The 120704-nt window shown below is 42.8% G+C and overlaps 10 protein-coding genes and 1 long non-coding RNA gene across 40 annotated transcripts; 8 read left to right on the top strand and 3 right to left on the bottom strand.

Moving 5' to 3' along the window:
* Positions 1–1639: 1639 nt before the first annotated feature.
* Positions 1640–13209, top strand: slc9a1b (solute carrier family 9 member A1b). 3 transcript variants are annotated; one of them, XM_077507305.1, is made up of 13 exons: positions 1640–1854; positions 1940–2355; positions 4033–4493; positions 5294–5544; positions 5634–5851; positions 6869–7065; positions 7301–7390; positions 7877–7947; positions 8132–8299; positions 9164–9272; positions 9390–9488; positions 10628–10703; positions 10794–13209. In XM_077507305.1, the coding sequence occupies exons 2-13, from the start codon at positions 2082–2084 to the stop codon at positions 10979–10981; spliced, it is 2202 nt and encodes a 733-aa protein (XP_077363431.1). In that variant the 5' UTR covers positions 1640–1854; positions 1940–2081; the 3' UTR covers positions 10982–13209. The 3 variants fall into 3 exon arrangements, with proteins under 3 accessions (XP_077363431.1, XP_077363432.1, XP_077363430.1); XM_077507306.1 differs by having other exon boundaries at positions 1640–1850; XM_077507304.1 differs by lacking the exon at positions 1640–1854 and having other exon boundaries at positions 1893–2355.
* Positions 13210–13458: 249 nt separating this feature from the next.
* Positions 13459–14305, top strand: LOC144007269 (fatty acid-binding protein, liver-like). The gene is made up of 2 exons (XM_077506721.1): positions 13459–13767; positions 13826–14305. Exons 1-2 carry the CDS (start codon positions 13533–13535, stop codon positions 14113–14115), a joined length of 525 nt encoding a protein of 174 aa, XP_077362847.1. The 5' UTR covers positions 13459–13532; the 3' UTR covers positions 14116–14305.
* A 294-nt stretch (positions 14306–14599) lies between these two features.
* LOC144007267 (uncharacterized) lies at positions 14600–18823 on the top strand. The gene is made up of 6 exons (XM_077506720.1): positions 14600–14811; positions 15891–15995; positions 16696–16799; positions 16946–17117; positions 17265–17318; positions 18262–18823. The coding sequence occupies exons 1-6, from the start codon at positions 14747–14749 to the stop codon at positions 18467–18469; spliced, it is 708 nt and encodes a 235-aa protein (XP_077362846.1). The 5' UTR covers positions 14600–14746; the 3' UTR covers positions 18470–18823.
* Positions 18824–18963: 140 nt separating this feature from the next.
* On the top strand, positions 18964–23166 carry LOC144007266 (gap junction alpha-9 protein-like). Its single transcript, XM_077506719.1, has 3 exons — positions 18964–19697; positions 19958–20227; positions 21091–23166. The coding sequence occupies exons 2-3, from the start codon at positions 19985–19987 to the stop codon at positions 22312–22314; spliced, it is 1467 nt and encodes a 488-aa protein (XP_077362845.1). The 5' UTR covers positions 18964–19697; positions 19958–19984; the 3' UTR covers positions 22315–23166.
* Positions 23167–23655: 489 nt separating this feature from the next.
* LOC144007548 (uncharacterized) lies at positions 23656–32515 on the top strand. Of its 14 annotated transcripts, XR_013280214.1 has the most exons (19): positions 23662–24361; positions 24431–25476; positions 25570–25776; positions 25857–26700; positions 26785–27013; positions 27090–27268; positions 27333–27423; positions 27485–28590; positions 28674–29520; positions 29604–29832; positions 29909–29951; positions 30038–30087; positions 30152–30242; positions 30304–30915; positions 30988–31122; positions 31237–31524; positions 31601–31640; positions 31730–31815; positions 32123–32513. XR_013280214.1 is itself a non-coding variant. In XM_077507289.1 (18 exons), the coding sequence occupies exons 13-17, from the start codon at positions 31067–31069 to the stop codon at positions 31793–31795; spliced, it is 294 nt and encodes a 97-aa protein (XP_077363415.1). In that variant the 5' UTR covers positions 23711–24361; positions 24431–25476; positions 25570–25776; positions 25857–26700; positions 26785–27013; positions 27090–27268; positions 27333–27423; positions 27485–28590; positions 28674–29520; positions 29604–29832; positions 29909–30242; positions 30304–30915; positions 30988–31066; the 3' UTR covers positions 31796–31815; positions 32123–32454. The 14 variants fall into 14 exon arrangements, 4 of the variants coding, with proteins under 4 accessions (XP_077363415.1, XP_077363413.1, XP_077363416.1 ...); XR_013280206.1 differs by having other exon boundaries at positions 23656–24361; positions 26791–27013; positions 27090–27130; ... (1 more) ...; positions 29909–30242; positions 32123–32465; XR_013280205.1 differs by having other exon boundaries at positions 23656–24361; positions 27090–27130; positions 27219–27268; positions 29909–30242; positions 32123–32464.
* Positions 32516–50572: 18057 nt separating this feature from the next.
* Positions 50573–61527, bottom strand: LOC144007038 (uncharacterized). 13 transcript variants are annotated; one of them, XR_013280036.1, is made up of 21 exons: positions 59220–61514; positions 58875–59152; positions 57844–58805; positions 57543–57749; positions 56614–57460; positions 56301–56529; positions 56046–56224; positions 55885–55975; positions 54710–55823; positions 53777–54629; positions 53462–53690; positions 53343–53385; positions 53207–53256; positions 53050–53140; positions 52393–52988; positions 52191–52320; positions 52015–52069; positions 51782–51870; positions 51668–51705; positions 51493–51578; positions 50573–51179 (listed from the first exon to the last, which is right to left on the bottom strand). XR_013280036.1 is itself a non-coding variant. In XM_077506280.1 (19 exons), exons 14-18 carry the CDS (start codon positions 52239–52241, stop codon positions 51527–51529), a joined length of 273 nt encoding a protein of 90 aa, XP_077362406.1. In that variant the 5' UTR covers positions 52242–52320; positions 52393–52988; positions 53050–53385; positions 53462–53690; positions 53777–54629; positions 54710–55823; positions 55885–55975; positions 56046–56224; positions 56301–56529; positions 56614–57460; positions 57543–57749; positions 57844–58805; positions 58875–59152; positions 59220–61527; the 3' UTR covers positions 50573–51179; positions 51493–51526. The 13 variants fall into 13 exon arrangements, 3 of the variants coding, with proteins under 3 accessions (XP_077362406.1, XP_077362405.1, XP_077362404.1); XR_013280032.1 differs by having other exon boundaries at positions 53050–53385; positions 59220–59409; positions 59494–61514; XR_013280034.1 differs by having other exon boundaries at positions 53050–53385; positions 57844–58274; positions 58774–58805.
* On the top strand, positions 61360–65363 carry tmem222b (transmembrane protein 222b). The gene is made up of 6 exons (XM_077506276.1): positions 61360–61551; positions 62058–62142; positions 62446–62477; positions 62543–62639; positions 62802–62932; positions 63343–65363. The coding sequence occupies exons 1-6, from the start codon at positions 61430–61432 to the stop codon at positions 63428–63430; spliced, it is 555 nt and encodes a 184-aa protein (XP_077362402.1). The 5' UTR covers positions 61360–61429; the 3' UTR covers positions 63431–65363.
* On the bottom strand, positions 62934–70383 carry LOC144007039 (uncharacterized). Of its 2 annotated transcripts, XR_013280040.1 has the most exons (5): positions 69290–70383; positions 68224–68283; positions 66970–67384; positions 65505–65669; positions 62934–63466 (listed from the first exon to the last, which is right to left on the bottom strand). It is a non-coding gene; the product is annotated as an uncharacterized LOC144007039 (long non-coding RNA). The 2 variants fall into 2 exon arrangements; XR_013280041.1 differs by lacking the exon at positions 65505–65669.
* On the top strand, positions 67020–69612 carry tpbg1b (trophoblast glycoprotein 1b). The gene is made up of 2 exons (XM_077506275.1): positions 67020–67404; positions 68391–69612. Exons 1-2 carry the CDS (start codon positions 67109–67111, stop codon positions 69244–69246), a joined length of 1152 nt encoding a protein of 383 aa, XP_077362401.1. The 5' UTR covers positions 67020–67108; the 3' UTR covers positions 69247–69612.
* Positions 70384–73369: 2986 nt separating the features above from the next.
* LOC144008069 (uncharacterized) lies at positions 73370–74610 on the top strand. The gene is made up of 3 exons (XM_077508122.1): positions 73370–73510; positions 73586–73647; positions 73771–74610. Exons 1-3 carry the CDS (start codon positions 73488–73490, stop codon positions 74514–74516), a joined length of 831 nt encoding a protein of 276 aa, XP_077364248.1. The 5' UTR covers positions 73370–73487; the 3' UTR covers positions 74517–74610.
* Positions 74611–76054: 1444 nt separating this feature from the next.
* arid1ab (AT-rich interactive domain 1Ab) lies at positions 76055–118894 on the bottom strand. 2 transcript variants are annotated; one of them, XM_077508115.1, is made up of 21 exons: positions 117781–118891; positions 117531–117714; positions 101360–101599; positions 98923–99540; positions 98365–98481; positions 87599–87839; positions 87085–87174; positions 86823–86993; positions 85627–85927; positions 85029–85171; positions 84474–84571; positions 84177–84386; positions 83899–84103; positions 82371–82503; positions 81753–81928; positions 81529–81658; positions 81332–81451; positions 80796–80892; positions 79900–80719; positions 79151–79281; positions 76055–79059 (listed from the first exon to the last, which is right to left on the bottom strand). In XM_077508115.1, the coding sequence occupies exons 1-21, from the start codon at positions 118431–118433 to the stop codon at positions 77263–77265; spliced, it is 6675 nt and encodes a 2224-aa protein (XP_077364241.1). In that variant the 5' UTR covers positions 118434–118891; the 3' UTR covers positions 76055–77262. The 2 variants fall into 2 exon arrangements, with proteins under 2 accessions (XP_077364241.1, XP_077364240.1); XM_077508114.1 differs by having other exon boundaries at positions 117531–118894.
* Positions 118895–120704: the final 1810 nt, after the last annotated feature.

Raw genomic sequence — 120704 nt, forward strand, 5'->3', positions numbered from 1 at the left:
TTCCGTAATCGCTTTCGAGTCTCTTCAGCAAAAACGAGGCTGAACTTGAAATACTTCCTGTTTTCTTTTGAATCAGTGTTCAACACAACTGTGGAATTACACTCTAAAATAAAGAACAAAAACATTTAAGTGTTATTATTTTCAAGAGAAAAAAGTTGTAATGTTACAAGAATGATTTTTCGAAATTTCGAAACGCTCCGACATTCTTGGATGACAATGTTGGTGTTGTTAGCGGTTAGCGACAACTCAAGTACACGCCCCCAGACGGTTGCTCATCACAGCACCACACGTGCCTTGTTTGCGTTTTGTTTTGTTTTTTCATTTTGATCGATTCATTCCTCACCACCAACCCACAATGACCTCGATTTTCACACTGGAGATGTCTTTTGTTTTTGTCACGAGTTTTGTTTTGTACGCTTGGGGGGGGAAATGTTAATGGACGTGTTTTACAAATCCTTTGTCTTGTCAAATAAAAACAGAAAGCTAATCCACAAGCGTCCTGGTTTGCTGATTATGACTTGTAAATGTGTTGTAGCGATTGGCGAGGTAGACAAAGAAGGCAAATAACAAGAAATGTGCTCATACTGTAGATTTCAGAGTACTTCTGTGTGGCTGCCAACGCTAGCAGGGCTTCCATCGCGTAGTTTGTTGAAAACAGATTTGCCATGGTTCGTGTAAATTGTACTTTTCCGCTCCTCTCACTGGCACTTGATTGATTGGCGGCACGAGAAAAACTTTTCAAGGCTGTTCAAATGTCACCGTGAGCAATACTGCTATTAGCCACGCTTTGTATTTGTGTACTTTATCTTAGTCGTGATTGCCAAATAAAAACAATCCTCTTGTTGATATTTGTGTGTGCGGATGCGCTTCACCGTTTCTACACGCTCGACCGCACAAACTCTTTGGAGTCGTTCATGTGAAGGACAGTCGGACCACAGAGGAATTTTATTGACACACTTGGACACCGACCACGGGCACATTGCTCAAATTAGGGTTTCTAAATGAGGTTTGGGTTTTAAAGAATAGGGTTCAAACCAGGGTTAGGGTTTCAAGTTTATCTCAACATGATCATGGTTTCAAACAAGTTAGGGTTCCAAATTAAGGTTTCTAGCCCAGGTTTGTATTTCAAATTAGGGTTTTAATCTTGGTTTAGCGTTTTCGAACAAAGCTTAGTGTTTCAAATTAGGGTAGACAGTGTTAAGGTTTCAAAGTAGGGTTGGAAGACAAGGTTGGGGTTTTGAATTAAGGTTTTAAGCCTGTTTTACAGTTTTAAATCTGGGGTTTCAAGCAATGTTTGAGGTTTTCAACTTGGGGTTTGAAGTCAGGGTTTCAAATTAGAGATTCGAGCACTGTTCTTGTTCTCGTTTTTCTGACTTGGATGCAAGTCGGACACATTGACATTTTTTCCCATACAGTGTCTGTTTTTAACTGACGAATGTTTGACATCCGATCCGGCGCAGGCAACGCGGAGGCCGCACGAGTGGGAGTGTGGGAAAATAGGGCCCCTGTTTTTTTTTTTGTTTCCCCCCCCCCCCACTCCCCCCCCCCCCCCACTCGAAGCACAAAGACGAAACGGTGATGTTTTTGAATGCTCTTATCTCAGCATTCGCACGTTCAGCCCACAACGTTCTCTTCAGCGTCTACCTGAAATGTGCTGACGGGGTCACGTGACTGCGGCCCGACGCGCACCGCAAATGGTAAACACAAGCGAAGTGTGTGCGCGTGCGTGCGTGCGCGTGAGAGAGAGAAAAGAAACCACATGGGACGTGAATCCAGTGCGTGTGTTTGCGATGCTCCTCCACTCCAGCAGGTGTCGCTTGGCATCACAATCGGACAAGAACCCACGCGCAGTGAGTACGTCCACCTCCACTGCACCGAATCGACACTTTTTTTTTTCTTTTAAGCTCATTTCAACTCTTCATCATCCATCTCCTCCCAGCGGCTGCCACTTCCTCGCCATTCCGCGCTCTGAGTCTGAGGATGCTGCGCGTAAAAATGCGCGCTCCCGCTCCTCCTCCTCCTCCTCCTCATCATCATCCTAATCTTCATCACGAGTCTGGGCTGTAGTTGGACGAGACCGGATGCGGTGCCCCAGCATGGCCCAACAGCACGCCGGCAGTCGCGGCTTAACGCGCCTCCTCCTCCTGGTGCTTGTGGTCTGCGCCAAGCCGAGCCTGGGCGCGCCGGACAACGACACCCGCGGACATGGAGACGATCACCACAACCGGGACCACCACCAGGGAAACAGGACGGCGCACCGGAAGGCTTTTCCGGTCCTGTCCTTCAACTACGAGGGCGTCCGGAAGCCCTTCGAGATCTCGCTGTGGATCCTACTCGCGCTGCTCATGAAACTCGGTGAGTGGCCCTTTAAAAATGACGTCACTGGCGTGCGTTTCAATTAAAAAGGGGTTGCAGTGGTACGTTTGCGTTCAAATTTTGGAAATTTGAGCAGGTGGAGCAGCTGATAGGAGATTAGCAGCAGGGCTGTAGCTGTAGATGTTGGAGGGCCTGCAACCCCCCCTCTTGTATCTTGCCCAGGTGTCTGTTGTTTTCTCGTTACCATGTGTATTTAGTTACCCTGCTTTCTTTCAGGTCTTGTTGAGTCATTATTGCTGTCCCTGTCATCCCATGTTGTCCATGCCATGCCTTGTTGCCCTCGTGTTTTCGTCATTAGTCTGTTTTTGACCTTGTTAATTTGTATTTTTCCATAGTACCTTGTTTACATTTTTTTGTTAATTAAATCCCCCTTTTTACTTGCATCCCTGCCTTGCCCTGTTTTTGTTGCACCCTGCATTTGGGTCCTGTCTCCAACACCCCTCAAATTTGACATAATGTGAGTAATTTGTTTGTGGAAAGTCTAAAATTCTGAGTGGATGTAATTTGTGTCAATTTAATTATCCCACATTAAACTTTGTTTTGTAATATCTAAACTGAGACAATCGTTTAGGGCTGGGAATGTATTTTTTTTATTATTTAAATCGGATCAGATTAAGGCTTTTAATCCCATGTGGGGGACCTGTGTCAAGTCTTTAATTTGTGAGTTACGCAATTCTGTTTTGACTGTTGGTTTGAGTTAAACATAGGAAAGTTATCCCCAAAAAAAAAATGTTGGCGGAAGAATTTGTTTCAGTCCAAACTAGGAGTTGGTGCTGTTTAAAGAAAAAAAAAACAAAAGTTGCTGTGTGTGGCAGTTGACGTCCAGTCTGTATTGTAAATTATCGCCACCTACAGGACTGGAGGTTAGTTGCCTGGCAACTTTACCTCAACTCAACTCCAGTTATTGTAATCATTTTGATTGATTTTTGTTTGGTCACACTTGTCCAAAGACCCTTCTCAAAGATCCTCACTCCTGTCACGTGTCATTAGCGAGATGTCCCTGGTGCCAACTGGACCTCAGCAAGTGCCAGTCCAACCCGAATTAACTCATGTCGGCTCCAAGCACCTGTTTCTTCCCCATCTGCATACCTCTTACTAAATAAACATGGTGGATTTAGAAAGTCTATAAAAAACATTTTGAGCAGGGGTGTGTAGACTTTTTATATCCACTCTGCGTTCAGCACACGGACTCATCTTAGTCCTGTACTAGTAGGTGGAGGTCCATGCTGGCGCTTGTATCTGGTCTTATCTGCGCGTCCAGCTGCTGTCTGGGAGGGCCGGTCCTACTTCCTGCCCTAATGCACTGCTCGATAACAAAAGTGCGCCGTGTGCTGACTGAGTGGTGCGTCGGTCGGAGCGGGTGGAAAGCAACTGGGGTCACGTGACTGACGAGATGAGGATGAGGTGCAGAATACGAGGCCATGTGGAAACATCAAGACCCTTGTAATTGCCTGTAGATGCCACCAGATGGCAGCAGAGTGCTTGTTTTCACGTTAGACATGGCTGTGGCCTGACTGTAAAATTTGAAATCTTCCAGATGTACATGATTCCAAGAATCAGTTATTTCAACTAAAGCCGTCAAATTTGCAAGTCGACTTTGTCTTCACGCGGAACAGAATCCGCTTACTTCCTGACCCTGGTGTGTTTTTCTGTCAGGCTTCCACATCATTCCCCGAGTGTCCCACGTGGTCCCCGAGAGCTGCCTTCTGATCTTCGTGGGGCTGCTGGTGGGCGGCGTCATCAAGGCCATCCGGCAGACGGCGCCCGTGCTGGACACGGACCTCTTCTTCCTCTACCTGCTGCCGCCCATCATCCTGGACGCCGGCTACTTCCTGCCCATCCGGCCCTTCACCGAGAACCTGGGCACCATCTTGGTGTTCGCCGTGGTGGGCACCCTGTGGAACGCCTTCTTCATCGGCGGCGTCATGTACGGCGTGTGCCGGCTCGAGGCGGGCCAGCTGGCCGGCGTGGACCTGCTCTCCTGCCTGCTCTTCGGCTCCATCGTGTCGGCCGTGGACCCGGTGGCCGTGCTGGCCGTCTTCGAGGAGATCCACATCAACGAGCTGCTGTACATCCTGGTCTTCGGCGAGTCGCTGCTCAACGACGCCGTCACTGTGGTCGGGCATTTTGCGTTTATATTTTTTTGACCAATGTGCTTTCAGTAGGGCCTGATGACGTGTATTAGCTTGCTACTGATGTGTTTTGGTAGTCCTAGTTAGCTGTAACACGTTTTGTTCTCACCAACCAATCAGACTGGAAAATTGTGACAACGGTGGGGTCAGTATTCTAGCCCTGTGGTCGGACATTTTTTTTTACTAGTGTGCTTTCAGTAGGGCCTTATGCCACAGATGAGTTTTGCTCATCCTAGTTAGCTTTAACGCATTGTGTTCTCACCAACCTATCAGAGGACTGGAAAATTGTGACATCATTGGGGCCGGTACTCTATCACTGTGAATAGGAATTTGTGGTTGGTAAAAACAAAATGTCCAATGTACTTTCACTCGGGCCTCACATGACTTGTTAGCTCGCTACAGATGTGTTTTGCTAGTCCTAGTTAGCTGTAATAAGTTTTGTTCTCACCAACCACTCAGAGGTCTAGAAAACTGTGACATCATTGAGGCGAGTATTCTAGCCCTGTGAGTAGGAATTTGTGGTCAGACATTTTGTTTTTACCATTGTACTTTGACTAGGGCCTTACCTGACTTGTATTAGCTCGCTACAGATGTGTTTTGCTAGTCCTAGTGAGCTGTAATAAGTTTTGTTCTCACCAACCAATCAGAGGACTGGAAAAAATAAAGAATAAAGAATCTAACATCCAAAAAGTTAAAACATGCTGATGGTATTTGCTAGCCCATCTATGTGATTTTACATAGTTTGTTAGCATTACGCTAACGGGTCCATTTGTCACCTCGTGCAGGTGCTGTACCACCTATTTGAGGAGTTCTCCCACGCCGGCACGGTGACGGTGGCCGACGCTCTGCTGGGCGTCGTCTGCTTCTTCGTGGTGTCGTGCGGCGGCGTCCTGGTGGGCGCCATCTACGGGCTGCTGGGCGCCTTCACGTCGCGCTTCACGTCGCACTCGCGCGTCATCGAGCCGCTCTTCGTCTTCCTCTACAGTTACATGGCCTACCTGTCGGCAGAGGTCTTCCATCTGTCGGGGATCATGTCGTGAGTTGCGCACACGTTTTAGGGCACGTTTAAAAAAAATAATAGTTTCACTCAAAAACGAAATTGGCGTTTGCCCACCGCTGCTCCAGGTTGATAGCGTGCGGCGTGGTGATGCGTCCGTACGTGGAGGCCAACATCTCGCACAAGTCCTACACCACCGTCAAGTACTTCCTCAAGATGTGGAGCAGCGTGAGCGAGACCCTCATCTTCATCTTCCTCGGCGTCTCCACCGTGGCGGGACCCCACGCCTGGAACTGGATCTTCGTCATCGTCACCGTGGTCCTCTGCCTCGTTTCCAGGGTGATGGGTGAGGAAGATCGCAACATTGACAAGATTTTACATGTACATCGAGTGGGTTACTCAATGTCATCTACTGTATGTCAATTTATTTGTCTATTTATTTTACTTCAAGCATAGGCCAACGTGTTCATCAAAAAGGATCTGGGTTTTATTCCTAAAAAGTATATTTAATATAAGATTATTTTAACATTACAGTCTACACCAGTTGAACATTAGCACTGCACATAAATAAAGAAAAGTAAAAGAATTGTACTTAATTGATTCAGATAAAATGTCGGCTACTGCACATTTAGCAAAAAAGGAAAGAATTATGCCTTAAGAAAAGGTGAAAAACAAACTGTAAATTGAACTGAACTGTCCTCTGGCAGTGATTCTTTAAAATAATTTACCACTAGAGGGAGCCAGTATGCTACTAGTGACGCTAGTACCATCGCTTTGAGAATCGCGAAACCACTTCACGATGCAAAAAGTAATAATTAACAATAGCAATAATAACTTCAACGGTAAAAATTTGTTGTACAAGAACAACAAAGTGCAACAAATACACTTCAATGCGTAAAATTCTATGTACAAAGTGTATTAAATAAAATGTCAAGCATAAACTTAATAATGTAGCTGAACAGTGACAAAAATGATTTTCAAAACCAATATGGTGTTGACTACGTCACAATACAAAAAAAAAAAGGGAACATAAACTACCTTAATCCAAACTTTTCATGATTTATGTTAGTCTGTTCTTTGTCAGTATTCCATTTTGGTTGACTGTTAGTAGCTCTAGGGCGCCCCTAGTGTTTGGAGCACTCCCTAAGCAGATGCTCAGTGTCAAATCAAGTTTATTTATATAGCCTTTAATCACACAAAAGTCTCAAAGGGCTTCACATGCCCACAGTTGACAAATACCAACGACATTACCTAATCGAACCACAAAAGGGCAAGAAAAAAAAACTTTAAAAAAAACAAAAACCATCCCAGTTCTTCCTCCAATGTTGCGTGAAGCGAGCTTCATCCCCATCTTGTGCTTCAGGCGTGGTGGGCCTGACGTTCGTCATCAACAAGTTCCGCATCATCAAGCTGACCAAGAAGGACCAGTTCATCGTGGCCTACGGTGGCCTGCGAGGCGCCATCGCCTTCTCGCTGTGCTTCCTGCTGACCGACAACAAGATGAAGCACTTGTTCCTCACCGCCATCATCACCGTCATTTTCTTCACCGTTTTCGTCCAGGTAAGAACTACCAATATAGCCTCAAAATACACACAAATATACAAAAGTATGATCTTTGATCATCAGCTTTATTTTATTTTTTTTGCCCCAGCATTATCCCAGAATTGTATTTTTTCACAGATGATGCAAACATAACTGCTTCCTCTGACTGTAAATGTAAAACTGTTTCACTGTTTGCATTTATGTCTCTATTTGATGGAAAATGCAACAATCGTATGATTTTAATTTCAATCAGGGGATGACCATCAGGCCTCTGGTGGAGCTTCTGGAAGTGAAGAAGAAGAGGGAGTGTGACGGCTCCATCAACGAGGAGGTTCACACACAGGTCAGGTTTATTGTGTGAGAAACAGCACCCCCTAATGGCCGTTTGTGATCACAGGAGTTACAGACCACAACGGCAATATAGAATAGAAATACAACCTAAGCATGTTTTTATAGCATTACGGACCTCTTTAAACACACTTTTAAAATAATACAAACATATGTAGATTAACCTAGAGCATGACTTTATGTTGGCATAAAATCAGTCATTTTCAACAAAAACTAGTCTGTGCTGAAATACTTCCCGTTTCTTTCTTCGTTCAAATGTACGCTGTCAGCCTAAATAGTTTGCCTCCCTCTAGTGGCTGACAATGGAATTGCACCCACATTAAACAAAAGGCAAAACAAATTTTAAATAAAATAAAATAAATAAATAAAATACACGAAATACCGGGACCGGAAACCCAGAATCAGCGATAGAGAGATTTACTGTACATCCAATTTTTTGAAAACCGCCGTTGCAGAAGTAATTCTAAATTCTGTTATTTAGTTCCTGGATCATCTCCTTGTGGGAATTGAGGACATCTGCGGTCATTATGGACACCATCACTGGAAAGACAAGTATAACCATTTAATCATATCACAAACTAAATTCATTCAGTTTTTCCCATATTTACATTTATTGTTAAGAATCCTCATTCTTGTAGCTTGTTGTTTTTGTAATCCCAATGACTGCAACACACTGGTGGCACTCTAACAACAGAGCTTTTAGCTCTTAACTGTGGTTTATATTGGTTGTATTCAGGCTGAGCCGCTTCAACAAGGCATACGTGAAGAAGTGGCTGATTGCGGGCGACCGCTCCACCGAGCCACAGCTGCTCTCTTTCTACAACAAAATGGAGATGAAGCAGGCCATGATGATGGTCGAGAGTGGTGGCGGCATTAGCGTCTTCAAACAGCCCACGTTGGTGCCGTAAGTATTTGCCCAAAATGATGAAGACTCTCTCACTCGCACTATTAAGTTGTCATATCTAGTTGACGTAAAACCAAAACATCAAATCAAAGGGAATTAAATGTAATTTGGCAAACAAACGTTTGTGAAGAAAACTTTTCTACCTTTAGGCTAGCATTAATAGGAAATGATGCACTCAACGCTAATGGAAATTAGCTTAGGTGTTATGGTAATTATAAACCTTCAACACAACCAAACCATGTAATTTTGGCTAACAAATGTCAGCTAGCTTAATGCTAACATAATTTGAAATCTCATACTTTATGCTAACGTAAATTAGCATAGAAGTTATGGTAATTGTAAGCCTTCAAACAAGCAAACCATCTAATTTTGGCTAACAAATGTAAAATAGCTTAATCCTAACATAATTTTAAATGCCATGCTTTATTCTAACATAAATTAGCATACATGTTATTGTAATTGTAAACCCTGAACCAAACAAACCATCTAAATTTGGCTAACAAATGTAAGCTAGCTTAATTCTAACATAATTTTAAATGCCATGCTTTATGCTAAAATAAATTAGCATAGATGTTATTGTAATTGTAAACCTTCAAACAACCAAATCATATAATTTTGGTTCACAAATGTCAGCTAGCTTAATGCTAACATAATTTGAAATGCCATACTTTATGCGAAAAGCAATAAGCATTGATGCTATGGTAATTGTCAACCGTCAATCAAACCATATATGGCAATCCAATATGCAATAAATATAGTAAAGAAATATCTAGGTAGTGTAAATACGAAGATGTACTATTTTATTTACATTTGGCTCCCATGTGTGTGTTTTTTTTTTTTTTTTTTTTTTTTTTTTAACCACAGGAACATCGAACCCGAAGTCACGTATCAACGCAGGACGAACATCTCCCGAAGTCGCGAAAAGGAAATCCGAAAGATGTTGCACTCCAACATGCAGAAGAACAGACAGCGGGTAGGCAGGAGGGCGACGATGTTTTTTGTTTTTTTGTTTTGTTTTTTGTTTTTTTTTCCTTCCTCATCTGTAGCGGACCAACATTTGACACACTTGTGTTTTTGCATGTGCCGTCAGCTTCGTTCCTACAGCAGACACGACCTGATGATCGACCCCTTCGAAGACGACGTGAGCGAGGTTCGCTTCAGGAAGCAAAGAGTGGAGATGGAGAGGCGGGTGAGTTCACACGAACGCTTGTTGAACGTCCCTGAAAAGCTCCATAATTAATTACAGAAAGTGGTCAAGTTGATGTATAATGTAACTGAATACATCGGCCATAAATATAACACGATAAAGACTAGAAGAAGAGTGTCAAAGAAATATTGAACCTTGTTTTAACTCATTTTCTCCCAAAGAAGTATTTATACGTTTTTGTTTTCTGCTACAGCATACAGAAGGCTTTGATGCAGCCTCTCAACTGCAGTGAACGGTTGAAAAAAAATGGTAGTAATTACAAAAACGGCCTTCAGGTGGCAGCAGAGTGTATAAGAGATCAACTAGGGCCATGTTGAAAACAAGCTGTTTCCTCACAATTCTAAACAGATTTGTGAATAATGTCGAAACATACCTATATTCTAATGCTAATTGCTGCAAAATGGAAAAAGATGGAAATATACTTTTTCATGATGAGAACTCAAATTTTTCTCTTTATATGTTTCATGTTTTTATAGCAAAAGAACACAATATTCTGGGGGACTTGCGAAAACCAGTGAAACAGCCGGGAGCGAAAGGGCATTGCTTCAGTGAAAACTGCTGCGAGTGAATGAGTTAAAAGCAAAAATCTGTGAATAATTGGTTCCCCTCCCGCAGACCAATTTAAGATGTCTCCTCAATAGTACTAGCTAGCGTACTAGCTTAGCACAATCTGATATGACTAGGCACATGGGCAAATAAGAGTTTACAAAAATGTATTTAATTTGTATTTTTTTTTTAATTTGTATTTGATATGTTAATATTTCCATATAATTTAGAAAGCATTTAGCAAATATTAATTTTTAAAATCTGTTTTTCCAAAATCTTGATCTTGCACATTCCTTTGGTAATTTTAGCAAGCTAATTTTTATTTCGAATCTTTGCTTTTCTGTAACTATTTTATTTAAAAATGCTTTTAACTGCTGCATTTTAACTATGTAAACAACACTGAGTTACATTGTGTATGAAATGTTCTACACAATTATAAATAAAGCTGCCTCTTTGCCATAAGTTAAAAAAAAAGCATCACTAGAGGGATCCCTCATACCACATTTGCGAGCACTTGCTCATTGCCTCTCTTTTTGACTCCTTCCATCATTTTGCTTTTGCTTTGCATCGCACAGATGAGCCACTATCTGACCGTACCCGCCAAACGGCCGGATCCACCTCCATCCGTGAGACGGGTCGCCTTCCAACCAGGTCTGTTGCAGCGCTTTTTTTTTCCATTTTAGAGGTTCCAACGCGCATTTGAGATGCTTTCCATCACACCAAGCGCTGGCGTTTTCTCAGAACACCGGGTGTACACGTACGATGACGGCGAGGGCACCCCGGTGGAGGCCCGCCGGAACCCGAGCTCCTCCAACGCCGTCAGCATGCTCAACGAATCTGATCGAGGGTTCCAAGAGGGGGAGGAAGAGGAGGAGGAGGGGGAGCAGCCCAAAGTGCTGCGCCGTCTCAGTGACCCCGGTCCAAAGTAGTAGCTCGAGTCATGTGTAAGTTGTTGTTGTTTTTTTTTTTTTTTTTTCATTGTAATCTTCAGCCATTCTTGTGGGACTTGCATCAAGCCTGCTGCAAAAAGTTGGGGAAAAAAAATGTGAGTACTTGAGGGAACTTCCCAAAACATATCATACACGATTAACAAAAACATAGACAACACCGGCGAAACGTACAACTTCCAGTCGAGATGTGTAACTTCGAAATCATTCTATTACTACTTTCCTATTATCTTGTTTTGGTGCCATCTTGTGGCATGTTGGTGTAACTGAAAGAGTACAAAAAATACAGTGGTGCCTTTGCGATATGAGCCGTCATTCAGATAATTTTTTATGTTCACTTTTGAGCATAAAAATGATATACAAGCACTGGAAAACTAAACATACAAAGAATTATGAGTTTTTTGTTTTGTTTTTTTAATCCGTCTAGCTTAACTCATTCACTCGCAGCCATTTTTAATGAAGCAACCCCCTTCTCTCCCAGCTGTTTGACTAGATTTTGACTGATTTTGCAAGGCCCACAGAATATTGTGTTCTATTGCTATAAAAAAATGGAACCTACCAAAAGGAAGATTCGGGTCCCTTCTTTCATCTGGGGAAAAAAAAAAAAAAAGTATTTCTATCCGTTTCCATTTTGCAGCAATTAGCAAAAGAATAGCTAAGTTTCATCATTATTTAGAAATCCGTTTCACACTGTGGGGAAAACAGCATGTTGCAACAGGGCCCAGGTTGATCTCTTATACTCTGCTGCCACCTGCTGGCCTTTTTTTTGTAATAACTACCATTTCTTCAACCGTTCTCTTCAGCTCAGAGGCTGCGTCAAAGTCTTCTGTATGCGCTAGCATGGAAAAAAGAAAAAAAAAACGTACAAATACGTCGCTGGGAGACTAATATTTAAAATGGAACGTATTTATGTTTTTGGCAGCAAATGACTTAATGCCATCCAGGAGCGAAGGAATAGCAACAATATGGCGGCATTATAACGCTTTAAGCAATGACGATTTGAACACAAATTGTGCAGCAACTTGGGGACAAACAAAAGAACACTTTCAGGCATATATTTATCCTCTGTGAAAAACTTCTATTACTGCAGCTTACTTAGTCACTTACAGTATTTATGATACGCTTCTTTGTTTGTATGCATGACATTATTATACTGCCCAGTGGCCAAGTTACACACCGTTTAGTTCTTTACATTATGTTAAAATTGTGTATATGTTATGTATGTTTTTGTAAAATATGATATAGCATGCTATTCTCCTTACTAAAACAATTTTAATGGATTAATGGTACAAATTAAAATTTTATCACAAGGCACCACTGTATGCCAGAAAGCGCCCCAAAAAAATGTGAATAGGTGAATTCATAACTATGTGGGGGATTACTGTATATATGTGCGTGTTTTTTGTTTTGTTTTTTGTTTTGGTTCCTTTGCGCTTGTTTGAAATTGCTAGAGGCACCAAATGAGTGATGTTTACCTTTCAAAGCACAAGCATAGTGTGGCCACCAAAAATACCCGTGTTTAAAAAAAAAGTTCATTTATACCCAAAAAAACAACAAGAAGAAACTGCATTTCTTGTTGCAAATGTGTTGAATGTTTTTTTTCTCAGGGACTGTAAAAGCTTGTTTCAGTGGGATTGGTTTTGTATGTTGTGTATTTAAAAAAAAAAAAAAAAGAAAGAAAATGTGTCACTAACATTCCTCTGGATGGGTCATGTGTGGATGAGCATTCCACATTTTCACCCCCAAATTCCTTAATTAAGAGACATTTGACGTCTTTGCCTCCTCCTCCTCTGCAGTAAAACACATTTTACATGACTCAATTCCAAAATATATTGACAAATGTACATTTTCTTTTCAGCCCCACATTCAATACAATCTCCAAGAATTTCAGCATTCACGTGTGATTTTCACAAAAACAGTACATTCTACTTTTGTAAATTGTGTCTCGTTGAAGGCAAGAATGCATATCAGTATCTTGCATATCTGTCACTGCCTGAGCTTAAGCTGCCTGCATGTTTGCCTTAAAAGAATGTTTAGGTATGTGCCAGCCAAAGTATTTTTATATTTTTTCAGCCCTAAACCATATCAATTAGAGATGTTTAATGTGGGGAGAAAAAAAAGTGAAAATAAAGGTTTGTACATGAGAGTGTTGTTTTTTTAATATAGACATTTTTAAATATTTACATTAAAAAAAAGCCAATTTTACTGTATTTAATTGTTTATAATTGTCTTGTTTTAAATTAATTTCAAATGTATTTTTTGTTTTTACATTGAATTTAAATATTTAACTCAATAGCCGTCAATGGCAATGAATGAGTTTTTTTTATAATATATATTTCCCTTCATTTTTTAAATATTTTATTTCTTTCATGTATAAGTTATATGTAATTATCTAAAAAAAAAAATTTTTATTTTACTTATTTGAATTTTTTTTATTTTTTATTTTATTTTTTTTTTTATAAATGACAGAACATGTTCTACGTTCATCACTGGAACAAAAGGGACTTTCAACTCCCGAACATGCCTGCCAGAAATGCTGATAGTCAAAGTATTTTCATATTTTCAGACAAAAAAATATATAATGGTTGTGCCTTGTTGTGAGACTGTGCATCAATGGAACAACAGGGACTTGCAAGTCCCTAACATGCCAACCAGCAGCGCAACAAACCACAAACACGGCACAACACGATCAAGAGCAGACATGGACTTCAGCGGCACCTGTAAAGTCTATTTGGAGGAAAACCTGGAAGCGTTCATGAAGGCAATGGGTATACCAAAAAAAACTGAAGTATTTCCATGGCTGAAAATATCCAATGGCACAAACAGATGTTGGTGTTGAAGGTGCGCCACAAATGGTCATCAAGATGCGCAAGGATGTCAAGCCGCTGATTGGGTTCGAGCAGAAGGGCGACGCTTGGATTTACACCTTCAAGACCCCCAAATTCAGCAAGACGCACTCCTTCTGCATCGGCAAGGAGACAGAAATGACCACTGTGGACGGCAGGAAGATCAAAGTAATTGCTGCACTCCTCGCAATTGTGCTGCGAGAAATTCGAGGGGAGGACATGGTTGAGGTCAGTCAAGATTATTTTCCAGCACTTTGCAACGATTTTTGATGCATTTTTTGCTTCAGTTCAGTGGACATTGATTGGGCCGCTCCTTTTGATGTGCGAGACTTGGCCACCTGAGGGCAGTGTAATCCAGATATTCTGTACTTGGAGTCACTTGCATCTCGCTGGCCTATAATATTTTTGGGAACATTTAAGTGACATTTCTGATGATTTCTCAAACATCTAAAAAAAAAAAAAAAAAAAAAAAGCTCCCCCCCCCCCCCCCCACAGACCATCACAACTGGCTCTGTGACTTACATCAGCAGAAGCAAGCGAGTCTGATATCGTCGTTCAACAACCATAAAAAAAAAAAAATTTAAATGAATAAATCTACAAATAAACATAAATCATCAGTTTATAGGCTCCAAATTCTTGAAGGCTTACTTTCATAAGGAACAAAAATCCCAATTAATGTCAAATTTTATATCAACAAACGAGATAAGTAGGTGGCGATAACACATGTAAACGTTTTTGCTAACCGCCATTACTGAAGGGGGCGCTGTAAAAAGCTCAAGCTTATTAAGGCAACCGATACCAGCTGCGAAGAAGAGGTGGAACCTTTGGCTCCACATTGACCAAACAGTAGCACGGTTTTTTTTGTTTCCAAATCGCCAAATTTACACTCGAAACAAACGCTATGGCTCGTTACATGCGCCCGCCGAACTCGTCCTTGTTCGTCAGAAACATCTCCGACGATTCCAGGTGAGTTAAAATTTCAGCGCGCAAATAGGTGGTACAAGAGAAACGATTATGGTTGGAAGCTAACGTAGCCTAGCAGCGAGCTAACATTGGCCCGCGCACTGCAATGGACCCTCGCATTTTCCAATGTAAGAAATATACTTTGATTCTAAATGCATTTAATAATTGAGTGTTCATTTTAGTATATTAAATGTGTTGGAATGATTTTAAACAGACTGAGTAACGAAAGTGTACATGTCACGTTTGCGGATGTGGAACTGCCCCAAATTGTGTTGCCGATTCGCAGATTCGGCAAAGTGTTAAAATATTCTATCTGAATTATTACAAATGATTGCCTTGTGTAAAATGATGAATTATACACTTTAGATAAATATGCAATGTGTCCACACACTTTTTTTTTTTTTTTTTTTTTTTTTTTTTTTTTTTTTTTTTTTTAATTTAAGTTTCCACTTTACCGTTTGGGATTTATTGGGGGGGGGGACGACCCAATTTGTAATAGTTTCCACAGCGTCGTCTCTTCACTTGCTTTTGGTATAAGTTATATTGTAAATAGTCTTTGTGGACTTGGTGTACATTTAACAGTTGTCGTTTTACACTGATTAATGAACAATAAAGGGCCAGTTTACCCCAAATGGGCAAATTGTGCATTCAAAATGTATCCAGGTGAGTAGGGCTATGTGATGTTGAAAGTTGTCAACATGTTATACAGGGATGAAAAGATTGGAAAAATAAAATTGCAAAAAAATTAAAAAAAAAAATCTCTTAAAGCTTCTCATTTTTTGACGAGGCTAACGTCCAATTAAAAGCTAACCTCTCCCAGTTGTACACTCTAATTTGCTGATGCCCACATCACTCACCAAACTAGGCACTTCCTATTAAAGCCATACACACTCAAAGTCACAGATATACAATAGAAAGTGAGGAAGGTGACCCCCAATTGGGCAAAACTGAATCGCCCAGTCCCAAAGGTAAATTTATTCCGCCAATTGTTTGTGGCGAACTGGCCCTTTTGAAGCACACTCATCCACCACACATGTACATGCTGCCCGGTTGAGTTACACTTGTATATTTACGGTGTTCAGGCCTGAGGATTTGCGACGTGAGTTTGGCCGCTATGGGCCAGTAGTCGATGTCTACATCCCACTTGACTTCTATACACGACAACCAAGAGGATTTGCATACATTCAATATCCTTTCTCAAAAGTCTTGCTGTGCCCATGCCTAACACAATCATCTTGTTTCCCTGAGCAGCAAGAGCAGATTTGTGATTTGTGATGTTTTGTTTTGTCTGTGCACCGATTGACGTATCTAACAGTGATTATTTTTCTTGTTATCGCTTCAGAAAATGTAAAAGCATCCCCTTGTGGAAGCGGCCACACAAAGAGTAACAAAGACAACCGTGTAGCATAGCGGTAAAGACAAGGCACAGACCAAAGGGAGGGGAAAAAGTTTGGGAGGAAGTAAAGCATGAAGAGGAAAAAGCAAAGCTCGGCAGTGGCACAGAGCGGGCTAAAGAAAAGAAAAGAGAGATTTTAAAGAGTCAAGCAGGAGACCTGACCCAAGTATGTGGGAATCGATTAAAGAGTGTAAAGATCAAGATGAAGTCAAGCGAAGGTAACAAGTGGGAATAATTTTGTATCCTCTCAAGACACATTTTCCACAAATCAGCGATGGAGGCAATCTAATTTCAAATCAATCAGCTCTTCATCTCTTTTGATTTGACCCCCGAGACCATTGTTTGAAAATCTCAGTGTGTGCTTCAGTCCACATAAATTAACAGCACGACTAAATGGAGTCTAGTATGTTGATAGAAGTGTGAATTTGTGTGGCCTCGCACCCGTCTTCTGAAAGTTTGCAAAAACAACAAAAGCCTTAACCGCTCAGCATGTTTGAGGACGTGCGCGATGCAGAGGACGCTCTTCACAGCCTGGACAGGAAGTGGGTGTGCGGCCGCCAGATCGAGATCCAGTTCGCCCAGGGAGACCGAAAGAGTGAGTGGCAGACTTATTTCGTTTCCCATTTTCCCCCATTTGTTGGCGTGGGTGGCGACAGATGAATTCCATTCTGATTTATTTCAATGAGTCAATTAGCAAGACGATTCATGCTTAAATAAAAATGTTGTTTGCTGTCTTTCCAGCTCCCAATCAGATGAAGACGAAGGAGCGACGCTCTCCATCGCGCTCGGGTCGCTACGACGATTACGACCGCGACAGCCGCCGCAGGCGCTCGCGCAGCCGCAGCTACGACCGGCGCCGCTCGCGCAGCCCCTCCTACGAGCGACGCCGCAGACGGTCGGACAGCCCCCGAGAGTAAGTCGCGTTCGTTTACGTTATGCTAGCGAAAAGAACCAGGTGGCGGTTGTTTTTTTTGGGGGGGTCAGTTAAGAATGAAAAGTAAAACAAGTGGCAGTTCCACGATGCTGACAGGCTTCTGGCCGGCCGTTTTGGGTTGTGCAGATCTCGCGGGCGTCCGCACGGGCGAGGAGGAAGCCGAGGCCGCGAAGAGGACAGGTATGTTGGTTGCCTTTTGTTTACAATTGTCTCTCCAGGTATTTCAATTTTAAATCTTGATTTTTTTTAATTAAATGTGTGCGGGTGTTTGAATTATTTGTTTTGCGTCACTTTGATGTAAAACTTGATTTCTATGGCGGACCAAAACTACCAAAATTCAAAATACATAAATGACTAAATAAATAAATAAATGATTAAAGGTGAAAATAAAAATGAACATAAAAAAATCTAATTCGAAAATTCTATCCAAAAAAATAAATATAAATGGAAATAAATCCGTTTTTATTTTCACTTTTATTTTTATTTTTTTTTATTTTTTTTTTGGCACTCATTTAAAAATGTTTGTTTTGCATAATTTAGTAATTTATTTTGAATTTTGGCAGTTTTGGTCCTCCTGTCAGTTCTTTTCAAATTTATTTCATTAACCTAATGGCACAATTCTGTAACTCATTTTTTGAAGTTTTCAGAAAGCAAAGGGGGGGGGGGGGGGCACTGAGTAACATTTGTTCCAGTTCAAGGTGGATATTTGAGAATCTACACAAATGTAAAATGTTTGGTAAGCACATCATGCTAGCAGGCTAAAGATTGACTAGTTTGAGTGTTTTAAATGTTTTTTTTCCTCAGTTCCTAATTATCCTTAATAAAATGCTGGAGAAGTAACGTGTCTCAATGTGTTTTGGCCAACGTTTCTTACAACATAAGTCATCGTAATGGAAATTTACCAGAGCTACATGAGAACTATGTTTATTTTTGACTTTGTGATGCAGCATGTGGCTTGCCGCCAAATGTTATTTCTTGTAAATCTTGTTCCAAGTAAGGAATGTTTATCGGGAGGTGACTCGGTGTTTCGTGAACAATATGGGGGAAAAAGTAAATCACAGTGAACACACTCGTGAGCAAGCGTCAACAGAAATTGAACAGCAAGTCGTATTTCTGTTTTCAGACACCGCCAGAGGCCCCGACGAGAATCTCGAGGACGATCCCACTCCAGATCGGCGTCTCCGCCCGAGCCCGTCGGCAAACTGCCGGCCGCCTCCCACTACGCCGAGGAGGACCCGCAGCAGGATCGCTCCCCGTCGCGCTCCAGGTCCCGCTCAGCGTCCAGGTCTCGCTCGCGCTCCTGGACAGGCCACAAGTCAGGAGGACGCTGAGGGAGTCCAGGAGGCGCTTTTTGTTCGGACTTGAATGTAAGGGATGCATTTTGCTTGGTCCTTCATCGATGTTTTTTCCCCATTTTGGGAGAAGGTATAGTGGCCAACAAATTTTTTTACTTTTATTTTTTTATTATTCCATACATGCTTAGGTTCTATGCTTCAGATGGATTTTTTTTCTTTGCCAAAAGGGTGGCCACTGTTTTTTTTTCTTTTTCTCTTTTTTTAAATCCACTCCACCCTGTCAGCCTTGCATCATTGGTTCATCAGAACGTTTGTTGGTGGGTTTTTGTTTTTTGGTGCATGTCTTTGTCATCTGTAGGAAGAATAAACTGTCGCTTAAAGGAGACAAAATGCGTCAGCTCACTTTTTCGAGGTAAGATGTTCAGCTGATTTTATTTTTTTCCTGTATAACATCGAAAAGCTCTTTAACGCCACTCCGTCTTATCGTCAAACTAAACAGAAACCGAACTGAATTATGCTTAGTCAATTTTGTCAACTGTCAGTCAGCTAGCTTCATGCTAACCCATGATGGCAAACTCCATAGAAGGGCTAACGAATAGCGGCATTCAAACACTGTAAACACTGAATGAACTCGCGAGTGTGAAGCTTTTCATTGATTTGTTTTTTTTTTTATAAAAGGGGACGGGGGTGCAACGCGGGGGGGTGTCCGCTTGATCCACATTCCCGGCGTGCGACCGGCCATGCGTGAAATGGGACGCAATCCATCGAGCGAAAAGACGCATTGATCTCACAGCGTGTTGGCATGTTTTGACTTCATTAGATTTCATTTCCACTTCCGACACTTATTCTGCAGGAAATGGAAAAAATGTCTATTTCATGATGCAATATATATTGCATCAGGAACTGTTAGCGAAGCTCTGGGAGCTATCTTGAGGCACCAAGCAATTATCAGAAGATCCCATCAGGTGGACATTTAGGCCCCCACCCAAGCATGCAACTTAATCTGAATCCTTGGTGGGAGGGCCACGCAAGAGAACATACATGTGTTGCATGTGTTGAGTGTGAGAACAACGCTGCGAGGGAAATAGCAACAGAGCTTCGGCCACCATCGATCAGCTCTCAGCTCTGGTGGCAAAGGCCGGCAAGGATCGTTAGTTGCTTTGTTTTTCGGTTTGCAGCAGCAGCAGTGCGGCCAGGAGATGCTTCGGTTTTGGTAATGTTTTGACTTGGTGGAGGAAAAAACATTTCATATCCAGGATGAAAGGTTAGTGTTGTTCTTATATTTACAGTGGGGAGGGTCATAAAGCTTACAAATCTAATTATATGGTTGTTATTTTGTAGAGTTTTCATCTATGGGTGAATGGAAATTAGCATAGATAGCATGTTACAGTAATTGTAAACTTTCAAACTGTTACTTAAACACTAAATTTGGAGCTGCCTGGATACGTTAAAAATAGATAAATAATGACTTAAAAATCTGCATCATATCACTTTGACTCATCTGAATCTTCTCATTCCTTGTAGAGCGCATGTAATTCCAGAGAACCTAAAATGGGCGACTGGAACTTCCTGGGTGGCATCTTGGAGGAGGTGCACATCCACTCCACCATGGTGGGCAAGATCTGGCTGACCATCCTGTTCATCTTCCGCATGCTGGTCCTCGGCGTGGCCGCCGAGGACGTGTGGAACGACGAGCAGTCGGACTTCATCTGCAACACGGAGCAGCCGGGCTGCCGCAACGTGTGCTACGACCAGGCCTTCCCCATCTCGCTCATCCGCTACTGGGTCCTTCAGGTGATAACGTATTCCTGATACGAGATGCTAGCTCAGGGGTCTGCAAGCTGCGGCGTCCAAAAACAAGATGGAAAATTACCATATAATCTATACAATGTATAAAAAAAAAAAAAAGTCAGAAAAGAAAACGTTCAGAAAGTAACAATCAAATGTCCAAAAACAAAAGGCAGAAATAAAATGTCCAAAAACCAAAGAAGAAAGGCAGAAAATTGCCATGGAATGCACACAAAATATCCACAAAAATTACGAAAATTAATTTTTTAAAAATGTGACTAATGTCCCAAAACAAAAGAAATAACCAAAACTTACCATAACATGTCCACAAAATTTCCAACAATGTAAGAAAATTGACAGTAAAAGGCTTCTTTTTTTTTTTTTATATATATAAGCAGTTAAATTTTCAAAAATGGAAAAAGAGTGGCATAAAATTGCCAGAAATGTGACAGAAAGCCAGTAAAGTCTAAAAATAAATGAAAAATGACGTTGGATAAATTACAAAAAAATAAATAAATAAATCCACTATTTCATTCATCACAATGTTTAAAAGTTTTGCAACTCCAGTTTTTTTTGTTTTTTTCTTTTCATTTTCCCTAAAATGGCTCTTTTGACAGAAAGGGTTGCTGACCCCTGAACTAGCTGAACTGGATGCTGACCAAAAGAGGTTTCAAAAATTGTGCATCCTAATAGAATGTTAATACTTCCGGTGGTGGGGTGTGCCTCCAACTTGGGGTATCAATAGTTTCTTGGTTTGGCTGAAACAAGCCTTTTTTTTTTTTTTTTTGCACCAAACTGATGAACCTGAGAAAGAAACGACCCGGATGACCGAGCACCTCAAACTTCTGATGCTGTTTTCCACTCCGCAGGTGATCTTCGTCTCCTCGCCTTCGCTGGTCTACATGGGCCACGCCATCTACCGACTGCGCGCCCTGGAGAAAGAGCGCCACTGCAAGAAAGTGGCGCTGCGGCGCGAGCTGGAGTCGGTGGACGCCGAGCTGGCCGACGCCCGGCGGCGCATCGAAAGGGAGATGCGCGGGCTGGAGCAGGGCAAGCTCAACAAGGCCCCGCTGCGGGGCTCGCTCCTGTGCACGTACGTGGCGCACATCGTCACCCGCGCCGTGGTGGAGGTGGGCTTCATGACGGGCCAGCTGCTCCTCTACGGCCATCGGCTGAGCCCGCTCTACAAGTGCGAGCGGCAGCCCTGCCCCAACGTGGTGGACTGCTTCGTGTCGCGGCCCACCGAGAAAACCGTCTTCATGGTGTTCATGCAGGTGATCGCCTGCATTTCCTTGTTCCTCAGCCTCCTGGAGATTATGCACCTGGGCTACAAGAAGATCAAGAAGGGCATTCTGGAGTACTACCCGCATATCAAGGAGGAGCTGGACGACTACTACGTTAGCAAGTCCAAGAAAAACTCGGTGGTGCATCAAGTATGCGCGGGCGCCTCGGCGGGGGGCCGCAAGGCAGCCGTACCCACGGCGCCCGGCAACTACACCTTGCTGCTGGAGAAGCAGGGCAACGGGCCCAACTACCCACTGCTCAACGCCTCCTCCGCCTTCGTGCCCATCCAGGAGGACCCGGGCGTGAAGCTGGTGGGCTTCAAGGAGTCCAAGGAGGGTGTCGCCAGCCCGGCCGACCAGAACAGCAACAACACGAGCAGCGACACCCGCTCGCCCCCCGCCGACAAGGACGCCGACGAGCTGGACTGCCCCGCGTCTTCCGACCCGGCGTCCTGCTCCACCCTCGCGGTCGCGGCCCGGAAATCCCGGAGGCCGAGTCCGCAGTGGAACTGCTCCACCGTTCTTGAGGGCAACACGTCGGACAGCGGCGACTCCTACCAGGGCGGCTCCATGAAGCTCCGCTCGGGAAGCGGAAGCGCGGGCCCCCGAGCTAGGGGCCTCCTCTCTAAGTCGGACAGCGTTAGAAGGCCCGCCAGGCCCCAGAGCCCGGACTCGGGTGGAGACGCCAGCTCGGCTTCCCGGCACAGCCACGATAGCCCCAGCCCCGCCGCTTCCTCCCCCAACCGCCGCGTGTCGGCAACCAGCAGTGGTGGCAGCAGCAGGCGAGCGCCCACTGACCTGCAAATTTGACATGACGCTCGCTCTCTGGCGGACATTTTGTGACAGGCGGCAGTTGGAATTAACTAATGACACGTATTTATTTTTCTGGTGGGAAGTAACAAAGTACAAATACTTTGTTGCAATACTCAAGTAGATTTTTCAGATACCTCTATTATATATAATTGATGGTAAAAATCCTGTTTTACTTTTCACTTATGTACTTAAAAGTACAGGTGGGAAATCCAGGTCCAGAAAGAAAAAAAAAAAAAACCTGCCAGTTTGGCTTTCGCCCCTAATACGAGCTAGCTAGCTAGCTTGTTAGCTCCCTAACAGGTAAAGGAGCACCATTGGAGCTAGGTAGCACTTGGGGCTAAATGCCATAGTAATGCCATAGCTTTAGCCCCTGATGCTAGCTAGCTCCCTAGAACAATAGGTGTTAAGACACGATTTGTGACCCCTGCACAATCTGTGACGTGGATGTGCAGAAATGCGCCCATTTGGATCGCTAACAAGGGCAACCGCTTCGGTCAAAACACATTCACGCACTAATGACAGACATTGCGAAAGTTACAGGACCGGTGCATGTTTGTTTTTGTTTATTTATGAAAAAAATTTAACCAATCAGTTTTGTACCCAAGGATGTCTTGTACGAATAGGGGGGAAAATTGACACATACTGTGTTGGAGCCATATAACGGTGTTCTTTTTCTCCTTCTCATCATGTGATATCTGAGTTTGACCGCATGGTGGCGCATGTGCCACCAGGATTAAAAGAAGCTCATGGAATAACTTGGAGGTCAACAGTTTTGACCGTTGTCGTTGTCGGTATGCGAAAAGTATCGTGTTATCCTTTGGACATTAATGGAAAAGGATTGGACTTTATTGGAATTAAATTGATTTTGACCACACTACCGAACATGGGTTTTGTTTTTTGAGGCAACGACATGCGTCCGAATAGTTCTGACCGGTTTACCCCCACAACAAATATAGTCTTATTGGAAACACTATAAAGTGTAATTATAGTTTCCTATGAGAGTGGGTTTATTTTTAGTGGCCAATGTCATAGCATTGGGGTTTAGGCTGTGGGGTAATTTAAAACTCACAAACCGCAGACTTACTGTAAAGTATAACAACGCACACTCGCCATAATGTAAAAGGGCAAAATGTTCGGGTTTTTTTTAGTATTTAAAGTACTTAGTAACTTAAAATTTAACCTTTATTTATTTTTTTCATGTTGTATTGTGTTTTTACGAACGCGCACTCTCGCGCAGGCATATTTTGTTCTAGTAGTTAGGCGTAGTTAGCGATCCAAGACGAGCGATCTTCTGCGCATGCGGGTCTCAGATCGTGCAGGGGCTCACAGATAGCGTCTTGACGCGGCCCACTCATCACAAATAGAAAACAGCGGAAACAGCGTTGGTGTGTGAAACCCGGAAGTCCCGCCTCCTCCGTAGCTATTTGTTTGGCTTTGACAGGTGGACGTCACCCTGCAGAGTGGAGACAGGTGTGCCCAATCAAGTGCAGAACACAGGTAGGCAAGATGGCGGCCGCACGTGTGGCCTTTTCCCCCCGCCCCGGTAAGTGAACACGCGAGCAAATGTTTGGCGTTTAGAATTTGGCAGAAGAATTTGGTTGGCTTTGATTGGTTGACGTCAATGAGCGAGACAGGTGTGCACAATCAAGTGCAGGGCAAGTAGGCAAAATGGCGACCGCGCGCGTGGCCTTTTCTCAGGTAAGTGAGCCGACGAGCGAATGTTTGGCGTTTGTTCCCGTTTCTCACAATATTTTGCTTGTTGCAGGGTTTTGAAAGTTGAGAGACACATGACAGCTTTTGAGGTTTGAGTACACACGTCAAAATTAGTTTCCTCTATATGGGACAGTCAAGATGGATTGGATGGACAATTTCCACGGTAAATCAAGGCAGTCATCGTGACGGGCCACCGGGTGACGCTAGTGTGCAACAAGCAGAAGAATTTGGTTGGCTTTGATTGATTGACGTCAAGGAGCGAGACAGGTGTGCACAATCAAGTGCAGAACAAGTAGGCAAGATGGCGACCGCGCGCGTGGCCTTTTCTCAGGTAAGTGAGCCGACGAGCGAATGTTTGGCGTTTGTCACGTTTCTCACAATGACATTTTGCTTGTTGCAGGATTTTCACACGTGACTAAAACAGCGTTTGAGGTTTGAGCACACGCGTCACAATTCAATTTTTTTATTTTTTTTATTGAGAGCATTGTCTGGTTTGTTTTTTCCACTTTGTGTTTTTATTTTATTTATTTATTTATTTTTAAAGCTGGCCAGCTCTTTTGTGTTATGTTATAAATTACACACCTGATGGCATTGTTCTTTGGAATTGAACTGTAAGGTTGTTGTTTTTTTGGTTATCAAATGGTTAGTTTTTTTGTTTTATTTCTGGTGTTCTGTATAACTTGTTTGTTTGTGTATTTACTGGATTTTTGTCATTTCCCTGTCTTAGGAGCTTTTTTGTGTGGTTCAAAAAAATTTTTGTTTCTCGAAAATCGGAGGTATTGCAATGTTTTTTGTTTTGTTTTTTTCATCTTATTGCTCATGTGGAGGGTTATTCATTACTGTAAAATGTATTTTCATTTTTTTGCAAACTTGTGAATGTGATATTTTGTAAAATGTAATTTTTCTTTAATTTGCATCCATTTCCCCCGTGTATTTATGTGTGGGCCAGAGGTCATGATGAATTGGCTGAAGGTGACATGTACAAATGAAGTTGCCAGATGCACACAATTAACGGTGCTTGTGTTTTGCAGGCTGGAAGAGGAGCCAAATGCGACAAGGAAAAGGAACAAATCCGAATCAAGCGGCACACAAAAGTTGACATGTTGGGGGATCATGTGAACAGGAGGGGGTCGTGTGTTGAGCCTTGGGTGACAATTGTGTGCGGTGTTGGCAAAGTTGCATTGAAATGAGGGCAGGTGTCGAAATGGTTTGGAAGGTTGATGGTTGGAGTCTGTTCTTGCTTGAGGTGGTTTGTAGTTTTTGTGGCTTGTCTGGATCCAGAGCAGCTTTTTCTTGTGAGGTTGGCAATTGAAAGGCAGGCTGGTGCAGTTTTTGCTCCCCTCCCCTTCTGTTTTTCAGACCTCCAGAGGCACCAGATTTTGGTGAGTAACTGGACCGGGCCAGGTTTGAGTTTTTTTTTGTTTTTTTTTCCCCCTTCATAGCCAGGTAAGAAAGTATGCAGACACCAATACAATAAACAAGTGCAAGATGAAGAACTATGATCCTGAAATCTGACACTGTTTTGCTTGTTTCCCTCAGTTCCCTGGGGTGACCTGCAGGTTGTGCTGTGGGACGGTCCGAGAGGCACCAAGAACAACTGGACAAGGGTCATCTTGGCACAAGTAGAACTTTTGTGGTCTCGTCGTCGGGCTCAGTCGGATGGGCCGAGGAAAAGGAGCAATTCCACACATCAAGAATCAAGCAGCACAATTAGGATCACCTGCGTATAATTTGTCTGCAGTTTGTGTAAATGATGGACAGGCACTTTTATTTTATTATTTTTTGTTGCCACTCATTTAAAAATGTTTGTTTTGCATGTGTTTCAGCACAAAATGAAGATGGTCTTTGTTTTGCAGGGCGGATGAGACACGAGGTCAGGTCAACACAAACATGTACAGGAAAATTATAATACAAGGATTGGCATTTATTTCATAATTTGTTATAAAAGTTCCTCTTTTTATTATAGAATACAAAAAGTAATTACAGCCTATTTGTTTCAGTTTGGATCATTGTCAGAAATACAAAATCTAGTGTTTGACAAAATGAGAATTTCATGTGACCAACAAAAAATTTTCCTGGTAGACAACCTTGACTGTTGACTTGATAGTTCACCTGTTAGGAAACTCCTTCAGATTTTTGAATCTTCGTTGCTTGACATTCTCTCCATCTCTCACTTGTGCACTTTTTCCAGCCACGTTTTCTCCTTCCTCTGTTCATGTGCTTTTGATGCGACACTTTTTGAGCATCCAGCTGCTTTTGCAATTATTTTCTCTCCTGTTGATGGTTTTCTGCACAACTGTCAAGTCATCAGTCTTGCACATGATTCTGAAGCCGACTAACCCAGACTGAGACCATTTCAAGGCCTCTCAACTTGAACTTTGTCATGATATTCTAATTTTGGCAAAGATTAAAAAAAAATTCTGCAATAATCATCAAAATTGCAACAGGCTTGAAATATTTCACTTTGATTGTCACTTGTAATGCAAAACTTTGACTTTTTAAAACATTATTGAAATAATTGAATATTTCTTGCATCCATACATTGAAAAAATAAAATCTTTCATCGGGCTGTGAATGGTCATAATGTGTTATTGTGCAATCTCTTCCCTGTGTTGTCTTCCTGCATGTTGTGGTCCGTTCGGAGGCACCTGCAGGAGCCAGCGGACGAAGGTAATGATGCACGCACACACACTGAAGTGAGCAGCACACAATTAATTGTACATGAACTGACCGTCCATGTGCATTGATTGACAGGAGCAGGAGTGGAGGGAAAAGTGCTTCTCCCAGGAGTCGACCTGCAGGGCTTCAACTCGTTGAATGGAGTCTCATGTTGTCGTGAACATTGTATAACACCACATTGTGTTGAATGTTCCCCACTCAGCATCTGTTGCATCCTGGAAGGGGATTGGTCCCTCCATCTCGGCTTTCTTGGCCAAGTGGACTTTGGAGGGTTTTTCTTGCCCGGACCGCTTGGGTGCTTGAGGTGAGGGGATGTCGCCCGACAACCTTTTGGGACTTTTAGAAACGTTGGCTTATGCAAATGCGTTCGTTTCTTGCAGGCTGCAGAAGGAGCCGGAATCCGTCGCGTCCAACCACAGCAGTGTAATAAATGCACAAAATAGACCATTTTCTTGTTTTTGAAACTAATTGTACTGTACCCCATCTGTTCTTGTGGGTTCTGTTGCAAGGTGGCGTTGGAGTGGGACGGGAGAGAGGCACAAAGATCCACCAGATGAGGGTGATAAAACCGACACACCGAAATGAAAAATGCAGCACTCTGTGGTTTGTTTTTGTCATTGCAGTGTGAAGAAGCCACTTGGGATGGGAGACGCCAAGTAGAGCCAGAGCAAGTTCAACACCAAATGCACCAATGAATGGAAAGACTGGAAACTGGTAACAAATGCAAAATTTAATCTGCAAGTGGCATAAATGACATATTTTCTTTTTGGTGCAGGTGTGAGGTGGATGTGGCTGGGATGAAGAAAAGGAGCAGTTCCACAAATGAAGACTCAAGCGGCACACAAATAAGTATCATCTGTCCGAGGGGTGCCTGGAAATGGTGAACTGGAGGGGGCAGAGTAGTGAGCCTTGTGGTTTGCCTTGCTTGAGTCTGGCTCGGGTTGTTGTCGTCTTTGTTGTTGTTTTGAAGGTCTGATGGTGTTTCGGTGTTTTGTGCTGATGGTTGGAAACGCGTCATAATGGTTGGGCTGCGTCAAAATACTTGTGCTTCCGACTTTGTGCCTTTCGGTTGCACGTTCGCAACCCGGACCGGAACCAAACTGATGTGCCAAATCAGGTCCTGCCTCTTGCGTTGCATATGCCCCATTAACAGTGCGTGTGTGTTTTGCGGGCTGGAAGAGGAGCCAAATGCGACGAGGAAATGGAACAATTCCGAATCACATGTTGGGGGATCATGTGAACAGGAGGGGGTCGTGTGTTGAGCCTTGGTTGACTTTGGTTATGGGTGACAATTGTGGGCGGTGTTGGCAAAGTTGCATTGAAATGAGGGCAGGTGTCTAAATGGTTTGGAAGGTTGATGGTTGGAGTCTGTTCTTGCTTGAGGTGGTTTGTGGTTTTTGTGGCTTGTCTGGATCCAGAGCAGCTTTTTCTTGTGAGGTTGGCAATTGAAACGCGGGCTTGTGCAGTTTTTGCTCCCCTCCCCTTCTGTTTTTCAGACCTCCAGAGGCACCAGATTTTGGTGAGGAACTGGACCGGGCCAGGTTTGAGGTTTTTTTTTGGTTTTTTTCCCCCCCTTCATAGCCAGGTAAGAAAGTATGCAGACACCAATACAATAAACAAGTGCAAGATGAAGAATTATGATCCTGAAATCTGACACTGTTTTGCTTGTTTCCTTCAGTTCCCTCTGGTGACCTGCAGGTTGTGCTGTGGGACGGTCCGAGAGGCATCAAGAACTGGACGAGGGTCATTTGGCACAACTCCAATTTTTGTGCTCTCGTCGTCGGGCTCAGTCGGATGGGCCGAGGAAAAGGAGCAATTCCACACATCAAGAATCAAGCAGCACAATTAGGATCACCTGCGTATAATTTGTCTGCAGTTTGTGTAAATGATGGACAGGCACTTTTATTTTATTATTATTTTTTGTTGGAACTCATTTAAAAATGTTTGTTTTGCATGTGTTGCAGCACAAAATGAAGATGGTCTTTGTTTTGCAGGGCGGATGAGACACGAGGTCAGGTCAACACAAACATGTACAGGAAAATTATAATACAAGGATTGGCATTTATTTCAATAATTTGTTATAAAAGTTCCTCTTTTTATTATAGAATACAAAAAGTAATTACAGCCTATTTGTTTCAGTTTGGATCATTATGTCAGAAATACAAAATCTAGTGTTTGACAAAATGAGAATTTCATGTGACCAACAAAACATTTCCTGGTAGACAACCTTGACTGTTGACTTGATAGTTCACCTGTTAGGAAACTCCTTCAGATTTTTGAATCTTCGTTGCTTGACATTCTCTCCATCTCTCACTTGTGCACCTTTTCCAGCCACGTTTTCTCCTTCCTCTGTTCATGTGCTTTTGATGCGACACTTTTTGAGCATCCAGCTGCTTTTGCAATTATTTTCTCTCCTGTTGATGGTTTTCTGCACAACTGTCAAGTCATCAGTCTTGCACATGATTCTGAAGCCGACTAACCCAGACTGAGACCATTTCAAGGCCTCTGAACTTGAACTGTGTCATGATATTCTAATTTTGGCAAAGACGAGATTTTTGTTTTATGCCATCATCCTCAAAATTGAAACGGGCTGGAAATATTTCACTTTGTGTTGAATAACACAAGTTTCACTTTTTGAAACATTGAAATAAATGAACTATTGCTTGATATTTAAGTTTTCTGCCATGCATCCATACAAAAAAAAAATCTTTCATCGGGCTGTGAATGGTCATAATGTTATTGTGCAATCTCTTCCCTGTGTTGTCTTCCTGCATGTTGTGGTCCGTTCGGAGGCGGAGCCAGCGGACGAAGGTAATGATCCACGCACACACATGAAGTGAGCAGCACACAATTAATTGTACACGAACTAACCGTCCATGTGCATTGATTGACAGGAGCAGGAGTGGAGGGAAAAGTGCTTCTCCCAGGAGTCGACCTGCAGGGCTTCAACTCGTTGAATGGAGTCTCATGTTGTAGTGAACATTGTATAACACCACATTGTGTTGAATGTTCCCCACTCAGCATCTGTTGCATCCTGGAAGGGGATTGGTCCCTCCATCTCGGCTTTCTTGGCCAAGTGGACTTTGGAGGGTTTTTCTTGCCCGGACCGCTTGGGTGCTTGAGGTGAGGGGATGTCGCCCGACAACCTTTTGGGACTTTTAGAAACGTTGGCTTATGCAAATGCGTTCGTTTCTTGCAGGCTGCAGAAGGAGCCGGAATCCGTCGCGTCCAACCACAGCAGTGTAATAAATGCACAAAATAGACCATTTTCTTGTTTTTGAAACTAATTGTACTGTACCCCATCTGTTCTTGTGGGTTCTGTTGCAAGGTGGCGTTGGAGTGGGACGGGAGAGAGGCACAAAGATCCACCAGATGAGGGTGATAAAACCGACAGACGCCGAAATGAAAAATGCAGCACTCTGGGTTTTTTTTGTCATTGCAGTGTGAAGAAGCCACTTGGGATGGGAGACGCCAAGTAGAGCCAGAGCAAGTTCAACACCAAATGCACCAATGAATGGAGAGACTGGAAACGGGTAACAAATGCATAATTTAATACGCAAGTGGCATAAATGACATATTTTCTTTTTGGTGCAGGTGTGAGGTGGATGTCGATGTGGCTGGGGTGAAGAAAAGGAGCAGTTCCACAAATGAAGACTCAAGCGGCACACAAATAAGTATCATCTGTCCGAGGGGTGCCTGGAAATGGTGAACTGGAGGGGGCAGAGTAGAGAGCCTTGTGGTTTGCCTTGCTTGAGTCTGGCTCGGGTTGTTGTGGTTGTTGGTTGTTGGTGTTTTTGAAGGTTGGAAAAGGTCTGATGGTAACGAGGGCAGACGTGGATGGTGTTTTGTTTTAAGCTGATGGTTGGAAACGCGCGCGCGTGTACTTGAGTACTCTTTGGGAAGGAATGTTGGAAATGGTCAGTTTTTTGGCTTGTCTGGATCCAGACCGTCTTTTTGTTGTTTGAGGTTGTCAATTTGGAAGCAGGTGTGTACAATGTCGGCAGTTTTTGGAGGTTGATCGGCACAAATGAAACGTTTGTCTGTGTTTCAAGGTTGTGGAGGCGCCGGTTCAAACGATTGGAACCACGAAGCCGTACATCGACAAATCAAGTGACCTGCACACAACTAATAGTTGTTGTTTTTTTGCAGTTGTGCATGGTGGAAATTGAGCCAGGTCAAAGATGGATTAAAAAAAAAAAAAGTCAGGTAAAGTAAACACATGGCAATAAAATGCACAAGTGTCAGTCTGTCATGCTGATTTAGTTTTTGCCTGAACAGCAGAGTTGTCCGACTCGCCGGCTGATGACTCGTCCAGCGCTCGCGTCAGCCTCGACATTCGTCGGAGTGACACACACAAATGTTGGTCTTCCAACGGGCGGAGGTCACCAGCATGGAGCCGGATGTGCAGTTGGAGTGAGATCTATGCCCATATATGATATCATCCTGTCATTTTTCTCATATGTATGATATTGTTCTGCCCTCTTTTTTTTCTCCCCCTTTCTTCCCTTTCTTTTTGGCTATTTGCAGGCTGTTGATTGGCGGGAGTGGAGTGGGATGGCCCAAGAGGAGCAAAGACCACCAGATGAGTAATAATCACTCACACAAGTGATGATCAAGTGTTTTGCACAGGGACGAGGATGAGCCGGAGGGGACGACTGGTGAAGGATATACACACGCACACACGTCAAAGAAATTTGGTAGTAACATCTATTTTTTATTTATTTACTTTTGTGTTTTTGCAGGGTGGTGGTGGAGGAGGAGACGTTTGTTTGTTTGTTTGGGACAGGAGGCACCTTGCAGAACCAGAACAGCCTCGTAAGTCCAAATGTGCAAGTCAAAATCCAAGTGACAATCCCAAAAGTCAAAATGCATTCATGTGCTTGTTGATCAGGATGAAAGAGGAGCCGTATCAAAGGAAAGACTGGACAAAGGTAACAAAACGCGTGACAAATGCATCAAGTGGCACGCAACTCCAATTTGTAACGAACAATGCAAACGAGTCCAATTTTGATGGCCGCAGGACTCCGCGATTGCTGAGAGGAGGAAGAGGAACGAGTCCACCTGTCAAATGAAGACTTCAAGATGAACAGCTTCTTGGAAATTGAGGCAAGTGTCAAATAAGTACATCGTTACGTGGTTGACAACACGTGTTAACGTCATTTTTTTATTTGTCGAAGCATTCCGAAACAAAGGTGCAGATGCTTCGGCCCTTTGCGAGGAAAGCGCAAACTGCACATGGAAATACGTCTTTGTTGACTTTGTCACTGTCCTGTGAAAAACATTTCCATGAATTTTTTTTTGTTTTTGGGATGCCTGCATTCACTTTCATCTAATAAAAATAAATATGTAATTAAAAAAAAAAGTCAAATGCTTAAGTATTTTATTTATTTTATTTATTTTATTTTTTTTACAGGACACCGACTTGTTTCTTCACTCTGTCGGCCTCACTGGATGTGCACTGACCAACACTGACTGCCTGATGGGGATTTTGTTCTGAGCTGCGTCAAGGCAATGTTTGCATAATTTATTCGGAAATATTGATGTATATTTTTTTTGTTTGTTCTCTCTGGACTTTTTTCAGTTTTTCAATTTTGTATCTTCCAAATGTGCCTTTGTACTTGAATTAAAATTGTGAACTGATGTTTGATTCTCACTTGAAATATATTAAATGTTTGTCCTGTGCAAAAACATTGCAAAAGGCAACAGGTGTGAATACTTTAGCAAGGCACTGTAGCATTTCCTAAACATTCTGTACTAAGACAAAAACACTAAGGTTGAAGATGTGAATAGAAATGTGTAGTCAAAGGGTTTGGGTGTTTAAAGCAACGCAAAAGTGTTTTCTTTTTTTTTTCTTTTTTTTTTTTTTTTTTTTTTTTTTTTTTCTTTTTTTTTTATTACTGCATAAGATTCATGTCAAACTATGAGATTTTCACTTGAGTCTTTTGTGGGGAGTCTTCTGTTATTGCTGTAAGTGCAATTAATTGTGCACGTCACAATCTATTGTAGATGTGTCGTGAATAAAGTGAATTTTTTTTGTGTTGTCAGTCCTTTATCAAGCAGTCATGTATAGTAAGGCTTTTTTTTTCATGGATCAGTTGAGTGACTCCATTCAAGGCAAGCTGACACTCAACCGGATTCCTCTTTATCAAATGAGTTTGCAATTAAATCTCAAACTTCCTATGGTACATAGTAACATGTTGCATGTGAAATATCACGTCTGACCCCATCCGCGCGTCTGGACTGTTGCAAAAACAGGCTCAAACAGTCCTTTGTGCATCACCTTCAAGCTAAATGAGGTGCTTTCTAAAAATCACCCAAAATTGGTGAGGCCTGAAAAGCATTAGTCAGACTTTGTTTTTGTGCATCGTTCCAAAACATTCTATACAAAGACAAAAACAAGGTTTAAAATGTGATTAGAAATGTGTAGTCAAACATGAAACGGCTTGGACATTTAAAGCAAGGCAAAAGTTTTTTTTTTTTTTAACAGCATGACAAATTAAACTGATTTTCACTCGAGTCTTTTGTGGGGAGTCTTCCGTTGCAATCGTAAGTGCAATTAATTGTGAACGTCACCTTATATTAGAAAAAAAAAAGTGTTATCCATGGTCAATTAAAAAAAAAAACGCCTTGGTCATTTAAAAGAAGATACATAGTTTAAAAAAAAAAAAAAGAAGCCTTACTATACATGGTCGTTTTTTTAATCAAATAAAAAACGCCTTACTATACATGGTCTTTTTTTTTTTTTTTTTAACAAAATAAAAAACGCCTTACTATACATGGTCGTTTTTTTAGGGGAAAAAAAAACGCCTTACTATACATGGTCGTTTTTTTAGGGGCAAAAAAAACACCTTACTATACATGGTCGTTTTTTTAGGGGCAAAAAAACGCCTTACTATACATGGTCGTTTTTTTAGGGGCAAAAAAACGCCTTACTATACATGGTCGTTTTTTTAGGGGCAAAAAAAAACACCTTACTAAACATGGTCGTTTTTTTAGGGGCAAAAAAACGCCTTACTATACATGGTTGTTTTTTTAGGGGCAAAAAAAACGCCTTACTATACATGGTCATTTTTTTAATCAAATAAAAAACGCCTTGCTCTACATGGTCATTTTTTTAACAAAATAAAAAACGCCTTACGATACATGGTCGTTTTTTTTTAACAAAAAAAACGCCTTACTATACATGGTCGTTTTTGTAACAAAATAAAAAACGCCTTACTATACATGGTCGTTTTTTTAGGGGCAAAAAAACGCCTTACTACACATGGTCGTTTTTTTAACAAAATAAAAAACGCCTTACTATACATGGTCGTTTTTTTAGGGGCAAAAAAACGCCTTACTATACATGGTCTTTTTTTTTTAACAAAAAAAACGCCTTGCTATACATGGTTGTTTTTTTTTAACAAAATAAAAAACGCCTTACTATACATGGTCGTTTTTTTTAACAAAATAAAAAACGCCTTACTATACATGGTCGTTTTTTTTAACAAAATAAAAAACGCCTTACTATACATGGTCGTTTTTTTAACAAAATAAAAAACGCCTAACTATACATGGTCGTTTTTTTAGGGGCAAAAAAACGCCTTACTATACATGGTCGTTTTTTTTAACAAAATAAAAAACGCCTTACTATACATGGTCGTTTTTTTTAACAAAATAAAAAACGCCTAACTATACATGGTCGTTTTTTTAGGGGCAAAAAAACGCCTTACTATACATGGTCGTTTTTTTTTAACAAAATAAAAAACGCCTTACTATACATGGTCGTTTTTGTAACAAAATAAAAAACGCCTAACTATACATGGTCGTTTTTTTAGGGGCAAAAAAACGCCTTACTACACATGGTCGTTTTTTTAACAAAATAAAAAACGCCTTACTATACATGGTCGTTTTTTTAGGGGCAAAAAAACGCCTTACTATACATGGTCTTTTTTTTTAACAAAAAAAACGCCTTGCTATACATGGTTGTTTTTTTTTAACAAAATAAAAAACGCCTTACTATACATGGTCGTTTTTTTTAACAAAATAAAAAACGCCTTACTATACATGGTCGTTTTTTTAACAAAATAAAAAACGCCTAACTATACATGGTCGTTTTTTTAGGGGCAAAAAAACGCCTTACTATACATGGTCGTTTTTTTTTAACAAAATAAAAAACGCCTTACTATACATGGTCGTTTTTGTAACAAAATAAAAAACGCCTTACTATACATGGTCGTTTTTTTAGGGGCAAAAAAACGCCTTACTACACATGGTCGTTTTTTTAACAAAATAAAAAACGCCTTACTATACATGGTCGTTTTTTTAGGGGCAAAAAAACGCCTTACTATACATGGTCTTTTTTTTTAACAAAAAAAACGCCTTGCTATACATGGTTGTTTTTTTTTAACAAAATAAAAAACGCCTTACTATACATGGTCGTTTTTTTTAACAAAATAAAAAACGCCTTACTATACATGGTCGTTTTTTTAACAAAATAAAAAACGCCTAACTATACATGGTCGTTTTTTTAGGGGCAAAAAAACGCCTTACTATACATGGTCGTTTTTTTTAACAAAATAAAAAACGCCTTACTATACATGGTCGTTTTTTTAGGGGCAAAAAAACGCCTTACTATACATGGTCGTTTTTGTAACAAAATAAAAAACGCCTTACTATACATGGTCGTTTTTTTAGGGGCAAAAAAACGCCTTACTACACATGGTCGTTTTTTTAACAAAATAAACGCCTTACTATACATGGTCGTTTTTTTAGGGGCAAAAAAACGCCTTACTATACATGGTCTTTTTTTTAAAAAAAAAAAACGCCTTTCTATACATGGTCGTTTTTGTAACAAAATAAAAAACGCCTTACTATACATGGTCGTTTTTTTTTTAACAAAATAAAAAAACGCCTTACTATACATTGTCGTTTTTTTAACAAAATAAAAAACGCCTTACTATACATGGTCGTTTTTTTAGGGGCAAAAAAACGCCTTACTATACATGGTCATTTTTTTAACAAAATAAAAAACGCCTTACTATACATGGTCGTTTTTTTTAACAAAATAAAAAACGCCTTACTATACATGGTCGTTTTTTTAATCAAATAAAAAACGCCTTACTATACATGGTCGTTTTTTTTTAACAAAATAAAAAACGCCTTACTATACATGGTCGTTTTTGTAACAAAATAAAAAACGCCTTACTATACATGGTCGTTTTTTTAGGGGCAAAAAAACGCCTTACTATACATGGTCGTTTTTTTTTAACAAAATAAAAAACGCCTTACTATACATGGTCGTTTTTGTAACAAAATAAAAAACGCCTAACTATACATGGTCGTTTTTTTAGGGGCAAAAAAACGCCTTACTACACATGGTCGTTTTTTTAACAAAATAAAAAACGCCTTACTATACATGGTCGTTTTTTTAGGGGCAAAAAAACGCCTTACTATACATGGTCTTTTTTTTTAACAAAAAAAACGCCTTGCTATACATGGTTGTTTTTTTTTAACAAAATAAAAAACGCCTTACTATACATGGTCGTTTTTTTTAACAAAATAAAAAACGCCTTACTATACATGGTCGTTTTTTTAACAAAATAAAAAACGCCTAACTATACATGGTCGTTTTTTTAGGGGCAAAAAAACGCCTTACTATACATGGTCGTTTTTTTTTAACAAAATAAAAAACGCCTTACTATACATGGTCGTTTTTGTAACAAAATAAAAAACGCCTTACTATACATGGTCGTTTTTTTAGGGGCAAAAAAACGCCTTACTACACATGGTCGTTTTTTTAACAAAATAAAAAACGCCTTACTATACATGGTCGTTTTTTTAGGGGCAAAAAAACGCCTTACTATACATGGTCTTTTTTTTTAACAAAAAAAACGCCTTGCTATACATGGTTGTTTTTTTTTAACAAAATAAAAAACGCCTTACTATACATGGTCGTTTTTTTTAACAAAATAAAAAACGCCTTACTATACATGGTCGTTTTTTTAACAAAATAAAAAACGCCTAACTATACATGGTCGTTTTTTTAGGGGCAAAAAAACGCCTTACTATACATGGTCGTTTTTTTTAACAAAATAAAAAACGCCTTACTATACATGGTCGTTTTTTTAGGGGCAAAAAAACGCCTTACTATACATGGTCGTTTTTGTAACAAAATAAAAAACGCCTTACTATACATGGTCGTTTTTTTAGGGGCAAAAAAACGCCTTACTACACATGGTCGTTTTTTTAACAAAATAAACGCCTTACTATACATGGTCGTTTTTTTAGGGGCAAAAAAACGCCTTACTATACATGGTCTTTTTTTTAAAAAAAAAAAACGCCTTTCTATACATGGTCGTTTTTGTAACAAAATAAAAAACGCCTTACTATACATGGTCGTTTTTTTTTTTAACAAAATAAAAAAACGCCTTACTATACATTGTCGTTTTTTTAACAAAATAAAAAACGCCTTACTATACATGGTCGTTTTTTTAGGGGCAAAAAAACGCCTTACTATACATGGTCATTTTTTTAACAAAATAAAAAACGCCTTACTATACATGGTCGTTTTTTTTAACAAAATAAAAAACGCCTTACTATACATGGTCGTTTTTTTAATCAAATAAAAAACGCCTTACTATACATGGTCGTTTTTTTTTAACAAAATAAAAAACGCCTTACTATACATGGTCGTTTTTGTAACAAAATAAAAAACGCCTTACTATACATGGTCGTTTTTTTAGGGGCAAAAAAACGCCTTACTACACATGGTCGTTTTTTTAACAAAATAAAAAACGCCTTACTATACATGGTCGTTTTTTTAGGGGCAAAAAAACGCCTTACTATACATGGTCTTTTTTTTTTAACAAAAAAAACGCCTTGCTATACATGGTTGTTTTTTTTTAACAAAATAAAAAACGCCTTACTATACATGGTCGTTTTTTTTAACAAAATAAAAAACGCCTTACTATACATGGTCGTTTTTTTTAACAAAATAAAAAACGCCTTACTATACATGGTCGTTTTTTTAACAAAATAAAAAACGCCTAACTATACATGGTCGTTTTTTTAGGGGCAAAAAAACGCCTTACTATACATGGTCGTTTTTTTTAACAAAATAAAAAACGCCTTACTATACATGGTCGTTTTTTTAGGGGCAAAAAAACGCCTTACTATACATGGTCGTTTTTGTAACAAAATAAAAAACGCCTTACTATACATGGTCGTTTTTTTAGGGGCAAAAAAACGCCTTACTACACATGGTCGTTTTTTTAACAAAATAAACGCCTTACTATACATGGTCGTTTTTTTAGGGGCAAAAAAACGCCTTACTATACATGGTCTTTTTTTTTAAAAAAAAAAACGCCTTTCTATACATGGTCGTTTTTGTAACAAAATAAAAAACGCCTTACTATACATGGTCGTTTTTTTTTTTAACAAAATAAAAAAACGCCTTACTATACATTGTCGTTTTTTTAACAAAATAAAAAACGCCTTACTATACATGGTCGTTTTTTTAGGGGCAAAAAAACGCCTTACTATACATGGTCATTTTTTTAACAAAATAAAAAACGCCTTACTATACATGGTCGTTTTTTTTAACAAAATAAAAAACGCCTTACTATACATGGTCGTTTTTTTAATCAAATAAAAAACGCCTTACTATACATGGTCGTTTTTTTTTAACAAAATAAAAAACGCCTTACTATACATGGTTGTTTTTGTAACAAAATAAAAAACGCCTTACTATACATGGTCGTTTTTTTTTTTAACAAAATAAAAAAACGCCTTACTATACATTGTCGTTTTTTTAACAAAATAAAAAACGCCTTACTATACATGGTCGTTTTTTTAGGGGCAAAAAAACGCCTTACTATACATGGTCATTTTTTTAACAAAATAAAAAACGCCTTACTATACATGGTCGTTTTTTTTAACAAAATAAAAAACGCCTTACTATACATGGTCGTTTTTTTAATCAAATAAAAAACGCCTTACTATACATGGTCGTTTTTTTTTAACAAAATAAAAAACGCCTTACTATACATGGTCGTTTTTTTAGGGGCAAAAAAACGCCTTACTTTACATGGTAATTTTTTTAACAAAATAAAAAATGCCTTACTGCATGGTCGTTAAAAAAAAAGAAAAAAAAGGAAAAATGCCTTACTATACATTGTCGTTTAAAAAAAGAAAATTAAAGAAAAAGAAAAACGCCTTAGTATACATGGTTGTTTAAAAAAAAAAAAAGTGTGTGGGTTCAAATACAGGCATATCCCTTCCAGAACAGCGCCTGCTTATGTCTTGAAGAACTTGCCTTCAGGCCAGGTAAAAGAAACGGCAAAAGCGCACGTGGTCCTGGTACCATCACTCCTAACGTGGCCTGGTGGTCAAGTCTTTGGGCTGGAGTACTTAAGTATGTGGGTTCAAGTCCCTTACAGAATAGTGCCCCCTCATGCTTATGTCTTGAAGAACGGGATTTTAGGCCAGGTGAAAGATAGGACAAAAACCCATGTAGTCCTGGTACTGTCACTCCTAATGTGGCCTGGTGGGTAAGGCATTAGACTGGAGTACTTCAGTATGTGGGTTCAAATCCAGGTGCGTCCCTTATGGAACAGTGACTGCTTATGTCTTGAAGACCGTCACCTTTCAGGCCAGGTAAAAGACAAAAGCACACGTGGTCCTGGTACTTTCACTTCTCATGTGGCCTGTTGGATAAGGCATTGGACTGGAGTACTTCAGTATGTGGGTTCAAATCCTGGCACATGCCTTATAGAATAGCGCCCCCTTCATGCTTCTGTCTTGAAGAACTTGACTTCAGTCCAGGTAAAAGAAAAGACAAAAACTCACGTAGTCCTGATGCTGTCACTCCTAAAGGGGCCTGGTGGATAAGCCGTTGGACTGGAGTACTTCAGTATGTGGGTTCAAGGCCAGGCACTTTCCTTACAGAATAGCACCCCCTCATGCTTATGTCTTGAAGAACTTGACTTCGGGCCAGGTAAAAGAAAAGACAAAAACTCACGTAGTCCTGATGCTGTCACTCCTAAAGTGGCCTGGTGGATAAGGCGTTGGACTGGAGTACTTCAGTATGTGGGTTCAAGGCCAGGCACTTTCCTTACAGAATAGCACCCCCTCATGCTTATGTCTTGAAGAACTTGACTTCGGGCCAGGTAAAAGAAAAGACAAAAACTCACGTAGTCCGGATATTGTCACTCCTAAAGTGGCCTGGTGGATAAGGCATTGGACTGGAGTACTTCAGTATGTGGGTTCAAATCCTGGCACATGCCTTATAGAATAGCGCCCCCTTCATGCTTCTGTCTTGAAGAACTTGACTTCAGTCCAGGTAAAAGAAAAGACAAAAACGCACGTGGTCCTGGTACCTGCACTCCTAATTTGGCCTGGTGGATAAGGCGTTGGACTGGAGTACTTCAGTATGTGGGTTCAAATCCTGGCACATGCCTTATAGAATAGCGCCCCCTTCATGCTTCTGTCTTGAAGAACTTGACTTCAGTCCAGGTAAAAGAAAAGACAAAAACGCACGTGGTCCTGGTACCTGCACTCCTAATGTGGCCTGGTGGATAAGGCGTTGGACTGGAGTACTTCAGTATGTGGGTTCAAATCCTGGCACATGCCTTATAGAATAGCGCCCCCTTCATGCTTATGTCTTGAAGAACGTAATTTCAGTCCAGGTAAAAGAAAAGACAAAAACGCACGTGGTCCTGGTACCTGCACTCCTAATGTGGCCTGGTGGATAAGGCATTGGACTGGAGTACTTCAGTATGTGGGTTCAAATCCTGGCACAAGCCTTGAATAATAGCGCCCCCTCATGCTTATGTCTTGAAGAACTTGACTTCAGTTCAGGTAGAACAAAAGACAAAAACGCACGTGGCCCAGGCACCTTTGCTCCTACCGTGGCCTTGTGGATAAGGCATTGAACTGGAGTCCTAAAGTACCTGGGTTCAAATCCAGACACATCCAAGTGAGCACAGGCTCAGAGTGACAGGGGGAGGGAGGCAGCGGGGGAAATAGGATAGGACAGAGGGAGGTAGCTGGGAAGGAGGATAGGACAGGAGGAGGGCGGTAGCGGGGAGGGAGGATAGGACAGAGGGAGGTAGTGGGGGGGAGGCTAGGACAGAGGGAGGTAGCGGGGGGGAGGCTAGGACAGAGGGAGGTAGCGGGGAGGGAGGCTAGGACAGAGGGAGGTAGCGGGGAGGGAGGCTAGGACAGAGGGAGGCTAGGACAGAGGGAGGTAACGGGGGGGAGGCTAGGACAGAGGGAGGTAGCGGGGAGGGAGGCTAGGACAGAGGGAGGTAGCGGGGAGGGAGGCTAGGACAGAGGGAGGTAGCGGGGAGGGAGGCTAGGACAGAGGGAGGTAGCGGGGAGGGAGGCTAGGACAGAGGGAGGTAGCGGGGAGGGAGGCTAGGACAGAGGGAGGTAGCGGGGAGGGAGGCTAGGACAGAGGGAGGTAGCGGGGAGGGAGGCTAGGACAGAGGGAGGTAGCGGGGAGGGAGGCTAGGACAGAGGGAGGTAGCGGGGAGGGAGGATAGGACAGAGGGAGGTAGCGGGGAGGGAGGCTAGGACAGAGGGAGGTAGCGGGGAGGGAGGCTAGGACAGGGAGAGGCAGCGGGGGGGAGGCTAGGACAGGGAGAGACAGCGGGGGGGGAGGCTAGGACAGGGAGAGGCAGCGGGGGGGGAGGCTAGGACAGGGAGAGGCAGCGGGGGGGGAGGCTAGGACAGAGGGAGGTAGCGGGGGGAGGCTAGGACAGAGGGAGGTAGCGGGGAGGGAGGATAGGACAGAGGGAGGGAGGCTAGGACAGCAGCGGGGGGGAGGCTAGGACAGGGAGAGGCAGCGGGGGTGGTGAGGCTAGGACAGGGAGAGGCAGCGGGGGTGGTGAGGCTAGGACAGGGAGAGGTTAGGTGAGGGAGATCTGCTTGCTGCATCACCCTAATTTTTATCCCAAAAAAGGATTTACTTTTGTATGGCTATAGTAAGGGGTGATGCATCAAGCAGATCTCCCTCACCTAACCTCTCCCTGTCCTAGCCTCCTCCCCCCCGCTGCCTCTCCCTGTCCTAGCCTCCCCCACGCTACCTCCCTCTGTCCTAGCCTCCCCCCCCGCTGTCTCTCCCTGTCCTAGCCTCCCCCCCGCTGCCTCTCCCTGTCCTAGCCTCCCTCCCCGCTACCTCCCTCTGTCCTAGCCTCCCTCCCCGCTACCTCCCTCTGTCCTAGCCTCCCTCCCCGCTACCTCCCTCTTTCCTATCCTCCCCCCCGCTGCCTCTGCCTGTCCTAGCCTCCCCCCCCGCTGCCTCTCCCTGTCCTAGCCTCCCCCACGCTGCCTCTCCCTGTCCTAGCCTCCTCCCCCCCCCGCTGCCTCTCCCTGTCCTAGCCTCCTCCCCCCCCCGCTGCCTCTCCCTGTCCTAGCCTCCCCCCCGCTGCCTCTCCCTGTCCTAGCCTCCCCCCCGCTACCTCTCCCTGTCCTAGCCTCCCCCCCGCTACCTCCCTCTGTCCTATCCTCCCTCCCAGCTACCTCCCTCTGTCCTTTCCTCCCTCCCAGCTACCTCCCTCTGTCCTTTCCTCCCTCCCAGCTACCTCCCTCTGTCCTTTCCTCCCTCCCAGCTACCTCCCTCTGTCCTTTCCTCCTTCCCAGCTACCTCCCTCTGTCCTTTCCTCCTTCCCAGCTACCTCCCTCTGTCCTATCCTCCTTCCCAGCTACCTCCCTCTGTCCTTTCCTCCTTCCCAGCTACCTCCCTCTGTCCTATCCTCCTTCCCAGCTACCTCCCTCTGTCCTATCCTCCTTCCCAGCTACCTCCCTCTGTCCTTCCCAGCTACCTCCCTCTGTCCTTTCCTCCTTCCCAGCTACCTCCCTCTGTCCTATCCTCCCTCCCCTCTACCACCCTCCTCCTGTCCTATCCTCCTTCCCAGCTACCTGCCTCTGTCCTATCCTCCTTCCCAGCTACCTGTCCTATCCTCCTTCCCAGCTACCTGTCCTATCCTCCCTCCTCGCTACCGCCCTCCTCCTGTCCTATCCTCCCCCCTACCTGTCCTATCCTCCCTTCCCGCTACCGCCCTCCTCCTGTCCTATCCTCCCCTTCCCGCTACCGCCCTCCTCCTGTCCTATCCTCCCCTTCCCGCTACCGCCCTCCTCCTGTCCTATCCTCCCTCCCAGCTACCGCCCTCCTCCTGTCCTCCCCCCTACCTACCTGTCCTATCCTCCCTCCCCGCTACCGCCCTCCTCCTGTCCTCCCCCCCACCTGTCCTATCCTCCCTCCCCGCTACCGCCCTCCTCCTGTCCTCCCCCCTACCTGTCCTATCCTCCCTCCCCGCTACCGCCCTCCTCCTGTCCTCCCCCCTACCTACCTGTCCTATCCTCCCTCCCCGCTACCGCCCTCCTCCTGTCCTCCCCCCCACCTGTCCTATCCTCCCTCCCCGCTACCGCCCTCCTCCTGTCCTCCCCCCCACCTGTCCTATCCCCCACCTGTCCTATCCTCCCTCCCCGCTACCGCCCTCCTCCTGTCCTATCCTCCTTCCCAGCTACCTCCCTCCCCCTTGTCCTATCCTCCCTCCCCCTGTCCTCCTGTTACTCTGAGCCTGTGCTCACTTGGATGTGTCTGGATTTGAACCCAGGTACTTTAGGACTCCAGTTCAATGCCTTATCCACAAGGCCACGGTAGGAGCAAAGGTGCCTGGGCCACGTGCGTTTTTGTCTTTTCTTTTACCTGGACTGAAGTCAAGTTCTTCAAGACATAAGCATGAGGGGGCGCTATTCTGTTAGGCATGTGCCAGTATTTGAACCCACATACTGAAGTATTCCAATCCAATTCCTTATCCACCAGGCCACATTAGAAGTGCAGGTACCAGGACCACGTGCGTTTTTGTCTTTTCTTTTACCTGGACTGAAGGGAAGTTCTTCAAGACAGAAGCATGAAGGGGGCGCTATTCTATAAGCCATGTGCCAGGATTTGAACCCACATACTGAAGTACTCCAGTCCAATGCCTTATCCACCAGGCCACATTAGAAGTGCAGGTACCAGGACCACGTGCGTTTTTGTCTTTTCTTTTACCTGGACGGAAGTCAAGTTCTACAAGACAGAAGCATGAAGGGGGCGCTATTCTTTAAGGCATGTGCCAGGATTTGAACCCACATACTGAAGGACTCCAGTCCAATGCCTTATCCACCAGGCCACATTAGAAGTGCAGGTAGCAGGACCACATGCGTTTTTGTCTTTTCTTTTACCTGGACTGAAGGGAAGTTCTTCAAGACAGAAGCATGAAGGGGGCGCTATTCTATAAGGCATGAGCCAGGATTTGAACCCACATACTGAAGGACTCCAGTCCAATGCCTTATCCACCAGGCCACATTAGAAGTGAAGCTACCAGGACCACGTGCGTTTTTGTCTTTTCTTTTACCTGGACGGAAGTCAAGTTCTACAAGACAGAAGCATGAAGGGGGCGCTATTCTTTAAGGCATGTGCCAGGATTTGAACCCACATACTGAAGGACTCCAGTCCAATGCCTTATCCACCAGGCCACATTAGAAGTGCAGGTACCAGGACCACGTGCGTTTTTGTCTTTTCTTTTACCTGGACGGAAGTCAAGTTCTACAAGACAGAAGCATGAAGGGGGCGCTATTCTTTAAGGCATGTGCCAGGATTTGAACCCACATACTGAAGGACTCCAGTCCAATGCCTTATCCACCAGGCCACATTAGAAGTGCAGGTAGCAGGACCACATGCGTTTTTGTCTTTTCTTTTACCTGGACTGAAGGGAAGTTCTTCAAGACAGAAGCATGAAGGGGGCGCTATTCTATAAGGCATGAGCCAGGATTTGAACCCACATACTGAAGGACTCCAGTCCAATGCCTTATCCACCAGGCCACATTAGAAGTGAAGGTACCAGGACCACGTGCGTTTTTGTCTTTTCTTTTACCTGGACGGAAGTCAAGTTCTACAAGACAGAAGCATGAAGGGGGCGCTATTCTTTAAGGCTTGTGCCAGGATTTGAACCCACATACTGAAGGACTCCAGTCCAATGCCTTATCCACCAGGCCACATTAGAAGTGCAGGTACCAGGACCACGTGCGTTTTTGTCTTTTCTTTTACCTGGACTGAAGGGAAGTTCTTCAAGACAGAAGCATGAAGGGGGCGCTATTCTATAAGGCATGTGCCAGGATTTGAACCCACATACTGAAGTACTCCAGTCCAATGCCTTATCCAACAGGCCACATGAGAAGTGAAAGTACCAGGACCACGTGTGCTTTTGTCTTTTACCTGGCCTGAAAGGTGACGGTCTTCAAGACATAAGCAGTCACTGTTCCATAAGGGATGCACCTGGATTTGAACCCACATACTGAAGTACTGCAGTCTAATGCCTTACCCACCAGGCCACATTAGGAGTGACAGTACCAGGACTACATGGGTTTTTGTCCTATCTTTCACCTGGCCTAAAATCCCGTTCTTCAAGACATAAGCATGAGGGGGCACTATTCTGTAAGGGACTTGAACCCACATACTTAAGTACTCCAGCCCAAAGACTTGACCACCAGGCCACGTTAGGAGTGATGGTACCAGGACCACGTGCGCTTTTGCCGTTTTTTTTACCTGGCCTGAAGGCAAGTTTTTCAAGACATAAGCAGGCGCTGTTCTGTATTTGAACCCATATACTTTTTTCTTTTTTTAAACAACCATGTATAGTAAGGCTTTTTTTTTTTTTTAATGACCTTGTATACTAAGGCATTTTTCTTTTTCTTTAATTTTCTTTTTTTAAACGACAATGTATAGTAAGGCGTTTTTTATTTGATTAAAAAAAATGACCATGTATAGTAAGGCGTTTTTTTGCCCCTAAAAAAACGACCATGTATAGTAAGGCGTTTTTTATTTTGTTACAAAAACGACCATGTATAGTAAGGCGTTTTTTATTTGATTAAAAAAACGACCATGTATAGTAAGGCGTTTTTTTTGCCCCTAAAAAAACGACCATGTATAGTAAGGCGTTTTTTATTTTGTTAAAAAAAAAGCCCATGTACAGTAAGGCGTTTTTTTGCCCCTAAAAAAACGACCATGTATAGTAAGGCGTTTTTTGATTAAAAAAACGACAATGTATAGTAAGGCATTTTTTTATTTTGTTAAAAAAATGACCATGTATAGTAAGGCGTTTTTTTTGCCCCTAAAAAAACGACCATGTATAGTAAGGCGTTTTTTTGCCCCTAAAAAAACGACCATGTATAGTAAGGCGTTTTTTATTTTGTTAAAAAAAAATGACCATGTATAGTAAGGCATTTTTTATTTGATTAAAAAAACGACCATGTATAGTAAGGCGTTTTTTATTTAATTAAAAAAACGACCAAACGGCGTTTTTTTGCCCCTAAAAAAACAACCATGTATAGTAAGGCGTTTTTTATTTTGTTAAAAAAATGACCATGTATAGTAAGGCGTTTTTTATTTGATTAAAAAAACGACCATGTACAGTAAGGCGTTTTTTTGCCCCTAAAAAAACAACCATGTATAGTAAGGCGTTTTTTATTTTGTTAAAAAAATGACCATGTATAGTAAGGCGTTTTTTATTTGATTAAAAAAACGACCATGTACAGTAAGGCATTTTTTTTGTTAAAAAAAAATGACCATGTATAGTAAGGCGTTTTTTATTTGATTAAAAAAACGACCATGTATAGTAAGGCGTTTTTTATTTTGTTAAAAAAAATTACCATGTATAGTAAGGCGTTTTTTATTTGATTAAAAAAACGACCATGTATAGTAAGGCGTTTTTTTATTTTGTTAAAAAAAACGACCATGTATAGTAAGCCGTTTTTTTGCCCCTAAAAAAACGACCATGTATAGTAAGGCGTTTTTTATTTTGTTAAAAAAATGACCATGTACAGTAAGGCGTTTTTTTGCCCCTAAAAAAACAACCATGTATAGTAAGGCGTTTTTTGATTAAAAAAACGACAATGTATAGTAAGACGTTTATTTTGTTAAAAAAAACGGCCATGTATAGTAAGGCGTTTTTTATTTTGTTAAAAAAAAATGACCATGTATAGTAAGGCATTTTTTATTTGATTAAAAAAACGACCATGTATAGTAAGGCGTTTTTTATTTAATTAAAAAAACGACCAAACGGCGTTTTTTTGCCCCTAAAAAAACAACCATGTATAGTAAGGCGTTTTTTATTTTGTTAAAAAAATGACCATGTATAGTAAGGCGTTTTTTATTTGATTAAAAAAACGACCATGTATAGTAAGGCGTTTTTTATTTTGTTAAAAAAAATTACCATGTATAGTAAGGCGTTTTTTATTTGATTAAAAAAACGACCATGTATAGTAAGGCGTTTTTTTATTTTGTTAAAAAAAACGACCATGTATAGTAAGCCGTTTTTTTGCCCCTAAAAAAACGACCATGTATAGTAAGGCGTTTTTTATTTTGTTAAAAAAATGACCATGTACAGTAAGGCGTTTTTTTGCCCCTAAAAAAACAACCATGTATAGTAAGGCGTTTTTTGATTAAAAAAACGACAATGTATAGTAAGACGTTTATTTTGTTAAAAAAAACGGCCATGTATAGTAAGGCGTTTTTTATTTTGTTAAAAAAAAATGACCATGTATAGTAAGGCATTTTTTATTTGATTAAAAAAACGACCATGTATAGTAAGGCGTTTTTTATTTAATTAAAAAAACGACCAAACGGCGTTTTTTTGCCCCTAAAAAAACAACCATGTATAGTAAGGCGTTTTTTATTTTGTTAAAAAAATGACCATGTATAGTAAGGCGTTTTTTATTTGATTAAAAAAACGACCATGTATAGTAAGGCGTTTTTTATTTTGTTAAAAAAAATTACCATGTATAGTAAGGCGTTTTTTATTTGATTAAAAAAACGACCATGTATAGTAAGGCGTTTTTTTATTTTGTTAAAAAAAACGACCATGTATAGTAAGCCGTTTTTTTGCCCCTAAAAAAACAACCATGTATAGTAAGGCGTTTTTTGATTAAAAAAACGACAATGTATAGTAAGACGTTTATTTTGTTAAAAAAAACGGCCATGTATAGTAAGGCATTTTTTATTTTGTTAAAAAAAAAAACAGCCATGTATAGTAAGGCTTTTTTTATTTGATTAAAAAAACGACCATGTATAGTAAGGCGTTTTTTTGCCCCTAAAAAAAACATGTATAGTAAGGCGTTTTTTTTTTTTGTTAAAAAAAAAACGACCATGTATAGTAAGGCGTTTTTTATTTTGTTACAAAAACGACCATGTATAGTAAGGCGTTTTTTATTTTGTTAAAAAAAAACGACCATGTATAGTAAGGCGTTTTTTATTTGATTAAAAAAACGACCATGTATAGTAAGGCGTTTTTTATTTTGTTAAAAAAAACGACCATGTATAGTAAGGCGTTTTTTATTTTGTTAAAAAAATGACCATGTATAGTAAGGCGTTTTTTTGCCCCTAAAAAAACGACCATGTATAGTAAGGCGTTTTTTATTTTGTTAAAAAAAACGACCATGTATAGTAAGGCGTTTTTTTATTTTGTTAAAAAAATGACCATGTATAGTAAGGCGTTTTTTTGCCCCTAAAAAAACGACCATGTATAGTAAGGCGTTTTTTATTTTGTTAAAAAAACGACAATGTATAGTAAGGCGTTTTTTTGCCCCTAAAAAAACGACCATGTATAGTAAGGCGTTTTTTATTTTGTTAAAAAAACGACCATGTGTAGTAAGGCGTTTTTTTGCCCCTAAAAAAACGACCATGTATAGTAAGGCGTTTTTTATTTTGTTACAAAAACGACCATGTATAGTAAGGCGTTTTTTTGCCCCTAAAAAAACGACCATGTATAGTAAGGCGTTTTTTATTTTGTTAAAAAAACGACAATGTATAGTAAGGCGTTTTTTTATTTTGTTAAAAAAAAAAAACGACCATGTATAGTAAGGCGTTTTTTATTTTGTTACAAAAACGACCATGTATAGAAAGGCGTTTTTTTTGTTAAAAAAAAAGACCATGTATAGTAAGGCGTTTTTTTGCCCCTAAAAAAACGACCATGTATAGTAAGGCGTTTTTTATTTTGTTACAAAAACGACCATGTATAGTAAGGCGTTTTTTTGCCCCTAAAAAAACGACCATGTATAGTTAGGCGTTTTTTATTTTGTTAAAAAAACGACCATGTATAGTAAGGCGTTTTTTATTTTGTTAAAAAAAACGACCATGTATAGTAAGGCGTTTTTTATTTTGTTAAAAAAAACGACCATGTATAGTAAGGCGTTTTTTTGCCCCTAAAAAAACGACCATGTATAGTAAGGCGTTTTTTTGCCCCTAAAAAAACGACCATGTATAGTAAGGTGTTTTTTTGCCCCTAAAAAAACGACCATGTATAGTAAGGTGTTTTTTTTGCCCCTAAAAAAACGACCATGTATAGTAAGGCGTTTTTTTGCCCCTAAAAAAACGACCATGTATAGTAAGGCGTTTTTTTGCCCCTAAAAAAACGACCATGTATAGTAAGGTGGTTTTTTTGCCCCTAAAAAAACGACCATGTATAGTAAGGCGTTTTTTTTGCCCCTAAAAAAACGACCATGTATAGTAAGGTGTTTTTTTTGCCCCTAAAAAAACGACCATGTATAGTAAGGCGTTTTTTTGCCCCTAAAAAAACGACCATGTATAGTAAGGCCTTTTTTATTTTGTAAAAAAAAAAAAAAATGACACTGTATAGTAAGGCGTTTTTTTTGCCCCTAAAAAAATGGCCATATATAGTAAGGCGTTTTTTTTGCCCCTTAAAAAACGACCATGTATAGTAAGGCGTTTTTTATTTAATTAAAAAAACGACCATGTATAGTAAGGCGTTTTTTTGCCCCTAAAAAAACGACCATGTATAGTAAGGCGTTTTTTTTGCCCCTAAAAAAACGACCATGTATAGTAAGGCCTTTTTTATTTTGTAAAAAAAAAAAAAAAATGACACTGTATAGTAAGGCGTTTTTTTTGCCCCTAAAAAAATGGCCATATATAGTAAGGCGTTTTTTTTGCCCCTTAAAAAACGACCATGTATAGTAAGGCGTTTTTTATTTAATTAAAAAAACGACCATGTATAGTAAGACGTTTTTTATTTTGTAAAAAAACAAAAAAAACAACCATGTATAGTAAGGCGTTTTTTTTGCCCCTAAAAAAACGACCATGTATAGTAAGGTATTTTTTATTTGATTAAAAAAACGACCATGTATAGTAAGACGTTTTTTATTTTGTAAAAAAAAAAAAATGACCATGTATAGTAAGGCTCCTTTTTTTTTTTTTAAACTATGTATCTTCTTTTAAATGACCAAGGCGTTTTTTTTTTAAATTGACCATGGATAACTTTTTTTTTCTAATATAAGGTGACGTTCACAATTAATTGCACTTACGATTGCAACGGAAGACTCCCCACAAAAGACTCAAGTGAAAATCAGTTTAATTTGTCATGCTGTTAAAAAAAAACAAAAAAAAAAAAACACTTTTGCCTTGCTTTAAATGTCCAAGCCGTTTCATGTTTGACTACACATTTCTAATCACATTTTAAACCTTGTTTTTGTCTTCGTACAGAATATTTTTGGAACGATGCACAAAAACAAAGTCTGACTAATGCTTTTCAGGCCTCACCAATTTTGGGTGATTTTTAGAAAGCACCTCATTTAGCTTGAAGGTGATGCACAAAGGACTGTTTGAGCCTGTTTTTGCAACAGTCCAGACGCGCGGATGGGGTCAGACGTGATATTTCACATGCAACATGTTACTATGTACCATAGGAAGTTTGAGATGTAATTGCAAACTCATTTGATAAAGAGGAATCAGGTTGAGTGTCAGCTTGCCTTGAATGGAGTCACTCAACTGATCCATGAAAAAAAGCCTTACTATACATGACTGCTTGATAAAGGACTGACAACACAAAAAAAATTCACTTTATTCACGACACATCTACAATAGATTGTGACGTGCACAATTAATTGCACTTACAGCGATAACAGAAGACTCCCCACAAAAGACTCAAGTGAAAATCTCATAGTTTGACATGAATCTTATGCAGTAATAAAAAAAATTTAAAAAAAAAAAAAAGAAAAAAAAAGAAAACACTTTTGCGTTGCTTTAAACACCCAAACCCTTTGACTACACATTTCTAATCATATCTTCAACCTTAGTGTTTTTGTCTTAGTACAGAATGTTTAGGAAAATGCTACAGTGCCTTGCTAAAGTATTCACACCTGTTGCCTTTTGCAATGTTTTTGCACAGGACAAACATTTAATATATTTCAAGTGAGAATCAAACATCAGTTCACAATTTTAATTCAAGTACAAAGGCACATTTGGAAGATACAAAATTGAAAAACTGAAAAAAGTCCAGAGAGAACAAACAAAAAAAATATACATCAATATTTCCGAATAAATTATGCAAACATTGCCTTGACGCAGCTCAGAACAAAATCCCCATCAGGCAGTCAGTGTTGGTCAGTGCACATCCAGTGAGGCCGACAGAGTGAAGAAACAAGTCGGTGTCCTGTAAAAAAAATAAAAATAAATAAAATAAAATAAATAAAATACTTAAGCATTTGACTTTTTTTTTTAATTACATATTTATTTTTATTAGATGAAAGTGAATGCAGGCATCCCAAAAACAAAAAAAAATTCATGGAAATGTTTTTCACAGGACAGTGACAAAGTCAACAAAGACGTATTTCCATGTGCAGTTTGCGCTTTCCTCGCAAAGGGCCGAAGCATCTGCACCTTTGTTTCGGAATGCTTCCACAAAGAAAAAAATGACGTTAACATGTGTTGTCAACCACGTAACGATGTACTTATTTGACACTTGCCTCAATTTCCAAGAAGCTGTTCATCTTGAAGTCTTCATTTGACAGGTGGACTCGTTCCTCTTCCTCCTCTCAGCAATCGCGGAGTCCTGCGGCAATCAAAATTGGAGTCGTTTGCATTGTTGGTTACAAATTGGAGTTGCGTGCCACTTGATGCATTTGTCACGCGTTTTGTTACCTTTGTCCAGTCTTTCCTTTGATACGGCTCCTTTCATCCTGATCAACAAGCACATGAATGCATTTTGACTTTTGGGATTGTCACTTGGATTTTGACTTGCACATTTGGACTTACGAGGCTGTTCTGGTTCTGCAAGGTGCCTCCTGTCCCAAACAAACAAACAAACGTCTCCTCCTCCACCACCACCCTGCAAAAACACAAAAGTAAATAAATAAAAAATAGATGTTACTACCAAATTTCTTTGACGTGTGTGCGTGTGTATATCCTTCACCAGTCGTCCCCTCCGGCTCATCCTCGTCCCTGTGCAAAACACTTGATCATCACTTGTGTGAGTGATTATTACTCATCTGGTGGTCTTTGCTCCTCTTGGGCCATCCCACTCCACTCCCGCCAATCAACAGCCTGCAAATAGCCAAAAAGGAAGGGAAGAAAGGGGGAAAAAAAAAAAAGAGGGCAGAACAATATCATACATATGAGAAAAATGAGAGGATGACATCATATACGGGCATCGATCTTACTCCACCTGCACATCCGGCTCCATGCTGGTGACCTCCGCCCGTTGGAAGACCAACATTTGTGTGTGTCACTCCGGCGAATGTCGAGGCTGACGCGAGCGCTGGACGAGTCATCAGCCGGCAAGTCGGACAACTCTGCTGTTCAGGCAAAAACTAAATCAGCATGACAGACCGACACTTGTGCATTTTATTGCCATGTGTTTACTTTACCTGACTTGTTTTTTTTAATCCATCTTTGACCTGGCTCATTTCCCACCATGCACATCTGCAAAAATAAACAACTATTAGTTGTGTGCAGGTCACTTGATTTGTCGATGTACTGCAAACTATCGTTTGAACCGGCGCCTCCACAACCTTGAAACACAGACAAACGTTTCATTTGTGCCGATCAACCTCCAAAAACTGCCGACATTGTACACACCTGCTTCCAAATTGACAACCTCAAACAACAAAAAGACGGTCTGGATCCAGACAAGCCAAAAAACTGCCCATTTCCAACATTCCTTCCCAAAGAGTACTCAAGTACACGCGCGCGCGTTTCCAACCATCAGCGTAAAACAAAACACCATCCACGTCTGCCCTCGTTACCATCAGACCTTTTCCAACCTTCAAAAACACCAACAACCAACGACGACAACAACCCGAGCCAGACTCAAGCAAGGCAAACCACAAGGCTCTCTACTCTGCCCCCTCCAGTTCACCATTTCCAGGCACCCCTCGAACAGATGATACTTATTTGTGTGCCGCTTGAATCTTCATTTGTGGAACTGCTCCTTTTCTTCATCCCAGCCACATCCACCTCACACCTGCACCAAAAAGAAAATATGTCATTTATGCCACTTGCATATTAAATTGTGCATTTGTTACCAGTTTCCAGTCTTTCCATTCATTGGTGCATTTGGTGTTGAACTTGCTCTGGCTCTACTTGGCGTCTCCCATCCCAAGTGGCTTCTTCACACTGCAATGACAAAAACAAAAACCAGAGTGCTGCATTTTTCATTTCGGCGTCTGTCGGTTTTATCACCCTCATCTGGTGGATCTTTGTGCCTCTCTCCCGTCCCACTCCAACGCCACCTTGCAACAGAACCCACCAGAACAGATGGGGTACAGTACAATTAGTTTCAAAAACAAGAAAATGGTCCATTTTGTGCATTTATTACACTGCTGTGGTTGGACGCGACGGATTCCGGCTCCTTCTGCAGCCTGCAAGAAACGAACGCATGTGCATAAGCCGTCGTTTCTAAAATTGACAAAAGGTTGTCGGGCGACATCCCCTCACCTCAAGCACCGAAGCGGTCCGGGCAAGAAAAACCCTCCAAAGTCCACTTGGCGAAGAAAGCCGAGATGGAGGGACCAATCCCCTTCCAGGATGCAACAGATGCTGAGTGGGGAACATTCAACACAATGTGGTGTTATACAATGTTCACTACAACATGAGACTCCATTCAACGAGTTGAAGCCCTGCAGGTCGACTCCTGGGAGAAGCACTTTTCCCTCCACTCCTGCTCCTGTCAATCAATGCACATTGACGGTTAGTTCATGTACAATTAATTGTGTGCTGCTCACTTCAGTGTGTGTGCGCGTGCATCATTACCTTCGTCCGCTGGCTCCGCCTCCGAACGGACCACAACATGCAGGAAGACAACACAGGGAAGAGATTGCACAATAACACATTATGACCATTCACAGCCTGATGAAAGATTTTATTTTTTTTTTTCAATGTATGGTTGCAAGAAATATTCAATTATTTCAATAATGTTTTAAAAAGTCAAAGTTTTGCATTACAAGTGACAATCAAAGTGAAATATTTCAAGCCTGTTACAATTTTGATGATTATTGCAGAAACAATTTTTAATCTTTGCCAAAATTAGAATATCATGACAAAGTTCAAGTTCAGAGGCCTTGAAATGGTCTCAGTCTGGGTTAGTTGGCTTCAGAATCATGTGCAAGACTGATGACTTGACAGTTGTGCAGAAAACCATCAACAGGAGAGAAAATAATTGCAAAAGCAGCTGGATGCTCAAAAAGTATCGCAACAAAAGCAGATGAACAGAGGAAGGAGAAAACGTGGCTGGAAAAGGTGCACAAGTGACGGCGATGGAGAGGATGTCAAGCAACGAAGATTCAAAAATCGGAAGGAGTTTCCTAACAGGTGAACTATCAAGTCAACAGTCAAGGTTGTCTACCAGGAATTTTTTGTTGGTCACATGAAATTCTCATTTTGTCAAACACTGGATTTTGTATTTCTGACATAATCATCCAAACGGAAACAAATAAAGGCTTGAAATATTTTACTTTGTTTTCTGAATAATAAAAAGATGAACTTTTTAAAACAAATTATTGAAATAAATGCCAATCCTTGTATTATAATTTTCCTGTACATGTTTGTGTTGACCTGACCTCGTGTCTCATCCGCCCTGCAAAACAAAGACCATCTTCATTTTGTGCTGAAACACATGCAAAACAAACATTTTTAAATGAGTGGCAACAAAAAATAATAAAATAAAAGTGCCTGTCCATCATTTACACAAACTGCAGACAAATTATACGCAGGTGATCCTAATTGTGCTGCTTGATTCTTGATGTGTGGAATTGCTCCTTTTCCTCGGCCCATCCGACTGAGCCCGACGATGAGACCACAAAAGTTGGAGTTGTGCCAGTATGACCCTCGTCCAGTTGTTCTTGGTGCCTCTCGGACCGTCCCACAGCACAACCTGCAGGTCACCACAGGGAACTGAAGGAAAACAAACAAGCACAACTGTCAGATTTCGGGATCATAATTCTTCATCTTGCACTTGTTTATTGTATTGGTGTCTGCATACTTTCTTACCTGGCTATGAAGGGGGAAAAAAAACAAACTCAAACCTGGCCCGGTCCAGTTCCTCACCAAAATCTGGTGCCTCTGGAGATCTGAAAAACAGAAGGTGAGGGGAGAAAAAACTGCACCAGCCCGCGTTTCAATTGCCAACCTCAAGAAAAAAAAAAAGCTGCTCTGGATCCAGACAAGCCACAAAAACTACAAACCACCTCAAGCAAGAACAGACTCCAACCATCAACCTTCCAAACCATTTCGACACCTGCCCTCATTTCAATGCAACTTTGCCAACACCGCACACAATTGTCACCCATAACCAAAGTCAACCAAGGCTCAACACACGACCCCCTCCTGTTTACATGATCCCCCACGTGATTCGGAATTGTTCCTTTTCCTCGTCGCATTTGGCTCCTCCTCCAGCCCGCAAAACACACACGCGCTGTTATTGGGGCATATGCAATGCAAGAGGCAGGACCTGATTTGGCACATCAGTTTGGTTCCAGTCCGGGTTGCGAACGTGCAACCGAAAGGCACAAAGTCGGAAGCACAAGTATTTTGACGCAGCCCAACCATTATGACGCGTTTCCAACCATCAGCACAAAACACCGTCCAAGCCTCGTTACCATCAGACCTTCAAAACAACAACAACGACAACAACAACCCGAGCCAGACTCAAGCAAGGCAAACCACAAGGCTCACTACTCTGCCCCCTCCAGTTCACCATTTCCTGGCACCCCTCGGACAGATGATACTTATTTGTGTGCCGCTTGAATCTTCATTTGTGGAACTGCTCCTTTTCTTCATCCCAGCCACATCCACCTCACACCTGCACCAAAAAGAAAATATGTAATTTATGCCACTTGCAGATTAAATTTTGCATTTGTTACCCGTTTCCAGTCTTTCCATTCATTGGTGCATTTGGTGTTGAACTTGCTCTGGCTCTACTTGGCGTCTCCCATCCCAAGTGGCTTCTTCACACTGCAATGACAAAAACAAACAAACCACAGAGTGCTGCATTTTTCATTTCGGCGTCTGTCGGTTTCATCACCCTCATCTGGTGGATCTTTGTGCCTCTCTCCCGTCCCACTCCAACGCCACCTTGCAACAGAACCCACAAGAACAGATGGGGTACAGTACAATTAGTTTCAAAAACAAGAAAATGGTCTATTTTGTGCATTTATTACACTGCTGTGGTTGGACGCGACGGATTCCGGCTCCTTCTGCAGCCTGCAAGAAACGAACGCATTTGTATAAGCCAACGTTTCTAAAAGTCCCAAAAGGTTGTCGGGCGACATCCCCTCACCTCAAGCACCCAAGCGGTCCGGGCAAGAAAAACCCTCCAAAGTCCATTTGGCGAAGAAAGCCGAGATGGAGGGACCAATCCCCTTCCAGGATGCAACAGATGCTGAGTGGGGAACATTCAACACAATGTGGTGTTATACAATGTTCACTACAACATGAGACTCCATTCAACAAGTTGAAGCCCTGCAGGTCGACTCCTGGGAGAAGCACTTTTCCCTCCACTCCTGCTCCTGTCAATCAATGCACATTGACAATTAGTTCGTGTACAATTAATTGTGTGCTGCTCACTTCAGTGTGTGTGCGTGCATCATTACCTTCGTCCGCTGGCTCCACCTCCGAACGGACCACAACATGCAGGAAGACAACACAGGGAAGAGATTGCACAATAACACATTATGACCATTCACAGCCTGATGAGATTTCTTTTTTGTATGGATGCATGGCAGAAAACTTAAATATCAAGCAATAGTTCATTTATTTCAATGTTTCAAAAAGTGAAACTTGTGTTATTCAACACAAAGTGAAATATTTCCAGCCTGTTTCAATTTTGAGGATGATGGCATAAAACAAAAATCTCGTCTTTGCCAAAATTAGAATATCATGACAAAGTTCAAGTTGAGAGGCCTTGAAATGGTCTCAGTCTGGGTTAGTTGGCTTCAGAATCATGTGCAAGACTGATGACTTGACAGTTGTGCGGAAAACCATCAACAGGAGAGAAAATAATTGCAAAAGCAGCTGGATGCTCAAAAAGTGTCGCATCAAAAGCACATGAACAGAGGAAGGAGAAAACGTGGCTGGAAAAGGTGCACAAGTGAGAGATGGAGAGAATGTCAAGCAACGAAGATTTAAAGATCTGCAGGAGTTTCCTAACAGGTGAACTATCAAGTCAACAGTAAAGGTTGTCTACCAGGAATTTTTTTGTTGGTCACATGAAATTCTCATTTTGTCAAACACTAGATTTTGTATTTCTGACATCATGATCCAAACTGAAACAAATAGGCTGTAATTAATTTTTGTATTCTATAATAAAAAGATGAACTTTTATAACAAATTATTGAAATAAATGCCAATCCTTGTATTATAATTTTCCTGTACATGTTTGTGTTGACCTGACCTCGTGTCTCATCCGCCCTGCAAAACAAAGACCATCTTCATTTTGTGCTGAAACACATGCAAAAAACAAACATTTTTAAATGAGTGGCAACAAAAAATAATAAAATAAAAGTGCCTGTCCATCATTTACACAAACTGCAGACAAATTATACGCAGGTGATCCTAATTGTGCTGCTTGATTCTTGATGTGTGGAATTGCTCCTTTTCCTCGGCCCATCCGACTGAGCCCGACGACGAGACCACAAAAGTTCTACTTGTGCCAAGATGACCCTTGTCCAGTTGTTCTTGGTGCCTCTCGGACCGTCCCACAGCACAACCTGCAGGTCACCACAGGGAACTGAAGGAAAACAAGCAAAACAGTGTCAGATTTCAGGATCATAGTTCTTCATCTTGCACTTGTTTATTGTATTGGTGTCTGCATACTTTCTTACCTGGCTATGAAGGGGGAAAAAAACAAAAAAAAACTAATAAACCTGGCCCGGTCCAGTTCCTCACCAAAATCTGGTGCCTCTGGAGGTCTGAAAAACAGAAGGGGAGGGGAGCAAAAACTGCACCAGCCCGCGTTTCACTTGCCAACCTCACAAGAAAAAACTGCTCTGGATCCAGACAAGCCACAAAAACTACAAACCACCTCAAGCAAGAACAGACTCCAACCATCAACCTTCCAAACCATTTAGACACCTGCCCTCATTTCAATGCAACTTTGCCAACACCGCACACAATTGTCACCCATAACCAAAGTCAACCAAGGCTCAACACACGACCCCCTCCTGTTCACACGACCCCCCAACATGTCAACTTTTGCGTGCCGCTTGATTCGGATTTGTTCCTTTTCTTCGTCGCATTTGTCTCCTCTTCCAGCCTGCAAAACACACACACATCGTTAATTGTGTGCATCTGGTAATTTCATTTGTACGTGTCACCTTCAGCCAATTCATTTTGACCTCTGGCCCACACATAAGTACACGGGGAAATGGATGGATGGAAAAAAACAAAAATTACATTTTACAAAATCACATTCACAAGTTTGCAAAACAATGAAAATACATTTTACAGTAATGAATAACCCTCCACAAACAAGATGAAAAAACAAAACATTGCAATACCTCCGATTTGTGAGAAACAAAATAACTTTTAAACCACACAAAAACCTCCTAAAACCAGACAGGGAAACTACAAAAATCCAGTACACACACAAAAGTTACACAAAACCAGAAATGTCATCAGGTGTGTCATTTATAACAAAACACAACAGCTGGCCAGCTTAAAAAAATAAAAATAAATAAATAGTGGAAAAAAAACATTGTAGACAATGCCCTCAATTAAAAAAAAATAAAAAATTGTGACGTGTGCGCTCAAACCTCAAACGCTGTTTTAGTCACGTGTGAAAATCCTGCAACAAGCAAAATGTCATTGTGAGAAACGTGACAAACGCCAAACATTCGCTCATCGGCTCACTTACCTGAGAAAAGGCCATGCGCGCGGTCGCCATCTTGCCTACTTGTTCTGCACTTGATTGTGCACACCTGTCTCACTCCTTGACGTCAATCAATCAAAGCCAAACAAATTCTTCTGCTTGTTGCACACTAGCGCCACCCGGTGGTTTGTCACGATTACTGCCTTGATTTACCGTGGAAATTGTCCATCCAATCCATCTCGACTGTCCGACATAAAGGAAACTAATTTTGACGTGGGTGTTCAAACCTCAAAGCTGTCATGTGTCCCTCAACTTTCAAAACCCTGCAACAAGCAAAATATCGTGAGAAACGGGAACAAACGCCAAACATTCGCTCATCGGCTCACTTACCTGAGAAAAGGCCACGCGCGCGGTCGCCATCTTGTCTACTTGTTCTACACTTAATTGTGCACACCTGTCTCGCTCCTTGACGTCAATCCCAACCAAATTCTTCTGCTTGTTGCACACTAGCGTCACCCGGTGGCCTGTCACGATGACTGCCTTGATTTACCGTGGAAATTGTCCATCCAAACAATCTCGACTGTCCCACACAGAGAAAACTAATTTGGACGTGTGAGCTCAAACCTCACACGGGGGGCATACGTGCGGCCGCCATCTTGTCTACCTGTGTTCTGCACTTAATTGGGCACACCTGTCTGCACTCCGCAGGGTGACGTCCCCCTGTCAAAACCAACCAAATAGGATATATGCCACGGAGGAGGCGGGACTTCCGACTTTCACACGTCAGTGCCGTTTCCGCTGCTTTCTGTTCCCAGTGTTTCCACTTCCGCCCTTGTGCCCCTCGGTTGCGCCTGTGTGTAGTGTGCCTATCTCGGTTGTCCGAAGCATTTCAGAGAGCTGAGACGCCCTGCACGCCCTTGCCGGCGGTTGAGGGGCGCAGTGTGGTGCGAGTGTTGAAAGGTGGACGGAATTGGCGCTGGTGTGCGGAAGCCGGAAGTCCGCCGGCATCTACCTCATTCTTCTGCTTGTTGAACGGCGCTTTGCACGCGAGCGCCACCCGATGGCCTGTCAGTATTACTTATTGCTTTGGCTTCTTGTGGAAATGTTCACGCCGTAAAAATTAAAATCACATGACTTTTAACCCACGTGATAGTTTAAATACTATATTAAATATAAAATATTCTTTTTCCATCAATTTTTAAATTCACTGCCACTATGCACCCACCATAGTTTTTAAAACTAACAGTAAAGAACACGATTATTTCTTCTTAATGTGATCTGTCCACTTTCTACCCCCCGATGTGTTGCCTTCCCGCAAACAAGCAGTTGACATTTCTGTAGGACTACATGGGAAAAGAACAACACAACGCGGTACATCTCCAGCCTCTAATTGGCTGCACTCACGGCATGTGGAGGCGGCATTTCGCCGGGAGAATTCCCAGAGCTCTGCTGCCACCGGTGTGACTCTTCTTATTAATATCCTCCTCTTCTTTTTTGCTGAGCACTTTGTTTTGGCTTTCCATGTACAATATATGGCCTGCCACCTCTAATGGGAGCTGGGAAGAAGGCCCATGGGGGAGTCCTTATGGGCTGGCCTTTTGTTTGCAGATAACGTTTCACTTGCAACTTTATAGCTCCACCAATAGTGAGATAGTGTTTGTGCTGTATTTGGGGGAGACAAAATGTAGATAATATCTGCTTGTGTAGTACTTTGAATTACCAAAAAATAATACATTGCACAGTTGCACCCTAAAAAAAGAATTGGTTTTTATTTCTATATTTTATTTAGTGGACAAAAAAGTGAATATAAATGTTAGCTACTACTGTAATATAAATCTAATCATATTTCCTCTTTCATTTGGAAATTCCATTAATCCGTTCCAACTTCCAGGTCCCTAAAAAAAAATTATCTAACATGTTTGTGAATAACAATAATATAGCACTCTACAATTTTGTATTGCATAAGACAAAGACTAATTAAATAGAATGTAAAAAAAAAATTAAACGTGCATAATTTTTCATGCTTTAAACATTGCGCTGTCCGAGTATGCACTGTGTCCAGAAGGGGGCAGTATAATACATAGAAACCAACTGTACGTATTATTATTATTATTATTATTATTAACTTATGTTCTCCTGTGAGCGTGCCTTCGTATGCCACATCTATTAAAGTCTAAATTACAGTAATTAATTACAGTAACAGTGAAAGCAAATGAGTTGGAGGTTGGCGCTACATATTTAAAAAAACAAAACAAAACCGCCGTCCAGTTTTGGTGATATGTATCAAAATAAGTTTATTTCCCTAAATAACACACGACATCGATACTTCTGCGCCCCCTAATCACCGGTATTTGTTAATTACTCTATCTAAATGTAATACTTGTTTTTGTACGACTATCACGTTTACTCTGACGGAAAATACGTTTGAGCTTTTATTTTGAAGATCAAACGGAAGCTTCTCTCTCCTTGCGTGTGTCTCGCTTGGCGGAATCGTAGGGGGACGTGACGTAGGGTTTCTTGGGAAGTTGATTTCGCCCCAGTAACTCACAAATACCGCGAGAATTCGTCTTGCGAGAGCAAGGTTCGCCCCCCAGCATACTATGGCCGATTCAACCGAGAAGGCGGAAACCATGAAGAACTATCACATAGCGTCGGAAAAAATTAACCCGCTGGCCGGTCGCTTCCCCCATTGTATCGTGTGGACGCCCATCCCGGTGCTGTCGTGAGTTAAGACAGCTCTGATCTGCGGTTCTCTACTTCTTTTGGGCAAAAATACCCGGATGTTGGGCTACGCGAAGTGACAGCTTCGTTAGCTTATCAAGCTAACTGTCAAACGTACCGTGTTGATTTAATAGTAACAAAAATGTTTACAAAGCAGTGATACATAAATTTCAATATGATTATTTTAGTATTTGAATTTGAGTTTGGAATGTTTAAGAACGACGAAATTGTGCTATTATAATGAATTTAATGAATTTAAGTGTACATCTTCAGACATCAATTTATTTATAAATCAAAAACCTCGAGTTCTGCCATTTAGCATCTTGTTAAAGAACTTCAACTGAATTTATAATAGTGTGCTAAAGATTACAGAAAGTCAAATTAAACTCACTTGTAAAAAATTACAGCGATTTTTAGGTTTATAGTGAAATTTCACACTTGAAGCTGAATTTAGTCTATTATAGCACAATCAAATGAAATATGTTCCTATTTTCTTTGTCTTGTCAGATGGTTGTTTCCATTTATTGGGCACATGGGCATCTGCACTTCCACTGGAGTCATCCGAGACTTTGCCGGACCCTATTTTGTCTCCGTAAGTCATTTAATCTCATTTTGAATGTATCTCAAGTTGCAGCACAGTGAACTCCTCCTTATCCTCTTGTACCATGAAATGGTCCCTTTTTTGGGTTTGCACTGGGCACAAATAAAAGCTTGTTTACTGTATGGGTAGACTGTATCAGCCTTGGCTGCAATTTAAAGTGCTACAAAACCTGATGTTATATACATTATGTTCCCCAAATAAAGCACAAGCACATTATTGGTATTGATATAAACTTGTAACTGAAGCATTATCTTATAGCAACTGACTCAAGTAAGCTTTTCTTTTGTCACGCAGGAGGACAACATGGCTTTCGGGAAACCAACAAAGTGAGTAAATGTGATGATTTTGCTCCTGTAAATAAGGCTTGACTCACGTTCATTTGTCATCGGAGGTATTGGATGCTGGACGTGAGCAAAGTCTACGCCAGTGGCTCTAGCGCTTGGGACATTGCCGTGCACGACGCTTCGGAGGAGTACAAGCACAGGATGGTACGTTATTTTTTAGCTATTTATCTACAATAGCTCAATGAATTTAAAAATTAAAAATAGCTAAATCAATGCCATACATATAAGGCTCCTGATGGCATAAATATGATCTGAACCACCTAGCATAACCAATTTGGTGCGTGTGACTGTGTGTGTTATCTCAAGCACAACCTGTGTTGCGACAACTGCCACTCGCACGTGGCCATGGCTCTCAATCTGATGCGTTACGACAACAGCACGTCGTGGAACATGGTCAAGCTCTGCCTCCTGGTGCTCGTGCACGGAAAACACGTCAGGTAACTTTCAGCATTTCACTGATGCACATTTAGTATTTGTATAACTTTACAGAGAGAAAAATCAGCTTTTTTGTTTGGTTCAATGTCATTTTGTGAAATACACATTTCAGCAAGTTGGTTGCTTGATGACACCAAGAATAAAATCAGAGATAATTCTAGCATAGCATCACAAATGATATTTACAGCAAGGACCACTAACAAAACATTTTTTTTAAAACTTAGAGCAAATATCTGCTGGGTCAACTCTTCATAAAAGCACCAACAATCATCTTAATTAATAAGCATAAACAACTAGAACTATTTGACCGGCATTTTCCGCAGTGTCGCGAGCCAACTTGCCTCCAAATTTCCGGGGTACCTAATGAAGAGTCTTCAGATGTATTGATCCGCCTTTGGATTTTTCTTTCCAGCTGCGCGGGCTTCCTGAAGACGTGGCTTCCCTTCCTCACGCTGCTGGGCGTCATCGTGACTGTGACGCTTGCAATCAATCTCCGGTGACCTCCCCCAGGGAATGTCGGGAAACAACACAGAGGCCTTTTTTTTTGTCAAAAAAGACTGAGAAAAAAAAACAAAAAACTAATAAGAGACGCGACGCTGGAATGAATGTCTCTCACACAAACACACTTCCACCACTGCCACGCACAACAAACAATATACAACAATAATACACATCTCTTTTTAGGAAAACCTGCCGTTAATAATCACAATTCCGCACTTGTTTGCGCCGTGTAAATTTTTATTTTTATTTTTTTCATGATTAAAACTACCATTGCTGCCTAAGGGGGAATGTCACACTGTTCAAATGAGAGCCAACTTAAGTTGGCTTAAGTTTAAAAACTGTGCCAAAAGTGACAGACCAAGGACGACGACAGTGGACCCGTTATCATCACTTTAAGGAAATGACGAGACTCGCTTGGCGCTTTTGTTTTCATCTCCTAATGTAAATGGCAGCTTTACCGATGCCACATAACGTGATGGTATGACCACCTCAAAAGGAAGACTGTATTTTGTACAAAATGAGATTACGTTATTTGAGCGCGGCGCTTTCTGTTTTCGAACGTGTGCTTTAGAGATGCCACATGAGCTCTTTTCTGCAGTGCTGATGTAATTACCTAGAAAAACATCAGCTATCTTAGGAAAAAGTAATTGCAGCCATCTAATAATGACACCCACCTGAAAAACTATTTTAGATGAGGCATTTTGAGGTCAAGAGGACCCCATCATTAATTTAGGTTCTATTTGAGGAAATTAACATTATGAAAGCAGCCCATTTTGTTCAACTTGAGTGCTTTTTTTTTTTTTTTGAACAGCCTTCACTTTCCTCTTGTTATTTTTGCCCCACTAATTCCGCATGATGGCCGTCACTCCACCTCAGTTGCCATGGATGTGGTGAGCGCGTCCAAATCCCCCCATTGTTCCTGATCAAATAGCTCCTTAAGCACCCCCCTTTACTTGGGAAGCAGCAGGTAGTCAGGATGGCTCAGGTTTTCACACCAAAAAAACACAAACCCCCACTAACACACACAACATGCCTGACAAGTGTCACTCCTGCTGTTTTCCTCACATGTACTTCAACGTCAGCCCGCAACATCATCTCGACTTGACAGTGCTGCGAAAAATCACACAGCGCTAAAGCTAGCGGCTAACGTAGAATTCAACATCCTCACTCCTTGTTTTAAACAGTCCAATACTTAACACCAGTCACAAATCATCCAAGTCAACTTCTGCTAGCTTGCTAGCATCAGCTAATTGAGCTCAGAAGCTAACAGAAGTCTACTACTTCACTTGGCGCAAACATTTCAAACAGATAAGACTCGCAAAAAGTTGCTCAATCCTGCTAACGTGACAAGTTAACACAGCGGTCAACACCTTGCTTCTTTGCTAGCCAGCTAACTAAATAAGCTAACACAGAGGTCTACATTAGCTAACATTTCAAACAGACGGACTCAAATGTATAACACAAGTCGCAAATGATCCAAACTCGGAGTCATTTCTTTGCAAAAAAGTTGCTCAATCATGCTAATTAGCGCGCATGATTAGCTAACAGTCTACGTTCTACTTGATTTGGGCTCTGACCTGACCTTACTAAAAGGTGGCAATTTTTTTATTTTTTTTTTTATTTTTTAAACACAACTTTGAAGGCCCTCTTATGCAGTTGGGATATTGCTGCAACAGTCATTCAATCATTTTCAAGTTTCTTTTTTTCCCCCTCCTAAGCTATCCCACCACTGCGGTGCCTTGCGGTAACCAGGAGCCAGCAGGTCTTGGAATGCGGAGACCTGCAGCGTGAGGGGGGCTATCAATATACGCTTAGGCCCATCCACAGGCCCCCAAACGCTCTAACAGGAACGTAGACTCGCTCAATCTGCGGTCAAGAATGTATTTATGAACGTATACTAATAAAGATGTTTATTATTGTTCTAAAAAAACAAAACAAGCAAATGTGTTTTTCTCATTTCTTGCTGATCTCTTTCTTTAAATGATTATAGTCAGAATACACATTAAGGAAAAGAAACCCCGAACCTCCCCCCAGTCTGCTTTGATACTTAAACCGGCCCCCCTGCCTACGTACTCCAAAGCCTCACTCAGGGGCCATTATTGTGCAGATGAAAGGAGGGCCCCTCGCAAGTCTGGTCTCCAAGCTTTGCCTCCTCCCTCACTCTGCAGTGCTGCTGACCACCTGGGTGGGAAGGTGGCAAACATCCAGCCGGCATCCAAGCCAAAAGTCCCTGCAATGCTTTTTTTTAAATCCACATCAAAAGCGGTCAGCGTCAAAGGGAATTTGCGGGATGAAACACGGATGACGGGACGGACATTTAATAGATTCATGGCATTTAATCTATATGAAAAAATACTTGCCGTCAATTTAAAACGATCACTTTTGAGAAAAATGGAAAAGTCCAAAATTTGTATCTAGATCTTATATGGATTGCACATTTGAAAGTAATGTAAAAAGAATTCTCCTATACGTTACATACACATTGAGAAGCAAAATTGAATCATTGGATCGCCATCACACTTAGCGTCAATGTAAAAATGTTGGCGGTGTTTCATCATTATTTCACATTTGCAGCCATTTGTGTTAAATCTGGATTTGATCCATATTGCACTGTTTTTTTTAAAAAATGACGGGATTTCATCCAGATTGGTCATTCAGCTAAATTTAATCCTGATCTGATCTAGACCACAATTTTTAGCATCAACGGAGTAATCTGTATTTGATCAATACGATATTGAACATTTGTAGCTAATTAAAGTTGATCCGGATTTGACCCGTATTGCACATTTTGGAAGTAAATATTCTGGGCTATGTGCAAGATTTTGTCTGCAATACATACATTTTATTTATATTTGATCCAAATTGCACATTTAGCAAGTTCAAAAAAATATTCCCCAGATCTCATCCAGATTGGTCATTCAGCAAAATTTTAATCCTGATCTGATCGAGACCACATTTTTTACCAACATTTTAACAGAATAATCTGTATTTGATCGATACAGTATTGAACATCAGTAGCTAATTCAATTTGATCTGGATTGCACATTTTGGAAGTAAAAATTCTGGGTTATGTGCAAGATTTTGTCCATATTTGATCCAAATTGCACATTTAGCAAGTACAAAAAATATTCTCCGGATCTCATCCAGATTGGTCATTCAGCAAAATTTAATCCTCACCTGATCTAGATCAGACTTTTAGCATTTATTGAAAAGTGTAATTTGGATTTGTTCTGAATTCAGATCGGATCCCAAAGTTGTTGTTCCTTTGGACAGCAAGTCAATAGAAATGTCATGTTTGGAAACTGACCATGAACTAGCATCATCGAAAGCAATTGTTTAAAATGAACAACACTGTTATACCTGAGGCCGACCCTCTGGATCCGGATCCGGCCCCCAAACTTCAAGCTCCTCCCCTCGGATGCTGTTTTTTTTTTTCCCCCCCGTTCTTTTCTTAACTTGATTTGTTTGCAAAGAAGTGACGCCCTCTTTCCTTTCACTTGCAAAGGACCCCCAGCAACACTCACACGCACACACTTACCCCGGAGACCCCCGCTCGCGGCTGCTGGCGTCCGCATGGAAGCGCTCGGCTCGGCACTCGAGGCGCGCGGCCACTCGGGACAGCAGCCGGCGGCGATGTGATCCTTCTCCACTTCTCCTCCCTTCGTTTCCTGCCAAACATGCCGGACTCGAGCCACAGTCGCCTCCTGTGCCGCGCGCTGCTCCTCCTGCTCCTGCTCCTGCTCCTGCTGCTGGACTCCGTTTACGCGCCGCCGTCCTCCTGCCCGCCGGGCTGCGAGTGCTCCGAGGCGGCGCACACGGTGAAGTGCGTGGCCAAGGACCTCCGCAGCATCCCGGTCGGCATCCCCGGATACACCCGGAACCTTTTCATCACCGGCAACCAGATCATGCGAATCGGACCCGACTCCTTCAGGGGCCTCGAGAATGTCACCAACCTTTCACTCACCAATAACAGGTTAACATCAATCTGTCTGTCTGTCTGTCTGTCTGTCTATCCATCCAACAGTTGGTGTATGAACTTTATTAAGTCATTCAATTTTAAATTAATATTTGTTTTTGATTTTTTTTTCTTGTAGTTACATATTTTTAAAGAATACCTTGTTTATTTTTAAAAGTTGGAATTCATATTTTTAAAGATTTTTTTTACTATTTTAAATACTTTTATTTTTAGAAGAACTAGCTGTCGATTTTTTGTCGACTCCAAGTTATATTGAAATTATTAAGTTACATTATAAATACATATTTACTTCTATTACATTTAAAAAAAAAATGTAAAAAACATTAACATTACATTAAATAATAACTTGTAAAATTATTTTATTTATTATTAATAGACGACAATGTGTCTATTTTTTGCCATTATTTACCACAATTGCAAAAATAATAAATTATTAAAAATAATATAATTTTTATTTCTGTATTTATTTAAAAATATTTAATACATTATTATTTTATAATAAATTATATTATTTATTAAATAATGATTATTATGTTTTATTATTTTGCAATTAATTGTGGTATTAAATGAGGAAAACAAAACAATGTGTCTAATATTTTTAATAGAAAGCGAAAAACAATGGTACATCAGCTATGAATTGTTATGAACTCTTCAAGTATGTAAACATTTAACCAAATATAACTTTTTAAAGTGTTTAAGTGAAATAATCCTTTTGTCTATATAATTATTATTTCATTTTTAGATTTTTTTTTTTTTAAAGGGAGAAAAAGTATGCATGTTGTAATATTGTTACAAGATCTGTTCAATAAGTTTCACCTTTGTCTTGACTGGAATGATAAAGTCATGAATGAGACCTTGCACTGGCTGGGAGACCACCTAAGTGGAGAGAGAGAGAGAGAAAAGAGTTATGTACAGCTTGTATCTTAAATATGTGCTTGCAAGTCAAAGCAAAAAAACAAAAAATCAATCTATGCATCCTCCAGGATTACCGAGGTGGACTCGCACACCTTCTCGGGCCTGCCGAGCCTTCGCTCGCTGGACCTGAGCTCCAACCAGCTGGCCGTGGTCCACCCGGAGGCCTTCACGGTGGCCAACCAATCGCTGCGCCAGCTCAACCTGAGCCGCGCCCTCTACAACCAGACGGCCGCGCTGGACTTGGCCACGGCGCTGCGCTGGAGCGCGCTGACGTCGCTGCGCGGCCTGGACCTGTCGCACAACCAGCTCGTCTACCTGCCGCCGCGCATTTTCTCCCGCCTGGGCGGACTTCGGCGGCTGCTGCTGGCCAACAACTCCCTGGTGGCCGTGCGCAACGCCACCCTGGCCGGCCTGGAGGCGCTCGGCGAGCTGGACCTGACGCTCAACTCGCTGAAGAACATCCCCGGGGAGGGCCTGCGCGAGCTGGACTCGCTCCCCGAGGCCGAGATCCTCCTGGGGGAGAACCCCTTCGCGTGCGCCTGCGGCATCGAACCTTTCGCCCGCTGGCTCAACCGCTCGCGGGGACGCGTGCGCGACGCCGAGCGGCTGGTCTGCGCCTCACCCGCCGCCCTGAGGAACGCCTCCTTGCTGTCGGTGGCGGGCGCCTCCGGCGGCCTGGGGTGCCGGCAAATGGGCGCCGGGGCCGACCTGGCCCTGCAGACCTCCTACGTGTTTCTGGGCCTGGTGCTGGGTCTGGTGGGCCTGGTCTTCCTCTTTGTGCTCTACCTGAACCGCAAGGGCATCAAGAAGCGCGTGTACGACATGCGCGACGCCTGCAGGGAGGTGTGGGAGGGCTACCACTACCGCTTCGAGGTGGACTCGGACCCCCGCCTGTCCCAGGTGTCCTCGGGCACCGACATGTAAGACCTGAACAAACCAAAACGTGTGGAAAACGTACTGTACAGACCTGTAAATGTAAGCGTGTTCATGGGATTGGGTGGCCCCGCCCTACACGCGTGTCACGTGACTCCTGCTCGCCGTCTTCCACGCCAACAGCAAGTGCCTCAAGTCCAAACACCTGGGACTGGTCGCCGGTCAATCGCAGGGCACCTAAAGACAAACACCGTTTTGAATGAAGATTAAACAAATAAATAAATAAATATTATATATATCTATGAAAATAATGTTTGGGTTTGTCTAACATATCAAATTGGAATTGTTTCTAGCCCTTTGCATCAGGAATGAGGATAATTCATCACAGGCTAAGCCCCCCAAACCCCCACTTTTTTTTTTTTTTTTTCCTCTCCACGAAGCTTTGCTTTGTTTCAGCGCGTTGACTTTTATTGTCACAATGATGAGAACCAGTCGCGGAGGCCGAGGCGCTTCAAAAGCCAGCGTCATGTTTTTTCTGTTTAAGGAACTTTCTCCCTTCTCTTTCTTCCCATGATATGATACAGATGACTCCCGGCCACATTTCATTCAGCAGCAACAACTGAAATTTCCATTTTATGGACGTCTTTTAACACAAGAAGGCATAATTAGTAAATACCTTGTGTTGTATGTTTGAGTTGGGACTACAAATGAGTTTATTTCCCCTCATTTTGCTGTCTTGCCACATATTTTGAGTAAAAGCCTCCTATTGTTTCAAGCCTAAGAACTATCCTCCTCCTGGCTTCTTAGCTGTTTTACTGCATGTGCAATACCACAATAAAAATACACAAAGCAGTGCTGTCTCGACAAGCCTCATTTAGTTAAAATCTACGATGGTAGATGACCATGATGTTAAAAAACAAACAAACAAAAAAACGTCAACATCCCAATTAAAAGTGTGACCTGTGTTATGAGCAAGAAAAGGTTCTAATCTTAAAAGAATAACATAATTAAGTTGCATCTTTTTCAGAAATGTAGCGTGACATCGCCAACTACTGGCCTGGCATACAGACTGCAGTTGCAGATTCAAGGGATACTTTACTTATTTAGCCATTTTTGGCAGTCAAACATTCATATTTTGATATTTTCATTATTTTTCATGTACATTGAGTATCTTTAAAAAACACATTTTGCAACTTTCGGTCGACTGAAAATGACATCACAAGGGCCCAGGTAACCAATCACAGCTCAGCTTGTGAATGTCACATGACCAAACCGAGAAAACAGGTGAGCTGTGATTGGTTACCTAAGCCCTTGTGATGTCATTTTCAGTTGACAGCAAATTGCAAAATGTGTTTTTAAAAGGTACTAATTAATTGTACGTGAAAAATAATGAAAGTATCAAATTAATAATAGTCAAAATATTAACTTTATTGCTATAATGAGCTAAATAAATGAAGTATCTCTTTAAAATTTGTTAGCCTTTTAGCAAAAAGTGATTTACACTTACTGTTTACATATTAATAAAACATACCAATGACTTGCTAAAATGTTCATTTGATCTTGTTTTTTTTTCTCTCTTCCCCAAAAACTTTCAAATATGACATAGGCAACTTGCTGTTAGGCTAGCAATTTTTAAACATCATTTGTTTGTACTTTGTCAATAGCTTTTTTTGTCGCGTTAGCTCACTAAGGAAATACAGGTAACAATTCGAGGTGAACGCAGAGAAACCAATGGGGGCCCGTTGGTGCGCTGACACAAAGGTCAGCTCGGATGGCAAAGAATACAAAAGCTTTGTGTTCATTTTTTTTCCATACACAACCCCCCCCGAAAGAGGTTCGCTGATGCTCGCTCTACATTACGCCGTCGCGTAATCGGATTCCCTCATGATGACAAAGTTGAGCACTCGGCAGCCGCTTTTGTTTAAGTGTCATCATTCTTAATCATGGCGGCTGAGGCGGGGGTCCCGGCGGTAAGGGGGCGGGGGTTAATTTGCTGTTACGCAACATGCCACAACAGACTTGGGGGGGTGTCAAGTAACAAAGTGCCCCACATCCCACCCCACGTGTCGTGACTTCCCTGGGACTCATCGAGAGTGGCGTGCGCTTTTTGGAAGAGCTTGTTGTGCTTGCGGCTGGGCGGCCATGACGGGAAAGCAACCAGCACTTCCTGCTTCTTCTTCTTCAGCATCGGCATCTGCAGCTCGTGAACAGGAAAAGAAGGGAGCCAATTAGAGCAATATGCACATGACAGCAAAGCATTCACATGAGCTAAAGAAAAACATGCAACAGAAAATAATAAGCCCTAACCCTACTTTGAAACCCTATCCAAGTTTGAAACCCTAATTTTAAACTCTAATCCAGCCTTCACCCTGAAAAAGTTTAAAAGTTGAATTTGTGCACGCTGAAAGAAAGGCTGAGTATATTGTAGTCCTGGGTAAGTGAATAAAGGCTTTAAAGGCTTTCTGTGAGTCTGTGGTTGATTGTAAATGGCCTTGGCCCATTTTAAGAAAGCAGCAAGTGGCGGAATACTTCATCATCTGCTTCACGCGTCGATAGCTCGGCCTGGAATCGAGCGGCGCGTCTGGGAAAGACAATGGTGCACCCGAGGGACGCAGTCATTTTAAAGACGCCCGCGATCAAATCCGTCTCTGCTCGCCATTCGTTGCTTTCAACACGACAAACTTATTATTGTGTTGCACTCCTCCGAGCGTCTTTTTGCCTCCACCATTTAACACTCAATGAGATTGTCAGTACTGGCTAATTTGTGTTTGTGGCATGCTGGTAGCTAGCTATCAATGTAACTTAACAATTGGCTAGCTAAATCGGTGCTTGGCGCTTTAGTGTTTCTTTAGTTCTTATTGTTATCATTGTCATTATTTTGAGTTTTCCATTGGGTGTCCTGGCGTTGGATTGGTCTAGCTGGAGCATTATTATTTTAAACAATCAATGTATCAGAGAAGTACTAATTGAATTAAAAAAAAAAAAACATTGAAATTTTTTTTTTATTTAATGATTTGGTCGGCGAACTCTATAAGCGAAGTGTGCATTAAGTTTGCGCATGCGCGAGAAAAAAAAAAACAAGGCTCCCATGGCGGAGATTAGAGTAGTGACAATCTTTGCCTAACTGTACACTTTAAAGCTTGCAAGTCAACTTCCCCGGTGTCAGTAAACCACATGCTATGCATGTTAATAAAAAAAAAACAGCAACTTTACAGCGGTTGAAACGTTTCTATCAGAGCTGATTCCATTGGATTCAATTCATTTTCAATGACCGTTTGGTCGTGTCGCCTACCCATAATGCACCTTGAATTTAAGATGCGCACTTCGCTGATTGCCACAGAGTGAAAGCTGTTTGTGTGCTTAAAAAAAAAAAAAAAAAAAAGACAGACGAATAGGAAAACGTGACATGAACTGAAGTAAAAATGACATCGAGTATCTTGCATGTGAAATAGGAAGAATGTCAACGCCAAAGATGGAAAAAAAAAAAAAAAAAAAAAAAGAGAGAAAGGAGCGGTCGCCAGTCGCTATTTCCTGTCCCAGGAAATTGTGTCTTTGATGTACGCCACCGCACTCATGCGGTCATCAGTTGCATGAGAACAGGAAAGAAGTTCTCTCCCTATATTTTCTTGTATTATATATGTATGGTGAAAAAACAACCAACATGAATCACCACCACCACCCAAAACATACTTAAAACATTAAAAAAAACAACAACAACAAAATAAACTAAAATAAAACTTCCATAATTCTGATGAATGATTTTAAAGTATTCATACCCCAAAATTGTGGAGTTGGTTATTTCCCCATAATTTTCATTAGCTGTAAAATACATCTTCGGATACACCTGAACACGTCGTCGTTTATGTAACCTGCGTCCCATGTTACAGGTCTTGCAAAAAAAAAAAAAAAACATTTAATAAATGTAAACATTTTGAGCAAAATGTGATAATTCTAAAGTGTAGAGTATTTTTAATAAACAAACACCGATATTTGAATATACTTAAGTACACATTTAACAATTAATATTGACTCACACTGAATCGTGGCTTTGTGGACAGGTGGAAATTCAAACAATTCTGCTTCTTCGTCGCCGTCTTCTTGTTAATGTTAGGTTGGCAAACAAACGTAATGGCGCATTCTCGCCACCTACTGGTTGGAGTATAGCAAATACACGCACACACCTGATGGCTATCACCTTCATCAGGATGGGCTCGGACTGTTTAAAAGCGACGCGTTTGCTGCTGGTAGAGGAGCAATTAGTTTCGCTTTGATTTGTGTGGCTGCATGCATCAATGGCTTGTGGAGTTTATTTGGCGTAAGTAAATCTGCTAATTGAAAGGAAGGTGACGTGAGCGCGTGTTTTGAGTGCCTAAGATGTTTTTGCGTGCAGGGTGTTGCTGATTTGCTTACTTCGAGCAGAGCATGTTCGCTGTTTGTGGGCTTCTCAAGAAGGTGAGCATCTACATTTTCACTTAAAATAACACTTATGAACCTCTTTAATAAATGCATTCCTTAAAAGTAACTTGTTGAGAATCATTAATTCCATTAAAAAGCTGGTTGTCTTTGTTTTTGTAGCTCAAGGCAAGACGTATGTTGGCTTTGTGCAAGGTGACGGAAGCACCGGCAACTCTCCCCAGAATCAATTCAGACAAGTCTCCCATGTTCAAGCCTTGGCCCAAAGCGGCAGTAGTACCGGAGTGTCTGCTAATGGCTACCAACAACCTCAATGGTCATCGTCTCTAGGCGGATACTCGTCACTCAAGGTGGTTCGACGCCGACCCGTGGCCACCGTTGCCAAGGAAGCTGTTCCCAAAACGTTCCGCCTCTCAAATGCCGTTGCTAGTTCAGGATCTGTGAGCAGGTTTAAAGCGCACAAGTCCAACCTGGCAGTCGAACAACCTGCAGGACTCAAGAAACCAGACGGTGGCGACCACTCCCCCGAGAAGTCATCCAGCATGTTCTTGCCGGGTTACGGTACACGCAAGTTCTTGGCCAACATGCAGACATCGGCCAACGGCGCTGCCACCAGAGTCCTGATTGGTCAAAAACCAGAAAGACATCACAGAAAAACCTACAAGAACCACAAAGGTCAGATGGGGTCCCAAAGTAAATTGCAGCGGGTGTCCAGCGGTTCGTCTGAGGTGGGGTCCAACGGGCAACGCTACGCCCCGACAGACGTCCTCGTGATCCCAAGCCGCTTCGGTGGTTTCCCTATCAGGCGCCTGAAGGAGCCCAAGACCCATAAGAGTCGCAGGCTCAAGCCTGCCGCTCGCCATGTTCACCCACGCACCAAGTGGGCCAGAGTCCAACTACGTTCCTGACCATGAGAGCAGCCACTTAAATGCGATTTTGAAGTTTTCCAAGAGGAGTGACAATCGCCATTTTAGTGTTTTGAAAATAAAAATGTATGCTTAATTGGTGGTTCTGTCTGCTGCTTTTTACACGTAGCTTTTTTTTTTTAAATAGAATGCGTACCTTCTAACAAAAAGTTGTCGTTAATCTCAATTTCAGTTCAAATTGACGCTTTAAGACTAGTATGATGGGGGGCATGGTGTTGCAGTGCCGCACTTGGGCACAGGAGGGCGGTGTCGGTCCAGAGTGAACGGCAGCTTAGCTTGCTCTCAGCGCACTGTGTATCATTTGTCTTTTATATAGCGCTATCAAATAGTATGTGGATTAAAAAGGGGAAAGTAGTTTGTGCTAAAAGAATATCTCTTCCGTCTATGTGCCACGGTTAGATCACTGGACGGAGGCAGAAGAATTTAACCAGAGGTGGGTAATCCAGGTCCAGAAAGTAAAAATCCTGCCACAGTTTGGCTTTAGCCACAGGTGCATCTAAATAACTAGCAGGTGAACAAGTTACCAATAGGTCAAGTAGAAACTCCTGTGATTTAAGCCAAACTGTAGTAGGGTTTTTACTTTCTGGACCTGGATTACCCACCTCTGAATTTAACACACGTGGTCTGGGTCTTTTATGGTGCAAATTTCCAAAATGGCTGCACCCATTGAACCCAGGTTTTGCTTCCTGTTAAAAATAAACACTTTAAAGCAGGTAGAGATGCGCTGGAAAGATTTGAACTATGAAACATACATTCAAACTGAAGGGTTTTTACTTTAGCTAGGCTGCCATCTAGTGGGCTACAGTTGTCAACTTTCGTAATTCTATGGACCCAGCGTCATTACCTCCAAAACTCCGAGGGCTTTTGATAGGATTTTAATTAAAGATTTAATGCTTTAATTTAGAAAAAGATACCAGCAAAATGATGCACTAATGCATTTTAAATTCTAGTACAAAACTGCAGAAAGGCGAAGGATAGCGTTCTAAAATACTCAAGTTTTAACTGCCCAGCTTTATTTATTTTTGATCGGCAGTTGGGAACTTTATGTGACTAACCACATATAGATACTATATTGTACTGTCAAAACATTAAAATTTCCCCACATGGTAATGTTTAACCACATGCCGTGTGCTAAGGCCAACGCCATCAAAAAGTAGTGCTTTGTCGCCCTCTTGTGGTCGCTAGGTCGTCTTGTGCTGAGCCTGGAGCCTTGTATCGTCTGTTTTGAATGTTTATGCATTTTTTTTGTGTGGATCAGTAGGGTAGTTGGAGATTTGGTTTTAACCTATGTGAAACACTTTGAGTTGCATTTGCTTTGTATGAAAAATGCTTTACAAATAAATATTGATCGACTGATGTACAGTAAATTAAAGCTTTTAAATTGTAAAGTTTTCTGATTTTTGTAATTCATGGCAGAGCTTGGTCTCAATGAAACACTCTTTATGCTCAAAAAGTGGCTGTATGAAGAAAGGCTGTAAAATACCTCTTTCAATTGTTACTTAATAAATCCACAGCACAACTCTTAGCAAGATTTAATGTACATTTATTCTTAACACGTGGAACATATAGTATAAAGATTTGATACTGAATAAATGATATTCATTGAGCAAAAAAAAAAAAAAAGGGGGGGGGGGCTAGGAGGGTGGGGAAGAGAGAGAAAAAAAGGGAAGCAGGGAGGTGGTAAATTTACATCAAGTTTTTAGCTACATCATCTGAAATACAAATATGCAGAATCCGCATCACTGGAAAAAAAATAAAAACAAAAAAATAAAAGTTTTTCTTCATCAAGGTCTAATTGTTACTCAGACATGATTTTTTTTCCTCTGGTTATATCCTCTACAGCCGCACCAGACAGTCTTGTGTGTGTGTTAAGTGGTAATTTTTAAAAACGGTGAAGCGACAGAATTGAGAACGAAAAGAGAGATAGAGAGGGGTGCGTAATTCATATACAACATGGTTTATATACAGCGCAGCCGGGCGGGTCTGCTTGGATCTTGCGCCGAGGACCAGTCCTAGTACGAGTCATACAATCAAGGGACAAAAGAGAAGAAGAGGTCGGGGTGTTGTAGGTTCACCTTACTTTGGGGGGTGGGAGGGGTGGTTGGTAGCCGTCGTCATCGTCGTCACTTTCGACATAAAAACTACAGTTTGCTGCCAAATCGGCGTATCTCAGTGTGAAACAGTATTATTACAGTATGTCGACACTTTCTTTGAAGGTGTACAGTACAGGAAAAAAAAATAAAATAAAATTCCTACAATCTACTGCACAGGAGAGCACACGTGTCCGCCCCCCGAATGTGGTTCCTGTGTGTGTGTATGTATGTGTAGGGCGGGATCGGGGGGGTGGGCCGAGCATTACAGCAATCCCGAGTCCTCGGGGGGAAAAAGCAAGCATCCCCAAAACTGACTGTAAACGAGACAGCAACTTTGGTTACAGTTATTTTTTTTTCTGGATATTTTTCTATTTTCATTAAAAAACAAGTCCTTTCAGCGCTAAGCGTGGGGTGGGGGGAGGGGCGGGATGGGGGTGGGGGTCCCCCATCCAATTCGTCGCCTGCGGTTATCTTTCTACTTCATGGTATTCCTTCCTTTTTGAGGGAGAAAGACAGTGGAATCCGAGGTGATTTTGCATAAATAAAAAATAATAATAATAATAATAAAGTTGGACAGTCAAAAGTTCTGCTCACAAAAAAGTCGGGGGGGAACGGAAGGAGGACCTCCACGGCTGTCACGACTGGCCGACCAGGAAAAGTACGTCGCAGATGACCTGCGACACGGCCGAGTTCATGAGCGGCGACACAGACACGTCCAGCAGCCGCGACTCGTACAGCGTGAACTCCGAGTGGTTCTCCTCCAGCCGGGCCAGGGCGTGGAGGGCCCGCGCCGCCCGGCGCATCATGTCCACGCTGGTGGGCTCGAAGTGCGCCTGCATCTGCAGCAGCGTGCTCTGACTCTGCTGGTACTGCGTGGCGGCCAGGCTGTCCTCTAGGAAGCCCAGCAGGTTGCCCACGCTGCCCTTCTGCATGGCGATGGCGCGCGCCGCCAGGCTGTCGCCGTGCGCCAGGTTGGCCAGCAGCACCACCGCCATCTCGCGGCACACCGCCGCCTTGCGCTCGCCCACCAGGCGCACGAGGGCGCCGTACAGCTTCTCCAGGCGACTGAAGGGCGGCGTGGCCAGGATCAGGTCCACGTTGTTGTCCTGGATGCTCAGCTTGCTCAGGGTCTCCAGGACCAGTCTCTGCGGCGACAGCGAGCTGTGCGGGCCCAGCGTGGGGAAGGGGTCCAGGGCCTCGGCCGAGGGGCACACGGCCCAGTGGAGCAGGCCGTCCAGGAGCGGCAGGCAAATGCTCTCAGAGTACACCGACAGGTCCAGCTGGCCCGAGATGTTGGCCAAAGTCACCAGGCAGTTCTCCCGCAGCACCTCCAGGCAGTCCCACCACCACTCGTCGCGTTCGCAGCTCACGCCCTCGTCCTCTTCGTCCTCCTTCTCGTAGGTGACGGGCGCCTGCTTGCGCTCGGGGTGCCGGTGGTGCAGCAGCACCAGGCGGCCCAGCAGCAGGAGCAGGCCCGGGTGCTTGGACATCTCCTGGTCGTTGCCTGGCACGAAGGAGAGGCTGCGCACAATGTTGGACACGCAGACGCAGCGCCGCGCCAGCGAGTCCTGCCAGTCAGCCAGCGTGCCGAGCGGCGCCTCGTCTTTGCTGTGCGGCTCGTCCTCCAGGATCTTCACGTTGCGCCGGCTCCTCAGCTCGGGGTTGATGCTGAACAGGTACTTGCCGTTCTCCTTCTGCTCCTCGGCGCCGCCTCGCACCGCCTCCTCCGTGACAGAGCCCGGCCGCGCCGACAGGACGTCGTCGATGGTGGCTGTCACCGGCGCGCACGCGGCCGGCGCCGGCTCCAGGGCCCGGGACCCCGGGGCCTCGGGGCCCGGGGTCTCCTGCCCCGCTCTGGTCTCCTTGGGCGAGCGCTTGTGGGTCTTGAGGTGCCCGACACGGCTCTCGAAGTGCGTCTGGATGTGCTCGGTGATGTCGCCGCCGCCCACGCTCCAGTGGACCAGACCGCTGTCGAAGCTCTGCCGCTGGCCCAGCTTGGACGCTCGGCTGCCCTGGAAGGGGTTCTTCTTGCGCACCACCTTGATGGGGAGTTTGTCGAACTTACTGGCCTGCCTGGGCTTCTCCGTGTTGGGGTCCTGGGGTGACCCTGAGGTAGCAGGTTCCTTGACCCTGGGCTTTTCCTTGCCTTCATTTTCGTCTTTCACAGACTTTTCCTCCTCTGCCTCCTCCTCCTCTTCCTCCTTCACCTGCACCCTGGGGTCGTCCGGCACGTCGTCTTCATCCTCCTCCTCGTCCGTGTCGACGACCTCTACATCAGGCATCGGCATGTCGTCGTCCGAGTCCTCAGCGGCATTGGGGTTGAGGAGGGTCCGTTGGCCGGGGTCGCCCACTTCGTACTCCTTCAGGATGCCGAAGATCTCGATCAGGCACCTTCTGAAGTACTCCACCACCAGCTCCAAGAATCCAGGGAGCTGCCAAAGTAAAAAGTCAAACAATTTGGCGTCAAACCGTTTCCTGCCAGTTGATGGCAGTGTACAGGAAATGCCGGTTTGTGGAACGTACCTGACATAAGTTAAAAGAGGTGATGCTACTGTCGTCATAGAGTAAGATGTTGATGGTGTCCAAGGCCCAGGTGCTCTCCGCAAGTAACCCTGATTTGAGTGACATCATCACACGCCACGCTTCAGGCGTGCCTGTCAACACAACAGAATCAAAATAAGCCCCATTTTTTTTGGGTTGGTTTTTATTTTTTTTCATTACAGCCTTTTTATTCTAGACTTCAAAACTCAAAACCTCAAGTTACCTGACGTGCTAAAAAAAGGCTTTAAAATACGTTTATATTAGTTTTCTTCCCCCAACAAATGATCCTTAAAAAAAAAACTTTTCATATTCTTGTTCCATTGTAGTACATTTTACCCCTTCAAAACCTATTCCTAAAAAGTTTTGTGATTGTTATTAAAAAAGAAAATAACTATTACTAATACCTTTTTTAGAAATTACAATTTGCATTTCTTGTGTTTTTATTGGATGTTTGTTCCCGACCATGAAGAGTACGTCGCTGAGGACATCATCACTGTACAATCAGTGCTGTAAGCACTTCCTTTTATTATTATTTCAGTAATTGTTTTGTACCATTTTTTAAAAATGTTTATTTCCCTCTCTGTCTAAACTTAAAACCTAACACGACTTAGCTTGGCAATTACCTGAAGTGTTCGTCTATTTTTGTATTGAATGAACGAGCCAATTAGAACCACAGAGGGTTGTGACAGCTTGTTAAAAATACAGATAGCTTGGGAGTTGCATTTTCATACCGATGTCCTTCATGGTTAGCCGTCTTCGTGGCTTGAGGTGAGGTTGGGAGCATTCCACAGAGCCAGGAGGAAAGCCCACGTCTCGCCGCATCATTGGCTGCTGAACGGACGTCTGTCCAATGTGGGAGGCGGGCACCGGGGGTCCGGCTTTCTGCACTTTGATGCCCGGATGCATGTAGGGGGACTTGCTTGGTGACGTCCTGCTCTCCATGGGCCGCGGCATGGGCGCCGGACTGGACACCTGAGGAATATGGTTCTGCGACGTCTGATAAGTCGACGGCAGCGGTCTCGTCATGGGCGGGCCGGAGCCGCCGGGTCCGAAGGGCGGTTGCCGCTGGTTGACGTGGCCGGGCCACGGGCCTTCGTGGTTCATGCGCTGATCCGACGACATCATCTCCTCGGAGCGGTTCATGCCGATGTAGCCGGGGGTCTGGCCAGTCACGGGGGGCCCCTGGCGGTTGTGATAGTTGGGGTAGCCCATTTCGTTGCGGCTCTGCCACATGGGGCCCTGGGGGCCGTCGGGACCCGAGGGCATGGGGCTTGCCATCATCTGCGGAGGCATCGGCGACTGGGAATTGGGCCCACCGGATGACGGCCCGCGGTCCCGGCCAAAGGGAAAGGGGAACTGGTTCTGAGGACCTGGGGGTCTCCGCTCCCCTCCGGGGTAGGCGTTGTACTGATTATACATGTCCTGCGGACCCTGGGGTCCTGATGATTGAGGTCCTGGGGGCTGCTGACCGCTGTAAGGGACGTTGTAGATTTCCCCCTCATGGCGCTTGGCGGGAGGGCCGTAGGCGCCATCAATTGGGCGCTTGTAGTTCTGTCAAGAATCAGGAATCTTTTTTATAATCTTTAAACATCCTGTTGAATCTTATTTATAATATGAAATTGCTTACCGGTTGCTGCTGTGCATACATTCCAGGTTGTTGGTTTGGATATGGGCCACCAGGGGGCGCTCCTTGACCAGCATACTGATTGGCATAGGAGTCATGTCTAGGGAGCCACACACACACACACCCCCACACACAAAAGTCACTTTCATTGCACTTGAGACGAAAACTGTGTACAGTTTACTAATAATTTTTTTATAATGCCATTTCAAATTTTAATCACTGTCAAATACCATATTTATGTAACTTAACTTATATTGCTGTTTGCACATCACCTTTAATAAGTGATACAATCACAAAGTCTTTCAGAATTAGTTTTTAGATATATCATTCATAATAATGCATCCATCATCTACCGCTAATCCGGGGTCGGGTCGCGGGTCGCATTTATATAAAATAAAATAAAATAAAATAAAATAAAATAAAATAAAATAAAATAAAATAAAATAAAATAAAATAAAATAAAATATTTCCCACAGCACAATGGTTAGGAATCACTGCTCTAGCACATACATTTGAAAAACTCAAATCTCAGTCATTACCGTTGCTGAGGCGGCGGTCGGCTGGGTGAGTACATCCCCGCGTCGGTTCCGGAAGGCATCATGTTGGGCTGAGCTGCCCCAGGTCCCATGCTGCCGTCGGGGCCCATGCTTGACTCTTGCCTGTATGTTGAAATTGATGTATTTAATGCCACTGAAGTACAGAATTACCAAAAAGAAATTCACAGCCGAACCAGTACCTGCGGTCATATCCATAAGGATATTGTTGCCTCTGGCCCATTGGCAGATTTCCCATGGGTCCTGGTGGGCCTCTGTTGTACTGTTCTCCCATCCCGCTGTTCGGGCCGGGTGGCATGAATTGTTCCCCAGCTTAGGTAAAAAATAAATAAATAAATGAATAAATAACACCTCGGTTAGCTTTTCTTTTAGCATGTGATCAAGCTCATTTGGTTTGTCCTTTCACCTTTCCTCATGCCGCTAAAAGGGTCCTTGTTGGACTCGTAGGGACCCATCCGACCCATCATCTCGGGGCCACTTATTCCGGGCTGATAGTTCTGAGAGTTGGGGGTCATGGCGTTCCTTCTGGAAAACGCGGGGTCGCTGCCGTCGGCGAAGGGGTCCTGCAAATTGACGCTACTCCTAAAAAGAAGAAATGTTTCAAGTAAAGTTCGTAGGCAAAAAAACAAAAAACAAAAAAACAAACTCAAATAGAGATTAAATGTGTCCCCAAAGTCTGCATTCAAAATGGGCACAAGCCTTTGCACTTTGTCTGCAGCTCATTAGGGAAGAGCTTTGTTTACGTCAACAATTTGTGTATTTTGATCACGTCAAGCTGGTATTGACGAGACGTATCCAACAGACAGGTTTACGATGCATTCATATTGGCAGCTAGCTGATACACAACAGCAGATTTTTCTCCACATTTGTAAGAGGCCTGATACCCGATTCCATGCATTTTTCCGTTCACGCTGCGATGATGCATATCCCAATTGCGTCACTTGAGCCAACCCGTGTAATACCAGCCTTGAGAAATGTGGTATTTCGGCTTGTTTATTGCAATAATGTCTTGTCCGAGTCGTACCTAGCACCAGGCATGGGAGGCATTTGTGTATGTGGGGTAGAAGCCGGGGTGGGAGGCTTCAGTTCTCCCCCCTCTGCCATGGAACTACTGGTGGACTGAGGAGTCTGCGGGCCTTGGAGTGATCCGGAACCAGCTGCAAAAATAAGGACACAAATTTTAAACTGTATTCCAAAAATAAAACGGTCACGTGCACTGCCAATCTGTTGCAAGTGGAATCTCTTGAAAAAAAAAACAAAAAAAAAACAGCTTAACCTCTGACAATGACAAATGGCCAGCCGGGCTGTCAAGATGATGACGCTCGCATCTGCGTATGATGCCCGCTGATGGATTGTGTTTGTGTGTGAGACACAGTACCGTGCTCCTGCTCAGGACTCAAGTCTGATGACTCACGGCTTCCCATTCATTAAATTGCGGCGCATACACACACACACACACACACACACACACACGCACGGCTGGGGTCACTGCCAGGTTACGCTTATTCACAATGTCTCACGTCACCATCGCGCCTCTCTCGCACCAACTCCCCCTCCCCCCCGGCAGGGATTTCCCTTCTACAAGGGAGGAAAGGGGGGAGGAGGAGTGGGGGGAAGGCAGAGTCAGAGAAATTGTGTGACTTTTACACACTCGAGCGTCCCCCCCCACCAACCCCCACCACCACCTCCTCCTCCTCCCCACGCTTTTCCATTCATCATTTCTGGCTCAGTACTAATCTCCAGGGAGTGTTTCCTTTGTAGCCCTGGGCCAGCCACCAATCAGGCAGCGAATATGAAACCCCCACCCCCTTCCCTCATCGTAACCAGTAGCAGCTGACAAGCACCCTGATGCACAGTAAACCCCTTGCTATACTGTAGATTCTCAAGCAATCGTTCATAAGCTTTTAAAGTATACAGGTAGGTCCGAATTTAGAGTTGGACACCTTCAATGTAGTACTACATTGTGCCACAACATGCCAGGTGGCACTGTGCTCTACTGGAAGAGATGCAGAATAATTCAGAGCAAGAAGCAGAGACATAAACTGTCCCTACTTCGTGTAAAAGCCAGTAATAGTCACTGTTTTTCCAGAGCAAAGAGAATATATGCCTGTGTGTATTTTTGTACGCTCTGTTTGTATGCGTAGATGCTCCATGTAGAAAAAGTAGCAGTTGTTTGCAGCCTGCACCACATACTAAAACTATCAATTAACACGGGCCAGTGTTCTACACTGGAAGAGAAAGGAAAGAGAAAAAGGAAGAAATTCTAATCACAACTATTTGCTCTAATTTCTGCTCGGTGTCAAGGACAGCCTGGTACACATTGCTCTTTTTTGCTTCTCCATGTGAAGATGTGATTTTGCTACTACTCAGTAGCAAGGGCAGATCTATTAATGGTGATACAGGGCTGCTGGCAAAAATCCTGGATAATACCTGAAATTCACTTTTTTTTTTTTTTTTTTTTTAATTCCTTATCTTTTACCCACATTCAATTGGTTTTAGCATGCTAAATAAATAAAACGTTATTTGCATCCTTAAGTCTGCACATCACATACCAGGACTGGGCGGCTGGATCTTAGGCTGGTTCTTTTTGGTGTCCGTATTGAAAAAGTCCGGGGGCGGCTCCTCGCCACGCTCGATCTTACACTCGAAGGCGTACAAACACTGGATGTACTGCTTCTTGAGGGAACTGGCCGCACTGCTCGACGTGCCCACGTTGAGGTTGGTGGCGAGCTCCCGCCATTTCTTGTTTTTGTTCACCTGGGTGGGCGACCGGGAGAAAGATGTGGTTCAAGGATGCAAAACACAAACGGCTAACAAAATCTCGGCATACCTGGGTGAGGCCTCCGATCTCTTTCACAGATACATAGAGACGGAACAAGTCGAGAGGCTTGCGGCCAACGGCGGGGAGGTTGTTCATGCCCATGGCTTTCTCCTCGACGAAGGCCAGGTAGCGGTCGACCCACATCTTCCTCTCGGGCTCCGGGCCGAGCTCATACAGGCGAGTGATCTTCTCGTTGGTGATGGTTGAAGAACTCGACTTCTGTGATGAATTCAATTGGGTTACATTGATAAAAACAAAGAAAGAAAGAAAGGAAGAAAGTGTGACTGCAAGGATGCAAACGCCCACCTTTTTGGATTCAGTCTTCGGAGTCCCGTCCACTTTGTTGTTCATCTTCTGGGCCTGGTTAATTTTGTCCATGGCAAACTCTGAACCAGGAGCCATTCCTAAAATAGTAAACAAACAGAAGATTACAATCACACCGAAGTTATCAGTCAGTTCCGAAAGTGATTCCCAAACACTGCACCGCGCCACAGTATTGTGCTAAGAACGATCATCAGTTGTGCTCTGGAAAATAATCCAATTTTACTTCACGCATTCACTGCCAGCCATTTTAGAGCATTTTATAGTACCGTATATTGGGGTCTGTGACAATATGAGCAAAGAACCCATCCACACAAAGTGTAGAATTTCTTCAACAGAAAAAAAACAATTGTTTCTATCAGAAGGTTCAATTAACCTGTGCATTTACTGCCCAGTAACAACTCATACAACAGAATAAAAGCTTTGTGTTCAACTAAACAGACCCAGACTCCACAATTGAAGATATCATGACATTTATTTGGTGGTGTGCCATACGTGCTTTTGCCTCAATAAAGGTTGGGTTATGCATCGTTTACTCACCAGGGGTGTTGTTGCCCATGTTTGCACCCATTGGATAAGGACCTGGACCTCCCTGGTTCATCATACTGTGCATGCTGTTCATGCCCGGGCCGTATGGAGAACCTGAACCCATCATGCCTTGGGACATGGGGTAGCCTGGTGGCCTGTTGAAGATAAATTTATAGCTTAAAAACTTCTGTCTCATCTTTTTCAGAGAGTCAGATTTCTATTTTGCAACAACTCTGCTTTTGTTCTACCATTGTGGGGGGAAAAAAAAAACATAAAAGCACCATTTTTATATCGAGTGACTCTAGCATTTGCCAAAATCATGATGACTGAATGTCTGGAGGCTGATCTGGCATCCTCGCTTGGGAAGGACGTGTTTCACTGATCCGCTCGCTCTCTCCCTCTCTCTACCTCCCTCCTCCTCTCTCCCTCTCTCTCAGTAAGTACTTGGTCTGCTGCCATGTACTCGAACTAAACACAGCACGTGGGAAAAGCTGATCATTTTTCATGGTCACAGAGCAAAGAAAGCGCACACATGCACAGACTTATTCAGCTGAAAGATTTGCACTCCAAACGCAATGAGTCACATTTTGCCTTGTTGCATTGCACCCACCTGTTGTGTACGGAGTTGGTAGGTCCGTGGTGCATGGAGGGCCCGTCTTTCCTATTCATTCCTGGAGGCGGACACATCCCGGATACCACCTGAGGAGGCACGTTGCCCATGTTGGAGGCCATGCCAGGACCATATGGCCTGGCGCCCATTTGGCCGGGGCCTACTCTGCCCCCAGGGGGCATGTTTCCATAAGGCGCCCCACTGCCCTGGCCGGGTATAGGGTTCATGGAGCTGCCCATGCCGGGGCCACTTGGGTAGTTGGCATTTGGCATCCCTGAGTAGCCGGGCGGCCTGGGATAACCTGGAAGTATATTTGACAGTAACAAACTTTAGGAAGCAGGTTCTAAGTGGCCAAATGTGATTTATATGTATTATCGAGTGACCCATAACCATTATGACTCTGTTGACTACTTTTCTGGTACAAAATGTTTTTCTGTCGTACAGCGATATATGGAGTTTTAAGGCAGAAAGCAGTTTGTAATGTAATTGTTATCATTGTAACAAATGTAGTGCAGCTTAACTTCTGGCTAGCAGACGCTGCACTAAACAAAACAAAATAAATAAATGAATTAAATGAAATAAAAAAATCAACACATAATATTTGAGGTGGTGTGTGCACGAGTGTACGTTCATCAATCAGCGTATTTCAGGAATGCAAGCCTCCCATTGAGAAGGTATGCGGATATCGCATTTCCCCCCACTATCTCTTCCATGACCCATATCTGAATTTAGCCACAACGGAGAAAATGTGTATCTTAAATTATGCAGTTTAAATCCGACCTTATTCTTACTATCAAGCTACTTCACACAAACGCTCGACTTTGCTTTATGACCACCTACTGTTTTCAAAGCCGAATTTTAAGTGGATGGACCTCTCAGTCGTGCTTCTGCAGACTAGATCTGATCAGTCTCTGTGGTCCAGTTCTAAATTTACCTCTGTGCCGCCTATTATGACAAGCGGGGCTTTATCGGGCCCTGGCGGTCTGTTGATATTACTCACCGGGATAACTTCTTCAAAGTTCACAGAAGTTGCTTTCCCGACTTCAAAGCGAAGCGATAATTTGATACGTATAGAAAAATGAGAGGAAAATGGAAATCTGGGTTATCTGCATAATCGGTCAGTTATATCCTTAAGGAGGATTCCAGTTGATAATACGCTATCTTCTCAGTGTTCCTCTTTTATAGTGTGGCCTCACCTTGAGGGCCGTACTGGCCCCCCTGAGGGCCGTAATTTCCCATGGAGTTGTTCTGGGGGTAGGGTCCCATTCCGCTATGCATCTGACCCCCCGAAGACTGGCGTGGAGATAAGGCAGAGCCAGGTTGTCCCGGGGACCCGTAAGGCGGCATCTGTGGGTTACGCATGTACACTGGAGGGCGAGAATTGGGAAGCTCCATCATTAAAAGTTGTTACAGATTAGCAAGACCCAAACAAAATCAAAGAATTCCCACCACACTCACCCCTGTCTTGGCCCATGGCCGACTGGTTCATGGAAGAGTGCATGATGCCGTCTGACTGGACACTGGGCGGCCGGGGAGGCATCTGATTACCTGTAAGCGCACGCAAATTTGACAAACATTAAATGAGAGTTAGAATAATGATAAACCACGGTTTCTAAATAAAAAGACATCAAATGTAACCCTGCCACTGACACAGTGGCTGCTGTTTGGATGGTTTACAAGCATTGTGATAGTAGATGGAGACTTAATGTTCCCATCTGGCAAGTCGCTTCATGAATTACAAATGAGAGCGCTCGTGTTTTGGAGTGTGCCAGCATTCACTTTGGACTCCAAAATATATCCTGCTTTCATGCAGCATCTGACGCTGTGTCAACTCCTCAGTGAAAATGCATTTGGAATGAGTCAGAGTGGTTGTTTTTTTTTTTGTTTACGGTGCTTAGTCAGGCAGATCAAAATTGCTTCAATTTCTCGCTGTCTTTAAGTACTACTCAAATATTTTGACATTTTTATTTACCTGGCACAGCGGCAGGGGACAGAGGGCCAGTGCGAGAGGGCGTGACGCTGGCGGGGGATCCTACGGGCGACGGCGACGGCCCGCGGATACCCGAAAGGTGGGGCGACGTGTGTGGTGAGAAAGGCGACTGGGCGGGGTTGCTCTGCTCCCCCTGGCTGCTGGACACTCCCGAGGTGCTGACGCCTGGACTCAGGGCGCCCTCCGTGCCGGTGGGAAGGTCATCGATGGAGCCTGACAGATCCTGGAAGCAACACAAGGACGTCAAGTATGATTAGAAAACCTCCCTCAAATAAATGCTCCCTTTTCCCCGTCGGGATAAAATGTGTGGACAGTGTGGCTCACAATCAGATGCATGAGAAAAATGCAGTCATCCCCAGCATAGTTGTGGTTCACTACTTCTAAATTCACCTATTTGCCTTCTTTTTCTTTGGTGGAAATTTTCACAATTTGCTGAAAAACACACAAATTGTTTTGGTGTTCTTTGTAAAACTTCATGCCACAAGATAAAAAAAAAAAAAACTGTCAAAAGGAGCAGTTGCGCCAATGTGGCATTGTTAGAGTCTTCCCAGGCTGAAGCACAAAGGCCAGAGACAATCATGCTTGTGTGAAGGTGAATGTTTACACGCCAGCTGCTCACGTGGAGCCCATGTGCTTCCTCAGAAATGCAAACTCATCTGCCAGTCACGTCGGAGGAAGCGGGGAAGGGAGGACGGGGAGGAGGGGGCGGAGGGAAAAGCATTGCCTGGAAGGTGGCCAACAATTCCCATAGAAATCTCACACACTCGCAAGGCTGGCGGCGGCCCCTGAAGCCGGCGGTTTTTGCACTTGAAACGGTGCCCGTTGCTATTTTTGGGATGTGACCTGATGGAGTAACCACAGAGGGAGCGACAGGAGGAGAGTGCTGATTCACAATACAGCCATCCAACCCCTCCTCCCCTCACTCCCCCCCAGACTGCCTGCACAAGCCAAGGCCTCTCTGACCTGCACGGGTGAAGCATATGACGCAGAGCAGGCAGGGCAATTATGTTGGATTATTCCACACTGAATTGGAAACGCTCATAGATTTTCGCAACATGTTCCTTAAACTTGCAAACTTTTTGGGTCCAGGCAAGAACATTTTCCAAAGACTCCTCATAATCCTAAACACCAATTAAACATAACTAGGGCTGCAATCGAATAACTTCAACAAAAAACACATCACAATCATATCAGAGCTTTAATTGGCTCAAGGGAGAAGTGATTGCTTTATGTTTGTTTGTTTTACTAACACGCCATTCTCTATTATGTAGGTATGCACTTTTAAGTTATACTACACAATTTATTGCAAATATTTTTGCAGACCCAGAAGCGATGGCTCACTTACCCCCAGATTGAGAACCATTGAATTTAACAACCAAGGTTGTGCTACCATTATTGCTGGCTGACATTTAACCTTCCGCCCCCCTCTCTGACATCCACCCGAGTTCCACTGAGACATCACAAGACCAGTCATGTGTCTGCCGGCCAGCACAATGACCACCTTGGTAGCCGCCATCCACAAAAGAGTCCTTCCATTGTGACGCAAAAATACCCATACATCTATCTCCATTGCTCGGCCTGCCCGAGACCCAGAGGCGAAAAGGGTCGAGCAGGGTCAATTTGTGTCGCTAGCTCTCAGGGGCAAAGGGGAGTCAGGCCAGTTGGTAGGAGGTTGGTGCAAACGGCTGACACACTTCAGTCAGACGACAAGCAAGAGACAATGTAGAATGTTGGAACTGGATTTGAGGCAGGAGTCAACAAGCAGGCTTGATTTGTATTCTGTTGTAGTTGTCACTTTCACAAAGGAAACCAACTGGTTCCATTTTTATAATCAAACAAAGGAGCCCCCATTACCATCGAGAAAACGCAACACATTGGCTCGGTTAATATGCTAATTTCAATAAGGAATAGCAGCTGATCTCCAATTAAATTAGGTAACAAACACATTCAGCTAGTCATGTCTGTTTTGTTCTGTTCTTTAATGCTGCCATTTCCACAATGGAAAAGCAGTTGCTTTTTGGAGGCCAAAAACAAATGACTTCTGTCGCATGCTAATTTCACAAAGTAAAAGCAGCTGATCTCAGTCTATTGTAAATTCGGCTAGTCATGTCTGTTTCGTTAGCTGCCATTTCCACAGAGGAAAACCATTTAATATTTTTGGAGAACAATAAAATAAAATGAACTACGCTACCATGTTAAATTAATTCACTAAAGAAAAGCAGCTGATCTCAGTCTATTGCAAATTCTGCTAGTCACGTTTCTTTTATTAGCTGCCATTTTCCAAGCGAGCTTGACTAGCCAAGGAACCAGCGTAATTCCATCAACAATAAAAATAATAGGCTTGACTAGTCATGTCTGTTCTACTAGCTAACGATTCTGGAGAGAAAAAGCAACCAATTTACAGGGTTGCTGTTTTTTTTTGTTTTTGTTTTTTAACATCAAATGAGATTGACTCATGTCTTTCCAATGTGCCAGTTCCACTAAGGAGAATTACTGCATGTTCCTCTTTAGTGCATTATTTCCACTAACAAAAGGAAACTGATCTACGTTTTCCTTCTCTCTAAAAAGCAATGAATAAACAAGCTTGACAGAGGAAGAACAATGACATATTTTTGGTAGCATAAGAATCAACTAGTTTCAGACAAGTTGTACTAGTCATGACTGACAATTTCACAAAGGGAGTTGTCATCAATAAATCAGCTCAACTAGTCATGTCTTTTCCATTACATGCCAACTAATCACCATTTTCTTGGTGTTTTGAATGCCAACAACAGATCGAACGAGAATGACAATAAACAAGTTCTACAAATCAAAAATGAGATTGAATAGTCTTGTCTATTTCATTAAACATCATTATCTGCTTATTTTTTCCGTAGACAACAATGAAAACATGCTAATCATCACATCATGTCTGTTTGCAGACCATGAGCAAGTCAAGGTACCACTGTACTTAAAAACAAGTCTACTTCTCCCTTTAAAATTAAGTAAACACCTGTAAAAGTGGCAGCACTGGCTCCAGAGTCCAAATCGGTGCAATCGTAGTACCCACCAACCCACACTGGAACACGCAAATGCTCCTTTCCACACTCCCACTCTGCAGCCATCGATTTTTCCCGGCTCAATACTGCACGCACGCACACACAGCGTCCAGTTCTGCTGACTGCACAGGCCCGGACAGCGAGGAGCAGAGGAGGGAGCAGTGCGGTAGTGGTGGTGGGGATGGGAGGGGGGCTTACTGGCGGTGATGGTAATGCTGCCGAGGCTGTGATATTCAACAGTCTTAATTAGAACGGAAAGGACGGAGAGTAGCAAAGATCAGAGCGTGGTGGAGGTGGAAGAGTACAGTGATGGCAAGGTTGCTACATAAACACAAGTTTTAATGCTCTGATATTGTGACAGATGTAAATAAATAAATAAATAAATAAAAATGCACACAAAGACAATTAAATGCTATTCTTATGACATTGTGAAAAGTGCAGAAAGGAGAAATCCGCAGCTCTTTCCCGCAGAGCTTCAAGCTTCCCTCTGTGGCAGCCATTTTGTGCTTCCCCAGCTCTGCCTAACATGGAACTTCACAATGGGAACATGACAAACTGCAGCTTGCTCGTGGTGGTTGAAGCCAGAGAGGGGATGTGATTTTTTATTTAGATTTAGAATATAAACGAGCTGGAGAAATTAATTTTAAGGACAATGTTTTTTGTTGGCGGGGGGTGGGAGGGGGTTGAAAAATGCAATTATCGTCGTATGGACACAGGCCAATTCCCGTGTTCTCCACATCTCCTGAGTCATGCGCGCTCTCCTCCGCCTGTCTTAATGTATTCCATTTGCAGATTACTTCACTGAGTCAGTCAAGCCCGACCACAGCCATTAGTCTGCCAAGCCAGCCGCTCTCTCCTTTTTTCTCTCTTTCTTTTTTTTTTTTTTTTAAAGCGCCTGCGAGTGGGAGCAGAGAGTAAGCGGCCTTGAGATAATGACACATATCTGGAATGTGTGACACAGACCAGTCGTGGAACTAGATCTGGCGCTAAGAAGCCCAGCATGACCTGGTCAGAGTTCACCTGTCAGTCAAACAGTCTACCACCTAGGCCTGAAAAAGAAAAAAACACACACACACACACACTTCATGTGCTTAAGAGGGAATGGGGTATGGCTTGCATCTCCACGGCTGCCATGGTTACCGCGATCCACGTGCTTGACACATTAGGGCCGACAGCCCCTCGCCTCCCCCTCCCCCTGCTGGCTGGCTGCTGCCATCTCTGTCTGTCTTGTCGCTCACTCTCGGGCCTCCCTGTGTGCTTGCCAGGGTCACTGCACAGTCAAACTTCTACAAAAAAGGAGCCCAAGAAGAAGCCCGCTGGAGGAGGCCCGCTATTGGAATGGGAGATACCTCAAAAGGCACCACTTATTCAATCACACACTCGGCCGAGCCTTTGCAACCAGGGTGGACCGAACCGGTGAACCTCAAACTCTTCACACAGATGTTTGTTTGGCACGCACTCTGACGCTGCAATTAGCACTTCAGACAGCCATTTTCTTTTATATTTCAGCTTCTGTGGCTGCTCATGACACAATATCAATAAGATCACAATAAAAGTCCGTTGCTAGAGTGTCTGCCGCTCACGATAGATGACAGATCATCTTCGGTGTGTAAACAACGTCACCACAAAGCGTGGGACGGTAAACCGGACCTTCCCGGGCTGCCGAAGTGTCGGTAGAGGCCCGATTCAGCCCGGGCGTGAGGTTTTGCAGGGCTGAGCTCAACCATAAGGGGGCACTCCCATTCCACTGTGAGGGAAAGAAGTGGTGGTGAAAGGAGGAGAAGCAAGGCAAGGCCCCTGCCTCATGCAGCAAGAAGCAGCCATTACAGGGTTTCACATCCAACACAGGCAGATGGGACACTCGACACTTCTCGTACCTATATGGGGCATCAAATAGATGCCTTGCAATTCTTGGGGAGGGGGGGACCAAAGGGGATAAAACAATGAAAAGACACTAACAGATGTATAGGTTTCAACCACACAAGAGCTTCTGCCCAAAGGTCGTCACTATTACACCACAACTTTATCACCGTCAACCACGTGCGCGGAATAATTTAGACGGAAAAGCATGAATAGGCAAAAGTTTGGGGTAGAACATTTAAAAGGGGTCTCTCTTTTTCCAGGCAAGAATTGGGATCAAAAGGTAAGGAGTTACTTTTTAAATGCTCCACATTAGCCTAATTGGAGTTCTCCGTGGGAAGAACAATAAAGGTGGGACAAACACTGCAGCAGTCTGTGTGTCGCCCGACGGAAAGAGGTGGGAGGGAGTGTGTACGTGTGTGTGTGTGTGTGTGTGTGTGTGTGTTGGGGGGCCTTTTGTGGTAATCACAATGGTAACGGGGAGTCCCGGAGCAGAGCACAGATGCCACAGCGAGCCAGGCAGCTGCCCAGCTTTCGTTGAGGGCTTCTGGCCTTCAGAGAGCTGAGGGATGGAGGGGCCTCAGGGAGATGTAGACAGGGAGGGAAGGTGATTGGGGGGCTACATCCAGTCTTCCTGCTTTACAGAGAGGCGTCGCCGCCTCCCCTCGGTGCTGTCACACATTCCGGGTGTCTAGAGGGCGCTGCAAAAGTCTCCTAATATCTAGCAGGGGGATGGTGATTGTAAGCAAGGGTTTATTTTGCGGAGTGAGGGGTAATTTCATTGTGGGGACCCTCTCATCCATCCAGGCGAGTTCCGGGAGGGGCGGGAGAGAGCCGGTAGAACGCCGAGGGGACAGACAGACAGTGCTGCAGTCAGCCACAGTCTTTGTGCTGCAAAACTAGCTCAGCCTAGCACAAATGGAGGCAGAGGGGAGGGGCGCGGGAGATTGTGTGAGAGTGAGCAGCAAAGAAGGGAGGCAGTGGGGTGGGGGTGTGGGGGGTTGTTCTGTGTGCAGGCTCACACTAGAGCACAAACAGAGCGCACTCGCTCACCGCCGACAAACCAGTTCACCCGAGCGAGGGAAAAAAAAAAGCAAAACACCACACTTTGTTAGCACATTGAATTTTCTCGAGTACATTAATTAAAAATCACACATTAGAGGAGGGGGTAGAATGAGAGGAGAGGACGGGTAGGGGAGGGAATGAGTGAGCGAGAGGCGGCCGGGAATCTGAATAATACAAATCAACACAGGAAGCGAGGGCCCCAGAATAGCAACAGGAAACCGGCCCCGCACTCTGAATAAGCCAGCGTCACAGCCTCGCAAAACAAGGCTGTGCTGCACAGCGTTATGAAAGCTGATTTACTGAAGGAGGGAGCCAACGAGAAAGAAGAGGAGGAGGAGGAGAAGTGGGGGGAGGCCGAGGCAGGCAAGGCAAGGAGAAAACAAGAATTTAGAGAGCGGGATGAGAGAGGCATAAACACAAAACTGAAAAGAAGGGAGAGAAATGAAGCAAAAATACCAAAGTGCAATATTGGAAGAAGAAAAAAAAAAAAAAGAAGAAGGCAGTTAGGGGGTTGGGCTGGCTAGGGGAGAGGGAGAGGGAGAGAGAGAGAGAGAGCGAAAGAGGGAGAGAGAGCGAAAGAGGGAGAGAGAGCGAAAGAGGGAGAGAGAGCGAAACAGGGAGGGGGGAAAGTGGGCCGGCCTTGTCAGGCTGATTGCTCCAGAGCTCTGTCGCAAAAACAAGCTTAGCTGCCGCAGGAGCGCCGAGCTGGGCTGGGCTGAGCAGGGAATGAGAGGCTTTGTAGGAGGGGAGAGCAGGCCTTGATCAGGGCCAGACTGGAAGATCCACAATCAGCAGTCTTGCTTTATTAAAGATGATTTGGTGAGAGGGGCTGTTTTTTTTTCTCTCATGTGGGTGGTCCCAGAGCTTTGGTAATACACTGGATGTGAGTAAAAAGAAATCTTTGCTCAAGGGTGGAGGGGGATTCTGGTAGGCATAGTGGAAGACGAGGAGAGTGCAGGCAAAACTAACAAGTCCAGATAAGAAATTTTAAAAGGAAACAAGCGGGTCAGGATACAGTTATGGTTCATCAGGGTAGCGCTACATAAAAAAAAAAAAATCATGTTTTTTTTGCCCGGTGATTTGTAAAGAACTGATCCAAGGATGTTTGCTTTTTTTCATAGTGAGCGATCGCCCAACTGGTGAACACTTTTTTCTGGGTGACTCAACAAATTCCGAAACTTCAGGTACGGCGAGGCATCTTTTTCCCAAAAAAGGCCCATCTCGTCACAATTCAAAACTTGTGTGCAACGTAGCCTTTATCAATCACCAATTGAATTTTTGCACAAATTCGTCGGCCGTTAGGTAATACATTTATGTAAAACTATCTGAACACCTCATGCCCCAAGGGGCAAATGACGAGGACGCTACATAGTCAAATATCTATTATCTATCTATTAACACAGACACATATCTATTATCTATCAACACACAGACACATACGGTATGCTAGGTAATAGCCAATGGCAGAGCAGCTGTCAGTGTGTTGCATTCAGGAAACTCTGGGAGCTGCGAGTAGCAGCCCATACTGTATTTTCATCTTTCATATCCTGAAACTTCTTTCGTAACAAGAGGCCATATTTTGCTGTTGAAGCGTTTCGTAACTTGAAAATTTCATATGAAGGGACGTTCGTAAGTAAAGGTACCACTGTAACTGGACACAGACTACACTGTATACCAACAATCATAGTTCAGTACGTACTCTGAATTTAGTGGTCACAGTTTGGTTCCCATTCTGCACAGTACAGGAACACGATGTAAAACTTCTAATCTTGTTTAAATTGTAACAGGAGATTGCTAGCCACTAGCCAGAAGCTGAACTGCATTTCAGTTAACACCATAGATGAGGGGCTAGAAAGCAATGCAGTACCACTTTCTGATTCTAACTGTACACATCTGTACCGCTCATAATAGATGTACCATCATTGAACAGTATAGTTCCCTCCCGCCATAATACAACTGCTACGCTGCAGTGCCTTGGTCCACCATTAATGTTTTAACTGACACACTTACATATTCTGTTTTTAACATTTAGAGGAAAACTGAAACATGATAATTTCTAAAAACTTCCACCTTGAGTGTGATTTTCCAGTATTCACGGCTTTGAGGTTTCAAAAACGCTGCTGACAATTATTCTATCCTCAACCTCAGCCTTGGCCTCCATTGACGCAGCAACAGTGTCTCATTTTGGTGAGAGGTGAGAGAACCCAATACACGAGGACGGTGGGGCGAAGACGATGGGAGGCAAAGTAAAACAAACTCAAAGTGTGTGACCAACATGTGACCTTCCTCTCAAAGTCTCAAGCACATTCAGACACATCAAAAAGACGAGTTGCAGTCAGTGGGCGGTCTTTGGCGGGATTACGCCAACAGTAGAGAAAGGATGTACAAAAGACCTGCAAGAGGACAACAGGGAGATTAAAATAGAAGAGAAGGGGAGGTAGGGGGTGGATGTGGGGGTCCTGCTTTCGTACGTAGGTCGACATGGAGAGGAAGTGTCACTTCCAGGGGGGAATCAAAGTTGTAGCTGCAGAGATTTCCAAGACTTTTAAGGTCCTAAAAACAGGAGCTATGACACTGATCATATATGTCATTCAAGCCCACGACACAAGATCACATCTGTAATAACAAAAACTTTGGCTTTCATATGCAGTACAGGACCAAGTCAAGTCAACTTCATTTGAAAATTCTGCTGGCTATGCCTGCAGTTAGGCAGTTAATGCTCAACAGTCAACTGTGTGTGTCCTGGAGCCAGGGGCAGAAAACAAACCAGAAACCGGTTCAACTTGCTCAGCTAGTTGGTTGTCTGCTGCAGCCTGATTTGCTATTCTTTTGCCCTACTACACACATGCACACAACCTCCCAACTTCTGCCCCACAGCTGCCTCGCTCTCTGCACTTTACAGGTGCGCATACATTTAAACCCACCTGAACAGTCAGACACCTGGCTCACATTAACATGGGGTGAGGTGATGTCTGGCAAAACAAATGCAGCCAAGCTAAATGACTGTCTCTGAGACACTGTGGGGATTCGTTTTTTTTTTTTTTTTTTTTTAATCCAGATGTAATTAGAGTACAGATTAGGGATGTACATAATTGATTCATCATTCAGAACACAATCGACTGTGTGGAACTGTTTAATCATGTCTTGAAAATTGAGTGCACGACTTGACACCGTTGATTCCCTCTGTTAGTTTGCCATTTTAAGAGCACCAACATGATGTCAACTGTTGGAAGTTGGCCTACATCAAGACACCGATCAATAAAACTGACACCCAACCAGGAGTCCAGAACAGTGAGAGAGAACAGAATAAAATAATCCAATTAAAAAACAAAACAAAACAAAACAGTACAGATTTGACGAATTAATAATCCAAAGCATTTTTGCACTTCTATGATGATCTCAGCAGCAGCACGGTGGTGTATTGGTTCGCACACCTGCCCAACAGGAGTCTAAACTGTACATAGGTGTGAATGGGTGTTTGTTTTTGTGCCCAGCGATTGACTCGTGATTAGTCCTGGATGTACCCTGCCTTGCAAACAAAGACAGCTCGGATAAACTCCAGATCACCGGCTCATATGGAGGACAAGCGCTATGGAAAATAACCTCATGATAGTCATAATCAAAATGATCATGTGAACAGTACATGAGAAACAATAGGATAAAATACAGGATGCATCTATTTTTCTACTGCACTGTCTCAATAGTTTTGTTCCAAACATTAAAGGAACACCTGTTCCAAACACTTGAATTTTGACACAGGGTGTCAAGCTCTTTTAATGTGGTCTAATCTGTATACAGTCATGTGCTCCGACACGCCGAGGCAAGCAGATTAATGTCTCGCAGCCAATCAACAAGCACAGATAGGGAATCCCCAATAAGACTGCCGGAGGGAGGGGGGAGGAAAGCAAAAAGAAAAAAAGAAAAAAAAAGAAAAAAAGAGAAAAAGTAAAAATAGCCCGAGCGTGGCCGGTTCAGCCAATGGTTAGAGCCCGCAGAGATGTATAAATAAATAAAGGAGAGAGAAAATAAACAAGAGGGTAACACATCCTGAGGGCATCCCTTATTGGCGTAGACAGCCTTCCTTATCATTCCTCCCTCGCTCCCGGCAGCTCCCACGCCGACGGATCGCTTGCACCATTTGAAGTCATTTACTCACTCGCCCCTCAATCCCACATCTTCTCCGCAACATCCCCCCCCCCCCCCCCCCCCAACGTCCGTCCGTCGCCTCTCTGACGTTTGCTCTCTCACTTTCATTGTCTCTCATTAATGATCTCATTACTCACTAGCCTTTCCCCAGGCCCTGGAACGAGGTTAGCTGCAGAGAGTGGCCTATGAACACAGCCGACGTGATAAAAAACAAAACAAAAACAAAACTATAACGTGGCGCTTTGTCATGTGTGGTGCTGGGCCAACACTTAATGTGTCCACCGACAATGAAGAGTCTTGTCAATCAAATGAAGCCTTACGTAGTACCTAGACTGATTGTAACAAGACACTAATGTGTCACAAGGGGATCTAAACGGACAAAAATTTACAAAGCAGTTTATCTCTTATAAGACTCAACAAGTTTGGCTTTATTTTCTGAAATCCATTTTACTTTGAGATGTGCTCCGTTGTCAGTCAGTGGCTTGGACATGCTTGTCGACCCCACGAAACACTTTCATTGTAAATAGCGAAGATTACTATTACTGGCCTTAAATCGTTTTGAGAGCAGAAAAAAAAAAAAAAATTGGGGGGGGGGGGGGTAAAAAATATCACTCTTCACACATCACACAAAGGACTCACCGGCAAACTGGACGGCCGGCCTTGCATGCTGTCTTCTTGACTGCTCTTGTTGGAAGGCATGGGCTGGTTGGAAGGAGGCGCGCTGGACTGGGAGCTAAAGGAATCTTGGGACAGTTCCTGGTCCATGAACAGAACAAATTCAAATCAGGCAAGTATTTCTTCAAATATTTACATTTGTAGATACCCAAGAGTTTTTCCAAGCAAGTCAGAATTTAGAGGTGGAAACACTGGAGTACAAAATATGCCTGTGATTGGTGATGTGTACTGTCTTTCTATGTGTTGCTGCTGTTTAAAGGTTTATAATTACCACAACTCTTCCATCCATTCTGTGAACCGCTGATCAGTTTTAGTAAATTTAAGTGTGTTTAAAGTGTGTGGGAAGGGTTAAACATTACTTCTTTTTTTTTTTTTTTAAATGGTCGCTCTATACATTTTCACCTATCCTAGGTGGGTCTGTAATACATCCCCTTCCGTAAATAATTCAAGAATCTGTTGTAGGAAATTTAACAGATGGGTGTGTGAATGGGAGTGGTGCTATAGACGCAGCTGTGCTGATACCTGGGGAGGTGGTGGGAACCTCTGATATGGTGACTGCTGCTGCTGCTGCTGCAGTGGTTGCTGCTGCTGCGGCAGTGGTGGTGTCTGAGAGTATGGTGATGCTTGACTCTGCTGGCCATGACTCGGAGGTTGTTGGGATTGAGGAGGTTGACTTCCTGGTTGCTGCTGTGATTGTTGTTGTGGTGGCGGTTGCGGTGGGGCGGCTTGCTGCTGCTGCGGCGGTGTTTGCTGCTGTGTCGCCTGGCCTGGCGCAGAGGCTTGAGGGTAGCCAGGCTGGCTTTGAGAGCCTTGCTGGTTCTGAGGACCAGGACCTTGCTGCTGCTGCTGCTGCTGCTGCTGCTGGCTCGGCTGTTGCTGGGGAGACACGTAGGGTGCCTGGCCGGCCGGAGGACCATGTGCACCTTGGGATTGGGAGTAAGGGGGCCCGGGTTGCCCATGTTGGCCTGGCGGCTGTGAAGGGTGCCCCTGCTGGGGGAAGGGAGCTCCAGAGCTGCCCTGGGGTTGGCCGGGGTAAGGTGTCTGCTGCTGGCCCGGGTGAGGAGGGCCACCATGTTGACCATAGTACCCCTGACCCTGCTGCCCATAGCCTCCTTGCCCCTGTTGTCCATAGGCTGATATCTATAGAGGAAGGAAGGTGAAACAGTTGCACTTCATCTTCAAGGCAAAACAGTTGATGTTAAAAGGGTCCTTCACAAAGAGATACTCATGAAATGTAGTGCCTCCTTTTACGTCACAAACTAGGTGTTCAACCAATTAGTCGACTACTCAGCATTGATGTTCAAAGTCAACTAATCACGTCTGTTTGGCATTTCATCTACCAATTGGTTAACTTAGACAGGACTTTCATTTCTGTGCCGTTCTGTCGAAATATATTTACGTGAAACCGATCACTGAAAGAAATAGCAATTAATTCATTGGCTCAACTAAAAAAAAAAAAAATAATCTAGTTGTTCAACCCCTATCATACAAACAGGCCATGTCACACCCCTGATACATTTGATGATTAAAGTTTGTGAGGTGGACTTAGTCCCCGCCCATTCCACACTGATGCCATTTATAAAGTAACAGAAAAAAGGTAGTAAAATGACAGCTTTTATAGGTCATGTAAAAAGGGCTAAATATTACACAACATAGCAGAATTTTCTGTGCAACCCTTTTTGCAGGTGAAAGCAGTATTATTGTATTCACTACCCGACAGGATCTTTCTTAACATTGTAATCAAATGCCCCTATACAAAATGTAACCACCTTGATTTAGTTCTTCCTGTTGCAAATCAAGACGGCTCTTTAGCAGATTAAAAGGAGAAGACTTCTCAACCTGGTTGTTAAAAAAATATATACTCCTCATTGCGGAGTCAAAAGTACGTACAAATCTCCAACAAGGCGCTTTAAAATTACAGTGACGCAAAAAAAAAAAAAAAAAAAAAAAAAAAAAAAAGAAGTTTTTTTTTTTTTTTTTTTTTTTTTTTTTTTACATCATCTGCTTGAACTTCAATACAAAGCTTTCCTTGTGCACAACTTCAATTCAATGTGATGGAGCCAGTGTCAAAAGATAAGTGTTGACCTTGTGAGGAACCGCAAAGAAAAAAAAAAGAAGACAAGCATGTGATGCTTTGGATAGGTTCTCAAATAAATGCTAAACAAAGTTGATCAAAACCTGACGCACATTAAAACGTCGTCAAGTACTGTACATGCCTCGAACACAAAAGGGCATAAAGAGGCTTTTTTTTTTTTTTTAAATGTCTGGAGGGCACTTGTGGAGTCTACAGTCAGACACCAGGCAGGCGAGTACGACAATCATTATACACAATAGGCATAAAAACCACAAAGTGGAATGGAGGGGGAATAAAGGTTTTGACTGCAGGAATCATGAATGCATTTCACTGCCTGGCTGGGAGAGTTCATTAGAAGTCTTGTTCGGCACAAACTTGCTTTCAATTGTATGACAAGAAAGCAAGCCGTAGACACTGTGATGGGAAAAAGAGAGAAAAAAAACATGGCTTTCCCCAGCCTTTCCTTTGAACATAAAAATAAACCAAACTGAAATATTAAGGGGCAGATGTTGGAGCCATTAAGACTCCTGGTAAAAATTTGCCTCTCTCACTTTTCCTAATGGCTTCTAACGGTTTGTCTTTACGCTGATGCAGCGAGCAACTATTATTTCCAGATGCCAAACCTGCCGATTTCCTGGAATGCCCATGATGTGTATATTCTCTCTGATTTCAGACTAACAATGCCGCCAGTCTTTATCTGTGCGTTTGTCACCAATTTCTGGCTCCTGGATATTCCGGAAAAAAATTGGTTTGTATCTCTGTGTTGCAAAAAACATTCTTCACTAGGTATTTAGAGTATTTCGTAACAACTGATTTTGCTGGTCATTTTGGCCTTTTAAAGCCAATATTCAGCTATGGAAGAGCATCCAATCGATAAGTACTGACCTGCTGTCCATACGGCATCCCGCCCATTGAGCCTGGAGTTCGACCTTGCATCCCCATCGGATATCTTTGGGGGCCCGAAGGTCCATAGCCCTGCCCTGGATAGGAGCTCGTCTGCTGGGGTCCAGGCGCTGTGGGAGGTCCTTGCTGCTGCTGCTGCTGCTGTTGTTGCTGAGAATAAGGGTTGGGTCCTCCGTATGGCTGGCCACGCATCTTCCCTACCTGGTCCATGGGGCTTGCAGGCTAGAGGACACACAGGAAGAAACACAATGAATAAATTAGCTTAAACATGGAAAGATTTTTTTTTTTTTTAAAGATTTCAACACCCTGATTTGTTAAAACAGAAGCATGGTGGACTAGTGGTTCATAAGTCTGAATACTCTAACTTGTCCATAGGTTGGAATATGAGAGTTGTCTACGGTGTATGTCCCCTGTGATTGGCTGGCGACCTGTCCAGGGTGTGCCCTGCCTCTCACCCATTGTCAGGGATAGGGTCCCGCTCACCCGTGACACTAATGAGGACAAGCTCTATGAAAAATGGAAGGATGGACTTGTCAAGACATTTAGACGCAATTGAAAAGGTATTTGCAAATATCCTCTCAAGGCGCAGAGTGAGGACAAAAAGTGGATTTACTCTCCAACTAGAAAAGGAAAAAAAATTGGCCACGAATGAATGAACGGGGCCTACTATAACTGCCAGGAGCCTTTTCCTGCCCAGGCTCATTGTGCCAGTGGGTGGATTCTGTTACAGACGAAAACGTCGGGAGGAGTCGCGCAGTTATGCGTGAGGAAGCACGAGTGTCTGCGGTGGCTGGACGTGGGCCCGCCGCTCAGCTGGAGACACGTCAGGATGGTGTCTGAACCCTGGAAGATCTACATGGTCCAAAGCCTCCCCGGGAAGGAAGGAGGGAGGGGTCGTCGTGTAATGTAGAAGTAGTGCCGGCTGTCAGCAGCTGGGTCCAAGGTCATAAAAACAGATGTCGAGGGAATCCCTTCACGTGACGCAAACTTAAATAATTAAAACCTGGAATTCCGCCGAGCTCTCCTGAAAGTAGCCATTTTCTTGATTTGTGGTCAGAAATTCACAACGTTGCCGTGACCGAACCAGAAACATACGAGCCACAATGACGGCTTTGAAGAAGCAACACCTCCTGCCCCGCTGACCCCGGGCAGCAGACACAAAGCTTTCATTGCTTCCCACGGTTATTAATCTGTGTGTGTGTTTTTCCTCTCCCCCTCCCAAAACCTCTTTTCCTTGGTTAAGGGAGACAACCACCAGGGCTATTTATAGCCCGCCAGACAGAAAGGGCAGTCTGCCGAAAATGTAACAGGTCCCAGCTGCACTGCTGTTTGAACCTGGGCCAGGCCTTGCGCTTCCTGGTCTTTAATAAAGCAGCAGGCTTTGGCATTCTATGAATGACAGTGCTGCAGCCGGAGGGGGGTCGGGGGGCGGTCGGTTCTGGAGGGGAATCGCCAGGAGGTGGTCCGAATGTGTGTGCTTGGAAGGTGCGTAGGCATGGGCAAAGAAAAAACAAAAAAACAAAAAAAATCAACAGGCTGTCAGAGTGGTCAAGCAACATTATCCAAGATAACCAATTCCACTTCGGGTTTTCTGGCTAGCCTCCGCCAGGCCACGCTCCCCTGAGCTCCTCCAGGTTCAGGAGCATGGATATGTGTTTGCGTGGAGGGGAAGGGGGGGTGTTACTACTCTCCTTTGGGTCATTACCAACTGCACCATGGGGAGATGAAGTAACATCACATGCCTTGGTAGTCACACTCCTGTGACCTCTAATGCACTTTTAACCCCAGCCTGCAAGGAAGCACACATTTTTCATCACCCCACCCCCCACCCTCACCCTGATGTGACATGAGGCTTTGGCGGACAACATCTTGGGCTGAAGATGGCCGGTGGAGACTGATGCACTACGGTGGGATGGAATGGAATGGGATGGCCACTTCCTTTTAAGAAGCATGACAGCTCAGCACAAAGCGAGAGCTGGAAAGTACAGCTCAACTATAATCAGCGTTTCCAGCTCCCCAAGCCAAATGGAGAGTCATTGCTGACACTGAACCGCCACTCAACTCTCTCTCATGACTCTATGAACAGCTACTCGAAACTTGTGTGTGTGCATGTGTGGACACAATTCCACAATATTCAACTGCACATCCCAGCAGAGCAGTGTAGCAAGCAGTCTCGAAAGAAAACTGAGGTGACAAATTTGATGCTTATTCAAATGATCATTGTTCGGCCTTGGCGGAGGTACGCGCACCTCTTAGTTTCATCTATTATAAGGTTGTCAGAATTACTTGATTGACTGTTCATGGGGCACTTAAATCCTGCGGGCGCCATTAATCGTAAAATATAAAGACAAGTTCTTCTCCCTGGTCTACACATTCAATCATGTTAAGAGTAGATGTCTGCACTGCAGGCCGGTAGATAACAGGGACCAGTTCACCACTCGGACCTTCATTGATCTGTTTACTAGCTATTTTTTTTCTTCTTGTTCATGTTACTTAAGTCATTGACACAGCATTACATACGCTGCAAGCTCACAGAGCGCTTGAACTAAGGCTGTCATTTATTTGCACTTAACCCACATGAATCAATGACTACTTCTTTTGTGTGTGTGTGTGTGTGTGAAGGTCATCACCCATGACAGAAACACTATTCACCTCTTGCTTAGCAACTTTTACATAAAGATGTTTCAGTTAATTATGGTTGAAACAGTTTAACGATAAAAGGGACTGACATTTTAAACACTAAACATCCATCCATCCATCCATTTTCTTGACCGCTTATTCCTCACAAGGGTCGCGGGGGCTGCTGGCGCCTATCTCAGCTGGCTCTGGGCAGTAGGCGGGGGACACCCTGGACTGGTTGCCAACCAATCGCAGGGCACACAGAGACGAACAACCATCCACACTCACACGCACACCTAGGGACAATTCGGAGCGCCCAATTAACCTGCCATGCATGTCTTTGGAATGTGGGAGGAGACCGGAGTACCCGGAGAAGACCCACGCGGGCACGGGGAGAACATGCAAACTCCACCCAGGAGGGTCCGAGCCTGGACTCGAACCGGAGACAACACTAAACAGTATTGCAATTTTATATTGTGATTGTCAATATCACCATATTTGGTGTGCAAGTGTAAACAGCTCCGTCTTGTATTCTGAATATATATATATATATATATATATATATATATATATATATATATATATATTACACCCATGTTGCTTGCAAATCATGGCGACTACAGGTGTAAACCAGCGCTTCATTCATGCATACATCTTCGATTTAGCATGCTAGGCACAGCAAAATTATCCAGTTAACAATTTTGTGTTTTTTTTTTTGTTTTGTTTTTTACATTTCACTAGTTCCTAAGACGAATTTTCACCAATTCATTTTGATTACTGCTGTTTGCAATTTCTCATGTGTATAAAGTGCACTTTAGATTACCTGTATTTAAAATACAACTTGCTGCAATTTGCGATTGCTATTCTATGATGTTGCCATTATTAATATAGCGCAAAAAACACTCTGAGAGCTGGCATTTTAATAATAAAAATGATCGCAAACCACCACAGCTTCAAGGCTACTAAGAGAAGTCCCCGGCATGAAAACCGGATGGCAACTCAACCTGCAGACAGCATTCTCTATTTGTTGCGCAGTCATCTCATCAAATTCTAGCGGTGACTCCTCCCTCCTCCCTTTTTGTCTCCCATAATCAAATAAATAAATAACGACAATTAGCACATGGCTAATCTGCATAGAGGAAAGCCCGATTACTCTTGGCAGAAGAGGTTGGGCTGATGTACTGTGTCACGACAGGCCTGCTGGTGGATATTGCAACTATTCAAAAGTGTCTGTGTGGTGTTGGGAAGGATTTGTAAAGGGCTACAGCGGGAGGGGGCCCTGTGGAGCAGATGGGCCGAAGCGGCAACGGGGAGACGATAAACAACTGCTGCTAATTTAATCCGCCACGGCGCACACACCATTGTTCCACGTTAAAGCCCCTCAGCACGCAAGGCGGCAGCCCAAACACACGCCGCGGAAGGCCGGCCCTCGTAAGGCGGCACGCATCACATATCACACAAAAGAGGGGACAGGATATCCTATCCCGAGACCACAGGAGTCAATTTTATGGCTGCAATTGTTGTTTCCAAAGGGCAAAGCACGTGGACGTGTGCGCACGGCGGGCCTGGCAGCTTACATCACACTGATGATGTTATCCACAGTCACGGTGAGAGAAGCACACGCTTCCGCTTAGGAAGTCAAGCTTGAGAAGTTCTTTCCAGGACACTTTCTCTACTTTCTGAAACTTAAGAATGAGAAGTGGCTTATTAACGCAGGACCATGTCCCAAAAAAAACAAACAAAAAAAATAAATCAAGCTGACGGCTGATAATGTCACTTGGCCAGATCTTACTATCATAATAAATTAGGGGTGTGAATTGCCTAGTACCTGACGATTCGATTCGTATCACGATTCACAGGTCACGATTCGATTCGATACCGATTAATCCCGATACGAATTTATAAGTCGATTGTTGCGATTTTTTTTCCATTCAAATTTAGAAAATACTAATCAGTAAGCTTGTAGAGTGTAAGATTTATATGAAAATGTATTATTTATTTATCTGAAATTTCAGTCTTATAGAGGTTGTAATCTGTTTCATGTTTGAACAGCATTAAAATAAAATATTAAGGCTTAATGTTCCGTTCATATAACATTCTTCCATGCTCAAGGTGTGAATCCTTAAAAAAAAAAAAAAAAATATATATATATATATATATATATATATATATATATATATTTCGATTCTGCCGATTATTGAATCGATTCGAGAATCGCGCGATGTAGTATCGCGATATATCGCCGAATCGATTTTTTTTTTTAAACACCCCTATAATAAATAGATGGTGACCATCTTCCCAGATTCAAAGACCCTAATGGATTCCAGGAGAGCACAGAACCCGGCCAACGTCAAATCATCTTATACTTTCGGAGATACAATATACAAGACGTGTGTTATTCACATAGAAACTAAAAATACCCCTTTCTAAACACGAATCCATGCTTCTATTCAGACCTGCATCAAAATTTAACAGTTCTGCAGAAAGGAATCTCTTAACGATAGATGAATCACCTCTAAACTCATTTTAGACAGTCCTCCAAAACATTCTTGTTGTCCAAATGCACCTACAGTTCCATGGAAATCAGTACAATTCTGCATAATCCCAGAACAAAACAGCGGTACAAAAGAAAATCTTTGAAAGTGGTAACACAAGATCTGAAATCGGATATCTTTGATTTGAACAAACTTGACAAATGACCTATAGTGACCATAGCAACCAAATCTTGATGAGCTCTGATGTATACGGCAATGCTTCTTTTAAAGTGCTTTTATAAATAAAGTTGAGTTAAAATAAAATAGATAATGATCAGTGCCATCTTCCCAGAAGAAAAGACGGGAATTGATTGCAATGGATTACCAGCCACGCTGCAAATGTCAGATTTATTCATCATAATTTAGGTGTTAATCATAGAGAAATTAAGGAACCTGTCCAAAAATATCTCCCTCTAAACATGAATGTAGACATTAATACACATCCACACTAAAATGCAACAGTCCTATAGAAAGAACGCTTTAGGCCGGGGTAAATAAATTGCTTCTTGACAGCAGTAAAAATTGTTCAAATCGTCAGAATATCTTGGACCAAACGGTGCCAAAACCAAATACATTTCTTCCTATGACAGTTATCAAAAAATAAAATTGAATTATGTTGTTTAATGTTGCTATTATAGATATGATTATTTGTCATGATCCATATTTGGTATTATTTAAGAGAGGTACACATAAATGACCACACTACAACAAACACAAAAGAGCGAACGAGAAGTAAAAAAAAAAAAAAAAAATCCCTCATTGAACCAGTCACATTTTGGTATTGTTTACTTTAGGTTAGAAATAACTTTTCAGGGAAAGGTTAACTTTTCGTGACGGCGCAAACCGCTCAGAACAGGCCCATAGATGACAGCGTAAACAGGAGACCACAAAAAACAAGCAAAGAGGCCATGTTTTCAATTAAGTAATTAGTCTGGCATCCCAATGCATCAACCTTGGGAGCTCCCATTTGACCGCACAGTGACTCGGATGAGAAACGAAGGCGGGGTGGGCAGAGGGGGGTGGCAGCCTTGCGCCCGCCTGCTGGTCAGAGCTTCCACACCGAGCGGACACATCACGTGGGCCAGATGTATGGCCAGCTGTTCCCAGGAATTTTTAAAAGATGTTCAGGAAGGAAGGAGCGCAGTAACTTGCAACCTATGAAAACAAATCTTAAACTTTTCAGAGCAAATGAAGAAAAAAGAAACTGTTTGAATTGTGCAAGAACTACATGCCCTTTAATTATTCACGATGTCACAGATAATTAGCATTTTTCAATAACAATACAGCCTACACACACACACACACACAACTGCTGGGCCCATTTGAACTCAGTTGCTAACCAAAAGAGCAGCACCAAAGCATCTCAGGTTAAAGTGTAGCATCTGAACACTTGTTGCAGACGAGGTCGCCCTGCAGTGTTAAAGCTGTAATGTGGAGAAAGCGTCTACGATTATATATAAGTTAAGCAAATATGTTTCGGATTCCAGTTATCAGTAAATACAAAATATCTTATCCGCTTCAGTTAACATTTTAGGCAGCTAAATATGGTTCCCAAGTGTGTTGCCAGATACATACTAGCAAAATTCGCTCACATTCCTCAGTTACTGTATTGTTTATGAAAATGCTACCCTTTTCAGCAACCAAATCTTTAATAATACAAACAAATTGATTACCTCGTCAACTAAATAAATATCCCTCGGCAGTATTATCTTATATATGGTCCATATATTGTCATTCAGGACACACAGACGACCCACAACTCTTCCTTTTGTAAATTTTAATCCAAGTTACTTCATTGTACGTTGCACTCATGAAGACAGTGGCGTATCAGTTCTTACATACAACACTAAAAGTCACACAATTGCAGTGGTGAATGCAATGTTCAAGTAGTAACCAACACGAACTAAAGAGAAAAACCGCTATCTATAACACCTTCACAGTTCCAATAATACAGTAACAGATGGTTGATTGAAATCTGGCAGGTCAAAGTAATTTTTGAAGGTAAGAGAGAGCAGCCTGCCAAGACCTCATGCCAAACCTATGTAGTTGTGCTCATATGTTTACATACCTCGGCAGAATTTGAAAGTTGTGTACTATTCTTTATGTGAGTACCAAAGAAGTGGAAAAGAAGTCTATTTCAGCTGAGGTTGCTTATGGATTTTTCATTGCATCCTGAACAATCTTGTTGGCAGTTGTGACTGAAATCTTTGTTGGTTTAAATGACCACAGCTTGGTTTTAACATAACCACAAATTTTCCACTTCTTGATCAGAGTTTGAACACCACCGATTGGAATTTTCAAATCTTTATCTATCTCTTTATACCCTTTTCCTGATTCATAAAATTTAAGTACCTTTTCTCACAGACCCTTTAACAATTATTTTGCTTTCGCCAAGGCCCAGTACCCAGCAAAGTCAGTGCTGCCCAGGAATAAATGTACAGGGGTCTCAAGAGATAAGAAACTCATTGAATATTTATACACTACTACAGGTAATTACAATTACACAGAATCATACACGTATGGCCATTAATAGCCTTTTAAAACTTTATTATGTCCACGTGTGTTTATTATCAGGCCCAATAATCAAGTCTATATAAACTTTTGATCAGGGCCACTTCATTTCAGTAACATGGCTTCATCTGACCTCTATCCCTAAATAAAATGTTTTCCACATGTTTAGTTATAGTTTCCACAAAATTGCCAATATTTAAAAAATTCTGCTAGAGAATGCAAAGTTAAGAGCACTGCTGTACTTTCTCTGACGCTTCCTAGGCGGAAACAGGGTAGTGAGGCATTCCAGGGGTCAAGATGGAGTGAAAGTAGCGCCTGTGGGTCGTGTGCGCGTTGCAGTGATAAATGTTGGCTGACAAAACTTCATGTTGGTCGGTTAAGCGTTTTGTACGCTGAGAGAAAAGTGATTCATCAGTTGAAAAGAAAGGCAGATGAAAAACGAACCAACGTAGCCTAGTATTCTAATTGTGGGCGGAGCAACAGTGTATGGGTGGTGTAATAGTATGAAAAATTAGACAAACTGTTTTGTCACAATCTGGCAAAATTCAACTTGGCTCATTTTGGAGGGGGAAAGGGAAGCTGACATAAGATTTACTTGATTGTGTAATTTCACACTTGATGGGTGGGCAGGCACTTCAGAGACAGCTATTTATAAAAAAGTCAAGTTTCCCCTCTAAACCAAACCATATCTGCGTGTCACTCACTACTCATCCATAAATGCTCTAAATTCTTGATGGGAGAAGAAACCAAAAAGCTGGGTCAATGCCAACTTCGCGGTTGGAATCTCAACACTTGACACACTGCACTGCACACACAAACACATGCTGACCTCGTATGAAATGTGGGTTGTGCTGACCTGGTAACATACGCTTCTATATTTATACTCACAATGCCACTTTGTCTGCACAACAATCTATTTTATTAAAAATACCATCTTGTAAATAGTGGCCACTGCGTTTATTTATTCAAGTACAAATGGAGGCAGCATCCATCAGTGGGCAGGCCTTTATTTGTCCACATTTCTGCAGCGGTATTGTACAAAGTTAGTGGTATATTGCAATTTATGACACGTGAAAGTGTCATTTAAAATAAAATTAAATGGACCATGAGCCGCTTTCATGCTACATTCCCTGCTAAAGTGGCTCACACAGCCGTTGCGGGTTTGTTCATTCAGATAATTAGATGCATGCTGACCTCAAAGGGGTGTGGGATGGGACAATGAGGTGAAGAAAGATGGCCAATGTGGAAGGGGATTTATAGAAAAACAGCAAATCATGGCAAGAATTAAGTTAGATTGTGTGTAACTAATAAACTACGTAGCTCCCTGGAACATGGACGCATACACTGTGGCATGACAACGTTAGAGTCGGATCACTATTCGTTAAAGAAACAAAATCTTCTTTAATACTGCACAAAGTGCACATGGGACTCCTTTACAACAGATGGTAAGTCTCAGTACTTGAAAAATAAAATTACAGTACATCGATCAGTAAATGCTGGGGTTTTGGTTAGCAACAACAATCAAATGGGACCCCATTTAATATTCTTGAACTGAATTACGTTACAATTTAGTCTCTATTGTGGGAGGGCGGCATTTATTCAGGGTATATTGTCTATTTGAGGAAATACAGTAAATATTTTTTTATTCATTTATGCACACGCTAGAGCCAATAACTGTAAAGTTCTAGCCGGAAGCATCCTTTCCTTCTAGTATCAACAGCAGCAGGTTCCATTTTTAAAGGTTAACCTCTTCAAATCCGGAACGCCTTCACAGTACACCATACGTCAAAAAGTCGAAGTCTCTCCTCGAGCACAGGGCTCTGAGAAGGATATTATTATGCTAATCTGGAGCCTTTAAGAAGGCAAATGTCAAAGAGAATGAAGGATCCTCCCCCCCCCCACGAGCTTGCCAATGCAATGAGACCTGCTTCAGCATTTGTCTCTACAAGAGACTATTTATCTTTGTTTTAGTACGCAACAAGGGGTTGAACCAACTACTTGAAGGGCCGACTTAACTACTCTGTATCGGCATTTAAAGCTTGAAGTCAACTAATTGCTAATCGTGTACTTTTTTTTTTTTTTTTTTTCCCCAATCAAGCAATTTAGAGTACTTTCGACTGGCCAGTCTGCCGCAGTCACCAAACTTATTATTTATTGATTTTATGGAATTTTATTTTTCCGTATCATAAGGTTTGACATGGTCAGTCAAAAAATGTTTATAGTTTAATTAAGGATTTAATTTTATTTGTGAATTTCAGATGCACTTTAAAACTTTTCTGTTACAGTTAATACAGCTATTATTTGTTGTAAGTTAGTTCATATTTCTTTCTTTTTTTTATTATCTTATACGTTAATACGGAAAGCGTTATGCAGAGGTGTGCTTATAACAATTTTATAGACAAATTATACTATTTATAGTCGCTGGGCGCGAGATGTTTTCTTCTTACTGGGGAGGGCATGACAGAAAATAATTGAGAATCACTGGACTACAGCAACTGCAATGGTATCACGTTTCCTACCTAGTTGGCATTGTGTCTTGAAGGCTACATCGTCTTGAGGGTGACAGTGGGACAGAAACGAGGAACCGTCACTTAAGGAAGATGAATGGCCGGTGACGCGAGGAGCAAGAGCGGGTCAGAGAGCTTCCCGAGGCGGCAACGGCAGCCGACAGACATACACACGCATACACACCAGCGCCAAATAAGTGCAGCGTAACACAAACACACACAGCTGTCAGGGGGCAGACGAAGATCATTCACAAAACAACCCCCTCCCCCCGGGTATCGCTGACACCGTTTCTTCCAGCGCACGCACACACCATCACGTCTCATATACACACACGCAATCACACACATACGCACAGAGCGCCGGAAGGCAGCATGCTGTCCATGTGGCCTGTGGAGAATCATTACTCAGCAGTGCAGGGCTAAAGCGCGCAGAGTTAACTTCCTCCTTAAACTCAGCGCGTTCCTCTTTTGTACACAATGAGCGTTTATAGCAGTTGTGACAAGATATAAAAATCAGTTTTGGGCTAAATCATAAGGAGTGAATATCTAGCTCAGTGTTTCCCAACCCTGGTCCTCGGCACACAATCCAGCCTGTTTTCCATGTCCCCGATTCCAACGCAGGTGAGTATTGTTGCTACTGAGCTGTCATTGGAATCACCTGCGTTGCAAATAAAGAGACATGGAAAACAGGCTGGATAGTGTGCCCTGAGGACCAGGGTTGCAAAACACGGATCTAGTTTACATTTACAAAGGTGGCTTGAGTCATTAAATTGTTTGTGACAGAACTGAAATCTATGTCATCCTTCTCAGCAAGTAGCCTCCTAGTTCTGACCACAGTTGCCATGTTAATGAACACAACAGTAGAGAGGGTGCGGGGTGAGCAGTGGCTCTTTGAGACTGAACCACCCCCTCAAAACAGGCTAACACCTAACAGAGGGTGGAAGACTTATTTGGACAAAACATGTATTATTAATATTATAAATATATGTTTTAATATTAAAAAAACAAAAACAAAAAAACATTTAACGTTCAAACAAATATTTATCATTACATATAAAGAGCATTTGTGGAGCAAATCCCTACGGCCCTGGTAAAACGTGTTGCTGTTTTGAATGCTCCGGCAGTGATAAATATCGTCCACCTTCATTACATGAGCGTTTGATTTGTAAGCTACTTTCCAATTTGCAGCGGGCGGGGGTGCTCCCTTTTAGACGGCGGCGGAGCAGTGTGCGCATCCATTAGCGGCAGTCAAGTCAATAAATAACAGCCTTGCATTGGTGCGTTTCCATTAGGATTTCAACTCGAGTTTTTGCTCTGGGTTTAATTCAAACTTGGACGTCACAAAGCATGAGGACGTCTTGAATGGCGATGGGAGAACCACCTGACATGACTGCTACGTCAAAACAACCCCACCGTCAACCCTTAGCCCAAGTAATTAAGAGAGCATGTATTTTTAGACATTCATTAACACAAATTATCAGCAGTTGGTCTTGGCACTTGACTACCAGCATCTAAAATAAAACGTTTTAAATATTAAGTGTTTCTCAGGCCATTAAAAATAAACTTGCTCTTAATGAATAGATGAATGAATGCATTTGATGAAGTCAGTAAAAGTACAAACAACCACACTCTACAATGGAAAACGATGCAGATCTCAAATTGACCATAAAGTGAATGTTGTGGTGCTGTTACCACTTGATTTATACTAAACTTCCAAAAAAACAAGCATCTTCAGTTTCTCACATATTGTTTATTGTTCACGCCCCGATTATACTGCGATTATATTTTAAGTGACCGTTTTTGTAGGTTATTACAGCATACAAAATTTCGAGTTGCCAGGCAGCACTGAGGTCTACTGGAAGAGAAGCAGCGTAATTAAAAGCGAGAAGAAGAGGCAGAGAAGGTACCCAACTGAGCTCCAGTAATATTTATTGTTGCCACAGAGCAGCTAAACAATTACCAATATCTATGCTAATTTTCATTTTGATTGTCTATGGTGTTTCACATTATGTTAGAATTAAACTAGCTGACTTTGGTTACACGAAATTACATGGTTTGGTTGAACAGTGGTGTGTATAAGAAATACATGGATAATTGTCTTGTTTTATGCATCCGTTTTACAGGAAACTTCAAAAGGGAGTGACCAAGGACTTGAATAAATCATGCTTTGCCTCTTATTTGGACAACTCTGGAAGCAAAAGTAAAAGCAGGCACTATGGAATACTTTAAAAAGTTGCACTTACCTAAGCGTAAGCATATTTTATACACTATTTACGAACATTAATGAACCTCACACAAATGTACAACATTCATAACAATTGATTAGTATGCCCGTCCTTCCCATCTTATACGACAGTTAAAGTTTTATTCTTGCAACCGTGACCTTCATCAATGTCACAGACTTTGACAATCACAATTTGTCAGTCGTGTCTTGTAGAATTTTAAAATAGCTATTTTCTTATTTGTCTCTTTTTCTTCTGTTGACAAATGCTTCAACTGCATCTTTTCATGAAAAAGTAGCCCAATTAGCCCTTGTGAATCCTTCAAAAGTTTTTTCTGTTGGAGGTTTGCTTTAGAAAACCCGTTTGCCAGTAGAGTTCAAAATTGGTGATGCTAGAGTACCGTTTTCTACCGCCCACGTCGATGTCAATACTGGATTTCATCTGTATGACCGGCCGTGCTCGGGTTAAAGCTTCGGGCCAGCAGAACAGACAAAATGCACTTTGGTGCCGCGAGTGAAAGCAACACGGACGAGCAACAACAATGAATGGCTTCAAAAGTAGTCCGAGATCAACATACAAACACCCTCAACTTCCACCGGGTGGCTGATAGATTTTACCATGATATTCTATAAAAACATTTGACCCTTACATTTCCATATTACACAGTAACAAACGCGTTTTATTGCCGCATCTAATGTTTACTATAAATTTACATTTCGAGACCTTTCTGGCATGATTAAAAATGGCAACGTCACCTGAGTGAAAAGTCATGGAGTTTGCGGGGTTCAAGGCAAGTAGTTTTTATAAGCGGCCATCCATCGGGCACTAATTTTGCTGTGATTAAAAATTGCGTCACCAGTGAATGACATTGCAATGTTGCAGATTTAACAGCCAAAAAAAAAACAAAAAAAAAACACGTTATAATCATACTTAACTATAGTTATCATTTAGCTTGTACCTGTGGCTAGAAAACAAAGCGTGGAGAGAGTCTCCGTTGACAAAATAAGTCACACAAGTGCATCGGCCTAATAATTGTCAAGAAAGGCCCAAGATTGCCAAAAAAGTCCTATCAATATTTTATCAGAAACTAGTAAGCATGTTGGTCTATTATATTTACATTCAATCATTACATGTTGGATTTTCATATATTAACCCTTGTAGGACTGTTATGGCATGATTAAACACATAATTAAAATCAATGTCAATCTATGGCTTGACATAAATAAATATGAATGGTAAATTTGCACACTTGGAATTGCTAGCATTTTTTTTTATGAATTTCATTCAAAAGTGTAATAGTATACTATGCATATTCAATGTTGGTGTAGTGGAATCTGTTGGAAGAGCGGTCAACAACATTGATTTGTTTGCCTCTTCTCATAGATTTGTGTACAAAGTGACAGAAAAACGACTGTGGGTAAATAAAAAAAACAAAACAAAACTTAATGCCACTGAATACGATATGGCGTGATTCGCTTTAGCATTTAATTCCAAAATATTGCAACCAGTCAGCGGGTTCCTTTCTTGGCATGGAAAGCGCTGTCGATATGAAATGTCAGTTTGCTTGCAGGCCAAATGTAAAACATTTTTTTTTTTTTTTAAGTTAGAAGACAAAAGGTACAGTTCTTTCTAAACACAGTCCTAAGTGATTGAACAAATTTAATTAAACCTAAATACATTGCATTTTAGACTGGACATGAAGAAAATAAATGAAAATAGTCAATTTGGTGATGGATGATGGCAGTCTCAAGGCCATAACAATTCAAATCATTTTTTTGTCATAACGCTGCTTTTTAGGCAACATGTACAGAGGCGATGTTCTCCTGTAATACATCTCCTGTCTGTGCAAATGACATAACCACAAAGTAAACAAACACCAAATGTGACCGGTATTACTCGAGGGAGGCGCAAGGGTGAGTGCTTTCGCATGGTAATGCGCGGGGAAAGTAAATGAGGCTATTGTAAACCTTCGGGAGGGAGGGGAGAAAAAAAAAATGCTGTGACACTTGGCTGACACCTTTGCTGTTTGTAAACAACTGAAGCCACTGTGACGCACCGGTGCAAGAACTTGTGATGCCATGGGAACACATCTTGCACACAATCAATGACATTGGTAAAAATGTGCACTATTAGAAACCATGACATTTTTAATTTTTTAAGTTTAAGCCTTTGAATACTCCTTCCTCACTGCAATCACACTGGAACTTTTTTTCATGCAAATTGTAAACCTAAAAAAATTATGGGTGTGAAAACAATCAAATCTTCGATATAGGATTTCTCGCGATAGGTGAACTAAATTAGCTTTGTGCCAAATCCATTACTTTTACACTTCAACCAAGTAACAATGCTTGATATATCTTAAGGGGCCTTGTTCCATCCATATAAATCAATAAGAGTAAAAAGTAAAGTGTACCGGGATTATTAGAGTATGCAACTCCATAATGAAAACAAATCCTGAGGAACGCTTTTACAACTTTTTATTATTATTATTATTATTATTTGATTTCAAACCAAAAACAATGCCGTCATTTTGTTGGACAGAAATATTATGTACAAGTCAAGATAATGATAATTTACAAATGATTTAATCATACAATGACGTGTAAACAAATCCAATCAAATCATCCTAATTATCATCAATATCAAATGTGTACAGCTTCTTAGCTAGCCACTTCTTTTCTGTTTAGACTTGAATGTTTTCTCTTAACCATCATTGAGGGAAAATGCAGAATAGTACATTTTGTGTTGGAATGTTTGGCTAATTCTGCAAACATCTAAACATAAAATTAAACGCAAGTACATTTTAAAGTAACACACTTGTACATAATTCACCATGAAAAGGCATAAAAGGGGTTGGGAAAAGCAGCACTATTTTGTTTGGTGGAGGAATATGTAACAGGGTGACGCGGGGGTGGTGGTGGTGAGGCGGCAGCCCTTTTTTTCCCCCATTAGATTCAATTATAAATGGCCGAGAGCGGAGGGACGGCCAGCCAATCAGATCTCGGCTCGCATGTCAACCTAAGACCAACTGTCTTGTGGCTCTGACAGCACGATTTTTACCTCCATAATTCAAATCCCAAAGCAAAAGGCAATCTGCGCTGAGCCTGAGTGCTGGCGACCGGGGTGACAACACGGAAGCGGGGAATCGAGGGGCGTAAAAAAACACAAAAAAAAACACACGAATAACACTTCTAAAAACGACATGATCACACGTTTTGATCCGAATGCATGCTTAATTGTTGGTAATTTCCACAACACACATACTTAACCATGCAGCAACTAACTGCTTGTAGCATGTAGCTTCTTGCTAAATGAATATGCAAATACGTTTTTCCAAATATGTGGCCGTCATTTGCGTGTAGTCTAAACGATGACACGTTTGGTAAATCAAATCGCACAACATACTTCAGCATGCTTTAAATGAGGAAAAACGAGCTTCGGCTATTCGCTGTTGAAGCTCCAAATGGAGGTTCGAAGAAGAGAAGGGAGAAATAAGCAACATCACCTCCTTGCTCTTTAAACGCACACTTTCCCTTGCCAAACTCTTCGCCGTACTTGGTCAAACTCGTCTCCCACCCTAACCTCCTCGCCACAAAAAGTTGTTTTTACGCGAAAAACACGACTCGGTGCTCGCTGCGAAACATTATTGCAGGGGGTGGTGGTGTTGTGTGAAAAGAGAGAGGCAGCCATTTTAGAGCTCTTGCTCCATAGACAATGGCTGGTAGCTTAGCATGGAAGGTTTCCGAGTGGGGGGGCTTACCTGGTTCCTACTGGGGGCTTGTGCGGTGTTCCCAGGACTCATGGGAGGCGGGTGGAGTGCCCTTTGTTGCCAACCCGGATGAACCCCGCCGTAGCCACTCGCCAGCTCACCCGCTGCCGCCTTGGTGCCCCCTTCCTGGTTGTTGTAGTCTCCTTGCGGGTAGTTGGGGTAGCTCCTGGCCAAGCTGGGGGACGTGAGCAGCTGGTTTAACGTCGGCGTCGACGTGGGTTGCTGGCTTCCCATGTTATACCTCTGGTTGTTATATGAGGCAGCAGCCATTCCTCCTCCCGCCGCTGCTGGCTGCTGCTTGCCTGGCTGCCCCCCAGCCGCCGGGGGCTGGTTGTTCCGCGGGGAACTCATGGCCCCGTAGCCTTGACCCTGATATGAAGTCCTGCTCTGGAAGGGGTTGTAGTTGTTATAGTGGTTAGGGTAGCCATGTTCGTGGGAATTGGCGGGGTAAGGGTCCATCATGCCCGGCCCCGACGCAGCTGCCATGCCAGGGCTTTGTTGTCCGCCATGTTGATGAAAAGGGGCCCGGCTGTAGTGCTGGTTGTAGCCGTAAGGTGGTGGTGGGAAGGGGCCCGTGTGGTGGTGTCCCACGCCGGGATGGTTATTCCCATCAGGCCCGCCGGAATCGTTCTGATTACTGCTATTATTATTTACCCTGGGCAAATTCCCGTTGCCGTTCTTCATGTCAGGATCCCCTCCTCCCCCAGCAGCGTCGCCGCCGTCCTGCAGTTCCTTTCGGCCGGGAGAGTCGCCGTCTGGCCCCGCTTCCTTGTTCTCATGCTGCTGCGGCTGCTTCTCCCCCGGCGCCGACTCCTCAGAGTCCCGATCCGGCTTTTTGAGTTCGGACGGCGGGCTCGCGTTGAGAGAGGCGACGCTGGCGACCTGAGCGGCCATGATATCCCCCCTCTCTCGCCTCCCCACTCTTTCTACAGCGCCCCTTTTCTCTCAGCAAGGCGACTCACTAGCGATTAAACCCCGAATAGTCATTGAATATAACCTCATTTAACACAACGTACCCGTCGTCCAGGTTCATCCCCTCCCTCCCCCGGATTTGCCCTCCGTCCGGACCGGTATCCGGTAAATCCACCGCGACTCCGTTTCAACTTGAGGGAGAGAAGAAAAAAAACAAGGACAGGGGGGAAAGTTTTGGTGAAGGAGAACACGCAAAAATATGGAGACGGCTAAACTGGGGGAGTGTGAGTGTGTTTGCGGCGCGTCAGTGTATTAAAAAAAAAGGGAAAAAAAGAGGGGGATTCTAACGCACAAGTAGAGCGCGAGCGAGAAATCGAGCGAACCAGCACGAGGCTTCGCGAGACACAGCCATCTTAGTGAGGGGCGAGGAGACATGCAAAACCCGGAAGCGGATCTCAACGCCATGAAAACAAGACTGGATCCGGACTGCGGGATCAGAACACACATTGTTTACATTTGCGCCACTCTTTCCCAATCACTGGATCGTTCCCTTCCTCACATTTTCAATTGGCAATCAAAAAAAAGAACAATTAACTAATTACTCAGGTATTTGTTTTTAAATATGAACCCCACCACCACCACAAAAAAAACCCTGAAAATTGCCTGATCTTTCATATTTCAATCTTTGGCCCAGATCAATTAATGAAAACGTCCCACAGGACCACAACACCAGGAGTGGTTCTGGACAAGGGAGCCAAGAAGGACCGAAAACTCCAAGGCCTTAAAAGAAAAAGAAAAAGAAAAAGAAAAAGAAAAAAAAAAAACAGGAGAATGGATAAATAACAATAGTTCTTATCAAATATTTATCATAAAATCAACAGCAAATGACTACCAACACTGAACTCGAGCAAGTTGATATTTGGTATCAGGCATTAATTACTCAAGTCAAGCCATATTATTTATAACATGGACAATTATGTATTGTTTAATGTGAATTTTTTTTTTTATTGCCTCAATTTGTCTTCAAATGCAGTTCTGTGGCACACTTCAATTTCATACTTTTGATCTGGGCCTAAAATAAAATTATGTTATTCTTAAACAACTGACATGACAAATACTGTCATTGAGCGTATTAAAAAAAATAAAAAAACTATAATGATGACCTGTGGTGGAAGAGTATTTAATTGTTCTCCTTGTCAATACAAGTTGCTGGCCTAGATGAACTGAAACAGTATTTCTCCTAAATACATTAAAATTTTCAGACCAATTAAATGAAATTAGATAATTTCCCATTAATGTACCGCAGCAGTGGTTGGGAGTCACAATGTTTACACCCCAAGAAGAGCCATTATTGCTGCTCTGACTTTGAACCGAACTCACACATAAACATGTCGCCGGCTGTAAAAATCCCAGTATGTTAGCTTCAAGTGCTATCCACCTATGCAAATCAATTGACTACAAAATACCGTACATGAATTTCGACCATTTAGTCTACATAATGTGATGCATCGCTTCAAATATAAGCAATAAGCTCATTTAATAGATATTTTTCTGTGTTAATGCTTGGAGCTACATACTTAGTGTCTGCAGTCTGATTCACAAAGTGATGTCTGTGTGTGTGTTTGTTGTTTTCCATTATTTATTTTTCTTCCGCCTTTTTGGTGGTCCTCGAAATGTTCGAAAACTTTTGCTATTGTATGCCTGTTGGCCCGTGCGGAGAGAAGCTTTTCCATCTGTACTTTACTATAATAATTTAATTTGACATCCCGGATTCACAGTTCACATGCTTCATAAGATTTGATGCCCCTTCAACACCGATTGTCAGCAGGGGGTATGTGGACGTCCCCCACAGGTAGATTCCTGGGACCCATACCCCATTGACCGCACCCTTTGCACACACCTGATCAACTCAGTTTCACCAATTGGCATGGAATTTGGTGCACTTGTTTATCATGACAGGCCACACTCAAAGTTGAACAGGAAGGTGACCGTTTCCGTTTAATGCAACCATTTTGAGCTGAATACCAGTGCCCGAAAGTTACCAAAAAATTAGCCCCTAACACCAGTTTTACTTACTGCCCTGAATTTTGGCGGATATGTCTATCGTCACCGGATTGTGAAGGACCCATACCCAAAATTGAACAGGAATTTAGTCAATTTAGTTTGAATGTGTCCCAATGGAAGCACATATCCAAGAGAGATGGACAATTCAAAATTGCCAAGCTTTTTTTTTTTTTTTTTTGCATATTCTAT

Source organism: Festucalex cinctus, chromosome 19 (assembly GCF_051991245.1).
Source record: "Festucalex cinctus isolate MCC-2025b chromosome 19, RoL_Fcin_1.0, whole genome shotgun sequence".
NCBI lineage: Eukaryota > Metazoa > Chordata > Actinopteri > Syngnathiformes > Syngnathidae > Festucalex > Festucalex cinctus.

Bases quoted from the DNA above. Each gene is read 5' to 3' on its own strand.
- slc9a1b (XM_077507305.1), top strand. From the start codon at position 2,082: ATGCGGTGCCCCAGCATGGCCCAACAGCACGCCGGCAGTCGCGGCTTA. The intron at 7,391-7,876 runs GTCAGGTTTATT...TCTGTTATTTAG, and splicing joins ACGAGGAGGTTCACACACAG to TTCCTGGATCATCTCCTTGT. The intron at 9,273-9,389 runs GTAGGCAGGAGG...ATGTGCCGTCAG, and splicing joins TGCAGAAGAACAGACAGCGG to CTTCGTTCCTACAGCAGACA.
- LOC144007269 (XM_077506721.1), top strand. From the start codon at position 13,533: ATGCTGATAGTCAAAGTATTTTCATATTTTCAGACAAAAAAATATATA. The intron at 13,768-13,825 runs GTATACCAAAAA...TGGCACAAACAG, and splicing joins AGCGTTCATGAAGGCAATGG to ATGTTGGTGTTGAAGGTGCG.
- LOC144007267 (XM_077506720.1), top strand. From the start codon at position 14,747: ATGGCTCGTTACATGCGCCCGCCGAACTCGTCCTTGTTCGTCAGAAAC. The intron at 14,812-15,890 runs GTGAGTTAAAAT...TACGGTGTTCAG, and splicing joins AACATCTCCGACGATTCCAG to GCCTGAGGATTTGCGACGTG. The intron at 17,319-18,261 runs GTATGTTGGTTG...TTCTGTTTTCAG, and splicing joins CGAGGCCGCGAAGAGGACAG to ACACCGCCAGAGGCCCCGAC.
- LOC144007266 (XM_077506719.1), top strand. From the start codon at position 19,985: ATGGGCGACTGGAACTTCCTGGGTGGCATCTTGGAGGAGGTGCACATC. The intron at 20,228-21,090 runs GTGATAACGTAT...TCCACTCCGCAG, and splicing joins TCCGCTACTGGGTCCTTCAG to GTGATCTTCGTCTCCTCGCC.
- LOC144007548 (XM_077507287.1), top strand. From the start codon at position 31,067: ATGTTGGTCTTCCAACGGGCGGAGGTCACCAGCATGGAGCCGGATGTG. The intron at 31,123-31,236 runs GTGAGATCTATG...GGCTATTTGCAG, and splicing joins GAGCCGGATGTGCAGTTGGA to GCTGTTGATTGGCGGGAGTG. The intron at 31,641-31,729 runs GTAACAAAACGC...TGATGGCCGCAG, and splicing joins AAAGGAAAGACTGGACAAAG to GACTCCGCGATTGCTGAGAG.
- LOC144007038 (XM_077506279.1), bottom strand. From the start codon at position 52,241: ATGTTGGTCTTCCAACGGGCGGAGGTCACCAGCATGGAGCCGGATGTG. The intron at 52,070-52,190 runs GTGGAGTAAGAT...GGCTATTTGCAG, and splicing joins GCATGGAGCCGGATGTGCAG to GCTGTTGATTGGCGGGAGTG. The intron at 51,871-52,014 runs ATGAGTAATAAT...TTATTTATTTAC, and splicing joins AGAGGAGCAAAGACCACCAG to TTTTGTGTTTTTGCAGGGTG.
- tmem222b (XM_077506276.1), top strand. From the start codon at position 61,430: ATGGCCGATTCAACCGAGAAGGCGGAAACCATGAAGAACTATCACATA. The intron at 62,143-62,445 runs GTAAGTCATTTA...TTTGTCACGCAG, and splicing joins CCGGACCCTATTTTGTCTCC to GAGGACAACATGGCTTTCGG. The intron at 62,640-62,801 runs GTACGTTATTTT...TGTTATCTCAAG, and splicing joins AGGAGTACAAGCACAGGATG to CACAACCTGTGTTGCGACAA.
- tpbg1b (XM_077506275.1), top strand. From the start codon at position 67,109: ATGCCGGACTCGAGCCACAGTCGCCTCCTGTGCCGCGCGCTGCTCCTC. The intron at 67,405-68,390 runs GTTAACATCAAT...TGCATCCTCCAG, and splicing joins CTTTCACTCACCAATAACAG to GATTACCGAGGTGGACTCGC.
- LOC144008069 (XM_077508122.1), top strand. From the start codon at position 73,488: ATGGCTTGTGGAGTTTATTTGGC. The intron at 73,511-73,585 runs GTAAGTAAATCT...TTTTGCGTGCAG, and splicing joins GCTTGTGGAGTTTATTTGGC to GGTGTTGCTGATTTGCTTAC. The intron at 73,648-73,770 runs GTGAGCATCTAC...TTGTTTTTGTAG, and splicing joins TTTGTGGGCTTCTCAAGAAG to CTCAAGGCAAGACGTATGTT.
- arid1ab (XM_077508114.1), bottom strand. From the start codon at position 118,433: ATGGCCGCTCAGGTCGCCAGCGTCGCCTCTCTCAACGCGAGCCCGCCG. The intron at 99,541-101,359 runs GTCAGTACTTAT...CTTCCTCTATAG, and splicing joins GGATGCCGTATGGACAGCAG to ATATCAGCCTATGGACAACA. The intron at 86,994-87,084 runs GTGAGTGTGGTG...CTCGCCCTCCAG, and splicing joins GGCCATGGGCCAAGACAGGG to TGTACATGCGTAACCCACAG.